General features: G+C 34.3%; 11 protein-coding genes and 2 long non-coding RNA genes across 29 annotated transcripts; 4 read left to right on the top strand and 9 right to left on the bottom strand.

The window, feature by feature from the left end:
- Positions 1-7517: 7517 nt before the first annotated feature.
- LOC132033364 (uncharacterized) lies at positions 7518-12800 on the top strand. 8 transcript variants are annotated; one of them, XR_009408722.1, is made up of 5 exons: positions 7518-7557; positions 7602-9657; positions 11158-11786; positions 12266-12369; positions 12452-12800. It is a non-coding gene; the product is annotated as an uncharacterized LOC132033364 (long non-coding RNA). The 8 variants fall into 8 exon arrangements; XR_009408718.1 differs by having other exon boundaries at positions 7602-10414; positions 10521-11786; XR_009408717.1 differs by having other exon boundaries at positions 7602-11341; positions 11691-11786.
- A 26060-nt stretch (positions 12801-38860) lies between these two features.
- Positions 38861-40218, bottom strand: LOC132035320 (uncharacterized). Its single transcript, XR_009409216.1, has 3 exons — positions 40111-40218; positions 39087-39207; positions 38861-38983 (listed from the first exon to the last, which is right to left on the bottom strand). It is a non-coding gene; the product is annotated as an uncharacterized LOC132035320 (long non-coding RNA).
- Positions 40219-45491: 5273 nt separating this feature from the next.
- Positions 45492-62189, bottom strand: LOC132033362 (phosphatidate phosphatase PAH2-like). Of its 6 annotated transcripts, XM_059423316.1 has the most exons (11): positions 60092-62189; positions 59543-59850; positions 59331-59404; positions 58692-58776; positions 58085-58171; positions 57918-57990; positions 57572-57615; positions 56151-56285; positions 55960-56058; positions 53892-54019; positions 53281-53676 (listed from the first exon to the last, which is right to left on the bottom strand). In XM_059423316.1, the coding sequence occupies exons 1-10, from the start codon at positions 61995-61997 to the stop codon at positions 53966-53968; spliced, it is 2865 nt and encodes a 954-aa protein (XP_059279299.1). In that variant the 5' UTR covers positions 61998-62189; the 3' UTR covers positions 53281-53676; positions 53892-53965. The 6 variants fall into 6 exon arrangements, with proteins under 6 accessions (XP_059279300.1, XP_059279302.1, XP_059279301.1 ...); XM_059423317.1 differs by lacking the exons at positions 53281-53676; positions 53892-54019; positions 55960-56058; ... (1 more) ...; positions 57572-57615; positions 57918-57990 and adding exons at positions 45492-45798; positions 46003-46100; positions 46186-46314; positions 47103-47146; positions 47510-47582; XM_059423320.1 differs by lacking the exons at positions 55960-56058; positions 56151-56285.
- A 10091-nt stretch (positions 62190-72280) lies between these two features.
- On the bottom strand, positions 72281-73706 carry LOC132033361 (BRI1 kinase inhibitor 1-like). Its single transcript, XM_059423315.1, has one exon. It carries the CDS (start codon positions 73468-73470, stop codon positions 72463-72465), a length of 1008 nt encoding a protein of 335 aa, XP_059279298.1. The 5' UTR covers positions 73471-73706; the 3' UTR covers positions 72281-72462.
- Positions 73707-75451: 1745 nt separating this feature from the next.
- On the bottom strand, positions 75452-83809 carry LOC132033360 (probable protein phosphatase 2C 12). Of its 4 annotated transcripts, none has more exons than XR_009408714.1 (11): positions 83429-83809; positions 82678-83002; positions 81171-81342; positions 80702-80855; positions 80552-80615; positions 80289-80396; positions 79241-79366; positions 78908-79143; positions 78369-78571; positions 78204-78288; positions 75452-75470 (listed from the first exon to the last, which is right to left on the bottom strand). XR_009408714.1 is itself a non-coding variant. In XM_059423314.1 (10 exons), exons 2-10 carry the CDS (start codon positions 82873-82875, stop codon positions 78266-78268), a joined length of 1284 nt encoding a protein of 427 aa, XP_059279297.1. In that variant the 5' UTR covers positions 82876-83002; positions 83548-83809; the 3' UTR covers positions 77647-78265. The 4 variants fall into 4 exon arrangements, 2 of the variants coding, with proteins under 2 accessions (XP_059279297.1, XP_059279296.1); XR_009408713.1 differs by lacking the exon at positions 75452-75470 and adding an exon at positions 77208-77521; XM_059423314.1 differs by lacking the exon at positions 75452-75470 and having other exon boundaries at positions 77647-78288; positions 83548-83809.
- Positions 83810-90122: 6313 nt separating this feature from the next.
- Positions 90123-93642, bottom strand: LOC132033359 (B3 domain-containing protein At5g42700-like). Its single transcript, XM_059423312.1, is given in 8 exon segments — positions 90123-90390; positions 91131-91210; positions 91453-91659; positions 92660-92828; positions 92935-92969; positions 93070-93165; positions 93307-93354; positions 93356-93642. Coding segments are annotated over 7 exon segments (702 nt in total). The 5' UTR covers positions 93431-93642; the 3' UTR covers positions 90123-90390; positions 91131-91138.
- A 1551-nt stretch (positions 93643-95193) lies between these two features.
- Positions 95194-100653, bottom strand: LOC132033358 (uncharacterized). Its single transcript, XM_059423311.1, has 7 exons — positions 100338-100653; positions 99375-99432; positions 98004-98084; positions 97821-97856; positions 97157-97396; positions 96930-97071; positions 95194-96132 (listed from the first exon to the last, which is right to left on the bottom strand). Exons 1-7 carry the CDS (start codon positions 100511-100513, stop codon positions 95639-95641), a joined length of 1227 nt encoding a protein of 408 aa, XP_059279294.1. The 5' UTR covers positions 100514-100653; the 3' UTR covers positions 95194-95638.
- A 1281-nt stretch (positions 100654-101934) lies between these two features.
- LOC132033357 (pentatricopeptide repeat-containing protein At1g73400, mitochondrial) lies at positions 101935-104712 on the bottom strand. Of its 2 annotated transcripts, none has more exons than XR_009408712.1 (2): positions 102526-104085; positions 101935-102494 (listed from the first exon to the last, which is right to left on the bottom strand). XR_009408712.1 is itself a non-coding variant. In XM_059423310.1 (2 exons), the coding sequence occupies exons 1-2, from the start codon at positions 104407-104409 to the stop codon at positions 102579-102581; spliced, it is 1740 nt and encodes a 579-aa protein (XP_059279293.1). In that variant the 5' UTR covers positions 104410-104712; the 3' UTR covers positions 101935-102578. The 2 variants fall into 2 exon arrangements, 1 of the variants encoding a protein (XP_059279293.1); XM_059423310.1 differs by adding an exon at positions 104158-104712 and having other exon boundaries at positions 101935-104066.
- Positions 104713-112113: 7401 nt separating this feature from the next.
- Positions 112114-118895, top strand: LOC132033354 (uncharacterized). The gene is made up of 6 exons (XM_059423306.1): positions 112114-112962; positions 113057-113195; positions 117527-117622; positions 117751-117873; positions 118010-118272; positions 118394-118895. The coding sequence occupies exons 1-6, from the start codon at positions 112906-112908 to the stop codon at positions 118502-118504; spliced, it is 789 nt and encodes a 262-aa protein (XP_059279289.1). The 5' UTR covers positions 112114-112905; the 3' UTR covers positions 118505-118895.
- Positions 118896-120465: 1570 nt separating this feature from the next.
- LOC132033356 (uncharacterized) lies at positions 120466-121276 on the top strand. Its single transcript, XM_059423308.1, has 2 exons — positions 120466-120639; positions 120717-121276. The coding sequence occupies exons 1-2, from the start codon at positions 120466-120468 to the stop codon at positions 121167-121169; spliced, it is 627 nt and encodes a 208-aa protein (XP_059279291.1). The 3' UTR covers positions 121170-121276.
- A 292-nt stretch (positions 121277-121568) lies between these two features.
- On the bottom strand, positions 121569-125065 carry LOC132033355 (succinate dehydrogenase subunit 5, mitochondrial-like). Its single transcript, XM_059423307.1, has 4 exons — positions 124868-125065; positions 122667-122977; positions 122399-122584; positions 121569-121858 (listed from the first exon to the last, which is right to left on the bottom strand). The coding sequence occupies exons 1-4, from the start codon at positions 125004-125006 to the stop codon at positions 121802-121804; spliced, it is 693 nt and encodes a 230-aa protein (XP_059279290.1). The 5' UTR covers positions 125007-125065; the 3' UTR covers positions 121569-121801.
- A 2731-nt stretch (positions 125066-127796) lies between these two features.
- On the top strand, positions 127797-129613 carry LOC132035319 (probable carboxylesterase 2). The gene is made up of 2 exons (XM_059425589.1): positions 127797-128393; positions 129041-129613. Exons 1-2 carry the CDS (start codon positions 127898-127900, stop codon positions 129505-129507), a joined length of 963 nt encoding a protein of 320 aa, XP_059281572.1. The 5' UTR covers positions 127797-127897; the 3' UTR covers positions 129508-129613.
- A 2310-nt stretch (positions 129614-131923) lies between these two features.
- LOC132033353 (26S proteasome non-ATPase regulatory subunit 14 homolog) lies at positions 131924-138439 on the bottom strand. Its single transcript, XM_059423305.1, has 6 exons — positions 138279-138439; positions 136796-136973; positions 134951-135032; positions 133213-133389; positions 132390-132557; positions 131924-132270 (listed from the first exon to the last, which is right to left on the bottom strand). The coding sequence occupies exons 1-6, from the start codon at positions 138418-138420 to the stop codon at positions 132079-132081; spliced, it is 939 nt and encodes a 312-aa protein (XP_059279288.1). The 5' UTR covers positions 138421-138439; the 3' UTR covers positions 131924-132078.
- Positions 138440-144179: the final 5740 nt, after the last annotated feature.

Here is a 144179-nt window from a genome sequence, read left to right as displayed (position 1 = left end):
GTCCAATAAAATCCTGCCCACAGGAAAAACAAAGGAGACAAACAAATGGAAGGAGAATATCCAATAATATATCCACCAGTCCACTACAACCAAACTTGCAACAATATTTCTATATACAAACCGTATTAGACATGTTTCATTGGCAGTGTCTTTCTAGCAAGAAGAGGAAAAAGCAATAAGTCAAAACGAAAAGTTACTTTCTCTCAATCATATATCTCGGTAAAAATTATCACAACTACAACATAAGCCAAAATACACAGCGAAAAAACACGACATATCCAAAGGCAATCCGTCAGCTCAACTCACTTTGAGTATGGTGGATTGCCAGAGAGCCGAATAATCTAAGTATAAAAGCAGAAACAGAGCAAGTAATGGAGCAAAACGGCTTTGGAACAAACTTAAATTAAGATGTTGTTGGACTGCTCTTTCTCGGTACTACACTTTGAGTATGGTGGATTGTTGCCGTACAAGAGAATTTTAGAATGGGACGTCGAAAGAAAATATGGTAGATGACGGAGAGAAAGCAAAACAGACGCGTCTGCTTAGTTGGGTCCGACACTTTTGTAACCCAAAAAAAAAAAATTGGAACCAAACTAACTCTTAAAAAAAAAAAAAAAAAAAATCAAACTCGGCTTCATGCACAAAATCTGTGCATGAAAGGATCAAACTGTAGCTTTTGGAGTTTGGTCCTTTCACGCACAAATTCTGTGCGTGAAAGGTTGTTTGCACTGTCCGTGAAAGGTTGTTTGCACTAGTGTTAATTATGTCCTTTTAATGCTGAACAAATATTAGAATATGACGGAATTGGGAAGTCCATTCGAGGGATTCCTTGGAAAGCTCAAAAAGTATTACTTTTTTTAAAAAAAAGTTTTGTTTGCTTGAAAACTTATCATCTTTAGATCTAAGCGTCATATTTTTATAGGATTTTGATTTAAGTATTTTGAAATAAAAATATTATATTCAAAAATAATTCATCCAATACGAGAGGTTCAACCAAGGTATAATATATCTCAAATGCTTTGAACACTTGTACTTCACGCTGAACTTAAAGTGGAAGTATATGTACCTAACCAATTTAATAGTATTTTGAGTCAGGACATATGATCAACTAAGTGTATTCTTCCCAAATCAAGTGATCGTTGGAGTAATTTGATGAGAACTACTTGATTTACCCATATTTAGATGTAAACAAAGAAAACTAATGATATTTATTGTTTAGTATATGTACCTAGCTAATTTGATGGTATTCTGAGTCAGGACATATGATCAACTAAGTGTATTCTTCCCAAATCAAGCAATCGTTGAATTAATTTGATGAGAACTACTGAACACAACTCAAATACTGAACATCAAACATATACTTAACAAAATATCTTAGAAAGGTACTAAACACCTAATATATACTTAAATTACATATTGTCATAAAAAAAACACCTAACATATACTTAAATTACATAATGTCATCAAAAAACACATAATATATACTTAAATTATTCAACAGGCCACATTTGGGCTCCAAAAAACACAAAATAGCCCATCTTAGGGCTCCAACACCTTTTCAATCACACCTAAGGCCCATCTTCATTGCATCCTCCCTACAGAGTTGTCGCTAATTAGACTTTCGGATTTTGTCACAGTTGTCTTTGGTACAAAGCCTTCATAAAAGCAATTGACCACGAACCACATGCCCTACTAGTGACATTGCGAGAGAGATTCTTTAGCCTATTGAATTCCCACGGTTCATTGAGTAACTTTGCAGGCAAGTGTGCGAACATGCCACTCTGTTTCAGTAACTTGGGCCACAATTCCATTACAGGCTGCATGAAACAAAAGAAAGCATCATCTGGGTAGACAGGAACGTTGCAGTCATACACATTTACCACTCCCTCTTCAATCTTGAACTCAAGAGTGACAAAATACGTGACCTCAATATTCATCACTGTTAAAATCCTCTTTGCACCAGCCCACTAGCAACCACTCGAGTAGGGTTTAATACCTCTAAAATAATCAACCACTTCATCATCCCACTTGAATTCAGCAAGTCTAACCTCCAAAGGCACGACATTCGAAACTGTACTCTCATTTGTCAATTCTGTGTACCTCTTGAGAATGTTATTGTAAAAATTGAGGTTTAGGATTATGTTAGTGGAATCATAGTACTCAAGAAAATTGATTTGCCTCATACGCATTAGAAGCAAGACTTCATCTACATACTAAAGTAAAAGTAGTAAAACAATTCGTTACTTGTTGTAAAAAATAAGTAACTTGTTGCAACAGATTATCTACTTATTGCAACAGCTAGTTAACTTGCTGCAACAGATTTAACAAAAGAAAGGACCAGGTGCAACACCTAGTTAACTTGCTGCAACAGATTCAACAAAATAAAGGACCTGTTGCAACAATATACTGAATTAGATAGATATATACAAGTATTGAAACTTACCAATCATCCCACCAAATTTTCATGCTTGTCAAAGCATTGAAGTTGGGGGCTCCAAATTCATACATTGAGTACATGGTTTTCCCACTCTTTTTGGCTTTGATTGCAGTCTCAACCTTTTTCTTTCTTTGGATATGTACAGGCTTGAAAATGTCTACCTTTTTTATCACTTTTGGCCCAACATCAAGAAAAGGAGTCTCAAATGACTTACTGGGGGTAGCAGCAGATTTCCTTGATCTAACTGATGCAAGTGCCTTGGAAATTGCTTTGCCCCTCCTCCGAATATGAACAGGAGTATAGGGTGAGGAAAGGTTCTTTGATGGATTGATACCCCTCTTAGATATCGACCTCTGGAGAGAAATGTTTGTGGCTTCGTGGGCCTGCACCAACTCTTCCACCTTTCTAATCAAATTATCCATTTTCTCATTACAAGTGGTGCACTCACAAGCACATGAGGGCACCTTAGAGGTACCGACACCAACATCAGCAAATCTTCTACCACTCAATTCACCATCACTAAAATTACCGTCAAATCCTCTAACACCACTAAATCTAGCAACTGGAGTAAATCCATCAATATTAGCATCATCATCTTTTAATTTTTCCCCAGCAATACTTGTCGGGACATCATCACCAATACCACCACCACCAAGACCATCAACAGGTTGAACAACACCACCAACAACATCAACACCACCAACAGCATCAACAACAACATCGCCACCAGCAACAAGACTGCCACCACCAGCAACAACATCATCAACCCAAGTGATAGCTATCACTCCAGACAATTTTCCTTTGAACCCATCAATCAATCTGTCAGGCACAGATTCTATGGGCACAAAGGTGTCAATGCATGGCATCTCCAACTCTCTTATTGTCGGGACAAGTCATGGGTTCACAACCCACAACAAGAAAGTAGATATATCAAAATGGTGCTAAATCATGAAAAGCAAAACCTATTTAAAATAAGTTATCAGGTTGTTGCACCAGGTTACACATCTGTTGGACAATTTATTGCAGCAGGTCTCTCATCTGTTGGATATTTTCCAACGGATGGGCAACTTGTTGCAGCAGGTTATTCATCTGTTATAAAAAACTAGTTGGGATGTTATAACATATTCATCTATTGGGTAACTTGTTGCAACAGGTTACTCATAATGTCCAACAGATTCATAACTTATTGCAACAGATGCATGTTTTGTTGCAGCAGATTACAAAAGTTGTTGCAACAACTAGTTATCTGTTGTAAATTATTTAAGCTTACAGATGTTAACTTTATTCTATATGAATGTGTTCTAATGCTTACAGCTTCTTTAGGGGTAAAAGAAAAGGTCAACACTCAATTTTTTTTTGTTCCTGGCAGTCAGCCTTCTAAGAATTCTTGGAAAGATAACTTCTTCGGAGTATTCCTTGACTTGATGCCGGAGGTGAAGAATAGCTTCAAATGCCCAAGCCTAGAAAAAAAAAAAAAAAAAAGGCCATCAAAAATCAAAATAGTGATTGAAATACAAAAAAATAAAAAAAAAAAAAAAAAAAAAAAGAAAGAAAGATAAAACATTGAAGAAAGTTTACCATGAAAGCCCAAGGGAAGCCATATAGGTTGAGTGTCTTCCCCATTGGCTTCAATTCCACAGTCAACTTAAAGCTTTTAAGACCCCAGGAATAGTTGTTGAAGGCATGATGGTTCTCAGCAAATTTAATCAATCCAAGCGATATGTTGTTGTTTATGTCTCTTGCCCAAAGAACACTATGCACAAACCAAACTAAGCACAGTGCCTCCTTGTGCTTTTTTGAGAAAGTTTTGGGCTCTAAATCTTCCAACAATTTCTTCTGAATGTAGCAAGTTTTGGGCTCTAAATCTTCCAACAATTTCTTCTGAATGTAGCTCTTTCCCACTAAGTCTACTAAAGAGACATCATTCTTAGCTTTGGAACCCTTTGCTTTCTTGGCTGCCTTGGGAGTCCGGGCTAGCTTAGTTAATACAACAGTAGGAAGAGGCTGACAAGGATGACATCTCAATCCGATAACTATGGCAAACTCCTTCATGTCAAAGCAAACCGGCATGCCACAGTAATTTATCCAAACTTCATCCTCTCTATCATAAACAATCCTACGCTTCAAAAGCTCAGACACCATTGTCATTTGAAACAGCGCACCGATTTCTTCGGGCAAATCTAAATAGAGCCCAAAGCAGCTAGCCCTAAAGAAATTCTCCAACCCCTGCTGCCGAAGAATGCCCCTAAATTTGTCAAGGCCCTTTCCCATGCTTGATTTGACCACAATATCACCGGACAAATCATTATTTCCATTCAGCAGCATCCTCACGCCGTACTTTTTAATATTGAAGCTCTTGACGACCTCGTTAATGGAAGGTCTATTGGAATCTATGGCAATATTGGCATCCACATTATGTTTCCTTTTTTTTTTCTTAACTCGGCTAAGGTTATCGACATGTGATCTGTAGATTCTTTTTCTTCTTCTTTTTCTTCATATCCCTTTTCAGTTTCTGCATCTTCTTCTTCTTCATCTCCTTCGTCATTTTCTTCATCTCCTTTAGCAAATTTTTCATTATCTTTTTCACTTTCTTCTCTAGTTTCTTCATCTTTGTCTACTTCATCATCTCCTTCATCTTCGTTATCTTCTGATTGTTCTTCACTTTGTTCATTTTTATCACTTTCTTCTTCATGCCCAACATAAACTTTTAGTTGAGAGGTTTCGTGGGTTTCCTCTCTTTCTGAAGACCCAGTTTCACTAACTCTTCCTCTAGATTTGTTGATTAACAAATAGCAGTCACAAGTTCATCTAATGGTGTTTGCACCTTGGCTCTTTTACTTTCTCCCTCTGTTGGTTTCTCTCCTTTTCTTTTAACTGGAACCATTTTATCTACACACAGGTGATAGAAAAATAGTTTTAATTGATTAGTGCAACACTCGAAGTAAAAAGGGAAAAAGAATATGTTAAGAATCTGGTGCAACAAATATGAAGTTGTTGCAACAACTTATTACTTGTTCTGTGATTCTTAGCTACATTTGGAAAAAGAAAAACAGTGCAAGCTTCGTTTTGATTTTTTATGACTTATTAATATCTTCGTAACAAGCTGCTTCGATTCTTTGCAAAAACCTCAGCAATTGTTTTGATTTTATCCAACAGCTGTTGGATAAAATCAAAACTTTTCCTAAACCATACCATGATAGCAACAACAACATCAAAAACATCTAAATTTAACTACAAAACATCTATGTTTCACTACAAACACACAACCATCACAAATCTCACTCACAACTTAAACAAAATACACCAAATAGGGATTTTTTAACCATGCAACCTTAGCAGATGTTTACAATTGTCAATCAAGTCTTTGAATTTGTTGAAACAGGTAACCTCAATTGTTGGAAAACATCAATAAAATTGCAAGTCTTTTTTTTGAAACAGTAAAGAGAACAAGAACAAGAACAAGAACAAAAACAACACCAAAAATCATAATTTCACAACCACAACCACTATTTACAAACTCACAAACCCCAACAAATGCAACAAATACCCCAAATTTCAACAAAAAATAACATTCAAGACAAACCCATGTTCTTCTTCATATTCTCTAACCAAAATCATCATTTTCACACTTTGATTTTAAAAACCTAACTTTTGAACCAAGTGAAAAAAAAAACTTTACCTGAGAATGAATAGAGAAGCAACAACAATGGAGAGAGAGAGAGAAATGAGCAGCAATAGTGACGAGGAAGAATAGTGACTTTTGAAGAGGAAAAATGAGATAAAGGCAGTGGCGATGGTGGGGATGGTTGCCGGTTTGCTTTGCCGCTTGAGGAACTTTTTTTTTTTTTTTTTTTTTGAAAAAAATGAAGTTGGGGTCGTGGGGGTGGGTTGGAAGAAGACTTTGTATAATGTGTGTGGACTTTTGTGTATTTTGTAAAAGATTATAAGTTTTAAAAATTATAATTCAGCCCCAATTTAACTTAATCACATTTTTAAGACAAGTTTAACCTTGGCACCATTTCTAATTAGTAGACTTATTTGTCATCTTTAATTTATTTTTTCAACATTCTGGAATGATCGGTATTTTAAAAAAAAAGATCTCGGACCATCCATGTTGTCTTCCGTAATTTTACACTAATACTCAACCCAATTCTCGAAGCATCTCAATCTCTTCATCTTCTCAGTCGGGTGTTTCACGGGCAAAATTATATCCTTCCTCTTCCCTTACATTGAGCCATCTTTTGGGAAACCAGAAGCCCACTGTTCATCCTTTTCCATTTATTTGCTCTTCTTCTTAGTTTTATAAGGTTTTCTTCCAAAATTCTAAATCAGAATTGCAAGTCGACTCTACTGATTGTGCGTTTTTTAGGATAATTTTAAATTCCCTTAAAAACTTTACAACCATCCAACCACACAGAAGTAACTGCTAAACACCTCAATAACTGTCGACTCTTTGATAGAGATTGATCGTTTCAACTGGGTTCTTCATGTGTGGTGCTTTGGAAGATTCAAGATTAATTTTCGTGTGAAAATTTTGATGAGTTATTCTCAAGTGAGTTTCACTTGCCCTTGCCTATCCTCTGCTTGATTTACTTCATGTATTACGCCCAAAGTCAGTCTATTTTGGTAGTCGTGAAGACTTCAAAATTTGTTGGTGTTTTAATTTTGAACTGATTGCATATAATCTTCGCATCAATCTAACCTCTATAAAGGTATTTCTTCTTTTAAGAACTGCCGATCACATATTCTATACTATTACATTAGTATAGAATAAATATAGGTGGGAGTGTACTATTACATTTGTTCTGTTGTGTTAAATGCATTACTAATTAAGCATTTCAAAATCGTTGTTTGCTTAAGTTTGCTTTGGCTATAGCTACATTAGTGCAGTTGCAGGTCTATAACCAACGACAACAAAATTTTAATTAACTGTCTGTAATTTTAGTGTTAATGCATCTTTTGATTGGAGTTTTGCATTATCTATGCATATTTGGATTTTCAGGTTTGTAAGATCTCTTACAATAGATTAGTTTATGTTTTCCATCGTAGTTCTTCTTTGAGTACAAAAGGTCTACGTGTACTTTTTATGTTCCAATTAGTGTCGGCTTGCGTGTGGATAAGTTTCATGATGCGACCTAGCCATGAAAGGTTAGTTTGGTTAAAGAGTAAATAATAACAAATCTATTAAAAATAGAGGAAAATCTGACAGTGTTGTTTATCTATATGAATCTGTAAAAATGAAGGAAAAGATAAGAAAGGAAACATTCCTATTAGATGTTGCTTCTCACTTCTCTTACCTGTGTATTGTAATTTTTGTTGCAGCTTTTTCTGAAGTTGCTTATGCGTAAGAGGATTTGAGAAATTTCTACATAAGTTGATGAACCTATTTTCTTTTTGGCGGAAGAAGGGAAATAATAGTTGCCAAAAGCTATCATGTCTCGAACTCTTAGTTTTGTAAGCTACGTTACTAATAAATCATAACAACAACATACCCCGTGTGATCCCACAAGTGGGATCTGGGGAGGATGAGGTGTACGCAGACTTACCCCTAGCTCAAGCAAAACTAATGGTTGGGTAACTTTCACAATGATGCAATAATTGGGCTCTGATTTTTTTTAAATGCAACTCTCATATACATAATGACCAATGGAAATTTCTAATTGCATCAGTCTATTGATGTACCTTTTAAGGCTTTGTTGGAATAGTTGTCTTCATTTTTTAGGATTAACTTATTTTTGTATAAATATGATGGTTTAGTTATTGAAGTTACACTCATTTCCTTGCAATTTTCATAAATTGAACTTCAATAATGTCCTGAAATAGCTGTCTATATGAATTTGTTAGAGCTAAGTAGACTGGGGACCTACTTTCTCCCGGTGAAGGATAAAATAAATGATATTATTTAAGAGTTGAACAATCTTTGAGGATAGTCATGTATTGTTTGTCAGATTAATGAATCCCTATTTCTGGACCAAATTCTTTTTGATGTTTTTTCCTCTTTTGCCTACTATCTTGTCTCTGTTTGAGTAGCGTCTCTATGTAGACGAGCATAATAGCTAGAATAATGTGAGAAAACTTGGATAGTAGTGTTCTAATACTTGGTCACATGTGAACTAGAAGTACGAACGCTCAAGTTCAAGTGCTCTTCATGCTTAGGTTCGTAGCTCCAACGATTTTCTTGGGGCTACCCAACAAGTAACATAGGAGGATAATGCTTGAATTATCTGAAGCTAAATGTTGGTCTCCTATAAGTTGTCATACCCATGGATATCATGTTTTTCTCCCCATTCATTTAGTTTTCCTAACTACATTTCATTTGTAATATGAAGCTAGATGGTAGTCTCCTGTAAGTTGTCATACTCATGGATCTCATGTTGTTCTCTCCATTCATTCAGTATCCTATCTACATTTCGTATTTACTTCATCTCATTATACATCATGGTAAATAATTTGTAGATGTAAAGGCACTTTCCCCGGTAGGTGAATACTATTAATAAACTTATTTTTTATGGTGGCACGCATAACTGTATAAAGTTGGGAACTAATAAAAAATGTATTCCAAAATATAGGTTGATATCTAAATTAATCAAGAAATTCATTATCTTTAATCCTTTATCTAAGAAAGATCCAAAGGAAATAACTCACAAGAACTTCTATTGTGCTGCAGACTATTCATATTTTGTTTTGATGATGAACTTTCACCTGGGTATTTCTCAGCAATTTTTTTGCCAATTACGTGAAAACTATTCACGCAAGGACATTGTTGTTATATTTGTGAATTCACCCTAGCTACTTGTGTTTGATTTCTTTTGTTTGAATTGTTAGTATTTAATCTAATTATATACTTGAAAGAAGGGTAAATTCAACTTGCGATAATCCATAGGCTGATTGTTTACTGGGGCTCTTTTTAGACAATTGTGTAGTTTGGAAAAAGAATTTGGTGGAGATGATACAGTAAGTGATCGCACAGCTCTCATACTGGATAATTTCAACCAGCAAATGGCAACCTATGAAGCATCTTTACAGGCAAGTCCACTTTTAATATCGGTATTGCATCTTGAGATTTTTGCACTTTTGCATAACCAGTGTGAATTTGTTCAGGTATCATTGGCACAAATGGAATACTAATTACCACGGCTAACCCGTATGTGGACTCAATTTGGGTCAAGGGTATGGGTGAAAAACAAATTGAAGTAGACAAGACAATTTTACATACTCAAGTAAGCAATTTTCATTTATCATCATAAATTATGCATGTCTGTAGTGGTAAGTAACTTTCTGTCCAGTTCATATTTAAGTAGAGCTACATATCAACCCTCTATATTTATTAACTTTCTGGACAATTGTAGAGGTTGGATTGTGGTGTGAGTAATATTTTGATCATTAGTTCTCAGACATGATTTTTTGCCTGTGATAGTTTTCAATTTGTTACTGGTTTTAGTGATATTTCAAGTGGCCTTTGTATGTGCCTTTGGCCTTCCCAAATTTCAACAGCAAAATGCTTCTTGCGAGCACCACCACACCAAATTTCATAGAGATGAGATACTAAAAGTTCACTGATGCACTACTGATAGAGTAAATGATCTCGCAAGTAGCTTTGAAACCTTTTGATTAGTAACCGTTGTCTTTAGCTAAGTACTGTAAGAAAGTGCAGCAGAGTATCTACTCCATCTACTCTTGAGATTGGAAGTGTCTCACGATATAAATCTAGATTGCTGTTGGATAATTGCATTTTCATATCTACCAGGTGTGTATACGTGTATGAAGTATGTGCCTCATTTTAGAGGAATCTTGAGGCTAGCGAGCTATATGTAAATTTGATACATGACCCATTTATTCATGGGGTTTGAATGAAGGCTCACCTCTTCTGGGCTTAAACTCAAGTCTACGCATGACTATTGCAGGACAGTAATATTTTTTTTGATTTCATCCGGAGGTTTTAGCTATATAATAATATACAAGTGCTTTACCGAAAGTGTAAGTATAACCCGTTGCTAAAATCTCGGTGCCCTTCCCATTAAAATTTTACATATCTATTATTACATTTAGCGTTGAATTTTGGTTAATTGAATTTCTTTATCAGTTTCATTTCGTCAGAAAGTATGCCCCAAAAGTATTCGAAGTCATCCTACAAAATAACGTTGTTTTTATCGCGCATCAGATGATGTGAAACAATTACTACTTTACATGAGGACGCATGATGCTCATGTTGTAATTCGATAATGAAATATTTAAGGAATGCCTTCTGACATCAATGTGAATGAACTCTAAAATTACAAATGTTAGGTATCTTATGTGATTGAGTTAATTATTGATTCATTTTCAAAGTTTACTTAAATGCTTTTGCTTGCACTTTCTTATTACCTGCTTAGGCAAAAAGTGGTCGTAGATGCAAATTTACAAGGTAAAAGATTGTTCAAAGTTATTAGTTTAATAAAGCAATAAAATGACACTAGGCACCCGTGCGAATTACGGGCACGCTAACTATATAATAAGCGTGGGTTGAGGGTACGACGAAGGGTATTCCCGTTAATATTGACTGTTTTACGGGCAAAATGATATCCTTCCTCTTCCCTTATATTGAGCCATCTTTTGGGAAACCAAAAGCCCACTGTCCATCCTCTTCCATTTATTTGCTCTTCTTCTTAGTTTTACAAGGTTTTCTTCCAAAATTCTAAATCAGAATTCCAAGTCGACTCTACTGATTGTGCGTTTTTTAGGATAATTTTAAATTCCCTTAAAAACTCTACAACTAGTCAACCACACAGAAGTAACTGCTAAGCACCTCTATAACGGTCGACTCTTTGGTAGAGATTGATCGTTTCAACTGGGTTCTTCATGCGTGGGTACTTTGGAAGATTCAAGATTAATTTTTGTGTGAAAATTTTGATGGGTTATTCTCAGGTGAGTTTCACCCTTGCCCATCCTCTGCTTGATTTACTTCATGTATTACGCCCAAAGTTAGTCTATTTTGGTAGTGGTGAAGACTTCAAAGTTTGTTGGTGTTTCGATTTTGAACTGATTGCATATAATCTTCACATCAATCTAACCTCTATAAAGGTATTTCTTCTTTTAAGAATTGCCAATCACATATACTCTACTGATGTGCCGGGCAAATAGGGTAAAGATATGTGGGAGAGTACTATTACAATTGTCCTGTTGTGTTAGATGCATTAATAATTAAGCATTTCAAAATTGTTGTTTAATTGAGTTTGCTTTGGCTATAGCTACATTCTTTGTAGGGCAGTTACAGGTCTTCAACCAACAACAACAAAAATGTTAGTGACAAATTCCATCATGCTTCATAGTTTACAATGTCCAAAAATTTAAAATTAGGATCCATCACAAGGTATTGGGGATTTGTCGGGTTTGGTGTTTGTTGTATTTTTGATAAGTGATTACTGGGAAAAACCATTGCCATATCGAGAGTTCTTTAGTACTTAGTTGATCATTTACTCATTCGTGTCCTTTTTATTTGAGTTTTCCCTTTTATATATAGGGGTTATTTATGTTCATTTCTGTTCAGATGTAAATGAATTAGGATTCACATATATTCACCACCCAGTGATTGAAGTTGAAATGTTAGATTTATCAACTAAAGCCACCATTTCGTGACATTCATTAAAATTAGTTTGTCCATCTAAAACTATTATATATCAGAGAACTCACTCTCTTAATTCAAATAGGTTGGTAGTTTTGATGTAATGGGGTGAGTGAGGAGGGTAGAATGGGATCATAGGATTTAGGGGTGACGTGTTACAATTTTTTATATTTCTGAGCACAAACCAGTACCAAAAATTCTAATCTTCTTTAAAGTTATCACAACAGGTTTAAGATCCAGAGCTTCAAGATATGCATGGTCGGTGACAGACTGGATACGGATATACTGTTTGGACAAAGTGATGGCTGCAAAACTCTTCTTGTTCTTTCAGGTATCAGAAGGAAAATGTGTTCTCCAATTAGTCATATGCTACAAGTCTGTCATCCAATTTCTATCTTTTAATTGTGTTCTAGGTGTGACGTCTTTATCGATGCCTCAAGATCCCAAAATCTCTATATAACCGGATTTCTACCCCAACAATATTTCTGAGATCCTCTCTATCACACCAGCTGCAGTTTGAGTCAGTCCACTAACAAACTCTATATGGTAATTCAATTCTTTTGTCTGAAATGTAATTAGAATATGTACTTCATCTGTACATCCACTTCTCTTTAAGCTAAAATGTGGGACCTTGAACATAGGCTATCTGAGAAGCTATATAATACATTGTACTAAGGAGATTATGGAATACCAACCATTCATACTATTTACCAATCAAAAAAAAAAAAACTTTCAAGATAAATGGTTTTTAGAAAACTAATATATGCGCTCAAGGGCCTCTACCATGAAGTGGTGGCTAGCTTTTTTCATTCTTCTTTTTTGGTTGCTTGGTGCCTAATGATGCAAATTAATGAAATATCATGGCATGAGCATAAGGATCAATTTTATAAATATAGAATATAAAGACAATTATAAACTACTCCCATGGACATATGACCCTTTATCAAATTCTATAGCTCTCTACTCAGATCCTCTTCCCCTGCACTTACATTGATCGTGTAGAAGATTCTGGTAGATTACTGAAGTAATAATCTAAAGTAAGCTATATCAGTTATTTCCTAGGCACCTTCAATCTGTTTGTAAATTATTGATTTGGTCAGTTGGTGAAAATGTAGTACTTTACAACTCATATGGTACTTTGAAAACGAAGGAGCTTAATTGCTCCCTGAGCCATAATAAGTGGAATTAGAGAAAAAGTGGGTTAATTTCAAAGATGTTAAAAGAACATGAGGACTATTGATCTAATGATGGATCACAGATAGGTAGTATTGAAGTCGAGGATTATAAGGTTATAATCATAGCATTTCAATTCTACATAAAATTGTGCTAAAAAACTGAAAGCTGAGAACTGAATATAGTTGGTACACCTCAATACATGGTTAGAGTCATAGTTCTAAAAATTGATTACATCTAATAATGACTTACTGCGATGTTTTCTTGATGAGATAGTTGGTATATTTTTATGCTGTAATTAAAACGTGGAATGGCTATTGCTTAGTAGACTCTTTTGTGGAAGAAGTGAATGTACTGGAAAAATGTAACGACCCATTTTGTTGTTACCGTGATTCTTTCATTTTTGCCCTTGTTGACCAGTTCCTAAGTCTCGTTAGAACTATTTTGACCCGAGAAGATAGTTGGCATGACTTCCTAGGCACCGTTTTGGGCTTTGAAAAGTTTTCTATAAAAACTTGGCTTTAAGCGAAAACAGTTTGACTGGGAGTTGACTTTTGGGTGAACGAATTTCTTTCGAAAATTCGTCGATTCTGAGAGATCTGGATGACCATTTATGACTGATTGTGGGACTGGTTCGGCTCCCAATGCACTCGGATGCATTTTGGGACTTAGTTTGGTAATGGTCATTGAGGTTTGGGAGTTGACTTAGTCAACGGTATCTCCATTGGGAAATCCGAGGTCACGGGTGCATTCGTAGAATGTTTTTACATGTGGATGCATATTTTGTTTGTTGAAATCGGACCTCGGATGATTATCAAAAATCGGGTTGGAAAGTTGGTTTTTGGCCGCTCGGGAGTTGACTTAGTCAAGGGTATCTCCGTTGGGAAATTTGAGTGCATGATTGAGTTCGTAGCGCATTTTTACCTATATCTACATATTTGGTTCGTCAAAAGCGGGTTCCGGATGAGCTTTTGGAGTTCTGGGGCAAAAAACCAAAAAACTGAGGCTTTTGGTGTCTGGTGACCGCCACAGCGTCCTTAGGACCGCTGTAGCGGTAGTGTTTTCCGCTGCGGCTGTCCTGCTAAAAACTGACTATGGGTCCAATATAAAAACCCTCATATCTCCCTCATTTTAAGTCCAAATGAGGCAATTCAAAAGCCAAAATTCAAGGAAATTTCATGAGGAATCCAATGGTGCCATCCAATCTGCAGTTTGAGGTCCTCTTGACATGGAAATCGAGGAAAAAAAGAGGCTATGTCGGATTTGGACCTCATTTAGGATACCTTCTCTCCTGGAAGCTTGAGGATGAATGGATTCTTGATTATTTCTCAAGATTGTTCCTATGGGTGCGGTCTAAATCTCTTACTTAATAGTTTCCATTAATTAATGCATCATTTTGGCTTTCTAAAACCTTTCCTCTTCCAAAAATCTCTATGAACAAACCTAGGGTTCTTCACCCCAAAATTGGGGTTTTCATATAAATGATGATTTAAGAATTAATTGAGTATTCCTATGATTAAAGTAATGGATTTTGCCCTTTTGGTATTCAATTTGATATTTTGGTCATAAAATTTTCGTTTTGCCCTTGAGACTCGTTTTTCCCAAATTAAGGGTTGGAATTTGACCCGAATAGAAAGTAGCCAATATAGGTATCATTGTTCATGATTTCGTACATAGAATTCATATGTGATAGAGTTTGATTATTTGGAGACGCTTCGAAAGACAAGGCAACGTGTGGGTTCATGGCGCCTGTTTGGCTGCCAGGTAGGTTATGGCTTCCCTTTCGGTAGACTCTGGTTAGTTTCATATATTCGTGTATTAGAAAGAACGGAGAATGCATGTATAGGAATTGGAGATTTGGGATGGAATCTTAGGATGGTATTGTTGTGTGATTTGTGTGTTCGGGCTTGTGGCCTGTAGATTCCTTAGGTTATTTTATGTGGTGTTTCATTAATATCGGTGGATATATGTGACTTGGAAGTAGCAGGTGAAACCTATTGTATGTCTAATGATGAGAAACTCCCGTAATATATGATTATTGTGTTATGCCATTAATAGTGAATCTAGTGGACGAATGGGAGGATAAAACGTACCAATGATTGTGATTAAGTTCCAAAATGAGTTGTGACGAGGGATTTTGAGTGTAGGGTGAGATTCATGTTCCTAATTTAAGGAAGTGGAAAATATGTATATCGATTGCTTGACCTTTATGTGTGGGACTAGTCACCCCGTTATGTTTGTTTAATTGTTCAATTGTGTTGTGCGTGATAATTCTATTGTGTTGGCTTGATGCCATGTGTAGTTGGTAGAAAGCGAATGTCGCTTGTTGTCCTGATTTGGGATAGGATTGGCATACCCGTTGTTGGTATTTGTACTATGATACATTATTGGCGTACCCATTTCGTTGGTACTTGAGTTATTGATATATGTTGGTACTTGAGTTATTGATATATGTTGGCATACCCGCTGTTGATATTGTAATGTGATATATTGTTGGCGTACCCCGTTGAGGTACTTGTGATATTGAGCTTACTTGTTGATGATTGACAATTTGACATATGCATTGCACGTATTCTCTCATATTATCATGCATGGTCGATATTCGGTGATAATCCGGTATTGTTGATTGAGCAAAACTGATATTTGATAAACTTTTTTACTTGAGTGATTGTGAAAAAGACCGATTTCCGAAGATCCATTCCGGAATCGTTGTTTATATGAAACTGATACTTGCTAAGCTCTTTTACTTGAGTGATTGTGAGGAGGCCGATGTCCGAGGTTCAATTTCAGAATCTTTGATTTATGAAACTGATAGTTAACAACTCTTTTGAGTGATTGTGAGGAAGTCGATGTCCGATGGTTATATTCGGGCATCGTTGCGCATGGCTGTTTCCGATGTTATCCCGGATTCAATTGTAGTGCATGGGCTCCGCAGGTCCCCCAGAGTGGTGCCGGTGAGATTCCCCTTGCGAGCAATTCGCCAGGGTCCCGTCTGTCTGTTTGGCAAAGATCTGGGACGAGTGGCACTCAGACTTCGCGAGTCACACTAGGTTGTGCTGCCGCGATGTCGATATTTCCCTTCGGAGTACATGTGTACATCTCATTTGCATAGCATGGCATCGCATCCATACATCTTGCATTGCATTGCATTGATACATCTTGCATTGCATAGTATTATGGCTTGTTGAGATGATTTGGTGTTTACTTGTGATTGATTGGGTTACTATTGATTCATTTAGACTTGGCACATATGGGATTAGATGCTTTACTTAGGCAACGACATGTACTTGGATCTGGATTTATTGATTGAACTTGTTGAGGTATCCTATAGGCCGTTCGTAAGACTAGTTATATGTTTGGTCTCTATGTGTTGTAGGATAACGGGTGTCCTAATGATAAATTGACTACTAGACTGAGACGATCGATTTAGTGATATGTGAGTTCCGACATTGTTGTGAGTTTGATTGGTGAATCATTAGAGTGAAATTAATGCTTCAGGGTATTGATATACAGTGTTTGGTAGATAGCAGTATGACTTGATTGAGTTGTTATCATGTTTATCTGTGAATTCTTTTACTGATGTGTTACTAACCATTATTGGCTTATGATACTTACTCAGTACGTGTGGTTGTATTGATATTGCACTTGCTACATACTTTTTGGGGTGTAGATTTGTTTCAGGTGATTGATCGAAGCATATGTGGAAATACGCGGTGCCTATCTGGAAGATCTCCTCCCATTTTATTTCGGGACGGAGATTGAGTCTTAGAATGTAGTGGTAATCTGAAATCATTAGTCGCTCTTGTACTAGTCTAGATCAGGTCATGGGAAGTTGGATCGAGTCTGTATTTGTTATATCGTTGTAATTATATTAAATCTTGAGTTTATTGCATATATTATGAAGTTTCCGCTGAATTTCTAAGTACTTATTGATTTAAATGATAAATCAATGAGAGGGTTCGCCTACCGAGATAGGAAAGGTAGGTGCCCGCGCGACGCCGAAATGGGTCGTGACAAAAATAACTTAGACTGACATTTTATATTACTCTTCTATACACTAAGTTACTAAATATTATGCTTCATGGCTTAGCAACTGTTATATTAGGATTTGGTTGCTGCAGATGTTTCATGAACTGTAGATAAAATATATTGGATGCTTTCTTGAATGGTTCTCTAAATGCTCTATTCCCTTCAAAACACTACATGTATATACCTTGAAGGACAATTTTCTAAACCTTCCTTTGCCCCTGTTCAAAGAGTAGACCATCTCTGGTCCACTAATCTTACAAGGGGACTGCAAACAAATCCATGAAATAGAGATTTTATAGATAAACTGTTTGCCAAGAGAAATATTTTCATGTTTTCCTAACTGGTGATTCGGATATTAAAAGAATAGTGTTAGTACCTTCTTCTACTCTTTAGAACGGATTTAAGGCACTTTTAGATTTGACCTTTGCTTGACAAGTAGCTTTTTTTCTTATAGGACATGGAGCAAATGTGGATGCGGGGGACAAGAAAGGATGCAGGGTGCTTGAACAAGGATGTAAAATCAACTGGTGGCATTAGCCACTCAATACATTTGAGACGTACTTTGTCAATGGCTGATGCAAGGTGTGCTCAAATTTGTGAAGTTGGCAGCTCTTGATGCTTCTTTAGTTTTTGGTAATTATTTTGTAGTCTAATAGGCTGGTTAGTGTTGGAGTATTAGCTTCCAAATTTAGCTTATAGTTTGGTTCAGAGAGTTGATCTCCTATATCAGCTTCTTCAACATTTTTTTATGCTATATTGACAAAGATGATTCTTACATTCTTTGATGCTATATTGACAAAGAGGATTCTTACTTCCTTTATAGCTACATTCCTATCGTTGCTTTTGCAGAAACAAAGTTTTAATTTTAGTAAAGTTCCCATCTTTATATTCTATTAAAACTAAACGACAAACAAACAATAATGTGGGGCATAGGACACGCGCACACACCATCTAGTACTTCTACAATCATGAGGTAGATGTTGCCTTTTGAATAAGAGGCGGATTCAGGATTAAAAGTTTATGAGTTCTACAACAGTCTCAATTCTCAAGTTAATATATAATAATTGGGACCCATAATAATTACTAGGTTCATAATCAAATATTTTAGGTATTCTATGAATATTGTAATACATATACAGGATATGGGCAAAAGCTATTGAGTTCCGTTGAACCCCTAGCTAACACATTGGATCCACCGGTATGAACCATCTTTTTAACAGGGAACACCATTAAGATTTTATTGGACCACCAATCCTCTCTTCTTGGGAATCAACACACCCCTTATCTGTGTCACTGCAATGGCGGATCCAGGATTTTTATTCAGGGGTTTCGGAAATAACAACCAAAGCTAAATATAAAAAATAATGTTATCAATAGGATTCGAACCTAGGACACTAGAGATAATTTTGAACACGCTGGACCGTTTGAGCTAATTTTTTGCATTTGTTCAAGGTATTCAAAAGTTAATATATGTACATAAATACAGAAAATTTACTCCATATATACACTGTACTTTTTTATCGAGGGTGTTTACCCAAACACCCTTGGGCCCCTTTAAATCCGCCCCTATGTGTCAGGCCAATTATCTAGCGAGCACATGTTTAGGTTTGGCCTAATTATAAACGAGAAAATAAAATAGAACGCCTAAAGTAAATATGTAATTATCTTTTATATATTAACTATTTCTTTATTCTGTGTATCGCCTGAAAGGGACAAAAGAAAGATCTTGTTGTCTCTTCAGTAATTTATGATCGGTAGTGGATAAAATTTCAATTTTGGTTAAAAAAAAAAAAAAGGAAACAGTTGAAGAAGGAATAAATTCCTAATCTTTTATCCACGGAAAAAAAAAATAACATATTTTTAGAATAGAAAATGACTTCTCAAGAACTCTAAGCTGACCCTTATACTATATATATGAATCACCCCATGTTGAAAATTCATCCACACCACTTATATATCCTAAGAAGACAAAGAAAAAGTATAGCCAAAAAAAAAAGTTTAAGTTCTTTCTTCCTCTAATAGGAAAAGTAAGAGAAGTAAGTCACCCACAAAGTGATGAGCAAGTGAAAGCTATGCTCATGGAATATGATACAAATAGAGATGGAAAACTTAGCAAGCAAGAACTGAGATTTGCTTTTAAAGAGTTGGGGTTGCATTTTTATCGTTGGAAAGCTGGAAAAGCCCTTCGTAATGTATATAAATGGTGATGGATATAAATAGTGATGGATATATTAATGAAGATGAGATGAATGACCTTGTTCAATATGCTTCTAAATGGGGCTTTAGGATTTCTTAGGGTGGCTTAGCTACTGGTATATGTTTTGTGTCTTGTACCTTTTTTTTTTTTTTTTTTTTTTTTTTTTTTGGTGTTTTGTTTTCTTTGAGAACCAAAGATCCTTTTAATGTTTAGGAAGAAATTAAAGGGTCTTTTGGGTGTTATAATATGTGCTACTATAGTACTTTGTAACTGTCATGTTGTACATGTTTATATATGTTTTACGTTTTTATGTAAATTTTGTTCTAGTAGCCAAATGATATATTTATGCTAGCTCGTGCATTTCTTTCTTATTGTTATCTCCGTATCCCTAACTTTCAGTATAAGAGATACATATCGAGCTTCACCTAATTAGCTTAGCAAAGCCCAAGTTACACACCTCCAAATTAAAATGATTACACATCTGACAAAAGAAAAGGAAACTTAAAATTACATCGGAGGGAAAAATATTATATCTAAGTTCGGTTGAATTGTGTCACGATTTCATCTAAAAGCTTAAGTTGTTAGAGAAAGTACGCTTATATTTACTTAGATTATCTCCAATAATGCAAATGATCCGGTAATATGAATTTTAAACTTGAATTACTGAATGGTGCATGTATTTGGTAAATCGTGATCTTTATTCATGTGCTTGAGGTTTTCAATATAATACGAGTTACATTAAATACAAAAATTGATTGTTCCTAAAAATGATACTAGTATAATTAATTATAAAAGTATTATTCTCTACCACTTAAATTTTTTAGATTAGACGATTATACACTTCTACATGTATTGTAATATTAGGAAAATCGTATAAAGCCGCTTAGCAGACAAGTAACCTTTTAGAGTAAGAATCATTACAAGAACAAAATATCTTAAGCCACAGTTTGCCACCTTGTGCACTATCTCAATTTATCTTATCTCCCTCCTGCCTCTCTTTTCTATTCAAATATTCTTGAGATTCTTTTTTCAAAAACCGTCCAAACTATAGATGGTGTTGGTGTGACTCTCTTTTATGAAAAGGAATCATGATTAGAACTTAAAAGTAATGTTGAAATTCAAGGATTTCAAAAGATTGGAACTTGTTCGGTAGTGAGATTTGAGAATACTAAACGAAAAAGAATAACAAATTTAGAAAGTGGACGAGAAGGAGACTTAAGGCACCGAGGAGAGAGGTTTAAGGAGTTCAATTAAACCCGTCGTTAAAAATTTATACCATGTAAATAAGGCAAAAATGATTTATATATAGTACTCCCTCTGTCCAATTTATGTGATATATTTTCCTTTTTAGTCTGTCCAAAAAAGAATGATACATTTTCTTATTTGACAATAATTTAACTTTAAACTTTATCTTTTACACTTAACGAGATGATGTATAACCACATAAATATCTTTGACTTACTTTAGACTACAAGATTCAAAATCTTCCTTTATTTCTTAAACTTTATATCCAGTCAAACTATATCACATAAATTGAGACGGAGGGAGTATAAGTTATTGAATATAATCTCCTTGCATTGGTATAAGATCTTTTTTTAAATCTCTTTATTTAAATTCCTGATTCCGCTAGGGTGTAAAGCATGCCCTCCCAAGTTCATCCAAAAGGAGATATGAACCGGTTCTCACTTATCTTCAAACACCAAAAGTGTACTAGGAAAGGCATATGTTCTCTTTTTTACCCCGTGCATGCAGTAGGATCAAAAAGATTCGAAATTAAATTTGATGAAATTAATTTTTTAAGTTTTCACTATTGAGCTCATTTTATTTTTAAAATTATGAAACCTAATATTTATGCAAGTTTAATGAACATGTATATATAAATATGTATTTCGTATCAAAAATATCTTATGAACCCGATACTGAAAAGTCGGACCGTCTCGGCCTTCAAGGAGGACAATATTGCCTCTCTCTCCTAATCGGTATATCAGACTTTGTAATATATAGATGGTGATTGTTCTTATTAGCGTACTTAAGGTAGCCGATTAGCAATAGAAAATAGTTATTATATTATCAATGCATTGAACTTAAACTCAACTAATTCTCAACTATTTTATGTTTATGATCTCTTTAATTCGTTGTGTTTATTCTTGTAATCTGAATATTTTTTTTTCTTGCCCTAGACAAATATGGATCAAATCATACGATCTCAAAGAGACTTAATTTTCCCTTATATCTGATATCATTATGATGACATCATCAGGCTTGCGTATTTTCAATTTTGGCCGGTGAAACAAATATTCATCACCTTTTTTCTAAAGAGAATTCCCAATTATTATTTTGCCTTTATTCTTAAGCTATGTGTTGCTTTTTGGTCCAGCAGGGCCATTCATGAACATAGTACTCGGGTTACATATTGCGACGAATAATTCATTTGCACGATTCCCTTCAAAGGCACTGGTCTTTAATTTTTATCCCTCAAATTGGTGATCTTTAATTTTTGTCCTTACCCTAATATCATGAGGTTTGGATTCGAACATCGGCTCAGTAAAAAAAAATCGTAAGATAGAGTTTTGTAGTAAAGTTAGGTCTATTCGAGCCAAAGTTAAGCCTCAGGCAGAGTTTTCCTTGTGAATCCAAATTTCTGTCTTGCAAAATTCCTTCCTTTTTTTTTTTTTTTTTTTTTAGCATATTAGGCCGGGGATTTGAACCCGAGCACTTCAAAGATATTAGGCGAAGGGTAAAAATTAAAGACTTCCTAATTTGAGGGGCAAAAATTAAAGACCAGTGCTTTTGAAGGGCAACCTGCAAAAAAAAAAAAAAATTGATTTTGATTTAGCTAGGCACCACTATTAGGCTTCCTTTGACCTACCACTAATGATGTGCTGGAAAGAATTATCTCCGGAAAATGGAATATTAATAGTTACTTGAGTCCTTTATTATTTCTAATTTCGCTGTCTAATCAAATTTCACTCACTTTGTTCGATGACGACTTTTTTTTTCCTTAAGATCTACACTCCATTTTGCTCTGGTTGCCATTTGTTTTTTAGGTGAGAATATGTAAGAAGCTTAAATGTAAAAGAGTTAAGAATATGTTAATATGTTATTTCGTTTGTTTGAATTGCAGAGCAATTAGTTTAGTCTCCCCCATCAGTGGCGAAGTCAGAAATTTTGGTAAGGTTATTCAAATATTGAGTCGAAATTTTGGTAAGTATATAATTTTTTTTTGATGAATGAGTGCAAAGAATTTTTTTAATATCATCACTGCACACCCGCCTAAAAATTTATGATCCATTTGATTTCGCAAATTATTCTTAATAAACTTCATTGCTAGAAAACTCTTATGGTGATTACAGCATCAAATGACAGTAAAAACAAACAACAACACACCCAGTGTGCGTAATCCCACAAGTGGAGAACAACAAGGGGCATTCCGAGAATGTTATAAAGCGAGAGATAACGATTAATTAATTTTCTTTGGAAAAAAAAAAGTTGGATAATTAAAATGTTCACAGAAGCAATTAAAAAAGAAAAGAGAACAAAATAAGAGGTAGCTAACTTGCTATTAGATCTCGTTGACTTCTTTTTAACAATACGTCTTCTTCTTTTTTAGGAAATAGGAAGAAAAGAAGAAAGACTAAAGGAACGTTTTCCAAATAAATGCGTCCAACGTAACTCCAAACCAACATAGGAATAAACCAAATGCAAATCATAACTCAAATACAAATAATTTTAGTCGGAACATGGAAGAAAATAAGTGCAATTACAAATCAACTAAGTAACCGAGACATTGTTTGTATGTTTTCTTTTAAAGAAAGAAGATGATCAGTGTTTGACGCAACCTTTAAATCGTGACTTTTAGGTAAAATTGAACACCCTTTACCTCTAAGCTATCTATCTTAATTATTTTAAGGGTGTTCAAAAATTAATTTATATCCAGTTAAATATAATATTTAATCCATATATTAGTACAATTTTTTTAAGAAGCGGTGTGCGCAGTGCTCGCCACGTAATAACTCCGCCACTGTCCACCACCCCACCCTTACTCTGTCTTTTATTGCGTAATAAATTTTATTTAAAAAGACGTCACCCAAAAAACAGGACATCTTGCATGAGAAATTTACATGGCATAACTAACTACTAATACATATTTATATTTAGTAGCTATAGTTTAGATTAATTATATTTTATAGCTAAAAGTAATATGTTAAATACAATTAATAGCTACATATATATTTAAAGTAGAATACTTTATTATTATTATTTATAATTTTTTTGGGGGTTAACTACTTCTTCTCTCGACGGACCGCAGCCGGAGCTCCCGCGAACGAGCTCCGGCCACCAACCAATAACAACATACCACTGCTTCCTCCGTTCCCTTCTCCTTCTACTCCCTCCGTCATCCGCAACAACACCACCATAACCACCACAGATCTGAGCTCTCTCTATCATAGTATGCGCCTGCACATTTTTTTTTCCTTCTCTTCATCTTACTCTTTGTTATCTATTTCGCACTTCTTATTTCCTCTTTCCAAACATTGAACGAGTCACCAAACTTTGCTACCCTACCATTTTCATCCCTCTTCTTCTATTGCTTCCTTTCAAATTTAATATCATTTTTAGTGGTTCTGTACCTCAATATAATAATCCTACTTCGTTATGAGATTAATTATGTCATTTTCTGATGTATCTCCGGCGAACTGTTGTTGTTTTTGTGAAATTTCCGGTAGATCTGGCCGGAACTATTGATTAGTGGTGTTGTATTCACGAATATGGCAATTATATTCACTTTTTTGAGCTTTTTTTGGTTAATCTGGAAATTATCGGCAGATCTGGCCAAAACTAGTGGTTGGAGTTGTTGTATTACGAATGCTGTGATTGTATTCACTTTTTTGAGCTTTTTTTTGGTTAAAATTTTAGATTGTATTCATTTTTTTAGGGTGTATTTGTTAATTTTTGGAGTATCTATATTTTTATGTGTTCAGTTTCTCATTGTATTACTTATGAATACAAACGGGTGGGTTGAATCGGATATTTCATGAATACGGTGAAAAAAAGAAAAAAAATTGTTGTATTCATGAATACGAAAAAAAAAAATATACGGTGAAAAAAAAAAATGGGTTGTCGGAAAAAACAAAAAACAAAAAACTATGCCATGTAAATATTAAAAATGTTGGCTATAGCAAATTTTAAATGGAGAAGTAATAGTCATTTATGTAAAATCCTCATTTTGCATAATCCTCATTTTGCATCCTCCACTAAGGCGAAGTTTAAAAATTCTGAAATGTGAAGGGGCACCTAGCGAAATTCACAATCTTAAGGACATTTTGCATCAATTTAGTACTATAAAAAAAGAAATTGACTAATATTTTTCGTGGGCGGTGTAATTTTTTTTACACTATCAGGCTACCTTAGATATCCTGTTGAAGCATATGTCACTAAACTTTTTTGTGTAACACAAAAAAAAAAATCACTAAAAAAATTTTATGCATCAGAAAAAGTCATTAACCATCTTTTTCCACCAAAAGTCATTCAAAGTATATCTTAAAATGTATCTAATGCTTTCTACCTATGACTCTTTGTGTTATTTATGCAAAATTTAGGTGATTTTTTTTGGCACAAAAGTTTAGTGACTTTATTGCAATAAAATAAAACTTGAGTGATTATCTATGAAATTAATCCCTTATCTGTAAATATGTTTCCGGTGACCTAATAATTAATTTTATTGTCATTATAGAACTAAAAAAAAAAAAAAGCATAACAGAAGATAAAGAAAGCGTCAGTCAAAAAGTAATTAGTCAAAAGAAATTGAGTTAAGGTGGACACGGAAAAGACCATAGCGACTGGGTGAAGAATTAAAAAAAAAAAAATTAAAGGATGCTCCTCAGTGAAGAACTTGTGACTACAAATATTCCTTCATTAGTCTAAATACTCATCACTCGAACAATTAGCATCCTCGTACAGAAAAAAAAATCGTCTTTTTCTATCTTCTTTTCTCAACACAACACATAGTACAATTAAACAAAATCAGCGACAACAATCAAATATGCTGGAATAGTAGGAACAACATGAAGTGTCTCTGTAGTCTGGTACCTTTGACCGAGGAACAACTGACCAAAGTTATAAAGAAATATGATTCAAACGGCGACAGTTACCTCAACAAAGGAGACTTGAAGGAGATTTTCGGGCAACTAGGCTCCACCCCCCCGAGGTGGAGAGCCACCCGAGCACTCCACCATGCGGATAAGAATGGCGATGGACGTATTAATATGGTAGTGGAGTTGGATCAACTGGTGAAATATGCAAGAAAACATGGTTATACACTAGGACACGCTTGTTGCAAGAAGTAAATATAGGAAGTTTGCATGTCTTTTTGGGCTTCTAGGTTGTTAGATGATATTAATATGTCTATGGGTCAGGGTTTGTAGTTAATTTTCTCTTTGTGTGATTTTTAGTTTTCTCTTTGTGTGAGTTTTTCCCATAACTGTATTTCTACTTGTAATAATGTACATAGGCAAATTCAAGATTTGAAGTATTGCACGATTTGATCTACTTCAATCTCAAATTAATTAATACCACATTAATAACTAATTCACACTCAAATATTTATTAAATTTTTAATAACCAACCTTCTAGATCTGTCACTGCTGATAGATGGATGTATTTGAGTTTTAAAGTTTACTCGAATAGCTTAACCTCCTCCTTCTTCGTCTTTTTTTTTTTTTTTTCTTTTTCAATTTAACCTGTTGGTAAAATTAGTTTGACTACTTCGAAATTGAGTTTGATGGGACTACTAGAAAGGAAAAACGACTCTACTTTTGAATTACCATTTCACAAATACAAAAATAAAAATTTGAACCAAACTCGCAAAAAAAAAAAAAATTCCATTAGTAGTATTCACGCACAAAATTCGTGCGTGAAATTAAACTTAAAATCACATTACCATTCTCAAAATTTGTGCGTGAATGAGGCCTACTTATTTTGTATGATTTTGTCTCTTCTTTGCTATCTTTCCTTGCAGCATCTTCAACCATTCCCTTCATTTTCTTCTTCTTATTAATTACTTTTCCTCCTTTTTTTTTATTTTTTTTATTTTTTATGGTGAACAAATAAATGGGTCCTTCTTTTTTTAAGTTGAGAATCAAAGAATATTGAGAACACATAGATTTTTTGACGATCTCCTTTTTTCTTTTTTAATTTTTCTATTTGTTTTGTTATTATTCTCGCTAGGATCTTGATCTAAAATGTCTTGTTTGATTTATCTTTCTGGAAGTGTATTCATTTTTACAACCAAAATGACCATGGCAAAAAATCAAGTGAACCAAAATATCCAAACAAAAAAAGTTGCGAGACGGAGAGAGAGTTTTCGCTTTAGCGATTTTACTACGCTAAAGAATTTTTTTTTTGTATAGCGCGATATTTTTTTGCGCTATAGCACCGAAGAAAAAAATTTGTAAACTTTTTTTTTTTTTTGTATGTTTTTTCCATACTGACCAATTGTCGTGTGTCAAGATTGGTTAATATTTTATATAGAAGATATTTTTTTATATATAATGTGCCCAATATATCAAGGATACATTGTTCATAGTCATTTTAGGGGTTGAAAAGGTCAGTAAGTTTTGTAAGAAAAACTTAGTGTTTTTTTCATACTTTGACCAACGATTACGTGTATCAAGACTCAGAAACGTCAATATTTTATATATTTATGTATTTTTTGTACAATAATGTAGGCCAAATACATCAAGGATACATAGACGTTCGGACAGTCATTTTAGGGGTTGACAAATACAGTAAGATTTTGTTTGAAAAAACTTAGTGTTTTTTCCATACTTTGACCAACATTAGTCGTGTGTCAAGACATGTAAGAATACGAAACGTCAATATTTTATATAGAACTTCATATTTTTTTCTGCGTATAATAATGTACCACTACATCAAGGATACATAGACGTTCGGATAGTCATTTTAGGGGTTGAAAAGGTGATATTTAATTTAAAAAACTTAGTGTTTTCCATACTTTGACCAACGATTAGTCGTGTGTCAACATTACGTCAATATTTTATATAGAATGATATCGGTATAATAATAAAAAATGAAATCAAGGATACAAGACGTTCGGATAGTCATTTTAGGGGTTGAAAAGGTTGATTGATAAGTTTTGTTTAAGGTTTAAGTGTTTTATTTTTTAAGGCTTTGATTTAAGCGTGTTATTTTTTAATCAAGACATAACTTTATTTGAATATAAATCTAATTCTAAAAAATATAAGGTGAAAAACTAGTTGTAAAGTGGTCAAACTTTAGATGGTCATAACTTTGCGCTTGGTCAAAGTATGGAAAAAACATAAGTTTTTTAATTTCTTTTCACCCCTAAAATGACTACCGAACGTCTATGTATCCTTGATGTATGGGCCTACATTAATTTAAAAAATATCGGGTTCTATATAAAATATTGACGTTTCGGAGTCTTGACACACGACTAATCGTTGGTCAAAGTATGAAAAAAACATTAAGTTTTTTTCTTACAAAACTTATAGCACAAAGTATGAAAAAAACACTAAGTTTTTTCTTACAAAACTTATGATCGGGCACCTTTTACCCCTAAAATGACTACAAATGTATCCTTGATATATTGGGCCTACATTATTGTACGCAAAAAAAATATCATTCTATATAAAATATTTACCTTAATCTTGACACCCATATTTTCAAAGTATGGAAAAAACACTAAGTTTTTTCAAAAAAAAAAAAAGTTTACCAAATTTTTTTCTTAAATGGATATATCCAACCCATTTAAAATGCGCTATACAAAAAAAAAAAATTCTTTAGCGTAGTAAAATTTTTAACGGCTCCGTCTTTGTAACTTTTTTTTTGTTTGGATATTTTAGTTCACTTGATTTTTCATGAGTCATTTTGGTTCCGACCCCAAAATGAACTATACAATGAAACGGGAGAAAGATAAATCAAACGGTATTAGATAGATCAAGATCCTCGAATAATAACGGAAAACAAAAAGAAAAATTAAAAAAGAATAAAAGGTGCACCGTCAAAAAATCTATATGTGTCTCAATATTCTTTGATTCTCAACTTAAAAAAAAGGACCCATTTATTTATCACCATAAAAAAAAAAAAAAAAAAAAAAAAAGAAAGGAGGAAAAGTAATTAATAAGAAGAAGAAAATGAAGGGAATGGTTGAAGATGCTGCAAGGAAAGATAGCAAAGAAGAGACAAAGTCGACAAAATAAAGGCCTCATTCACGCACAAATTTTGTGCGTGAAAGGCCAAATCATTAGTTTTTGCAGCATCCTCACGCACTAAGTGCGTGAATACTTAAAATTTATTTATTTTTTGAAGTTTGGTTCAACTTTTTATTTTTGTACTACTTAAGTCGCGGACTCCTACTTAAGGGTATTCTAGCTATTCAATGCTCAAACTTGGTACCTCTAATTAAAGGTAGAATTAAGATCTAACTATTTCATCACAACTTTTCAAGCCGTGATGGTCTTTTAGTGTTATTAACAACATGAGAGTTGAGAGCAATAAGAAAAGGATGTAAAATACCTAGGTTAATTATATTATGAAGATTTACCCGTTGTTTTTAGTCAACTACATAGTAAAGAAAAATCTTATATTAGCTTTTTTTTTTTTGGTAAAAAAAGTGTCCATTTATCAAATCAAGAAAGAATTAACCTTATTTTTCTAAATTTTCCCATATTAAGTGTTATATGATTAAATCCTAATGACTATTTAATTAGTGGTAGTTTAGTCATATTACCTATTTATATCTTTGTTTATTAAGGGGTGTGCAAATTAGGTGATTTTTTTTATCCGGAAAAGTATAATGAATTTATACAGCACCACAATAAAATTAAAACTTATATTATTTCTCAAGTTAATTAATATAATTGTAGGATCAATATGTTGTGTTGAAGCACCTTTTATGTTGCAAAACTTTTACGTGCAACTAGGGCTGGTTGAGCTAAATTTGAGCATGTAAAAATAGAATTAATAAATTTTTTTTTTTTTTTAAAAATGAGTTAAAAACAGATCATAAGACCCTCCCCCGCCTACTACCCCACCAAAGCAGGTCATTTCCTGCCCAAACCTAAGTAATTGGGTGAATCATGATTTTATGGGTTAATTCTCTCGTCCCTATTTGCAACTGTCGCCTGAGAAGCAACTCCAAACTAAAACTGTCAGTCTACAAACAACGTTACAAGCGAAACCATATACATTTAAATTCACCAATCCTTTATGCCAGAGAAAAAATATGGCATTATTTTTAAAATTCACAAAGTGGCATGTTTAGCATCCAGTAATTATCATCATTAGATTGATGAATCCCACTTACCATTCCACCTTTTCGGCCAAAACAAAGCCAGGATAGACATCTCAAAATTAAAATATTCTTCCCACATAAATAAAAACTAAATCTCCTTATAATAATTTTAGCTTGTCTTAGATTTAGGTCTGCTATCCTGGCCTTAAAAGAACAAATTCCCGTCCTAACTCGATATTCTTATTATAAAAAACATGCCATGTGACCGCTTCATTATACTAAAGTCCAATTCTTAAAATGTTAGTTGTAACTTAATTTATAAACTAGTATTGTAATACCCTACACTCAAGATTTTTTAATGCTTTACAGTCCATCCTTTATTTATTTATTTATTTTTGTGATGTCACCTAACTTTTAATACTCTTGCATAACTACAAAAACACTGTTGTTGTAGCCGAAACATAAGGTTAAATTGCAAATTTGAACTGCTACTTTATAAAACTCACCTCATATAAATATTTTCCATGCAGCCTCCCAATATTTATTCTTTTGTCTTTTCACTTTGCCATAATTAAGTACGAAACACGTGAGAAAGATGAAAAAAGCAGCCTTGTTGGTATGGATTTATGATTAGTGTGAACAAAATTCATTCCATTAGATGCCATTCCCTTTTTACACCTTTTAATTAAATCTTCATCACTTTTAGATTTAAAAAAGAGTAGGGTTCTGATGGATTATAGTGCTAATTAAGTGCAAAAGAAGTGAAACTTAACTGCCTAATTAAAATGAGACATGCAAAGTGAGTACTAAGATTCGAGGTTTCCAGTTTCCTTTACATTTCTAATTCAATGTTAGGTTTCGGTCTTTATCGTGTCAGTCAAAACTAAGATATCAAAAGAGGATAAAATCTTAATTCTTTTTCCTGCGTGATAACAAATTAATATCCCTTCCGTCTCATTATTGGACGTGAACCAATTTTGACTGGATATATAGTTTAAGAAAAAAAATCTTAAAACTTATAATTTTAAACATTTAATGATATTTGTGTGGCGATAAAACTTTCGGAAGTACATTCTTAAGCATGACATGACATTTAGGTGGCCATAAAATCATGATATTAGAGTAAAATAAAAAGTCTAAAGTTAAATTGTTTCTAAATAAGAAAAAAAAATAGTACTAAGATAACTTCACATTCACTAATATATTGTTTTTGCTTTACCATCAACCTTATCCTGTTGAAGCCTTGCATTATATTCTTCGTGATACACGTTTAATTAAGACCACTCTTTTGATTCGATTGTTACTTCCCCCATACAAATGTGAAAGTCGTAATTTCTGAAAAATTTACGCGACTTTGTAAAGCTGAAGCTAGCTAGCTACTCAGTAATATATAGTAGTACTATATATCTTGTACTATGACTCTATGAGTTATTCATTCCACTAAGGCCTAACAAGCTATTCACTATTCACTATATTTTGATTAAACAGTTATTACGTACAAAGTGTAATTTACTAAAATACCCAAAGTTATATCTTGTTTCGTCACTCTATAGTACCTGTTGAAAAGTGAATAGTATTAGTAGTAGTAATCATTTTTGACCTCTTTAGCAACAAGGGTAACATTTTAAAAAAATACAAATATAAAATTTCGCTTAATTTTCTAAAGTAGTCGATATTTTAACATATTTTTTGGCTCAAAAGAAACTTAAAATAGGAGGGGGGTATAAGTATAACATTCTAATAATTAGCAATGAGGGAAATTATTGCATTATAGACCTCATAGAATGTTGTTAAAAATGAGTTTTTACTCAAAATATGATGTTTGTAACCTCGCAAAAGGGGAAGAAGTTTTTGAAAATTATGAAATTTGAGTGGGTGTTCATGAAAAATTCTATAAATTAACTCAAGGATTCCATGGACTAACTTGAAAAATATAGGAATAAAGTTCCATGAGAAGATTCTGCACCCCGTGTAACAGTACTTATATATAATTCGTTCATTTGTCTAATTCCTCATCCATCGGAGAATTAGCATTCAATTACAAAAAGAAAAAGAAAAAAATCATTTTCTTGTTTCTAAAAAAATTTCAGCTTAAAACAGTACAATAGGTTGGATTTTTTCCGTCCTAGGAACATCATAATAAGATGTACATGTGCTCATGTACCGTTGACTGAGGGTCAACTGACCAATATTTTCAAAAAGTGTGATATCAATGGAGATGGTTACTTGACCAAGGAGGATCTCACGGCGGCATTCCGGCAGCTGGGCTCCACTTTCCCGGGATATCGAGCGGCCCGAGCCCTCCACCCACCGTGCTGATAAGAATGGTGATGGACTTATTGATAAGAAAGAGTTGGATCAACTTGTTGAGTATGCAAGAAAACGTGGTTATAGGCTAAGAAATGCTTGCTCCACCAAGTAGCTATAGACTACTACTGCAACAACAACAACATAATCAGTATATTCCCACAAGTGAAATCTGGGGAGGGTAGAGACTATATAATAGCTATAGATTATACTATTGTATAGTTATAAGTGAGTTTTCACTTCTTCTTGAACTTCAAGATTGTTAAATAAATCAGTTTGTGGGTTAGTGTTTGGTAGCTTTTTTTTTTTTTTTTGGGTCAGTTCACTAGTCATACTGTTACTTGTACTAGTGGAATATGGATGCTCTTGAGTTTTCAAAGTAAACTCTGTAACCTTTAGTAGTACTAAATATACATCCAACTTCGTGTGGAAGTTATTGTCATTTCTGGTTATGATGATTTACTTTGAAATGCCTAGTATAAGGAGGAAAATTTGCTTCTTACATTGGGGTCGTTTGGTTTACCATCTAGTTATACAAGGATTAAAATGCAAAAAATTGTTTCTCTGGTGAATAATAATGAAAGAGTTTTTACGTGTTTCTTAATCACTATAAGAGTTCATAAGCCAAAAACAGTAAAAGTCATAAGTAACACTTTTTGTTTATCCAAACTTTTTTACAGTTTCACGCCTAATTTCTTTTGCAATCCCCAAAATCTCTTCATAAAATGTAATCTTTAATTATCTCTTTATTCTATTTCTATTGTTCGTTATTTTTTTTGAAAGTCTTTTAAATTTATATCACATATCGCAACGTTTCCAGTGATGGAAAACGTGAAATGACTTTGGCAGAATTCAAGAGATGGTTGAAGAAATTGATGCGGCCAAGGATGGAAAAATAAGTAAAGAAGATCTCAAAGAGGCGATCCGTTCGACGAACGGAGGCTGGTTCTGCAGGCTAAATAGCCATCGGGCTATTAAATCTGCCGATGCTAATGGCAATGGATGTATTGATGAGGATGAAATCATCAACCTCACAGAGTTTGCGCTGAAGCACTTGGGTATTAGGATTGTGTCTTATTAATTTTCAAGTGCTTTTTGTGTGTTAATAACAATGATGACTCCTTTTGTCCAAGTTTTTGATGGGCATAAACATTAAAATTAAGGCAAACTTTTGTTATCTATATTATGTTATGCATACTAGACACACTTTTGAAAAAGTAACAGATAATTTATAAAGTTAGTCTAGGTGCACATTATCTGACTAGGACATCACAATTAAAAACAAACTATATATATATGCCTCCTTTGTATCAATGAAATAGGATGAATATATATATATTTTTGTTTCTTTTGAATCTCCACATATATAAAGATTGAAATATTGTAAAAACATGAAGTAACTTTGAACTATATGTAAAACAATTTTCTTAGAAGGACAAAATTTATGAAAATTACTATTGTTGTGTCTTCCATAAGAGATAGGCTTCCATTATTGCCATGGCACCAACTAATATTTTTGTAATGTCATTTCTAGTATTCCACTTCTGGTATAAATACTTAATTGGTGTGGGAAAATGTTATTTTAATTCAAAAGAAACAAAATATATATATATATTCATCTATTTCATTGGTACATGAATAAATATATATATATAATTTAATATGATCTTGAATATAAACTAAAAGAAATCCTCACACTTTACTTAAAATCAACTTGTATCTTTTATTGAATTAAAACCTTCTAACCTTTATTCATAATAATCCTTCTTTTACACTAAAAGTATGCCCCATAAGGCGTAAGTTTTTTAAGTCACAAATGTCAATTAGTTTTTCCATGTCTTCATTCGTAATTTTTTTTGTAAAATCAAGTCACTTCTAAAAGTACTATAAAGAACATCAATTTGGCTAACAAAAACGAAATTAAAAAAAAAAAATAAAAAATTTGTCCTAAACGAAAAGCCAAAAATATTTTTATTTTTACTTTCGTTTTTTATAAACGAAATTAAAAAAAAAAAAAATTTAATGCCATTTTTCAAGCAGATTCACGAAATGCACCAAAATTAAAAAAAAAAAAAATTTGACCGAAATAATTAGAGCATTTCGTTGGTTATCCAACGAAATTGCCTATGAAAATTCGACTAAAATTACTATTGTTGTGCGAAGAGGTTTACTAAGTAGTAATGTGCACATTTTGGTATAAAACAAAATGGCTGTGTCAAAATATTTAATTCCATATATAATTCATTCGTGTTATATAAATAATAATTTAATTGATCTTGAATATAAACTAAAAGAAGTCATAAAATCCTTTAGACTAAAACCTTCTAACCTTTATTACTAAACTAGTAAATATGCCCGCGCTTCGCGCTGTGCATTAATCAGTTTTGAAGTCACAAATGTCAATTAGTTTTTCCATGTCATATCCAAAAAAAAAAAAAATGTTTGTTGTTGCAATTCTAATTTTTTTCGTCTCAAGTCACAAATGTTAATTAGTTTTTCCGTGTCATATCCCAAAAAGTAAAAAAAAAAAAGAAGTTTGTTATTGCAATTCTAATTTTTTTCATCTCTTGAGTAACTAATATCACAAGCATATCTCTTCTAGACGTTACATTCAGCAAATGAAAAAAACGTTCGAAGCGGGGGAATTAGAGCCCGTTTGGCTTAGCTTATAAGTTGCTGAAAACGGCTTATAAGCTGTTTTCAGTTTTTTTGAGTGTTTGGCTTATCAACTTATAAGCCATTTTGTGCTTAAAATAAGCCCAAAAAAATAATTTGACCCATTTGGCTTAGCTTAAAAAAAGCAGCTTATAAGCTGTTTTCAGCTTCTAAGCTGCTTTTTTAAGCCCATCCAAACAGGCTGTTAGTCAGTTTTTAAGTCACAAATGTTAAGTAGTTTTTCTATGTCATATCCCCCCAAAAAAAAAAAAAAAAGAAAAAAAAAGATCTGCCATTCTAATTTTTTCGTCTCTGAGTAACTATTATCACAAGCATATCTCTTCTAGAAGTTACTTTTCAGCAAATGTAAAAATGTTGCTGCAAGAGATATCATATTCAGCTCCAGTTAAGTTCGTTTTGGATTTACTTAATTAATCTTTTCAAATTCTCTGATTGGGCGAAAATTGAACCATTTCAAATTTATTTTTACTCAGCCTTTTCAAGAACATGTGGGTGTCCCAATTCCTTGCTCAAGTGAAGGGTTAGGCAATGATTCTTCTTGCTGTGTTTTAAACATCCAAAATTCCTATCCCCAATAGCTAATGATTCAATATACTTCGATGAACCAAACTACACCATAAACCAATACCAAGCCTCCAGTAGCTAATGATAAAAATATACTTTGATGAGCCAAAGTACCGAACTGCACCTTAAATCATCTTCAGTGGGGGGTGGATACAAATGTTCGTATCAAACTGTCTGCTACCTCTTCATTTGTATATGCTCCATATGAAACACTGTTCTCATCACTCTCCTCCACCAGTTGTTCTATGTCATTTTGGATGTCAGGGCCATGCCTTTGGTTCAGTCCAGTGTTCATTCTATCTTCTATGGAACCCGAGTCTACCATGATCATGTCACCTTTATTTTGTTTGTCAGCAGTGTTGAGGCCAATAGGGGCCGATGTATCTTGTATCCCAGTATTGTCTTGTGCCTTTATTTTGTTATCTTCTTCCACAGATCACCAATATCCTGAATTTCCTAATATTGTGTGTGTCTCTCTAGCCTATCAATGATGATGTGTTTATCCACTCCTGTTTTTAGATTGTTCATTGCAGTATTCTTGTTCTTCTGCCTATTCCATAGCATATTCTTCACTTTCAAAGTGTTCATAGTTCTGTTCTTGTGGCTCTTTTTGTTCTTCTTCTTCTTTAATCATCGTCCCAAAAGCGTCACAAAGTGGATGAAATTACAACCAGATCAATCAACTGCACAATTAATTAGCATAATTACGAAATGGGATTACGAAATGGCGCAAACAGATGTCATAATACAAAAATAAACGATGACGCGAATTTTAAGTTTGAAGTTCGATAATCTATAGTGATTCTACATAATGACCATGAAGGAGGATTAGAAAAAGCATAGAAATGAGATATAGCTCTTCACAAAGGGGAAATCATTCTAACCTTTCACAAATAAGAAATTAAATTTAGCCGGCGAAAATTAAAATGAAACTTTATCTTAAAGCTATGTAAATATAAAAGCGAATAAAATATTCAAGACAAAAATTAATAGAAAAGTTATGTATCTGCGGCTAATTATAAATATATAAGAAAAGATTAGTGATGCTTTATCAAAACATACATTGTTTGATTAGTTCTGTCAAGAACTCATGACTACTAAAGCTAACAATGACTTTGAAGTTATGGATCTTACCTTGTTTCATGTAGAGTACCATTATTCTTACTCAAGGTACCACAAAGTTACCATACAACACTACTGACCAAAGGTCAACTTCAAAGTTCAAACCTTATCACATATTTGTTGGTTACTGCAACACAAAGCAGTTGCGAATATGTTCTACGATCAATTATCAGGACCTTGCCGAGAGTTGATAGTCTTTTGTTTAGTTTCTTATAAAATCAAATGTAGTTGAACTCTTTAGTAGAGGGCAGCCGTGTGTATAATTGAAATAATAGGTCGCAATATCTGAAATAATACTCAAACTACAAATTCACGAATCATATGAAATGCTTCCTCAAACCAAGGCCACCTACTGTCCCAAACAATTACCATCTACCCTACAAACAAAACATCAATATGTTATAGCACCTACTTTATAATTTTTTTTACGCTATTTCAGTTTTATTTATTTCACTTACAACAACGGAGAGAATTCACTTAACGTGTACAAATCTAACCAGCTGTCCTACAAGACAGAAGAATCTCAAACCATTTAAATAAAACCCATGGAAACTGATACTATATGTTCAAGCACTCGGCTACTCAGGGAAAATAAGAAAACAACTGAGCGCGTCTTTGGTGCCCAACCACAACTTCAAGACAAAGTCTCCTAACTTCTAGAGTTAACTGTTTTACACACGTAAATTCAAATATTATTCATCTTTTCAACTCCTTGTTTTCAAAATTTCAGACGGCTCATCCTTTGTAGCCTTTTAAGAGTAGTATCTTTGTGACTGCCTTATGTCCATACTGCCTAGGTAAGACCTTTTAGGTTGCAGAGAAATGATCATTTCATTTATGTTGTGAAAGATGACGTCAAGTCTAAGAGTGTCTAGAATATAGAGTGCTACATACTTGAGTGTATGTTGGTGACTTTTCTCACCCGATGTATAGCTTGGTCAATTTTAACTTGCCAAACATAATTATTGTTCTGGAGCAATTTGCTCATCCTGGTACTGCATCAAAAAAGCAAATTAAGATTTCAGCATATATTATGACACAAGCCTTTAGCATATATTATGAGACACAAGCCTTTAACATTCACAGTTAAATGCTTTTGGTTATGTAGTCACTCCGCATAAAGGAATAAGTTCAATGATCAACGATTTGCTTTGCACTGTGGTTGAAGATTCATTTTAACATTTCTTTTTTTTTTCTTTTCCTCATACTTCATTGTTCACTAAAGAGAGTATTAGATTATGACGTTGTTATATGTACCTTAATTTTTTCTTGGAACCAATGCACAATGATTTAAAAGTATCTCCATACTTGGTGATAACCATTTGTAGTAGCAATTTTCCTTCCTCTTGGTGCCATAGACATCTTAAACCAAACGAAGGAATCAGAATTCAGAGCCATGAACTACACATCAAAATGTCACCTCCAACTCTACCAAAATGTGCTCAAATAGTACTGGTCTTGTATCTTTTTGTGAAAAATGACACATCCTAGGTCCAACCAAACTAAATTCTTCCATCATGACAAGACTAACCAGTCTATACTCTCCAAAATGATAATTAACAATACCTTTAGCTGTTTACTCACCTGGAACAGAAAGGAAAACAAACTGAAATTTTTTGCAGTATTTAATAACAGTAGAATGTTAACAAATGATGTCATTTTGTACGTACAGAAGTTGATAGAATGTTGTCATTGTGGAGTCAGATACCATCACAATATTTGAAAAACATGAGAAACAACTCTAGAATTGATTCAATACCATTTCAAACTTAAAAAATAAAATTCTTGATGAATCATCTCGAGTTCCTTTAAACTGATTTTTCTATTGAAAGAAATTAGTTCAACTTAATGCAAAATGATATATTTTTTTAATTCAAATTTTCAAAATCATGCCAAAGAATGCACGTCTTAGAACAAAAGCGCAACACTATAGCAGTCATAATTTTAACATTTCGCTACTAATCATATCATAGTTGAACAAATTAGCCTTAAAAAGCTTCACAATCATATTTCAGAACTCATGTTCCTCCTCATCATGATCAATAACTACACATTACACCCATCTTTATCCTTAATTAGTGGTTAAAGTATTTCTCAATACCTTCAAACTGATAAAAAGATCTAAAGCGGACAACTTTTAACAAAGGAGATGTAAGCATTATGAACCTATATAACTATGTTTTAACATATTTTAAGTACTAAGACTAACAGCTGTTTCTCTTTCTGCTATTGTATTTCTTTAAATGAGTCAAATATCATTTTTGAACTCTACTCACCAGTCTTATAGCCAGATATGTATATAGTACTAAAAAGCTGACATTTTAAGTCTATGAAGTTTCCTGGATTTAGAATTTGGAGAATAAACATTTTCCTGCCAAACAATAGCTATGTGTGCAACATACCAATTGAAAACTTTAATTGTGTAATATGAAATGGAGAGAAAAAAAGAGCAAAAGAGTAAATTAATAAAGAGACACCTTGAGAAAAATTGAATCAATTGCTGAGATTTGTATGTGTACATAGAACCGACAATGAACTAAACTTGCACTGATTTGTTTGACCATCCGGACCAAAAATCTTTGGTGGTCACCCCAACCACTGGCCCTGCGGGTGATTCAAATCCTCAAAAAAATTACACTTCATATGAAATAAATAAGGAGATCAAGGTTATCAGTTTCATCTAAGATGGATATACACAAAACTATACATGTATAGTTGGTGGCGGTAGGATCATGTAATCCCTGATCAATAGGAGACGTTACTTGTTTTTCTTTTTTTAAACCAAATTCTAATCGATCCATACTTTATCCTATAGGTGAACTTTATTCCTGCAATGCTAACATTCACAGCACATCGAGATAATGGAGGAAGTCCATTCCAAACTATTTATGCCACAGAGTAAAGAATATAAGCAAAGAATCACTTTGAAGGCAGGTGATGAAATAATAATTGACTTGGATTGATTCTTATCCTTATAATCTCAGTTATCAGCAACGCACAGGGGCAGATTTAAGTGGAGGTGAGGGTGTTCACCCGAACACCCTCGGCAAAAAATTACATTGTATATATAGGGTAGATTTTCTGTGTTTGTGTACATATATTAACTGTTGAATACCCTGAAGTGGTCCAGGTTGTTCAAAATTGTCTTTAGCGTCCTAGGTTCGATTCCCAGGGACAACATTATATTTTATATTTAGCTTTTGTTGTTTTTTCGAACCCCCTGAGTGAAAATCCTAAATTCGCCACTGGCATTGTAAGTACAATGAATTGTCAAATAAATTTCAAGTTAATGTGGCGGAGACAAATTGTAAGATAACATAATTTTCGAGATTCATAATAATTGTGTGCTTCGTCTACGTAACAGAACTGAACACTCCATGTATTGAAACTGAACATGCAAAAGTTTTAGGATTTTAGAAGACTCTCCTCCATCCTGTTTACAATAAATGTCTTGTGGATTAAGTTCTTTCAAATTGGTTGTCTACAGCTATAACTACATTTCTTATAAATGTGTTGCATGTAACACATAGCAATCCAAATTTTTTCATTCAAAAATGGCTTTCAAGTATTTCACATAGGCAATTCACACAATTGGAGTCCAACAGATATTGAGAAAACTTATACATTGTGAATAAACATAAAAAAGCACAATACAATTAATTGAAAGAGATTATTTGTGGGTTATGAATAAATTCAAACTTTTTAATGTAAGTAAGAGATAAAGTACTCACCAGGCAACGAAGTGAATAAAGAAGGCATGCAGATCAGAGTAGGCCGTACTTTTTACATGTATAGCATCGGAGAATGAGGAATCGAGGAGTTTTTGTATGGGAGGAGAATCGGAGAAAGAACGGCTAGAAAGAATGGGAAGAAAGGAGGCGTATGGACTAAAGGAAGTGCCTGTTAGAGTTTTGATTATCGGAAATATTAGCGTCTTTTGGGTTGCTTTAACCAAGGCCCGAGGGTTGTGTGAGTTTTATTTAATTAAACAATTGATGGCTAGAATCTCTTATGCTCGTGTGTTGGTGGAAATGGATATAACACGACCGCTGCCAAAGCTACTTAAGGTGAAGGATTCTAAGGGGAAAATGTTTGATCAAATTGTTGCTTATGACTGGAAGCCAATGTATTGCCCTGTATGCTTGACTGTAGGGCATACTTGTAGACCTAAAGCAGTGGAGAAAGTACAGGAAAAGCCAAAGGAAAGACCACAGAAAGAGAGGAATACTAAACCCAAACAGGTATGGCAGCCACACAATGACCAAGGTGCATTTACTAGCTGTGAGGCTGCTCATCCTGTGGTGGTGGAACTGGAAAAAAACCAAGGGTTAGAGGAGAAGCAGTCTGAACAAGTGGTTAGTCAAAGTAGCCAAGCCTTGGTACCATCCCCCTCTTCAGGAGAAACATTGCAAGTAATCCATAGAGGAGATGTTGATCAATTGCAAATGGGTAATAAGAACCAGCATCAACAAACAGGCTGGAAAAATGTGAGTGGAAAATCAGCTGCAAAAGGGATTAAAACACTATCTCGTGAGGTCCTGGGAACCAAGAATGGTTTCACTCCACTGAACAGTCCTGAAGCACCACAAGTGGCCAGAATTAATACAACAACAAGGACCAGGTGGTAATTAAAGAGGCAATGGGAATAACATATCCTCTCATACTTCTAAATGAGTATCATAACTTGGAATGTGAGGGGTATCAATAAAGTGTACAAGCACAAGGAGTTTATGGTGGTGAATAAAACGGGCTTGCTAGCAGTCCTAGAACATAGAGTAAAGTTGCAACATGAAAGCAAAATCATTCAGCAACTAGCACCTGGATGGACTTGGCTGTCTAATAGCAGTAACACTAATAAAAGCAGGATTTGGATATTGTGGAATCAAAGCATAATGGACTTCACTATAATGGATATGACTACCCAGAGCATACATGGCACATTTAGAATTTATGCCACTAATACTCAGTTCCAGCTGACAGTGGTTTATGGGTTACATACTATCCCGGATAGGATAGGACTATGGGAGGCACTGAGGAGGATTCACCAATCTCAGCAGGGACCTTGGATCATCATGGGAGATTTCAACTCAATCTTAGCAGCTACAGATAGACAACATGGAAGTCCTGTGTAGGAAAGGGAGGTCAAAAATTTCAAGGAATTTATGTTTGACACTAGATTGGCTGAAATGCAAACTAAGGGAAGAGAATATACGTGGACAAATAATACTGTCTATAGCAAAATAGATAGAGTCCTTGTAAATGCAGATTGGATGAATAGCTGGTCAAATGTTCATGTTATGGTACTGGAACCTTACTTCTGAGACCACTCCCCATTAAAAGTATGTGTGGAGAACAACCCAATGAGGCAAGGCAAACCATTCAGGTTTTTTAACTGTCTGGCTGATAATAAAGAGTTCTTACCACTGATCTCAGAGGTTTGGCAACAAGAAAACAATGCTACTATGGGCAGAAACTAAAAGGGGTGAAGCAACAACTAAAAATGTTAAACAAAAAGGAGTATTGCAGTGTGGATAATGCCCTGGTTGATATCAGACAACAGTTACTAGAGCTACAAGAGAAAATGGGACCTCACATACCACATAGTAATTTGATTGAAGAAGAGAAGGATCTTAGAACCAAACTAGAGAAATGGGGTACTATAAGAGAGAGTATATACAAACAAAAGTCCAGGGTACAATGGTTGAGACTGGGAGATTCTAATTCCTCCTACTTCTTTGCTAATATGAAGAGTAGGTGTAATCAGAATTCCATAAAAACACTTAAATCTAGTCAAGGGACATGGCTATTTGCAGAAAAGGACATTGAGAATGAAATTACTGGGTTTTATAAGAATCTCTTGGGTACTTCAGCAGCTTCTATGCCAACTATTAACCCCCAGGTGATCAAGAATAGGCCCATTTTATCAAGATAACAACAACTTGCTCTTGTACTCCCAGTAACACAAGAAGAGGTCAAATTGGCTTTGAATTCTGTAAATGATATGAAGGCGCCTGGATGTGACGGACTGAATTCATACTTCTTTAAAAAAGCTTGGCCTGTCATAGGAACTGAGGTAACTGATGTTGTACTCCACTTCTTTGAAACTGGTAAGATGATCAAGACTATAAACTGTACTTCAGCCACTTTAATTCCCAAAGTGAAGAATCCAGAAAGTGTGAAGGAATTTAGACCAATATCTGGTTGCTCCACTTAGTACAAGATTATATCAAAGATACTTACCAGAAGACTACAAGGGGTAACGGATGCACTGGTGAATAATTGTCAATCTGCATTTGTACCAGGCAAAATAATATCAGACAACATAATCATGGGACATGAACTAGACAAAGGCTATGGCATGAAGGGTATCTCACCAAGATGCATGATTAAACTAGATATGCAGAAGGCATATGATTCAATTGAATGGGGTTTTGTTGAACAGGTACTGTTTGGTTTGGCTTTCCCTGACAGTGTGTTAACTGGATTATTCAATGCTTAACTAGTGTGTCATACTCAATTTTGATTAATGGAATGCCAACTACACTATTCCATGCTAAGAAAGGACTAAGACAAGGGAACCCAATGTCCTCTTTCTTATTTGTCCTAGCTATGGAATACCTCACTAGACAACTCAAGGTTCCACAGCACATCCCGAACTTCAATTATCATCCAAGATGTGAAAAACTGCACCTTGTACAACTTGGGTTTGCAGATGACCTGCTTCTTTTCAGTAGGGCTGATGTGGGATATGTACAACTAATGTATCAATGCTTCCAACATTTCTCCTCAGTTTCTGGCCTGAAGGAGAATAACAACAAAAGTACCATATATTTTGGTGGGGTACCTGCGAGTAGCCAAGAGGAAATTATGCAACTGCTTGAGTTTCCAAAAGGAGACTTACCTGTTAGATACCTGGGAGTACCACTTAGTACAAAGAGATTGACTGTAATGCAATGCCAACCACTACTTGATAAGATGATAGGAAGAGTTACATCATGGACGGCTAAGTTCTTGTCATATGCTGGAAGGGAGCAGCTTATCAAAAGTATCCTGGTTTCATGGATGTGTGGAACAAAGCAACTATATGTAAACTTCATTCGAATTTGTGCCAAAAGAAGGACAGGTTGTGGATTCAGTGGACTCATGCCTACTACATTAATGGACAACAACTATGGGAGGTGGAAGTAAAACAAGCATCCTGGATTATTAGGAAAATCTTAAAAGACAAGGAGAACTTTATAGAAGCTGGAATGACAATGGAAGAGGTTAGGGATATGAGTTCATTTTCTATCAGGAGTATGTACCTCAAGCTTAGGGGTGAATTTACAAAAGTACCTTGGAGGAAGTTAATCTGCAATAACTTGGGATGTCCTAAATGGATATTCATTATGCGACTAGCTACCCACTATAGACTCACAACCAGAGACAGATTGATTAAGTGGGGCATTACTGCTGAACCTGAATGTGTGTTATGTCAAGGGGCTGATGAAACTATAGAACACTTGTTTTTTGCTTGCCAGTTCTCAGAAGTGATATGGAGCAGAATGCTACAGTGGTTGGGTATAGGAAGGCTATCAGAGGATGGGCAGAAGAACTAAGGTGGGCTATACAACATGGAAGAGGGAAAGCTGCTGGTGCTGAGTTGTTTAGAATGAGTACGGCCTGTTGTATATACCATATTTGGATAGAAAGAAATCAGAGGATCTTTCAACAGAAGGCTACCACATGTGAAGGTGTGTAGAGGATGATTGCACAGGAAATCCATGCCAAAGGAGAAAGACATGCTAGAGTAGCAGGACAACTGAGGAAGTTGAATTTCTATCCCTAAGCCTGCTTGCTGGGAGATTAAAGATGCAATTTTCAGTAGATCGGTTATGGATCAGGTTAATTAGATTTGTAGTTAGTAAGAGCTAGGAGGGCCTCTGGCCAGGTTGGGTTTGTTTGTAATGAATTTGTAAATATTTCCCTGGTAATACAAAAAAATTCAGTTACCAAAAAAACAATTGATTTTTTTTAAGAAGTTGAAATGGCAAAAATTTTAAGAAAAAGATAAATAGTTATTACGATCATGAAAAGGCCATCGTCGGCGCACACTTTTCTTTATATATATATATATATATATATAAACTATGGAATAAACTACTTACGTAATTACATATAGTTATAAAAAAATACAGATTACTCATTACCATCTGCCTCTGAATTTAAGGTTTTTGTCTTTCTCAACAAAAATTGAACTTCAGACATCAATTCCCATAGTTGAGGAAAATATTTTGTTTATGACTTTATGCCATAGGTGTCAGCCCTACCACTAGATGGGCGAGATGTCATGTTAATGCCCAAGTCTGTTGTTCAAATATATGAATTGGCTACTCATTTTGCAGCGTTACTATGTACTACCAATAATAAGTCGAGCAAAGCGAGTGTCGTTTGAACAAATCACTAGATAATTCCCAATTCATTACACGTGAAAGAATTCCCACCGTTGTTTTAAGTCATAATTCTCCACTGTATGTACGCCGAACAAATAGTAGTTACCGTGCAAATTAAAATCAAACTTAAAATACCAAACCATATCGTATTGATTTAGTAATGAAATAATATCTTTAAAATCAAATATCAAAATAACCCAACCAAAATATATAACCGTACCAGCACCACGAATACCCCTCTCTACAAGGAATCGACGAGTTAAGTAGAAAGATGTGCTAGTTTTTCACGTTCGACTTGATTGTAAAATTTATTTATCCAACTAAGCTACAGTCATCGCTTAGTCTTGATTGCAAATTTAGCAGTATGTGTCATTTGCAATATATAATAAATCCATCAGCAGCATATATAAAAATAAAAACAGAACTCCAATGTTAGTATCAAGCGCGAAAACACCGCCTCATGGTATTAAAACTTTTGCCCATAAGTTTAATAAGAAAAGCTTCAATAGATGAGCAAAATCTACATCTTCTCATGAGCTACAACAACATTTTACAAAGTCCAACTCATTCAATGACGTGGAACTTATTTGTAATGTCCTCCAACCATTGTTTATATACATGAAATCACAGCAAATGCGCAAGCCTACTATTGATGCATAGAATTAGAACATAACAGAAAATTGATTACAATACTTTCTTCCCTTCAAGTATGGTTGTATAACAAACAAACTAGTAACTTCCATGTGCAACTATACAGTTACAATGAGGCCGCATTTGGTTGAGCCAAAGAAAGAAGCTCTGTATTCAGAATATGTCTTCACCAACTTTTTGATGCTAACAAAATTAAAAGGATACAAAAATTTTAAAAAGGTACGTATTGTGAGTCCACTCACACGTCTTGGCAAAACTAAATCCTGCAATTTCAGGTGTTTCCCTTTGCAAGCGATATGCAGAACGAAGCTATTCTCAGATGGTCAGCGTTGCAAGCTGCACATATGAACAAACATGCTGGTGAAAAAATTGACAAGTCGGACAATCATTAAAATGAACATAATGGTGACAGTGCTCTTATGCTCCACTTCAAGATAGCTAACTGTATGCTCGAGAAATCACAGACTTCTCTTTGCTCTATCAAGTGCTAAATGACCAATTATCATCTTAAATAAAACAAGAAAAGCAAAGGAATCCAACCTGCTCAACGGGGACGTGGGTGGAAACATGTCATTGATACGACCATGAAGACAGGCGTATGATTTTGTATCTATGTGGCGATTTAGAACAATTTGACCCTGTGAATCATCATAATAGTATCATGATATCATCAACAAAATTCTGTTACTTGCAAAAGGTCCTTTACAGTTGACTTGTACATACCTTTGAATTGATGGTGAAGATTTTTCCTTCAGGTATTTGAACCTTGAGGTAGCAGAGCTCATCAGTGTCTCTGTTTCCAAATCCAGCATAAAAGGGATTCCTATCAGAAGGGAACAATGCCTTGATGTCCTGCAAATTTGAAAGTCAATACTCAACACTTCAGTTATCTGTATTTGTTACCAAAGCTAGATGACCTAAGATGAATTGCTGAAAGTTAGTCACTAAAACGTCTATACAGCCTCTAATTAAGATACTCCTTGCCCTATAAGTTGCACACACTATTATTCTAAGAGATAATCCCTACTAAATAGGAGGGGGGAGGGGGGAAGACCAAAGCACCAAACGAAAAACCATTTTTGCGTTTATGGTGAAAGACATTTTCCACTCCAAGTATTTCGAGTTTTCTCTTACTATCCAATATATCCATCTTGTGATTATTTATTACATCAGTCACATCTTCATATTTCTGCACAGCCATATTTTAAGTGTGGCACACCAATTAAAAAAGTGTAAGATTAATTAAATGGTATTTTCTTTGTCCAAATCTCGTTGCACCAAATGTCCGCCTTGTAATTTGGAGAATATGGGACTTCTGTGTGTATTAAACAGTGAGTTCTCGTGCAGCTACCTAATAAGAACCAAATTCCGATATATATTCTTTCTCAGGTTGAATAAACATTGCAAGCCATGACTCCTTTAAGATAGCAGAAAAGAAAAGATTAGACAATGTAGATGTAAGTTGTTTATTCCTTTAAACGACAAAAGCACTCTACCAGATGCAGATCATCTCTAGGTTGAAGCAATAGTCCAAGGCCTCCCCTGCCTCACGGCTTTGGAAGGCATGCAGAATTCTTTGCTTACAATGCTAAAAGTGCTATCAGGAAAAAACAAAAGCAAATATTAATCAAGAAACTGACCTGTAAGCAAGCAATTTTGAATTCCTGAGGAGCTTTTCTAACGACTGCAAAAAGGTAAAAGAATTAGATGCACTACCAATCATATTATTAGCAAAATTTGAAGCACTTCTTCTGGGAGAATTTACTTAAAATATCCTACTACCAAATCAGAACTGCAAGCACGGAGGTTATATTTTAAGACATTCTCAAATGCATGAAACTAGCAGTCCATACTCTAAATGGATATTACCGTTGTCATGCATTTAAATAAATTATAGAACTCCCAGAAATCACTAATTCACTACCATTTTCATTAGAATAGACAATTTCGACCATCAAAATAGTTGGTTTTTTCAAGGGAAAGAATAGTTAGGAGCAATGAAAATTATAAAAGGGAGAATTCTTCACAAAATATAGAAAGGAATAACCTTCTCTATATAGAGAAAGAAAAAGCCCATCTGGAGATGTGAAAACTGGTCCTTCTGGTAATCCCTTCCCATCCTGCAATTATCAAAAATACAAAAGATGAAGTCAAATTAATGAATGAGGAGAAAAAGGAAATGAATACTTATGACAAAATACCTGCATAAGATTAAACAGGAACTGTCTAGTCATATAGGCCTGTGAAATAGCGCGTGCACTTAAGAAAAGCAATTGATAACCGTTCTCCTGCAGCAAGAAGACAAGATCATGCTCTCTTATCCTACTACCAGAGGAAAACCGAAAGATATATTGACATAGAATAAGTGGAGAAACATTTCGAACCTTAGCAAACATTGCAAAAGCGAAAAATACATATTCCCAATATAAAGAGCATTTCTTTTTTTATCAGGACAGTATAAAGAAAACTCTTGTAATAAATCTCCAAAAAAGGGGAGAAGAGAAAATGAATCAAGCCTACAAACCTTGATAGCCGATAAGAGATGTGCAACACCTGTCTGTGACCAATCTCTCCCCACCAAAGGCATGAACTGTCCTAGAACATCAGATCTGTTTAATTGACAAAAACTATCACACATCAGGCAGGAACAAGAAGAAGTATCATCTACATTTTTCTTATCATATATCAACCAACTCAGACAGAAGTCTAGCATTCTTGTTCATAAAGTCGTTCACCAGGGAACCAAGAAGATGAATCACCAAAAGTTCAATTAGGAGCAAAGGAAACCAGCATGGAAAATTTTAGAGCCCATAGCTACATTCTAACAAGGTGGACTATATAAAAAAATTGCTCACTCGTTTCAATATATTGTCTCAGGTACTAGATATTTACAGGGAAATGACTATAGGAAAAGTATCACCTATAAACACTTTCTATAGGTGCATAAAAATTAGAATCCTAAGCTGATACTCTTCCGTCCCATAATGTCTCACTTTTGACCAAAAGTCGAAGCAATAACAGATATATGATAACATGTACCATATGGAACTATTTTTTGGAGATTTAGAAACTATACCAAAATACTACAAGTGGGAGTTTTTTCCATCCAAAATATGAAAATATCATGATAAGAAATTCAACTCTTGAAAAACATCAAAGGACAAATATTTTGGGGAAAGATCAAGAATAACAGAAGTCATTCTATGATATGAAGTGCACTATTTGAAGGTTTTGAATTCCGGCATAGATCATGAGGGAGGGAAGACAAGCAAAATGGCATCTTAATAAAAGTATATGCTTCTCCATGAATCAAAATGAGTAACTAATTAGATAGACTTGGGAATTGATAAATATTCAGCAACGTATATGTCAAAGCTGGTAATACTAATGTGCCTCAGAAGGGCTAAGAATCTCCTAATCCGGATGGACCTTGAATTGAAGTCTTAGACAACCATGGCCATTATCAGTTTAAGTTCAGAATTAATTTATGACTGGAGCGGCTTAGTGTGTAGTAAGTGACATGAATTGGAAGGAGTTTTTTCAGCATTGCCTCTCGTAGTTTTGAATTCATTTCTAGTTATATTACTATTTTTTGCAACTCTATGCAACATTCAACGGACAAAGTTGATGCTAAACTTGGAAAAGGCTCCAAACTGCATCTTCAAAGTTCCCTTTCGAAAGTAGAAAAGCTAAAACCTCAAAATACAAAAATCTCGACTTCGTATCTAACTTTAGAGTCACTTTTCTCTACAATAAATATAAATCAGCTCAACTCTTAATCTCCAGCACAAACTAAGAAATCTAATCCGGAAGAGCGGATACTGAACTTGTACGTATTTTCAACACTTCTAAGTGCATCATGCTAAGGTTCATCAATTATGATCACCTTTCATCCAATTCTTAGACTTTTGGGCAGGGAGATGATCATCACAAACTAACTCCGAGAAGAAAGCAATTTACAGCCAAAAGAACCATAATTAGTAAAGTTGATGTCAGCATAAAGAGGTTCATTTAACAGAGAAAAGTTGATACGTCTGACCTATACAAATAGATAACGGATGATAACCACCAATGCATCCATTTGCACTAATTAAAAGTTGATAATTCTTACATTCATTGTGATCAAAGTTGAACAAAATAGCAAGTCTTGGACACAACAGCACATAAACAGGACAACAACACCAACCATCTATATTAGAAAATTTATTTACCTAGTAATTGTTCCATCAACATCAGAGATTACAATATTTGTGTCCCATCTCCACAAATATATACGTGCATCAACCTGCAAAGCATGAAACTCAAACAAATTACATGCGTGCATTTGCGTACGCACCAAAATGAGATGCAATTAGAAGAAATGTCAGCAAATGACCTGCTGTTTCGAGCACGTGAATACAACTACATTCTTTCCCTCCTTCAGATTCAAAGTTGCCAGCTGTTCAGATGTTCGAGTAGTTAAAGAATCTAGGAAGTATGCTTGCCCTCTAGGATCTAAATTCATACGAAATCCCGTTTCAACACCATTGACACTTACATTAACCACATCTTCTCTACCCTTCAAAACCCCTTGAATCGTCCCAAACCGAACATACCAAGGTGAGGATTTCAAACTACCATCTGGTTGCTTCACCACAATAATATCCACAGCACCACCAAATGGATTTAAGTTCCCAGAAACACTACGTACGCCTCTACCTATGTAGTTACCTATCCTCCCCATAGTATTCATTCTCTTAAAACAACCACAACTATGCTTCTGTCCTAAACAAGTTGGATCGACTATATGAATACTCACCACGTTACTCCATCTAAATCATATCACACCAATATTATGCAAACACATATAATATTCATTCATTTAATACAATAAAATCTAACAAGTTTCCACTTTTAACAAACCCAATTCATAAAGATTGAATTTTTTAGCTTATGGGCTGCAATTTATTGATTCCCTCAGGTAAATCTGTAGATCTTTCCTACAAAAATCCAATCTTTATTTGCTTCCCAAATCTTTTTCTCTGGCTCATGTATTTAAATTTTAACAACAAATGATCAAAGAACATTAATTGATTACAATTCAAATAATGGTGAAGAAAAAAAAACTGTCTTGCTAGATAAAGGGAGATAAAAGAAAAACTACAAGAACATATATTACAAGGGATAAAATGATAGTAGAATTTTTTTTTTTTTTTGTGGGTCAGGTATTCTCTTGTAGTTTTTGGTCAAAAATGAAGAAAACCAAAAGCTAAAAGAGAAATCATATTTTCCAGAACCAAACCGCCAATACTTAACGGTGAAGAATAGTTCGCTAAAAGTGCATATTATATTTATTTTCTAAAATGATTCTAGATGGGTCAATGCTATTGTGCCTAATATTTTTAGGATTATTTTGAAAAAGTCAGACTCGTATTTAGGTGATTACACATATTATATATCAAACGGGTAACTAACCAATAAGAATAAAATTAGATGGTGAAATTAAAAGCTTGGGTTTGTTTGTTAATGCAAGATGTACTTGAGAGGACGCTAATTGAAGAAAAGGCAAGAGTGTATAAAAATCTCCGGCAAAAACTATATCCGTTCTAATTTTTACGTGACATAATTTGAATAGATGTGGAAAAAAAAAAAACTAAAAATAATTTAAACTCATATTTAAAATAAATCATAGTATTGTGTGATAATAAAATTGAAATATACGATGTTAAATATGTAATTCATTAAAGATGTAACTAAAAATATAAGTTGATTGTGTTAAAATTTAAAACTACGTCATTCATTTTGGATCGGACTAAAAAAAATAGCAAAATACTAAAAGTTTGATGAGTTAAATGGGTTAAGCTGTGGGTTGGTTGGGTAAAATGGGTTGGGTTGAGTTAAATGAATTGTATGATTTAAATAAATTTATTAATATTAAAAAAATAGAATTTTATGTGACATGTGATGGCAAATAAGAGAGAAGGAGGGTTCTGTGTGTTTAGTATATTCTGAGGAAAATAGGGATAATTGAGTGATATTTTACTCCTAAAAGAAACAAAAGTGATATTAGAAGGCAATTCTCAATACATGGGTGATATTTTAGAGAATTTACTCTCTTAATGAGATGGGGAGAGGAGTATATATTCGGTACGTAGCAATTGGAAAATATCTGCAAAAGAAGAAAAAGACACAATTTTTTTTGCAGGCAAAACAGAATATATGCTATTTACTATATATGCTAGGTTTCAAAAATCATTGTAGTTGTTCAAAACAGAATATATGCTAGGTTTCAAAAATCGTTGTAGTTGTTCAAAACATTTACGATAATTAACCGACAATCCTCTAGTATGTCTGTTGTTATAGGCCACGTGGACAAAAGAATTTCTTCTTTGCTTTGCCAGGTGAAAGTACAGGATTCTGATTTCTGAAGCATAATTGGATTGCTTATTGTTGCTTTCAGATGATAGTCCGAGATTCTAAAGATGTTAAATTTAAACTATATAAACTATTTGTAAAATTTTGTTTTATTAAATTAGGAAGATCAATGTATTATGTATAGTATATCTGTCGATCACATCCGAATCAAACACTGTTATGTTTCGATTTATGTGACACTTTTCTTTTAATCAGTTCCAAAAATAAAGACACACGTATAAATCTAAAAACAATTAACTTTACACTTCTCGTTTAACTCTTAATGAAAAGCTTTCTTAACCATACAAATATTATTTAATTTTTAAGGCCGCGAGTTCCCAAAAAAATTATAGTCACTATGGCATATTTAAGATCATGAGTTTCAAAAGTCTTTCATTTTTTTGTTAAGTTTCGTATGAATTCAAATTATGTCATATAAACTGAAACGGAAGGAATACTCCCTATACTATTCTAAATTCCCAAAATTGGAACTTGTCTGAAATCAGAACCATGGATTATGCAATCATAATGCATAGGCTTAATGCATATTATCCTTTTTTTCCTTTTTGGCACCTCAACCAAGTGTTGTTCCTATTGAATCCCTGAATTCGTCCTCAAGTGTGTCTATCAAATCCTCTAAATTTGATTTTTATTAGAAACAAAAATTAAATTGTGGTAATTAAGGTGAAATAATATTTTAGACATGTGGTAAGCTATTCTTTAGGTCATGGATGTGTCGATTTCTGCTGATTCTGTTCTTCCACTGCCAGCTTAATTAAAAGCTTACTCTTTTTTCCCTCTCAATTGTTGTTAATCTTAGCTAAAAGATGGAATAATTAAATTAGAATATATATTAGCATATTGCTACATTGAAGATAGAATACTATGTAAGTCAGATTGTGTTTGATAGATACACTTGAGGACGAGTTCAGGGATTCAATAGGAACAACACTTAGTTGAGGTGTCAAAATGAAAAAAAAAAAAAAAAAAGGACAAGTTCAAGGGCTCCATATGCATTAAGCCTCATGTATACAGTATTAACAGGTGCACCATATTCTGAGAACTTTTAGGCAAAATCACAAGCACTAGCAACAGAATCTCATCCTCTCTACAGCATTTGAAGATGAACATTTAACCAGTTTCAAGGACTAAATCAAGTACTTTATAGCCTATGTTGCTTGAACTCTCCAAAAATGTTGCCGAACCAGTGTCGCCTCCTCCAAAAATGCACAACTTTTGAAGGACCTGACACGCATTTGTCGAGATTTTTGAAGAGTTCGAGCAATATAGCTTAAAACCTTCATATAGAAAAAACAAAAAATTACTAGAAATGCTGGTCTCATTCACAATTCAAATATGCATGCATCATTGGCATCACACTATGAACCATCACAGGCTAAAAACAGCTTTCATATCTTTCATATGATAACAGTTTGTCTTAACAAATCTGTTCATTATAAGCCAAAATTTCTACAAAATTACCAAGTTACTGCAAAATCTACACTTCCTCATACTCACATACTAAGACTACAGCAATTTACAAAGTTCAACTCTTCCTGAAGGAGTGACGTCGAACGTATTTCGTATTTTTCTCCCATAAGTATGTGTATACATTTACGGCTAAGCAAATTGGCTAGCCTATGATTAATGAGTGAATATCAGAAAATTGAGTACACGATTTTCTTCCTCCAGGATGAGTGTATAAAACAATAGTATACTAGTCACTTCCATGTGCAATATACAGTTACAAATACAGAGAGCCTTGTCTGTGGTTCAGTCAAACATACTGCGTATTTATGATATCGACTCGCTAGCCGTTCACTGCAAAAACAGAAAAATTGTAAAAGCTCACACATCAGACCGCAGACTGTACTGAATCTACTCTTAGGTAACAACTGTAATTTCAGCCTCGTAAGCTGAAAATATAAATTAGCAATTCTCAAGGATTTACTTTTTCTTCCTCCTCAGAAACAAGAATAGATTACTAATTAAGTTAAAACTCAAATAATAGTTACCTGAATCTTTCGTTGGGTTACCTGAATCTTTCGTTGGCTGTGGCAGTACCACCACTGAATCTCAAAAAATAGCTAAGGATGGACTCTGCTAACTTTCAATCAATATAAGGAGGTGGAAGTCTCCAGAAATTCACCGCATTAAAATCCTCCTGAAGAGAAGTGAAAATTGTTGGGCAAGAGTAAGATTATTGAAGCTTCCAGACAGCAACAACAACATACCCAGTTGAATCCCACAGTGTGGAGTCTGGGGAGGGTTAAGTGTACGCAGACCTTACCCCCACCTTGGAAGGTAGGGAGGCTGTTTTCGAAAGACCCTCGGCTCAAAAGAAAACAAGGGAAAACAAGAGAAAAGAGTCAGATACAGACAAGCAAATCAAAGCAATGTGAAAATGAGAAATAACAAGAGCAAAGAAGTCATGATAAAACAGCATGGAAAGACAAGACCCAACGCATAAAAGCATGAATCAAAGGGCAATAAACAGTAGAGCAAAACTACACTACTAGTGCGAAAGAAAAGTGAGACTACCTACTAGCCTTCTATCCTAATCTGAGTCCTCCACAACCTCCTATCTAAGGTCATGTCCTCGGTAATCTGAAACTGCGCCATGTCCTGCCTAATCACCTCTCCCCAATATTTCTTTGGCCTTCCTCTACCTCTCCTAAAACCGTCCATAGCCAACCTCTCACACCTCAGCACTGGGGCATCTATGTCTCTCCTCTTCACATGCCCAAACCATCTCAGCCTCGCATCCCGCATCTTGTCATTGGATGTAAATGAATGCAGCATTAGACATGGCGACTTGCACTAAACACCTCATATCACGAAAGAGTATGGGATACGATCAAGCAACACCCTGAGTAAGCGGCAATTTTATTCACTATTTACAAACAAAAAAACAAACAACATGAAATTTCCCGTCCTCAGTCGATAATGCGATTGTCCAAGGATGTTTCAGAATCCAGAAAACTACCATTTTCTTACTGTTAAGTCCAGCAAGAGAAAAGGCAAGTCCACAGTTTTCAGGTTTTACTTACTGTTTGAGAAAATGGACCTTGGGCCAAAGACCCAAAAGCTAGGTCATGAGTTTAAAATTGCCCAAGATCATTTACTGAGACAATACCACATTTCCTCACCCAATATGGCACACGGTAACACCCCCGCTCAGTCGCTCACCCCGCACTTGATATCTGGAATGTGAGTAAACATAACTTGAAGGCCCAACATTGGGAAATACAACAACAGTGATGCGTTTGGCTCTGATATCTGGCTCTGGTATCATGTTCAGAAAATTAACCCTGGCTTGCTCAACCGCAAAGCTAGCTAATATGATAAGAATTGTCTAAACCATACAAGGAAACCACCTATTCCCTCAACCACATTGAAAAACTGGTTCAGCTTAAGCTGAAAATGATGGTACTTTCACAATCCAGCTCCACTCTATAGTAAGATGTGCTAGTTATCCCTAATTTAATTTGATTTTGTAAGCAAATGTCCAACCAAGCAAAAAGGACTGAGGTTCAAAGTTCTTTGCTTTTCAATTTTCTTAGCTATGTATATGGTTTTAACTTTCCAAAATAACATTTCAAGTTTCAGCACTATTAGGCTCTATTACCAGTAAAAGGATGCAATTAATTATCTCTTCCAATTCAACTAATTACATGGTTTTAACATTTCAAGTTTTAGCACCATTAGGCTCTATTACCAGTAATAAAAGGATGCAACTAATTATGTCTTCCAATTCAATAACTTCAAGACTTCTTATGTTGTCCATAGAAACTTTCCATCCAAAGGGCAGAGTCCCAAGGTCTTACCTTTTACTTTCTATTGGTTTAGTGAACCTACTGGCTACTGTTGGTCTAGACGGGGTTTAAGTCTCTAAATGAAGGAAACTTGTTCATTACTAGACAAGTTGGCGAGACGTTAAAGTTAACATGATGGTGGAAGTGAATCTTATACTCCACTTCAAGAAATCTAATTACATCCTTGAGAGATGGGAAAAAATCGAAGCATGAGATCACATACTTCTCTTCACTCTATCACGTGCTAACGAACCAAAATTCATAGAAATTATAAAAGGGAAAATCCAACCTGCTCACATGAGAAAGTGGCTGGAAACATGGCAGTGACAAGACTATGAAGAGAGGTATATGATTTTGTATCTATGTGGCGATTATCAACAATTTGACCCTGTAGATTATAAAAACATCATTAGAAACTTTCTTTAGCAGAGTTATCTGCAAACGGTCCTTTACAGTTGACAGTAACAGTTGACTAAGTACCTTTGGATTGATGGTAAAGATTTTCCCTTTAGGTATTCCAACCTTGAGGTAGCTGATCTCATCCGTGTGTCTGTTTCCAAAACCAGCATAGAAGGGGAAGGGATTCCTATCAGAAGGGAATAATCCTTTTATATCCTGCAAACTTGAAAGTTAACAGGTTATTGATCCTGCATTATAATCCTTTTATATCCTGCAAACTTGAAAGTCAACAGGTTATTGATCCTGCATTTGTCACCATAGCTAGATACATATGCTCAAAGTTAGTAATTATATCTTCTACACATCCAGTAATTTCGATACTCCTTGCCCTCAAGAATTTGCACACCCCTCTTAAGGTTGCATACCCAACATTTTTCAGATAGCCAATGAACCAGATGCTACAATTCACCAACACAGAGATGGAAACACATGGAACCTCAACCTAAGAAGGAACATTCAGGACTGGGAGATGGAAGAACTGATCAACCTTTTAGCAGCACTTCACAATGCCACAATCAACAACTTGTGCCAGACCAGCTAAAATGGGGGGATAGGAGGAAGGGAGAATTTTCAGTTAAGGTTGCATATAAACTTCTTGGCCCTCAGAATGCAATCACAGCTCATTGGCCTTGGAAGCTTATTTGGAAAGTCAAATTACCTCCTAAAATTAGTTGTTTCAGCTGGACAGCACTACATGAAGCATGCTTGACTCAAGATAACCTAGCTAGAAGGAAGTTTCATCTGGCAAATAGGTGCTATATGTGTTTGAAGGTAGCAGAATCACACAACCACCTCTTCATACACTGTCCAGTGGCAACAGAGTTATGGAATATGTTTATTACACGTTTTGGACTCAATTGGGTCATGCCACAGAGTATCAGGGATGTTTTTGAAAGCTGGAGCTGCTGGAAAATTGATAGCACCATCAGGAGAATCTGGAAGATGATACCTGCTGCTATTTATTGGAGCATCTGAAATGAAAGAAATAGGAGATGCTTTGATGGAATATCAACTTCCTTCCAATAATATCAACTTCCTTCCAATCTTTGAAAGCTAAATGTCTTATGTTTTTGTATAGTTGGGTTTACTTGTCCCTAATAGATTCCCCTGTTACCTTTATGAACTTTATCAACTCCTTAGCTCTTAACTAGACATGTACTGGAGAATGGAGATGATAAGTTCCTTTTGCTACTCTAATTTTGTAACTACTATGCATCCACTTGATGCCAACAATGAAATTACTTACTTCATCAAAAGAAAATACCCATCTATTTCTCTATCAAGTCATCTTTATATCAGTTAAATCACAAAAGCAGATCATCTAAGGAATAGCCAGAAAGCCTCCGCGGCTCATGGCTTTGGAGACGTGCAAAACTTCTTTTGCTTAAAATGCTAAAAGTTCAATTAAGAAAAAGGAAGCAAATCTGAATCAAGAAACTGACCTCTAAGCAAGCGATTTTGAATTCATGAGGAGCTCTTCTAACCACTGCAAAAGGTAAAAGGGTAGACGCCTCTCTCAGTCATAATATTAACAAATTCCAGAGCACTTCTAATTCATGGAAGGAATATAGTCTAATATTCAACCAGAGATGCTGCATGCACAGAGGTTGAAGTACAACATGGTCTTGTTTCTACCCAGATGATAATGGATGGTCTTGTTTAATTCCAAGATCATGATTCATAAGGATATGGCGAACAAAATATTAGCAATTCAATGAAATGCTTAGTTTGAAGCAATGAAAAAATCAAGAGAAACTCTACATAAAATTAAGAAATGAACAACTGGACCTTCTCGAAATAGAGAAGGGAAAATTCCATCAGGAGATGTAAGAACTGGTCCTTCTGGTAATCCCTCTCCATTCTGCAATTATCAAAAATAAAAGAAGACAAAGTCAAATTGATGGACGAGGAGAGAAAAAAGTGATTACTTGAGCCAAATTTTATTTTCATCAAACCTGCATAAGATTAAACAGGAATTGTCTAGTAAGATAGGCCTGTGAAATAGCACGTGCACTAAGGAAAAGCAAATGATATCCACTCTCCTGCAGCACAGAGGAATTGTCTAGTCATCATGCACTCTTATGCTATAACGAGTGAGAAATTAAATACTCCCTCCATCCCAATTTATGTGGCGGATTTGACTGGAAACGAAGTTCAAGAACGAAAGAAAACACTTTTGACATTGTGGTCTAAAATATGCCATTGAGATCTCTATGGCTATGGATCATTACATTAAGGGTAAAATAAGAAGTTTAATGTTAATTTTTTTCTAACTAAGAAAGTATGACATGCCTAAAAAAGGAAGTGTGCCACATAAATTTGGACAAAGGGAGTAATATATTAGCATAGAATAAGTATAGAAACATTTCAACCCTTAGAAAACAGAGAAAAGGGAAGAAAACATATTTACAATATGAAAAAGAACATTCTTAAGATAAAAACTGGGACTTGATAGATTACTTGCCGGAACTACAAAATTAGCAGCAAACCTTCGCACAGTTAGTCTGAGTAAAGTAAACCTCAAAAAAAGGGGAGGAGAGAAAAACAATGAAATCTAAGGACCTTGATAGCCGAAAAGAGATGTGCAACGCCTATCTGTGACCAATCCATCCCAACCATAGGCATGAACTGTCCTAGAACATCAGATCTGTTTAATTGACAAAAATATCACACGTCAGACAATCAAAAGGAAAAGAAAATGTATAAATTGAACTCTATTCTTAACTCCGGCTTTTGACCATCTATTTGGGGTGTGAGTGCTAGGCTTGTGGAATTTTCAACAGTTCCAAGTGCATCACGTTAAGATTTATCAGCTAAGAACATCTCACATCCAATACTTAGATAGTAGGACATGGAAGTGAATCACAAAGTTTACATGTAGAAAGCAATTTACGGCCAAAAGTGTACTTGCTACAGTTGATGGTTGGATAACACGGTTTCCTACTTATACCAAAAGAAGAAAAAAAAAAAAAAAAGGTAAGACAGATTTTTGTAACAGAACAAAGTTAATATATCTTACCTATACAAATAGAGATCGATAATAGCCACCAATGCATTCATTCGCATAAATTAGAAGTTAGCCGTTGTAACATTCAATGCGATCAAAGTTGAACAAAAGAGCAAGTGTTGAACACAAAAGCAAGCTCGTAGAGAGGACAATATCACCAATGACCTATCTATAGTAGAAAATGAATAAATTACCTAGTAATTGTTCCGTCAACATCAGATATTACGACTTTTGAGTCCCATCTCCACAAATATATGCGAGCATCAACCTGTGAAGCAAGTACCTCAGACAAATTATACACATGGAAGCATTTGCCACGCTTACATAGAAAGAAAGATGTAAAGTTTCTTGAAAGTGCTCAAGCAAAAAAGGGGAATGTAATGGGGAAAAATTCCCAGCAAACGACCTGCTGTTTCCCCAGCACTGCAGTCGAGAATGTGAAAACAACTGTATTCTTTCCCTCCTTCAGATTCAAAGTAGCCAGCTGTTCAGATGTTGGAGTGGTTAACATTATTTTCTTCTTCGAAATCTTTGGTTTTGGCACATCTTTTTCTGCGTCACCACCAGTATTATTTGAAATACTTTTAGCATCAGAATTTACATCTTCATCCATGGACAATCCAGAATTTCCCCTGCTTCTTGATCTCTTAAAGGAAAGAGACCATGATCTCCAGCTCCTCCTACCCGAGGAATTAATGGATTTGGGATCTCTTTCTGCAAAGATTCATTTCAACTCGTTAATGATTATCTTGTCTAATTTTTCAGTCTATATAAATAGACGTCTGTTTCCAGCAAACAAGCATTTCACCCCTCAGGCGATCTAAAACAAAATTGAACTTCAAGTGTTTCAGGGTAAAATCACAGTATCACCAGAGGAAATAGAAAAAGTATCTGAGACTCATAACAAGCTTCAAATTGATAAATAAAAAAGGCGCACATTTACATATTCTCTTACCGTTTTCTGGGGTGACTGAAATATTTTTCCCCTCCTCCGCGACCCCAGCAACTTCTGTTGTCTGTAGTACAGTTGATGAATGTAAGCCCTCAGGGTTAGAAAGAAAATCACTATCATGAGACCACATGTTGGGTAAAGATCTGCCCATCCGCACAATTCTGTTGTCCTGAACTACTAAACTTGCAGGAATGTCAACATTGCTTGATACGGTTTTGAGTTTTCTTCCATCTGCAACAATTGGCTGATCACTTTGGATGGACTTGTCTAGAGTAGGACCAGACTCATAGTTTGGTACTCGATAGTCTTCTTTTTCCTTATAATCTGATGAAGTGGACTCTGTGTATCTGGCTACACTGTCGCAACAATCATCAATATCACCAAAGAGAAGCTGCTCTTCCTCCAAACTTTCTGATGAAGAAACAGTAAGTCTTCTGATCAAACTGTCACTAGATTCATTAGGATTACCAAGAGCCTGTGAAGAGGCTCCCAGTTTGCTTGTTACTTTATCTTTTATGCTAGTCTTCTGATATTGATCTTCATAGGTTGAGGTACTGGAACAAGGGATTGGTAAAATGCACCCATAATCTGCTTCTGCAGCGGAGCTATTCAACGAACCGCTCTCGGAGACCAAAATATTAGTGATTGAGTTCGGATAAGTATTGTTGGTTATAACCTTGAAACCATTTAAAGGATCCTTTTCAAATAATAAGTCCTCTTCTGGTTGAGAGTTTTCCTCAGACATTACATCATTCAAACTGAGCACCGTTTGGGCGTGCATACGAGCTTCTAGATCACGAGAAGCACACAAGTTTTGAGTAAATTCTTCGGTTGAAACATCTAGCACCGCTGTTGATTTCTCTTCAGTTTCACAATAGAAAAAGGACTGGACCGCAGCAGTTCCACTTTCCTCATCGGGAAGACGGCTAACTGTAAAAGAATCGTGCTTCTCAATCTCAAGGGAGTCGACAATTTTTAAATTGGGGCTCGCAACCTCAGATATAGATGTACAACCCCTGGCATCATGATCAGCATCAACTACGCCTAGTTCACCACTGTCACCAGAAATTCTTAAGCTTTCTTCACGACGAGAATCTTCAACACCTTGGACAACATCGGACACTCTTGTTGCATTCTCAGATGGTGAAAATAACACATGTTTACCAGTTCTCTTGACAGACTTCTCGCTCAGACGAGAACCATCATCCTTCTCACGAGAAGGTTCACGGAAATCAAGATTGTCTAACATGTCATCATGTGCAGGAGAGCTTATATCACTTTTTTTGTCATTTATTTGCAAGTCATCCTCTTTAACACCCTTTGATGCATCTTGGGGAGAAACAGGTACGGCATAATCTCTACTGTACCTCCTGGGGGTAAGATTAGTAGACCACCTCATTTCTAACAGATCAGCTGCCATTTCAGCACGCTCCAACGAGTCTGCCCTGATAATGCCGGCATTATTTTTCATCGACTTCCTCCCAAAAACCCTGCCTAAAATCCCAGGTCCTCGGGGATCGGACCTTACCAAGACATCCTCACCACAACTCTTTGTTGGCCGATTACTACTGGTTTTCCCATCAGTATCCTCACCTGAGGATGAAGAAGAAGACAAAATATCTCCATCTTCTATATCTATCTCCTTTATAAAGAAAGCTCGTCCCCTACTATCTAAATACATATGAAAATTGGCTTCGACGCCATTGACAGTTATAGTAACCACCTTTTCTCTCGCCTTCAGAACCCCCTGGAACTTCCCGAATCGAACATACCAAGGAGAACATTTGAAACTACCATCTGGTTGCTCCACTACTATGATATCTACAGCACCGCCAAATGGATGGAAAGGCCCCGAAACACTACTTACCCCTCTCCCAATGTAGCTACCTATCCTCCCCACAGTATTCATTTTTTTACTATTATAAATATCTGCCAAGATTCTAATTAACAGAGTCTTATTGCCCCATCACAAATCAATATCACAAACCCAATTCATCAAGATTGTATCTTTTTAGCTCATCACTACATTTCACTCATCAAATCGAGTAGTTCTTCAAATCTTTCCCACAAAGATCCAATTTTTAACAGTTTTCCCAATGTTTACTCTCAAGAAAAGGATCAAAGAACATTAATTGATCAAAAGAAGCTGTCTTGCTTGGAAAAAAAAAAGGGAGACAAAAGAAGAAAAAATCAAAAGGGGAAACATATACTACAAAAATACACAAATTTTCCAAATACCCAACAAATCAAACCAAAAACCCATCAATAAAATGGTATCAGAAACCCATCAACAATATCAAGATTGTATTTTTAGCTAAAGAATCAGTGTTGAGCTGATTAGGGTCACAAATCAAGAAACCCACAAAATACAAAATAGAAAGAAATCATAGTTTAGAAGCAAATAACCGCCAAGACTGATAGTTGAAGAACAGTTGGCTTGGAAAAAGCATATTCTTTTTAATATGATCCGAATGTGCCACTGCCATAATTATTTGACACAGTCTAATAAAACGACACCGCCACTTGTGTCTAAATTTTTTTTTTTTAATACAGCCAGACTTGTATATACGTGAAAGTAATACATATATAACGTGTGAGTAACCAATCAAGAATATTATTAAGAAATTATAGAGTAAAATCAAAAGGGTTTTTCTGTATATGAACTTACCTGATTAGATTGAAGATAAAGGGAGAGTTTGAACTAGATTTCAACAATTTAATGTTTGTGTTTGGTATACAATTAATTTTTGCAGGTTGTGCTACAACTTTTGGAGTAACAAAATTAGATTTCTACGTACATGTGGCAGTGACACGTCTTTTGAGTTCAATGAGGGTCTGTCACTGTTGTTCTGAGTTTGGACTTTGGTGGGACACTTTCGAGACTTTAATGAAGAGATTCATTAAAGTATTACTATTTTTATAATTAAAAGAATTTAATTTTTTTTCTTAGAATTTGGGTTGAAGAACTTATTTAACTTCCAAATATGATAAGTTCAAATTAAAGGTGACGGTAAGTACGTGCTTTTCATTTCATTTTCACATAATAAGATGGGACAAAGAATTCTGACGTTCATTTTCTGATTCATAATCGTTTGTTCTTCTCTAATCTTCTAAAATTCTAGAATACGCCAGATTGGATCAATTGATTACGTTCTTTTTGGCAAATTTATTTTAGTTTTATATTTATTTTTATATAAAAAAATCTTTCCAGAATCTTGTTAAATTTATAAATTGTAATATGTTCGCACATTTCCTCAGACCTTGGCAATGATATTATCACCCCAAATATTAATTTGCAGTTCATCTTTTTTCTCGCTAAAATTGATATATTGCGACGTGAAATTTCTATGCAGCAAGGTCACCAAGAAAAAAATTGATATTAATTCAACGTCATCCGTTTTACGTGATTATTTCTTATTGACGAATCTAGAGTCTATACTTTGAAGTATTTGACCTTCTATTTTTTTTTTCCCGCCCAAGTCGATTCGCATGGGAAGTCAATTAAATTTGAATTCGCGTTACAGAATTCTACATTTGTGGTAAAGCGCTACCTAATAAATCGATTTCGTATATAAGGCTTGAATCCTAGACCTTCAATTAAGAATGAAGGGGTGCATACCACTCCGTCACATTACCTTTAATTAAGAATGAAGGGGTACTTATTACTCTGTCACATTCCTAATTGGTTGAAATATTTCACATTCTTGGCATAATGATGAAGAGTATTCTTGTTTGAAGAAAGGTAAATATAATACTCCTATATTTATTTTTTTTAAAGTTTCACAACTGTATCTTGAGCCTGTAAGTTTGCCATATCAAATAACACAATGTACTTTCGAAAGCTCACTTTGACTTACTCAACACAATACTAAATAGGTTCACTACTTTGATCTCAATTAAAGCAATCAATTAATCAAAATAATCAATTAAATAGGAGTTTTTTTTTTTCCTGATTAATGCGTTTGCTTAAAAGGAATGAACTTGAGTTATTTATTTGCGACTCCATTTCGAAAAAAATCACTAAATATCCCTTTTAAGGATTGATGTTTGACTTTTGTCCAGATTTTTTAAATTTGTGCAAATATAGATCCAGCAAAAGAAATCCAATAGAGCTTCTCTTTCCCCATATTCTTCCTTTTTCACATTGCTTTTGAATTAATAAAATAATACATGGTTGTACAACAGAATTTCATTTATGAACTTTCAGCATACGACTTTACTCCCACAAAATTGGGCCCTTTTACCTTCTTATGAACTTGTGTTGTACAGTAGAAAATTTCGCCAATTTATTCTTAAATGTTAATCATGAGAGATAACATAACAAAAAAATGATTGTATTAGATTTGTGATGTCTTAATCTATTTCTAAGCTGGAATTAGAAGTTGGGATGCATTAGGGGCTTTTGGGAAGAAGAATAACAAAGAAGAAAGAAGAGAGAAGGGAGAAGTTTGAATCAGAAGCCGGATGTTTTTAATTTGGTTTACAGTCAAGTTTTTCAATCTGACAGAACTTGTGAATAACTTAACAAGAAAGGTAAAATGAAGATAATACCAAGTGGTGCAAGGTGTCAAAGCTTGTGATCACAATTTAACGAGATAGGTAGAATGAAGATAGTACAAAGTCTTGTCAGTTTAAAAAAAAATTGTCAATCCAACAAACCTCGTGAACAACTTGTACAAGTTATGTTCGTCTGTCATAAGCAAAACTCGAAAAATTTTAGGCCCGTTTGGCCATGAGAATTATTCATTCTTTTTTGAAAAAAAATTTCACTTTATTTGAAAATTATTGCTTGGCCATGAAAATTTCAAATACACAACTTCTTGTTGTATTTGAAATTTGAAAAACACCTAAAACCCTGTTTTCACTTTTTTCACTTTCAGTATATTCAAACATGCAAATATTCTTTTCAAAAACTATAGCCAAACACAACTCCAACTTCAAAAATTCCAAATAAAGTGAAAAATATTTTGATTTTTATGGCCAAACGCCTCTTATAGTAATACTAGTGGCATTTGGCCCATGCTAAGCCCGGGCCCAAACTACTTTAAAACTTCTATTTGCAGCCTTTTTATGTGTTTTTTCTGCTATTCCAGTTTTTGTTTTGTTTTTGTAATATTTTATCATTTGTAAAGCTAGTTCAATAATTTCTCGATGTTGCTAGAATATTAAATCATATAAAAAAATTGTAAGTTAAAAAACAACATTTTCCTTAGAGTATATTTAGACCTCCTTTTTATTTTTAAACAAATGCATGCACCAAACTCTTCTCCTTTTTATTTTCTTTGAATTTTCTTTAGATTAAAGTCTTTAATGATTCAAATTGAGTTTTTACCTTATGTCAGATTACCTTAATTTCTTATTTCTCAATTAAACTGATATTGGTTAACCCACTTTTGAAAGAAACAAATAATTACGGTATTCAAGTAATATCAAAAATACTTATTGTTACATATTGTTGTATGATAACATCAACGATGTTAATTTATAAACAAAGATAGCATTTAAATTGAAACGACAAAATAATTTTTTAGATGTTCCTTCAAATTAAATCATACAAAAGAAATTGAAAAGTAAATGAAATTATTTGTTTTTCTTACTTTAGTGTTTCATCATCCTTAAGAAATGATGTATTTTCTAATTGTTCTTAATTTAATTTAACTTTTTAAGAAATCTATATTGTGATTTCTTAAATTATATAGTTTTAGTATATGTTTAACTAACCATTTGTCCTAAATTATATAAAATGTTGATTATCTCATTTTTTGTAAAACTTTCCAATATCCAAAAATGTGAAAAAAATCACTCTCATTTGAAACTATTATTCAGAGAGCTTAACTATACTTTGAAATCACTTTGTTGAAATATTTTTAGTTATATATGAAAATAATTTAAATTAAACAATTAAGCATGTACTAACGTAGAAAGGGAATGTCATGATAGCTTTTTTATTTGTCTATAATAAATTTCATAGAAAAACATAATTTGAAACAAATTTAATAATTATCTCCACATAAAAGAAAGACAATAATTTTTTGATCAATTTTAAATTTGGTTGAATAAATAGATCTTTTGTGGAGTCAATATCACTTTTCCACATCATCACTCCTTGTAGCATAAGAACCCATATAGTTATTCAAATTTACCTAAATGGATAAGAACTTGTAAGGTCATTAAAGCATCAACTAAGGGTAAAATGGATCAAAAAATTCATTTGAGGACTACAAAACTTTGAGATTCTCTCTTATATATAGTTGTAATTATGCACCATCCGGCATGACTTACAAACAAAGCAAGTTTTGTCAATTCGATAATAAATTATTCCCAATTTTGTACAAATTTCTTAAAAAATGGACAAAAGTTAAGAAGCGGCCCAAAGTATCTAATTTGTGAAAGTCTCTCCTCAAATATACGTTTAAAACGAGAAGGTATAACGGGTCATTTGCACGATTACCCTTCAAAGGCACTTGTCTTTAATTTTTGCCCCTCAAATTGGTGGTCTTTAATTTTTACCCTTCGCCTAATACCATGAGGTTTGGGGTTCGAACTCTGGCTCAATCAAAAAAAAAAAAATTGCAAGACAGAGTTTCGCAGCAATGTTAGGCCTAAGCGGGCCAAAGTTAGGCCTCAGGCAGAGTTTTCTCTGCCTCAGACAAAGTTTCAAACTTTACCTTAAGGGAGACTTTTGCGAATCCAAACCTCTGCCTTGAGATATTCCTTTTTTTTTTTTTTTTTTTTACTGAGCTGGGGTTCGAATCCAGAACCTCAGGGTATTAGGCGAAGGCCGAAAATTAAAGATCAGTGCCTTTGAAGGACAATCCGCACAAAAAAATGGGTATAAACTAAGGGCTTTTAAAATGGGCTGCATCAGTTGAGGCTTCTAATTAGTCCAAACTGTTTTGGTATTTTATGGGTCATTTGCACTTTTGTCGCAATTTTGTGCTGTTCTTTAATTTTGGGAAAATGGTACAAATAGTTATCCGGATGAAACTATTGAGAGCCGGTGGCCCAAGAATTTTAAAAGTTATTTTTTAGTCTTTTAAAAATAATTCCATTTTCTAGCCATTTTCCAACTAATTCCAGCATATGTATATAAATTGTATCATTGTTATATATGTATCACTACTGTATAAAAAAGGGCAGCCCGGTGCACTAAGCTCCCGTTATGCGCGGGGTCCGGGGAAGGGCCGGACCACAAGGGTCTATTGTACGAAAACTTTACCTTGCATTTTTGCAAGAGGGCGTTTCCACGCTCGAACTCGTAACCTCCTCATTACGTACAACTTTACCGTTACGTCGCGCTCCCCTTCATATATATCACTACTGTATATGCATAGAAAATGTATCATATGTATAAAACTGTATCATTGTTATATAGAATGTGTATCACTATTTATATGCATAGAAAAAATGTATCATACGTATAAAAATTGTATCATTATTGTATAGAATATTTATCCCTACCGTATATGTATAGAAAATATATCACTGCTGTATAATTTATGTATAATGAATTTATAATCAACATATAATTCGTGTAATAATGTATGCACACTAATGATACACATATTACACACTATTTACACAAATTTTACACCGACAAGAATTATCGGAGAAAAAATGGAGATGGCCGGAAAAGTTTTTCCAGCCAGATTTGTATCTAACGACCATAGATCGTAGTGAACTAGTAAAAAAAAGGTCGACGGAGGGAGAATAGAGGACCATGGTGTTGCTTCCACGGTAAAAAGGCTGGTGCAACACCGAAAAACATAAACACTGTCAGATATGTGTGATTTGAATGGATACTACGTCATCTTATTCGTCAATGGCATTAGCGAATAACAGAGATACTCCGGCGACCACAACGGAACTGCCTGCCACCTCGGAACTTGTGAAGGAGGCTGCATGCCATCGCAACCCCATCATTGGCCAAAGAAACATAGAGGAGAAAGTGAGAGGCAGATGAAACAGAGAAAAAAGTTGGCTTGGGCTTGTCTTTATTTTGGGCTTAGGGCTTATTCGGGTCATTTACTTAAAATGGGGCCTTTTTGGGCCTTTTGTTTTTGGTGGTGACTCTCAATGTCCTTTTCCCTTTAATTTTTGGCCCTTAGACAAATAACTTTTTTGCACGGCATAAAATTTATGTTTCACATCATATTATTCCACAAGTTATGCCCTGCGTCCTTAAAAAATTTCTGGCCCACTCGGCATAAGTTTGATTTTGAAGGGTAAAAAATTAAAGATCAGCCCATTTGAAGAGCAAACGGTACAATTTTCTTCTATTTTTATGCGTGTACAAGTTGGGCTAGATATCCACTGCAGCCCAGTAAATAGATTTGAAGCCCAGTAAAAAGACCATTAATATCTGAAGGCCTATAGAAAAAGAGGAAATATGAGAAGAAAGAACACAATCCAAATAGAAAAAGCAAAAGAGAAAAGAAAAAATGACCATCAAAAATCTGTTACTCATAAATCATAATATATTAGGTTCCACTTCTATTCTTCTCTTTTTTCAATTCTTGTTCTTCTTTCAGTTGGAAAGTCAAAAGAAAAGGACTGAACTTAAATCAAGTATGCTTGCACGTTTTACCAATCACGAGAAAAAGAAAGAAAACTAAAATCTTCATCGAGCCCATTTAAGCAAAATCTCTTCTTTTCTCTTTTTCATTTTTCTTTTTCTATTTAACAATCTTTGGAATTCCAAATTAAAAGGCTTACATGTTTTTAAATTTAAATGCATCGGATCTAACTTCTCTATGATGCCTGCTCTTTAACCAATCAAAAAAGTGGTCCCTCCAGTCAAAAAGGAGGAAAAGATTTGGGGGAAATGGTTAATGAGGCAATTTTCACAAATGGATTTGCTTTTCTTTTTTTCTTTTGTCCAAAAGAAACTATTACTATATATTTTACACTTGTGAAATACGTAAGGGAGGAGCGTGCTCAGATGATACATAAGTTTATCGTTTGGGGATTGATCATTACAAAAAGTGGAATCAAGATGGTTACTACTAAATGCGTCTAACTCTGTAAATTGAATTGCCGCACCCGTGTCGGATCCTTCAAAATTATTATTTTTGGAGGTTCCGATACACACACGTTAATATTTTTGAAGAATCAGAGCAACATAGCTAAATACTACTACTAATTATTATATTTCAAAATTATATATATATATATATATATCATGTAGGAGATTCATAACGAAAGATAGTGAATCGACAAAAAAGTGATTGAGTTAGAATCCGTTAAGAGTACATTCATGTTAAGCTACCATGTTAGTCGCACAATTTTACTCTGAATATGTGTGTACAACCACTGTGGAGCAAGAATATGCAATTAGTGAGAAGATTAGTGTAATGTGGATTTGCTAATTACTATTATAACGAGAGTCGACATTCTTTTGAGTCCGTTATTTCTCAGTAGCACTAGTGTATATGGAGGAGTAGTACTATGAACTTTTTGGGAATAGAAAGAGATGACTTCAGTCACTAATTTCTGAAAATAAGTGGACCATTCTGAATTATTACGGAGTATGTGCTTATTTGGAGCTTTTTCACAATTACGAGTAAATGATTGTTGGTGTCTTGGTGACAAGATTGACATATCTAATGCTATAATTTTTTTTTTTAAAGAGGTTGTCTATTTTAAGGGATTCACTTGGTCGTCAATTAATTATTTTTATTTAAATCTCACGCTTTAACTATTTGCTTATATATTTACTTTGCATACTTTCATAGAGTTCAAAATGAAAAGAATTATTGATCTGATACGCCCTTTTGTCGAACAAAGTGAAAACAATTTGAGCCTAACAAAAGTGACATAGATAGTGAAATCGACCAAAACTGGTTTGAAATTGGGGCATTGTTCTATTCTGAAATTTATCTTTGAAAATCAATTTCTCGTTGGAAATTACGTGATGATTGTAAATGATTCTTATTTTTATTTTATTCATTAGTTTCTCATTTGGTCATATCATGAGTAGCCAATCATACTAATGATCATATCATGGGTTCAAGATCATCATTACGGAGAGTTCACGTTAATAAAGAAAAAGCAGTGTCCTATATAAATTAAAGTTCTTGGGATGTGAAACTGGACCACGTACCACACTAAAATTATTGTTGTACTTGCACAAAGGAAGAAATTCCATAAACATCAACTCATGCAGGAAGAAATTCCATAAACATCAACTCATGTGCTAATAGTGCCTTACCTTTTCAAAGCTCCTAACATTGTTTTGACAAAGAAGAAACTCTCTTTCTGTCTACTGCCTTTTCCTGTAAAGACAGCTCTTTTAAATCTACTTCCAACTAGTTTGCTATTCTTTCTCAGCTCTTTATTTAGTACTAATCTGAGAAATAACAGAATACATAAAGATTATTCAGCAGGCTCTTAAATAAGAGTAAAGGTACTTTCGACGAGAAATATATCTAAGAGTTAGTGTTTGGCTAGCAAAATATCTTCCATGTATAAACCACGACGACCATGGATAGATGTATATTGAAGCAGAGGCGTATATAGTAGTGTAGTTCCTACGGTTCAGTTGAACTTTCTCTAGATAGAGTATATATAAAAATTATTAGACCTTTAATAAACAGTACTAAGTTCTGATATCATAATCGCAGAAGTGTAATAAATTCAATGATACATACATAAATATTGAACTTGTCAAATCAAATCGTGGATTCACCTCTTCAAAAGGTAACGATGCGAGCACGTTACGTTCACTATCAAAAAGCATTTCCACGGATGATCACATACTTCAACTGCATCTCTTAGGTTAGTAAATTTCACATAATTAAACTAAAAAAATGTATGTGCATTCATTTTGCTCTCTCTTTTTGAACCACATAAATTTTTATGTTATAAATTGACATGAAAGAGAGAGAAAACTCGAAAAGGAAGAGACTAAAAAGCACAAGGATTTTGGGGGTTGTAGTCACCGTTAAGAAGAGTTGTTAAAGACCAAAAAGAAGAATGGACTGAAGAAAAAATTAAAAGTTGAGTTGTGCATGAACACATTGAAAGCAACTGGTTACACATGCTATGTATATGGAGTTCCATTATTACTCTAAGACAACCTCAATGGTCCCTTCTCCCTAATTTATTGCTCCAAGTTTTTCTGGGGGGCCTTCTCCTATAGAAAGTACTCACAAAAAGAACTAGAAAAAAAGGTCCCTAAACATAACTGCTGATTAGTCATTTTAATCATTAATTCAGATAACTTTCTTATTCAAGAATATTAATGACCAAAAAACAAAAAAAATTGAATGAAAGTGGCTTGTGCTGTGTGTGAGAACTTGATTAGTAGTAGTAAACAATAAGGTAATCTGTAGATTTTTTTTCCCCAACACGTTGATTTCCACATTCGTAGATAATGTAAAATAATCGGTTGTTATATGTCGTTTATTGAATTGTTAAAAATAAAAGTGATATGAATAACATCACTATATTAGTAAATGATCATACTCAAATCTATATTTTATTGATAAATGTATGTGCTAATTGCATTACCTAGTGATAGATTAGACATTCAATATTGACAATTAACGTAACAAATTGTGAATACTTCAAACTTTCAAAATAGTAGACCAATGCTTAAAATAAATAAACCAACGCTATACTTTTAATAGACCCATTGACCTTGATCATCATTCAAACGAAACTGATCGATGACCAACTAGGATATCAGTTTCAAGAAAGAGTTTAATTTCTATATGCACAGACAGGGTGAAAAATAGGAAACATAATTCATGAAAATAAAAAATACAAAAATCAACATGGTTGCCCATCCAATCCTCCACCATGAATAATCCATATTTTAAACTCATGTAGTCAAATAATGACAAATATACTTCACGATTATGATAAACCAAAAAAAAAAAAAAAATTTAAGTATGCAAGAAATAAGCAGGTATTAAAGAGGATATAAATATCAAGATTCATTTTATTTTTTCATGATGATATCTTCAAGCCAATTCACTTTCTTGGCATTTGATTTTCTCTTGTTCAAAACAATAGACTAATGCTATTCTTTTAATAGCCTAATTGACCTCTATCAACATTTGAAGAACTGATAATCGATAACCAACTGCGATGTCATCATCATAAAAGAGTTTTAACTTTTATAAGCAGACAGAACTGTGTACAAGAAGAGTTACATGAAAAAAGAATTCATCAAAAAAGAATCCTACATGGTTGCCCTGCCAATCCATCACCATGAATAATCCATATTTTAAAACTCATGTAGTAAAAAATACTTACAAATATCCTTTATGATTATGATACACAAGAGATTAAAAAAGAGAACCTAGTATACGAGAAATAAGGAGTACCAAAGAGGATAAAAATGATCAAGATTCTTTCTTTTTTTCTTTTCACTTCAGGATGATCATATCTTCATTTTCTTGGCATTTGATTTTCTTCTCTTCCATAGAACTAGATTTCTTGCAATGAGCAATTGCAGCTTGAATAGCAGCTTGTAATTCTTCCATTGTACTATCACTTGAAGATGAATTATGATAATTAGCACCTGGTGCTGCTACAAGTAGCCCACTATTTGTAGGAGAATTCTTCATAGAAACTGGAGCTGAATATGCACCTCTTTTTATTCCCTTATTACTATTACTACTACTATTATTATTCTTCCCTCTAAAACTCAAATTCCCAGAATAAGAATAACTTTGTCTATGAAACTGCATATTTTTTCTACTTCTAAATGACAAAAATGGCCTCACCATTTTCATATACCTCTTTATAACTTGACTCACGTTCAACTTCCTTTGTTTTTCCTTCTCTTCTTTTTCTTCTTTTTTTCTTTTGGGTAATCCAAACAAGGAAAAAGACTTGGACTTTTGTTTTTGTTGATCCTTTGGTATGTTTAAAGAATTTGTTTGATGATGATCATGGTAGTGAAAGCTACGATTTAGATCATAATAAGAGTTATCATCATCATGATTAATGGAATTTTGGATTTTTTTTAAGTCTTTAATGGGAAGTGAACTATCAATGGAGTTTGTTGAAGAACGAGGTGAAACTGGGAGATGAGAAATAAGGTGAAGTGGAAGTAAATGACCATGGAAAAATATTTCATCAGCTGGTGTTAAATCAATAGCAAAAGGGTTTTGGTTTGTGTTTGGGTTCGGGTTCGGATTTGGATTTTGTTTCATTTTAATATCAGGGGTATTTGTGGAATTTGTTGGATGAAGTGAAATTGTGAAGGAAAATTCATGTGATGGAGATGATGAAGATGACGGTGGTGACGCCGCCGCAACGCCACCGTACGACGGTGGTTGAAGTAGTGGTTCTTGGTGTTGTATCTGCTTTGATTTTTGGTTTTCTTGATTGCTCTGCTTGAATTCTTCTAGGACTCTCATATTGTCCATGACTAAAAATGTTTAAAAAAGAGTAGTACTAAATTTAGTACTAAGATCTAATATGGGGTGTTTATTTTTGCAAACAAAAATTCTTCTTCTACTTTGTTTGATGAGGGGGGAAAAATGAAGAAAAAGGATAAGGATATATGTGAGGGAAGAGTTTGTAGGCTAAAATGTCTTTATGCTAAGTGTGTTGTGTGGCAATTATAGTGATGGAATTTGAAGGGGCGTGTATGGTGGCTGTCAGAGGGAGATGAAAGTTTTTTTTTTTTTTTTTTTTTTTTTTAAAAGTGGGGTCATTTTTATATGAACAGCTATAGGGTGCTAATTTCAGGAAAAGTACACTGACACAACAAAATCCAAGGTTTTATTGTTTTTTTTTTCTTTTTTCTTTTAGCCAAAATCCTTAGGCAAAAAACATATAATACGGCTACTATTTAAAGTATAAATGTACTGTCGTCTACTAGTACTAGTCATGGGATGATGTAGCTTTTTCTTGGTGTAAATGTAGTTGTTGTCTTAAACACAAACTATATGTGTCAATGTACTTGTTGTCTTAAACGCAAAGTATATGTGTTTTTATATTTGGGTTGTTATATAAATAGCCGATTGGATTCAAAGTTACTTTTCATATTTCGTATGTGTTGATTATATACAATTATTCATTGATTATAACATGAATTGTACATGTATTATATATTCGCCGGTTATTTTTTAGTTTAAGCTGTTGGGTGGACTAATATTAAGTTTTCTTCTTTTATTCATTGATTTATATTTATTTTCCTCCATGCAGGAATCGATACACTTTGAAGATTTAGGAATCTTTAGTAGGCAAATTTGAAGATGATTTGGTTAAGATTTGAAAAAAAAAAAAAATTAGTATTTGCATTTGAAGTTAAAAAAAATTGAAATGTTGCGACTAAAAATCTGAAAAACTTCTCAAACCTTTTATCAAACTTCAAATTTTATATTTCTAAGTTTGAAATTTAAATAATGGATGGATTTCATGAAGAAATAACTATTTGAAATAATCTTCAAATATTGTTGAAATTTTAGAACCAAATCTATGACAAAACAGGGCTTCATAATGAAATAAACTTGAAAGAGTCGGTGGATATAAAAGTTTTAACAAAAAGATCGAGGTATAATTGATTAATACAGTTATTAAAATTATACTATTTACTTGTGGTGACACACTTACATCGATTTAAAATTTTGAATGCATCTCTACTAGGACTGTTACTGTGGAGTATCTATTTAGGGACTCGATTTAGTTATACTTTGTCACAAATAGGTACGTGAGAAATCATGCTAAAAAGCATACTTGGCTGTTCAAAATGTGGAGTGCACCTTTCTCAAGAAGAATCTTTGATTTGATCAAACAGATGATATTTGTATCTTCCACTTAGGTAATTGCAACTTTAGTGTCTTCTTTCTGCACGCAAATGGCTTGGGAATAGCTCTTTTATTTATTAATATGCCTCCCTTTTAGACTAAGGTACCAAATCTTCTCTCGTGTCACTAGCATCAGTTAGGTTTACTTTATTTTAATGCAAATTAACTCTATTTTTATGAGATACTAAAAGAGTATGCATCTTCCAATTAGATATTTTGTTCTTTCTCCTACCGAAATTGAAAAACTATTCTTATTTCCCTTTTGTAAAAAATATTCTTTTGTTATTCTATGGTTTAACAAGATTGTTGGGGAGAATAAAATGATAAGAACCCGTGAAAGGATTTAATCTAATGATAGACCTAGGTGGCATTGATTGAATATTAATAAGTCCCTATATATAGTACACTTATAGTATGTACAAATTTAGATACGACTGGATATTTTGTCTCAGTAATGCTAATCAATATTAAATGCAAATGATTCATTCGTCTACAATGTCCCCACCAAAAATGTCATCATCTGTTTTCAATGGACAACTCGAATGAAATTTAAATCTGTGACTTTTTAGAACTCTTCTCTTGGCATCTTGGTTCGCCTTTGAGTTGAAATTTGCCTAACAAACACAAAAAAACGTATGAAGAAAGATGTGTTGCCAATATTTGATGGTACGCATATACTTGGAAGGATTGCACCACTGACCACTTCAAAAGGTTCAATCTATCTAGACGAATTAAACAATCCCCATCTTGTTAATGCACGTAAGGGTTCCATGTTATGCCTCATCATATTGGCCCCATATGTTGTGTCCACTTATAACATCTTCTTTTTTCGGATAACCAAAGGTCTCGGATTTCAATTTTGGGTATGAAAAATACAAGGAGGTTTTACCCTTTTTTTTTATTTGCTTGACACAAAATCGAGTTACTTGAACTAATTTGGGGTTCGACAACTGGATGATCGTCGGTTGTCCCCTTTCAATTATTTAGTAATAACTCTCTTCTTATTTCTCTTGCAACTTATCGATCTTTTAGACTACAACTTAAATATCACTTTTAAACATATTGAAAATCTTATGAAAAGCCTTTAGACCACGAGCTAAAACTTTGTTAGTTATTGCAATATTTTATTCGTAAGATTAAGCAATATACGAACAAACATTAAGCCAGAGTCTTATTTTGTCCGTAAAGGTAATTTCCCACGGACTATATTTCATACAACCTTTAGGTATAGGAACAAAATTTAAATAATAACCTAAAAACGGAACATCTGCGTAAATCAGCCAAAAACATCATTTTAATGGCAATATAACTATAAATCTCATCGATTCTTTCTAAAGAGGGTAACTGCTTTATATGAAAAGAGAAGTGGAGCATAATATGGTACAAAGTGTTTGAAAGATAGTTAAATAAAAGTATGTGCATTAAAATTAAAGTTTTTTTGTGTTGAGAAAGACCAAAAAGAACATGGGAAAGTAGTAGTAAAGAGAGTTATGTAACAGTTAGGTAAAGGTTGGGGATTGGGGCCAGTGGGACCAGACACACGTGTACTAAGTGGTCCATTACGGAGAACATGTTAGACCACACAAGAATTTTGGCTGCTTAGCTAAGGTCAACATCTCAATCATAGAGCCATTATTTGAGTGGACATACCCCTTTCTCCACCAAAATTAGACACCACTCATATTTAAATTCCATCATATCATATAATATATCCTAAGCCAAAGATAAGAGATGTTTGCTTGTGTCTTGTCTTGACATACTACAATTCGTAGTGTCTTTTGAGAAATGGAAAAAAGAAGCACATAGTTTTTCAAGTGGCTAAGTGGCAAAGCAAGAAGAAGAGAGTTTTTCCACCAAAGATCTTTGTGCTTTAACCATGAAGTCTTTGTTCTATACCATGTTTGTTTTCACAAACACATATATATAAGTTCAATGTTGAAAATAGTGAATTGTATTGAACTCATTGGATAGTAGCCCCATCCGCCTCCACTCCAGTTCCATAGAAAATCCAACCATCATTTCACAAGTTCAGTAGAATCCAATGCCTAGAGGGTCAGATGAGCATGGCGACATAATATAGAGTCCAACACTACAACCACTTCTCCCTATACGCCTAGGGCCAGACGAGCGTGGACGACATAATATAGGACACAACACTAGATAAACCAAGAATTGTGAGTCTGATCACTTCAGTACATGCGTAACCATCTCATCTTACAGTTCACTATGTTAAAAGAACATATTTATATTAACTTAATTATATCTTCAACAAGCCTTACGTCAGCCATATCCTATCGTGAGAAGATATCCACTCACTATCTTGACCAAAGAGAAGGCAATAACATGTCCTCTTAACAGCAAAATTTTAGTTGTGAGTATTATTATGAGTGTACTTTATGGATTTAACTAATAATTTTGTATAGTTGTTGTATCTTTTCATATGATAGGAGTGTACACTATAGCAAATGTTAATGATTCTCTCTCGAGGCTCCTCACAAAGAGACCACACATGATTTTTCTGATTTTTTTTCAGATGAAATTTGGACAAAGGAAAGAAAAATTCCAGACCAAGAACATTTGTTGTGTTGCTTTCCAATACTCCAAATTTTTGGTACATTGTCTCATCATTGTCTCATCATTGCAAGTCCAGAATTTACACTCATACCTTAAAAAAAATTGTGAAAAATTTCATAAAAATATAGTCGGCAAAAGAAATCAAGAATATGCTGTGTATTTACACTTTCCACATTAATAGGATAAATCAATCAGACAAAAATAGAAAACTATGGCTATACGAATCTCCACTTCATTTAAGATCATTTCATATCATCATCATACAGAATAAAATCAAAATGAAAAATAAGTTAAATATATATAAGAAATAAGTGCCAGTTTACAATGCTTGCGCTTCTTGCTAGAGTAGGGACTGATTAATGTATAATACAAGAATTAATTTAATGAGAAGGTGATCAGCAAGTTTCTCCTGGTAGGGAGGACAAAGAGGAAAACAAAAACAAAACTCAAAAGAACCCTATTCAAACTTTACTAACTAATGATGTTACAAGGAAAAATAGCGATAGTTTCCTCACTATTATTTTGAATATAATCATAGAAATTACCTCTAATGTGCTTAATAAGGCCTTGAATTAAGATGTCCTTAACATATTCCAAATGTGAACCATTTATAGAAATGGCCCAACTATGTACTATGCAGTTCAGAGCTCCATTTTCTGAGCTAAAGGAGGCAAACTAGAAATACTAATGCATGTATCCCACAAGTTACAGAAGCCCGTTTGCGTTCTTTGTTTTACTGAAATAGAAAGAACCATCGGGACAACGATGCATACCTCCCAATTGTGAAATCGTCTGTGAAGACATTGTTAGTATTGCTGCACCTCTGTTAAACTAGTCACTCACTGTTATATCTTCCATCTGCAAATATTAAAGTAAGGATTATCGATATATTTCAAGGCAAAAGAGTTCAGCGAGTCTACAGAAAGTGAGGCATCTACCTCCAAAAGGTCTCCGTCCTTCCATGGCTTCTTTCTTCTCTTGGCAGCTTGAGCATAGGAAAGGGCCGTCCCATGGCCGTGAACTTCTTGTATTTGAGGAGCCCGCATGTATTGAAACACCTTGTCCGGGCTTTATTTCTACTTGACAGACGGCACATATGAATAACTTAAACATGTTGCAGACTGGATATTTTGCGTCTAACCTGCAATTATGGGAAGACAACAAATATAAACACTAGACCTGAGCCATCGCGATATCTGAAATGGGAACTCCAATTTACAATAAATGCATCAGAATCAGAGGTAAACCCAAGATTTGAAATTTATGAGTTCCTACAGCGATTTCAAGTTAATACAACAATAATAACTGGGCTTACAGTCAGATATTATAAATATTTAGTAGATTTTTTAATATATATATCTATATACAGGGTCTGGATTAAGATTATTAGGTTCACGTGAACCCGTAACCAACCCTCTTAATCCACCCCTGATCAAAATCACATTACACGTAAAGACACTCCTGATATGAGACAAACCTGTCTGAAAGTGATGCGGATCCTTCCTCAAATAGTTCTTCCACTACATCCGGTTCACAAAAATCTTTCTGAATATTAGAAGATGACTCGGAAGTCCTCTTGCGAAACATAGACTTGAATACTCCTTTTCCCGATTTTTTGGGTGGTGGCGCTGGAGGATTTGGTTTTTCTGGGAGCTGTATATCGATCACAATACAGGTTGTATCATCTCGAATCCCTTTTGGCTGTATGGCTTCCTGCAAATTGAAGGAAGAGTTAAGACTAGATAGAAGCAAATCCAATCAAGTAAATGACATCATAATAAATCAATTGGATATCAAGTTATAATCATACTTTAACAATTTGAGAAGCTGCAGCATCCGGAGGCATTCCACGACTACATTCAACAGCCGATTCTGCAGATAAAGCATCCCAGACACCGTCACTTGCTATTACTAACCTTCCACCTGCTGATGTTAGCTGTTGACATAAGGTTTAAAATTGTTTAGAACAGATGTGACATTCAATAGAAAAAAGAAAGAAAAAAGAAGAGTTTGTGCAAATACAACACAAAACATTCATGCCCATCTAGAAGTTGTTATTCTAGATTAAAGGGAGCATACAAATGAAGAATAAAATCCCTTCTTCAGATAATGAAAAAGAATAAATCCACAACGTTCCGGGGTTTCTAGGCGGAGGAAAGCCAGGAACTGCATCAATTTCGACTAAATATTACATAGCTCACTATATTCTGTAAAACTTCTTTATGCAAAGATCCGAGGGTCTATCAGAAACAGCCTCTTTATCCAAAAAAGGTAGAGGTAAGGTCGGCGTACACCCCACCCTCCCAAGACCCCACCTGTGGGAATATACTAGGTATGGTGTTGTTGTTGTTCTTTATGCTAAGATCCAGCAACCACAAGTATCACTAATGATGGTAACTTGCAATGACTTTGCACTTAAATGCAAAGATACCAAAAAAAGGAGATCGGGACGGACAAGCTAAAATCAGGAACCAATACAAGTTATCCCCAATACTTGCACCAATCAAGGTGGATTAAAGTTTTAAAGTCATTGTGTATCATCAAACAAGCATCCAATGGAAAACAAATGAAAATGTTGCAAAACGACTAGGCTCTGGAAAATCATTTACGGGAAAACTAAAGAAGAAAAGAAATACTGACTAGAGTCCACCTCACCGTCAAGCACGAGATTTATTGACATTCAATCAAGAAATATTAAATACTTTAGTGTAGTGCGTCAAGTCAAACTGTACTACTACCCATATCCCAAGTTTGACAATTATAGAATAGTGGGCAAGAAGTAGTCTTTCCAGGTGAATTTCAAGCGGCACATCTATTGTTGCAGACACACAAAGGAATCAAAGAGCAATGGGACCAACCTTCACTTGCTTCACATAGGGTACAGGAACTATATATTCGCCAACATCCATATCTCCAATGGATCTCGAAAGGCAGAGCCCACCAGGCCAACATCTCAAAGGACCAATCTGAAATGATATTCAATTACCGGTAAGACATAAAGCACATAGCTAACCCTCTTTCTTTCAGTTTCAAGTTGGGGGTTTTTCTTTGGGGGGGGGGGGGGGGGGTGTTGCAGTAATGTTTAAATCAGAGACCATATGTAACATGACCACCAACATACCTCTGTACCACCACCAGCATTAAGACGACCAACTTCTCCACCGCAAGCGGTTATACGTTCTCTCCTGTTCAAGTAAAACCATAAACAATCAATACCTTAATGCAGGAGGTGAAAACATACTAATTAATTGGCTAAAGGCATTAATCTTACTCCTCTTCATTGCACTCAAGCCTATGATCGGCTGATAGATAATAAATTCCACCTTCAGCAGATTCTAAAATGCATCGAGAATCGCCAACTGATGCAACTGTTACAACCCATCCGTCAATTATAACAAACGTGACTGTTGTCCCAGAGGTTTTCGCTGCAAGTTTAACACAACACTATGTCAGGAATTATGCATAGAAGGAGACAATTAGATTGTTTCTTCCTTGAGAAAATTCAAACTATACTGGAGATATTAATATTAGAAACCAAGCCAGAAGAAGAAAAAAAGCAGATAGCCAGAGCTGAAGGAAACATGCAGAATATTATCAGAAGCAAATACAAATCCAGAAGCCCCAAAGTAAATAACAAGTCTTGCATCAGTAAATGGAACATAGTTAACTCACTGGCTCTCTTTATACACATCAAATTGCAATATCATGTTTCCAGAAATTAATGAAGAAACTAATTGTACCTCTTTCTTGGAAAGCTTTATCTGTTTTGACAAATCCAGCAACCAAAGCTCTAGGCAGTGCTGCAACCCATTCGTCTCTGCTAAGATCAGGAGGAATAGCACTCAAGACATTCTGCAAGAGATTTTCTTTAGCATATATAGCGGCTGCTGACCCGTTGTGCCCATCAAATAACTGCAAAGGTGGGAGATCACAAATTATGAGACAGCCATTATTTAAGAAAGGAAAAGGAAGTGTGATTATTCAAATTTAACGTCTTGAACAGAATTTCCAGCTCAATAGCAAAGATTTTAGCAAGAAGTTTGACATAGAATGCTTTATTTGACACAAGCATAAAAGTTAAGAAGAAATTAAACACATCTCTCCTGATGGAAAAATACGAATTGAATCGTGGAGACAAAAGACATTATAAGGAAACATGCAACTCCAGGAAAAGCTAGACCAGAAGCCAAAACCTCTATCAGCTCAAAATACCTGCTAAAACTCCAACCATTGAGAAATTAGTAAATTTTGGGGGAAAGATAGGGGAAGTCTGAGAATCAACTCCGAAAAAGGAAATTAAAAAAAAAAAAAAAAGAGAGCCCCAGATAAGGCCCATAAAATGAAAATAAAAAAAATGAAAAAAGACAAAATTAAAAGCTGATTCTGCAGAGTAGAAAATATAGCAATGTAACTATGGCAGGATCCAAGACCAACAACTTATAAAAGCAAAGGTGGAAACTATCTTATAAGTTTTAAAAGTCAAAAATGTAACTTGTGGCACAGAATCAGACAATCAGAGATATCATTACACTTCAATAAGCCGACCAAATTCACAAGGCATGCAAACCTAGACAACAAACAGCAGGCTAGTCTGTGATCAAAGTTGCGTCACAGCCCATAATGCCGTATTAGTCAGTTTCCGTGAATGCTTATCTGAACTTTAAGTTCCACATTCTTTTGATGAGCAAAATTATTTATTAACGATGGGGGGAACTTTTGGTATACAAGCCGAATACCAAAAAATAGAGAATCTACACAAAATCATCTCCCATCCCTTCAAACAATCTCCTATTTCTCTCCTTCTATGTAACTCACAGAAGAGCCAATGTGGCAAGATCTCATGCCTTAAGTGCCACTTGCTTAGTCGATACAACTTTCTTTATCTCCTTTCATTGCTAAATAGCATAAATAAATGCGAAGATCAAACTTTTGCAGTGAATCAACCGCGATATACGCCTCTACTTACTAGATACTGCAGTTGAATAAATGAGTTAGCAGTTCTTTGCCAATGATATTAGGAACAAACAAATAGTTTTCCTTCTTCAGCTGATTACTTGCATCTTACACAATCCATCTTAGACAACAAAGTCAAAGAAAGCAAAAATCTTTGGAAAATAAAGCATTTGCTGGATTCAACACGAAATATCTGATGATCCAACAATAACAAACATTAACACAGACACATAAAAAGGGATTGTAGCATTAGCATATTATAAAACATTTCCTCAAGAAGGCTAAAAAGCTTACTCCAAAAACAGAATAAGTGGCAACTCCATCACCCAAAACCCGCTGGCATTCAGTCTTAACAAGCGTAAAGTCTTCACCTTTTTTGCTCTGACTAGCTTGACCATGTAAAAGCTCAGGCCTCTCAATCTTCTCACTAGCCAATTCACGTTTCAACAACACAGACAATGGGACTGTCTGATGTTCACCCTTGGACAACATAGTTCAGTCCCTTTCCAAATCAGATAAAGATTATGTCTTTATTAATATATAAAGCAAAATGTAACTTCCCAAAATTACTCCTTCATTGGCTGTCAACACACTCAGTCAACGCAAATCCAAAGATGACCTATACACACACAAAAAGATTAATAACCCACATCAGTACATCTTAAAACACAAAATCTAGCCTAATATAAACACAAAATCTAGCCTGATATAAACAACAAAACTAGCCTAATATAAACACAGAAGATTAGACACCCACATCAGTACATCTTAAAACACACAATCTAGCCTAATAAACACACAATCTAGCCTAATATAAACACAAAATCTAGCCAAATATCTAATCAAACACACGATCACACTGAATTAAATTTCTTCCACACACACCAAAAGTAAAGCATTATGAAATCAAGAAATCAAAACCCCAGATTCCAAACTCAAGAAATCTTTCTATTTTTAGTAAAAACCCAAGTTTTATATTTTTATCAGAATAAAATGTGAAATAACGTATATGGGTATCAACTAAAATGTAAAAAGAAAAACTTACAAGGTGAAAATGAAAATGAGAAAAGCAAAATATATTGTAAGGTCTTGGATTTGGGTCATTGAGAAATGTGAATCCCTAAAGTTTCATTATTATGTGTACACAATACTGTTTTAATTTACCTTGGGTACAGAGAAAAAGAGTTGTCAATGTCTAAGCCTTTAAAGGTCATAAAAATGGAGTTTTTGGGCTTATTTTTTGTTCTCTTTTTTACTCTGTGCTTTGTTTCTTTTTCTGAGTTCTGAAAAAAGATACTCTATTAGATAAAGAAGGAAGAAGATAAAGGAAAAAGGGTGTTTTTTTGTTGTATAGATTTGAAGAAAATGGTGGTTTATTTTGTTGCATAGTTAGATGTAAATGTAATAATAAGTAACATGTGCTGACAATGTCCAAGAAACGCACCGTTTGTTTGGTTTCGGCGTTAATTAAAAAAAACTGGAATATATGAGCTGTTAATTACCTTATCCTGCGCCTTTCTTACCTTATTCTGCTACATTGCGCCCATTGGCGCGTTTTTTTTTTCTCTCTATATTTTGGGAAAAGAAAAACATTTTTGTTGAAATAGACTTTTTGGGAAGTGAAAAAAGGGCAATGGCTCAAGGTATTTTCTTAAAAAAAAAAAATTCTTAGAAGACTTTTCTTAAATTAAAATCTTCTCAAAGCTCCTGTTTGGCCATAGATTTTGAAGTTGAAACACGAAATTTGAAATTTAAATTTGAAGTTGCGTTTGGACATGCATTTTGTGTAAAAAAAAACAAATTGAAGTTTTGTGAGTAAAAGTCCCAGAAATTCAAAAACTGGTCTGCACTAGTTTTTGAAACTTGAAATTTTTTTGAAGACAGATTTTCAAAATCTAATCCAAAATCTATGGCCAAATGCTAACTAAAATAGATCGCATGGCAATTGGCAAACTACCAACTTCTTTTTGAATAATATGATGGAAAAGTAAGTCTTTTATTTTTATAGTTTGTTATTACATAAAAGAATGGAAGAAGGATGGGGACAGTAAGAATTGAATCCACAAAACTAAGAATTGAATCCACAAAACTTGTCATTTTGTTGATAATTCATTTGGCATTCTCAATAGTATTTGTTTTTTTAGAGCAAAATTTCAGTGTATTCCAATTGTTACAATTCAAAAGGAGCTGGATAAAAAGTTATTCGTTCATTCCACTCTATCCATTTTAATACTGCATCTTCTACTTAAAGGAAAAAGGGAAATAGCATCTTATAACTATAACATGACAAAGTGTTGGATCCCACATATTTGTTGTGTTAGTGACCATATTCGTAGTCTTTAAATTCTAAATTCTACTTACTAAAAAACCGAACACGAAATAAAATTGCAATTCATCAATCACCCACAAAACCATTGAGATATTTAACTTGTAGTTCTCAAGGCTTGTTTGGTACGATGGATAAGCAAAAATAGTCCTGGGATAAAAATTAGTGCCGCCTTATCCCATATTTGGTTGGAAAAAAAAAACTCGAGATATCCGAGATTATAGTGTTTTTTGATCCCATCTTGAGGGTGGAATAACTAATCCCGGGATAAGTTGTTTCCAACCAAACGAGCCCTCAAAGGTAATCTATTCGGCCCTTTCCCTTTGAATAACCATTTATGATTGTTGATTTGTAATTCTATCTTTTATAAAACCGAAATGCGTGACAATTCACGAAATGTATAATCAACATTTGACTTTAAAAAAAAAGTGATAAATTATCAAAATAGAAAAACAAAATTAGCAAAAAATTATTTCTTGATGATAAGTAGACACTCTTCTTGAACCAAAAAATAAAGGCTAGATGAACGCTGTTTTTAAACCGGAGGGAGTAGCATTTATTCTTTTTTAAGTGTCTAGCCACATTTGGGTCAATAACAAAATAGTACACCTAAATTCACATGCTACGGTTATATCCCAAAATGGGACTTTTTTTTTTTATATATATATATATATATATATATGAATTTGGATTAATTTAGGCTCAAACACAGAGTGATAAACAAAAAAAAGTATGACAATATCACTGCCCAATAATGCTTAACTAATTTTTTTCAAAAGTGATACACGAAATATTGCATGATTAGATATCATTCGCGTTGTTTCTCATATTAATTATATATACCTTCTTTTTCAACTACGTTTAATTTCTATATACTTTATTAAAAGTCTAAAGACTTAAGTTGAAAGCTTCACGAAATTACAATGTCTTTTTCTAAACTATATTATGTTACATAATTCAAAAAGAATTGAAGGAAAGCATATTAAAACTTTGGACTGACTTTCTTGTCAACAACTTCTGTTATGCACTTACTCTGAATAGGACCTCTTTACATGTGAGTTCTATGAATTTTTTTTTTTTTTTTTTTTTAGGGAGTATGGGGCACTTGGAGATCCATTTCATTACGGAAAAAGCCGACTTATCATTTGAGTCGGCCAATGGGTAACTGATTGGCACGTAGGCTCATTAAAAAAGAAAAAAGTGTTTCTTACCAAAAGAATTTCTATACTCAAATCTTGAATAATTGAGAATGGAGATATCTTATTAATTTCACCACAACCATGTGATTAGCGACCCGCATTAATAAATGTTCTGAAAAATAACTTGCATTGAAGTGTTTACACAAAAACAACTAAATGAAAAAATATCATTTAATTATTAATAGTAACAAGATATTTATACTAGATCAACTAATTTAACTTTATAAACTAAATTGCAAACAAGTTAAAATAGTGTTATCAAATCATTTAATTAAGTAGTATTCTAAGGGGGGAAATAGGAAATTTGTGGTGCAAAATGGGATTATTGATAAAAGTGGGGTAGCATATCATATTCTCCGGTCTGTCTACAACCAAATGCTTTGACCTCCGAATTCCCCCCCAATCCACGGCGTCAATCACATGATCTACTTTCACAATTCCCTCTCTCACGCGCACCTCCCTTGCGTGCACATCAACTTTTTTTTTTTTTTTTGGGCCAGGGGTGGGGTTGCCGCGGGGTGTGGAAATGTGGGAATTGAACGCTCGTGAATAACAGGAAAATTAGATATGGTAACCGAAATCTAACTCGTTCATTTTTTTTTTTTTTTTTTTTTTGAATTTTTTTTCACTTATTTGAAAATCAGCGTTGATCATGAAAATTTCAAATACAACTTGAAGTAGAATTTAAAATTTGGAAAACATCTAAAATTCTTCACTTTTTTCACTTTTCAGTACATTCAAACAATCAAATATTCTTTGAATGGGGGAGGGGAATCGAACCCTCATCAATAAGGTGAAAATTTAGATAGCCAATCAACTGAGCTACTAACTCGTTTGGCCATGAGAATTTTTAATTTTTTCAATTTTTTTTTTCCACTTTGTTTGAAAATCAACATTTTGGATTTGGAATACGCCTAAAATTATGTTTTCACTTTTTTTTACTTTCAGTACATTCAAATAATGAAATATTCTTTGCAAAAATTATAACCATACACAACTCCTATTCAACTCTAACTTCAAAATTTTAAATAAAATGAAAAATATTTTATTTTCATAGCCAAATGCCCACTAAGATTCCGCCATATGTACACTAATTATTACTTATCGCTTAAAGCAGTTATATGGCTGTATATTAAGACGTTGAGTTATCATTTGCATGGATATATACATATTTGATGAATATGACTTGACTCATGACACGGCAAAATTTAAAAAGTTGGATACTACACGTAATTAATCAACCAAACTTCTATACATGCAACAACCATCACGATCATTAGAATTTAGAGACGTCATATTGACGAAAGAGATCAATATGGAACCTTTTCATCATTGATAAATCATCAACTATAGTGTTTCTAAATGTTACTACTACAAAAGGCGTTGAATACGTGAAAAATTGAAACATATTTTTCTTGTTTTTAACTATTTTCTTTTGGTTCTTTTCTTACTTCTCCTTCTTCAAATTTTAAAGATGGCAGCCTCTTCCTCAAATTTCTCCTTCTCCAAATTTCTTAAAAATATGGAACTAAAAGTTGGTGGACCTTATTAAATTGTTAAGAAATACCATAACCACCACCTTGCCACCACAACGCCATCAATTTCCTTCACTATATATTTCAACTTTTTAACATAAATCCCAAAAAGAACATAATTCAAAACACGAATTGCCCACACATGTTAGGTGATGTACGTATCAATTTCCACTCACACATTATATACACAAACGTAAAATTTGCTTGCTTGATAGATAAAAACACGGCAAAAAACATATACAAAACGCAAAAACCACAATTCATCAAAAATCATGACCATCAATTTTGGCCTTAACATTGTCGATGGTGTCAGCAACCTTTCTGACCTTGTTATGACTTTTTGAATTACTTATATAGTTGAACTTAAATTTGAGTTCTTGAAAAGAGGTTGAGATGGAGTTTGTGAAAAACCCATATCCTTTCTTTACTTTTTTTTTTTTTTTTTTTTTTTTTTGCCGATACATAATATAGTCGTTAAAAAATGATAATTTAATTATGCTATTTTTAGTTAAGATTAGCGAGGAGGGGGGGGGGGGGGAGGGAATTGAGAGGGGAAAAAAGGCGGGGGGTGGATAGCTATTCAAGAAAAAAAAATAAAAAGTTTTTTTTTTTTTTTTTTTGTAAAAAAAAATAAAATTTCCACGTGTCCCATAGACGTAAGAGGCGCTTGGCAACACGATCGATTAATTAATTTACTAAATGAAACACATGTCTAAATTATTACTCCACCTTCATTTTCCCTTGATAAATCATCAACTATAGTGTTTCTAAATGTTACTACTACAAAAGGCTATACAATTGCTTGCTTGCTTGCTTTCTTATTGATTAAAAAGTGGCTTAATGCATATGCGGCCCCCCTAAAATTATCTATATATATATTTTTTTGGCAAGACTGTTCAAGTGTACTTCTATTAACCCCGAACTCGTCCTCGAGCGTGTCTATCAAAAAAATCAAATCTTAATGTAGCAACATGCTAATATATATAGAATTTAATTATGCTATTTTTTAGTTAAGAAACAATTGAGAGGGGATTTAATGCAATGTAAGAGCAGAATCGAATAGCTTACCACATGTCTAAATTATTACTCCACCTTCATTTTCCCAATTTAATTTCTGCTTCTAATAAAAATCAAATTTAAGGGGTTTGATAAAAAAGATAAGCGAGGATTCAATAGGAACAAAGTACTTTAAAATGGAAAAAAAGAAGCAAGTTTAGGGGGCCGCACACGCATTAAGCCTTAAAAAATATTCATGGTATTTATCCAGCAAGGTTGCCGATTAGTAGTTTAGTGCCATATGAGATTTATATATAGGTTTTTTCCCTTCCTTATTTATCTAGCAAAGCTATTAGGTTTGGACAAACTCGTAAACTACATTCTAGCTCTGCCCCTGCCATCCTGGCAAGATGGATATAATCATTCCATCGTTAATTAGATATTTTAGGTTCAAGTTCTGCAAATAGACTTTTTTTTAAAAAGAATACTTCCCCTACAATCTTATAATCATTCCATCGTTAATTAGATATTTTAGGTTCAAGTTCTGAAAATAGACTTTTTTTAAAAAAGAATACTTCCCCTATAATCTAAATTACTCGAAGTTCCAAACTGAATATCGGACCCCGTAGGAAACAAAAGAAAACTTTAAAACAAACAAAAATAACGACTAATGCATGATATTTGGATATGAGAATATTAATAATAATACAAGAATTAATTGTTATAGATTAATAATAACACAAGCTATAGATTCTTGATTAATTGTTCAATTTAATGAAACTAATTAAATCACCGTCTTAAATTTCTTTGCAAGAGTGGGTCAAATTGGATTGCCAGTCAACTTCAGTTATCTCAAGACCAGATCACACGGGAAAAAGTGCAGCTGCCATTTGATTAATCCAGCTTTTAGTTTATGAATGAATGTAACAAAGTTTATAAAACATTATATTATAAAAAATAAATCAATTACACCTATATCAAAAAATAAAAATCAATCAAAATGCTTAATTCCGTCTCAATAAACACGCGCGCTTAGACGGATCCAACATTTAAACTTGATGAATTCAACCTTTAAAGATTCTTAGCATTGAATTTATTGTACTTTTATAATCAGGGTTCAAACTAAGTATTTGTTAAAGTTTTAGTGAGTTTTCACACACACACACACTATATATATATATATATATATATATATACAATTTTGTTGTATATTAACTTTTAATCTCCTTATAGTAATTATATAATAAGTAGTGTAATTATATGGTGTAAGAGCAGTGGACACACAGCAAATGTAGCAATCAAACAGGTTGTCCAAATTTGTATCAAATCATATTTCTGGAATAAGCTAGGCATTTTTTGCTGCCATGGTCAATTCACACCCTTTGTCTTGGTCAAAATATTATTTTAATTTATTAGTACCTCTAAATTCTATTTTTCCTCTTACACAATTGTTTTCTTCCTACAGCTTAGCTGTTGCTACCGCGTGGATTGTGGTTCCACATGTCCAGATAATTGTCTTACCAGTTACCTCCACATACCACCAAACATATTATACCTAAATATGCTAATCTATGCTAGTTATCTTGCACATTTATTCTAGTCCTATAAGAACGAAACAGGTAATTCTAACAATTCCATTAACCTGAATTCCATAAAAATGGATCTACCTACAAAAATAAGAAGTGAAAACATAACTAGCATAGATTAGCATTTTGGAGGAAATTTTTCAGTTTGCACATCAAAAGGAGAAACATGACGGGAGTTGCGCAAAAATGTCATTCCTAAATTTTATGTACTCTACTAACAACTAAACTAAACTAATCATTCATCAATGCCTTGTTCTGAATCTTGATTCAACCCCGTTGTTGTTGTTGTTCTGCTGTTAGATCTACTGAAACGAATCCGACAAAATATTAGACAAAGAAACAAAGTGCAGCAACATTCTTTTCTCCTGCAAAACTAACATATGGCCAACGACAACCATAAAACTTGTTAGTTGTTAGAGTCCACTGAGAATACAAGAAAGTGACACATTGTTATTATAGACATGGATTTAAAGGACAATGGCCCTCAAAAGCCAATTATATGGTGTTGTTTAATCTCTAGTAGCTAGCATATATGTGATCATGTTTCTCATTTTTCATCCATAATTAATGTGCTAGAATTGACATATTTAGTTCTTTAGTATATAATAAAACTAGCTGTAAGCCTGTAAGTACAGTTGTCTGCAGACTATACACAACATTGCAAGTTGGATCTTTATAAATATCATGAATAATTTAAATCAAGAATTGTAAATTCAACAGAGGTGAACATTATTAATAAATGGATCCATTATAAATATCATGAATAATTTAAATCAAGGCATATGATCTTTATATATATCATGAATAATTTAAATCAAGAATTGTAAATTCAACAGCGATGAACATTAATAAATGGATCCATTATATATTTTTTGATGACAATAAGATAAATGGATCCATTATATATTGTGTTGAAGATGTAACTATATGCCTTTTTTCCCCTAAAATCCAATTACAGAAGCTCATTGTATTGTCTTATGCAAAGTGTAAAACACATATTGTATATTTATGTCCTTGAACTCCCAACATATGACTTCAATCGAATAAAAAAGTTCTCGTTCATTGTTCGTTCAATATAAATTATATTCTTAGAAGCAATATGTACCTGGATTACTAAAAGCCTTCACTGCTTGAGGTTTCAGTGCTGTCACTCTCACTAGCATTCCTAACTCTTATGATATACACCTATCAAAGGAAAAGAAAGAGTTAGCCCAGAATTTCCAAGTAAGAGCCTCAAAATGATAAATGTTGCAAAGAATTGAAATATTGATCAAAATTTCAAAGCACTCGTGTCAACAAAGTTTTGTACAATTCGAAACAACACATTATTGGACATGTTGTTTTGCATCTCAACTTTCCTGAACATGAAATTTGAGTTAAAGATGTTCAATGACAAACTCTCAAACATCCTTTTTAAGAAGGGTCACCTTAAATTTAGTAGGACGTATCAAATGGAACAAAATTGCATCTCCATCGGACAAGTCATGATCCACAGCAAACTTCTTCCATCCACCACTAAGTCCATTTTTTTGGGCCAAGTATACTGTTGGCCACTCTTCTCCCATTTCATCTATTAAAGTGACAGTGTCATCTCTTCTTGGAAGGTTCTTCCTGCAGAAATTAGATGGGAGACCCTGCATCATGAGTTGCAAAAGAGTTAGTATGCGCCAAGTGGGGGTCGCCTATATGGATCCTCACTGTCCATGTCGTTCCAATTAAGCATCCTCCATTTTCATTCTATTTAATTCGATGATCGAATCACATAGCAGGTTGGCAGTAAATACTTAACCACAACAATAGAAAAGACTATAAAATCCTCAAAACATTGCAACAGTATTGCTTAACTCATTGTGTGGGCAATACATCCTGCATCCAGTTATTCCTAGCAGGCTTTCAGAGACATAAAGAGAAGGTTTAGGAAGTTCATATTTTTGTAAACCTCAGAAAGTACAGATCACCCTATTGTGATAAGGTTATTGCAAAAAACACACTTATATACTAGGGATTTTTACGCAAATAGCCGGCAGGATTCACTGATACATTTCTTAGCTGATATCAATAGATTATACATTGATATACACGGTTATACACATACTATATATGTATACATATATTATACATCCACCGGCTATCTTTAATTTAAGCGGTTGGAGTGACGGCTATTTAGGTTAATTGTTCTTCTTTTAATGACTGAGAAATCCGTCTAAAGCTGACTCTTTGGGCCAACCGAAGCCTACGAAACTCGGGTATGATGGGGCCCGCCCTCTCTACCCTTCTTCACTTAAATACAATGTTAGATTGCTTGGCATAGTGCTTGAACCTGCAACCTAAAACACAAGTCCCTCAACCTTTGCCACTTGAGCTAAACCCTGGGGTCGGGTCACTAAGCATGAACTTCTTTTGGACCACTATTCATACACTATGGAAAATGCAAACTGATAGTATCTAAAGAGGACTATATAATCAGTGAAAGTTTTTGGGCAAATATAAAACTTCAATCAATCAATACCAATCAACTGTGCCTCAATCCCATTATACTCTCTATTTTCCCACTTTATTAAACCTATTCATTTCAACACTGAATTATTTACCAACTTTTAAGGCAAAAATAAGACTTATGATTGAATAACTCACCAGCCAAAAACCTCCAGAAACATGAGAGGGAAGCATTGATCTAATCAAGATAGGATAGTCTGATCCAAGACTTGCTTCAAGTTTCTCTGCTTTCACTATGGAAGCATTCCTTTCTTCATCCGAAGCATATACAAAATTCGACTTATCCCTCTTCGTTGGAGTAGCCACCCTATACACACAAATATGAACCACATTACATAACATAAATAATAGTAGTATAAGCTATTTCATTTTCACCTGCAACAAAGAAAAAACCCAATTTTTTTTTGTGTTACCTTCTAGGTATCATCACTCTTTCATAATAAATCACCTGTCCTCCAAAATGGGTGGATAAAATTAGTAAATAGCATCCAAAAATAACCAGAACCGGACCCAAAATGAAAAAAAATCAGAAAAAAAGGAAAATGTACTTCTTTGTATTCAGGAGCAGGGTTTTTAGCAACACGAGGTGATCTTCGGACAGCAACTAGCTCTGTTGCTATAATCCGAGGTTTCGTCTTCTTCATCTATCATTTCCCATAAACAAAAACAAAAACAAAAACAAAAAGCATAAAGAGAAAAATGAGTTAAAACTTTTGAGAAAAACATGGAAAAAGGGAGGACCTTTTATGCAAAAGAGAGAGAGAGATAAAAGAAGAGGAATGTACAGGAGAAGGTTTGGGGGAAGTGGAACTCTTGAGAGCTTGTGAAAGCAAGAGGAAGATTGAGTTCTTCCATTCTTTTCTTGTTTTCTTCCAATCTTTGCTGGCGCAACTCTTCATATTTCACCATTTTTTGCTTTTTCTGGTTGTGGGGTTTTGAATCTTGATGAAAAACAGATGTGTTGCTTTGAAGAAAATAGAGACAGCTAATGAGCAAGAAGATGAAGATTTTAACAAAAAGGTAAGTTCATTCTTATAGAAAGTAGAGACTAGAGTCGACCGTTGGAATAGCACTTCAGTCACGTACCCACGCACCCCCTTGGTACCTGCCCCATTAGGCCATTACTTCTGCATTTCTTGAAATAGTGTACGGAGTTAGCTTCTTGTTGGGTAACTCTGTCTAATCAAACCGCCAAATTAGCCATTTCAAATCTTTTTCTTTTTGTGGTAAGATTTTTAAAAAAGTTCCCTTTAATCTTGATGGATGGCAAATTTAAGGTCGTATTACTAGTAATGCTTACACGCGTTGGATGTTTGTAATAAATCAATTCAGACTTACCATGTTTGAGTGATTAAATGAAAGTAAACATACACATTAACTAAACACATATCATGGATTCATTGCTTTGATGTAAATACTCGTTGTAGGTGAAAATTTCCCTAATACTCCATTTGTTCACACTGTTTTCCTTTTAATCTGTTAAAAAATGACACGGTTTTATATTAGAATACAATTTAAATTTGAACTTCTCATTTTACTTTCAATGATATGATTTTTGTAATCATAAAGATATCATAATATGATTAAGATCTAAAGTAAAAGTTTTTCCTTTTTTTTTATTTTAAAAAAAAAATCATGTCCAGTCAAATAGGTCCACATAAAATGAAACGGATGAATAAATACGAATAAGAAATGGTTAAATAGGTTCACACTATTTTTCACGAACAATCACTATGTCTCCCAAATATGTTAAATCAATTAAATGAATCGTCAATATCCATTTTGTTTCATCGGGACCCATTTTGTACAGTAAAAATTTCTATTAACTACTTCTATATATGCCTACCATCGAGTCCGGAGCCTAAAGGGTATAAAAATACACGGTATAAACCAAAAGGGCATCATCAAAAATTTATATACCAAAAGGGGTATAACGTGGGCTGATCCACGTTATACCCCAAAAAAAATTTTCCGTTGTCAGATGCCATCAACGAAAAATTTAAAAAAAAATAAAAAAAATTGTATAACGTGGATCGGATGATGCCCTTTTGGTTTATACCGTGTATTTTTATACCCTTTAGGCTGAACTCGCCTACCATCAACCCAAGTACGACGACGACAACAACAACAACAACATATAAATAAGATGTCCCCAATGTGAGAAACAGATAATATGAGCAAACTACGCCTTACCCCCACCTTGAAAGGTGGGAATCGTTTCCGAAATGAGGCTCAAAAGAGAACAAGACAAAGGTCAGATATTGACAAGATATCAAAACAATATGAAAACGAAACTCACAAAAGCGACATTATTCCATAAGAAAAACAAGTATTTGCTACCATATATAAATAAGATGTCAACCCAAGTATGGAACTAATATTATGAGCAAACTCACACAACAACAACATACCCAGTAAAATCCCACAAAATGAGACCTAAGGAGGGTAGTGTACGCAGATTGTACCTCTACCTATATGAGCAAACTCACACAAGCGACGTTATTCCACTTTGAGAAAATACTGTTTTTGCTTTCATTTTCTGATAACTATATGGACCAAGGAAGATTTTTCCTCAAAAATAAGGTTCGCTCAAAAGGTTTCACTTGAAGTAGTAGCTGTTTACCTCAAAAGTAAAGACACCCTCTCTTGCGAGCGTTTGATAACCCTTCTGATTCTAAAACCAAAAACTGTAAATACGAAAAACAATATTTATCTTGAAGCTATTCGTGCACGTGAATATTACATCTCAAGAGATCATTTACGAAACAATGTTCTAAATATTAGCTTGTTTATATCTACATCATTGGACCCCACTTGTAGGACTATACTGGGTATGTTTTTTTATATTCTACACCAGCAAAGTGAGAAATTCTGTACAATCAGAGTAATGCAAAAATGAAATGAAAGCTTGGTAACAGTAACACTTAGTAAATTTATCTTTTACACAGCAGACTCCATCCAAAATTTAGGTTAACATTTAGCCGATTTTAAGTAATGTACCTCCTGATTCCTGAGCGTTGTCCTTATTTCGCCAACAAAAAGAACAAGCAAAGCCTAAGAGTCATTGTCATTTTTCCTTTTCCATAGCATTCTCATGTCTCTTGTATTATTGATATCCTACAATCTTGAACGACGAATGCATTTCATAGGATTGAAAGGTGAATGCCTTCTTGTTGATGCAAATGATACTTTCCTAAAAGTTGGCGATGACCTTATGTCCCAGTCTTCAACAACCTTTGGGACACACACATCAAATAAAATTTGACCAAGAACACCATGAGCATTAATTCTTGGTGGGCTTGATAGAGGAATGTATCGTTCTTTCTGTTCGTGCTGAACTGACCCTCCATTACTTCCCTCGTGATACTCCACGGAGCTGGGAACAATGAAGTGGTCATTCAACTCGAGAGCAATTCTCTGGAAGCTTTGGTTTGCAGTAGCAGCAGCTTTTCTAAGATTGCCTAATGGCTCAGAGATTTCATCATGTGTCCCTTCTAACCCCATCTTCTCCCCTTCAAGTTGACGAATTCTTTGAGAATAGATCATCGCAGCTTTTCCAAGAACCTCAGTCACGGCAGCCTTGTATTCAAGTTGGTGGTGCTGATAGTGACCTGGTTGATGCAAGTCACAATAGAAGACTTCCATCAAAATCACATGATTGCGAAAGCTGTAAACATGAATACGCATAATAACCAGAGATGTACTATCTTATTCCAATTCCAAGTAGATGAATCCTAGTTTAAACTTTGAACGTTGGTGTCTCTTAACAATTCCATAAAACAATAAGCTTGATTTGGATTTTGAAAACAAAATATGACAATGGTGTCCAGGCCCGCTTGTGAGCCCCTGGATTGTTCCACAAGATACATACTACCTCCCACCAGCACAAGTGCCGAGTTAACTCTACCCATTAAGGCTTAGGCAGGTTGAAAGAAATCACCTAGTATTTTTTGCTTTGCTAAGATTTGAACCTGAGACCTCATGGTTCTCCTCCACTTTCATTGACCACAAAGCCACACCCTTGGATTGCAATTGAAAATCTATGGGAAATTTCAACAGGACTTCTTCGGAAATTGGGAAATACAGAAAGAGAGACTGACTAAAGAAGTACATGAATATATGTCACTCCAGTTCTTGCAACTAGGTCTTCCGATCGACACTCTTTCCTAAGCTACTAAGCTCCGTGAAACTTACCAGTGTTAGCACGTAACCATCAATATCTAAAGGCCATTACTAGATACTTAAATCCAAAGTTCTATTCTTTCTCCTCCTTTAAGGTATAGAAGATAAAATATAATGAGGGACCTTGTCTGTCCCTCTGCCGACAGTAATTATCAGAATGTAAATAGCAAATATAGTAACGTCTGGATCACGAAGCAAGAAAGATCTCACAGGATTAACACCATACCTACGTGAGGGGAGCTACTCCATTTTATTAGTTTGACATCAGAACCCAGATCTTTAAGTCGCTGAGCAAAATTGCAAATAGTTTGGCAGGGAGCAAGATCATCATCTTCTGAGCACAATATGAGATACGGAGCTCCCGTGCTCTGTGAAAAACAACATTACTATGTCAAGCAGAAAATACAAGGGAGCAACAACCATAAGTGGAATCAAAAGCACAGAGGCACTCACAACAGAAGCATACAGAGTCTGCCAAAACTCGGCACGGTGCGACTCAAATCTGCTAAGGAAGAGGGCATCCAGACTGGAAGCAATTCCATTTGCTATCCATGAGGCTAGGGGCGGAGGACGTGACATTCCAAGAACTGTTGGATGTAGTATGAATCTAGTACCCAGATCACTAGTAAAGTCAACTGGAGAAGAATCGAAAATGTAGCCCGAAAGACAGTCTCTGACAAGTCGGAACTCACCCTTCATATTAAACAAATTATCAGATCAGAGATCACCGACAATGTTATCACGTTACTTTAACAAATAAGACAATGGACTGTCACAATTAGGAAGCAGGGGTGGCGGAGGGGACATAAGCTTCTAGAAGATAAGGCAACCAAAAAATAACAAAACGAAGAAGAGGATTATGTCAGGTTAATGGTGTTCCTGGTGTATATGTATCTTTTAGGTCGAATTGAACAGTAAGCTTGAAAAATTGAAAACATAAATCATGTTATGGAATGGAAACTAATATTTTTTTCTGCAGCATAGAATGGAAACTAAATTAACATTTAAACACTTGTTGATGCTCAAGCTAGTTTCATTAGTAGCAGACTAAACGAATCATATCTAAAGACTTGGAAAGGACATAAACATGATGAGAAAAAAACATAATGGAATATACCAGATTGGCATGCTCTTCACATTTGCCCTCAATTATCTGTTATCAATTAAAGAAAAAAAAGTTAGTTTTTTCAAGTAGAATACACTATAATGGAAAAGAAAGAAATACTTCAATCTCATGTACATACGGGTAATGATGGCCGTATTACATTTTTCAAATAATTTTCGAAGAAATGTTGTTTACCTGGAGAACCTTGTACATGCATGATTTTGGTCCACCAGAAAAAGATGCAAAGACAACAGGGCATGGTCTAACTTTTAGCTCCTACTCATACAACATTAAAACAAAATGGCTGTTAGAAAATCATAACATGACCAAAACATGGCTATTAAAGTTTATATGGTAATAAGCAAGTCTTCATTCTTGTTCGAGTAGTTTACCAAAAAGAACTGAAGAAAACAAAATATAAGGTCATGGAATAGACAATCATATGTTAGAGATTGTATAACCATTTGTGAGTAAATGGGAAAAGGAAAAAAGGGCAGCCCGGTGCACGAAGCATCCCACATTCACGCAAGGCTTGGGAAGGGTCGCACCTCAAGGGGTGTAATATAGGTAGTCTACCCTGATGCAAGCATCAGTGGCGGAATCCACGACTCGAACCTGTGACCTAGTCACATGAAGACAACTTTACCGTTGCTCCACGACTCTAAATGGGAAAAAATATACAGAAAAGATAAGTCATCTTTTAACTTTGTGATTTTTATTAGATTTAATGACTTTGAATATCTCTTTTTAGCTGGGGCAACGCTATTTAACCAAGTCAATTTTTGTCAATCAGTGAGAGCAGTTGTTAGGTGTCTCTTTTAAGATATTATATCTTTCTCTGTAACCAGGCAATGGGTTTACTAGGGGTTCTCATGTGATCCCACTTTGGAAAGGCATCAGAAATATACAAAGTTCAAAGCATGTTTGCGATAAAGTTGGTGATGACTTGCACCAACTTTTGGGAGATTGCTTGTTGGGCCACTCCCACTCCTCTCTGAGATAGCTTAATCTTGAATAACACACTCCCATAGAAGCCAAAGAGGCTTCAATTTCAGATCATCTGAAATTCAGATAAATGGTTTCTCATGGGGTCGTAATTCAGAAGGCCATGCAGTTTATAGGAGTAAGAGCGGGTCTAAATCTTTCTTCTCATTTTGGACTCAAAATAAAGGACTTTGTGGTTGGCATCTTTGACACAGCTCTCATGGAACTTTCTCACCACAGCCACAATTTTTTATGAATCAGATGTGGATTTTCTCCTTCGTAATGGTTCAAGACTTCTGTAAAGGACAATATTTTTCCTCTGAGCATGGAGGAAATGCCAACTCAAATGCCTTAAGACTCCCAATATTTTGGTGGGAAGAAGTAGTTGAAGAGTTAGTGACACTCCTCGGTTCTTTTGGTCCTTAAGATTTTGCTCTACGTAAACTAGATCCTTGCAGACCCTTGCATCTACTCTTTTTTGTTGTTTTGCTTTAACACCTCCATTTTGGCTTTACATTATCAATACAAATACCTGCCTTTACCAATAGAAGAAAAAAGATTGTAACTTCACTTAGGGCTAACCTCAACAAGCTCATTCACAATCTCTGCTGCCAGTGCTGCAGCTTTATCAGGAAAAAACCTGCAAGATTAATGAGTAAAAATCTCTTTAGTTTTGCATTGCAAGTTCTCTTTCTTCAAAAATCGGACTGTAAGAAAAAAAAAGTAGCGAATACTGTGAACATTAGCAATAAATATAACTAGAAGTCCTGAATTAGGCTAAACTTGAGATTATCCTAGAATCCGCCACCTTTTCTTTGATCAGTAATAAAAGCATTCCATTAATGAGCATCCTCTGGATGCCGAAATGTACAAAAGATATAAGCCAACAAAATCAAAAAATAATTGACTCCTATCTGAAACTTAAAGAGCCAACAAAATCCAAAAATTGATTTACATCATTTACATCTGCCACCTACTTATTCTATATTCCTATCTGACAGGACAGGACCGAAATCTCCGATAAAATTTTCGGAAACTCCAATAAAGATGATACTAGAAAACCAAGGTATATATCTACAAGTTATATTTTGGATATAGGAACATAAGATACTCACTTCCACAAGCCAGAGTTCAATTCTCTATATTAATTGACATCTACTAAACAGGGATAGGTCCATAACACATTAAATTCAATTTCTGTACCATCAATTCTCTCTGTCACAGTTCATCAAAAACCAATCGAGTCCCGCCTAACTTTTTAATTACACTGCTCGAAAGCAATCTCCAACCTAAATGGACTCAAGTCTATCTTCATGATGTACTTCTACTGATCACAAAGTCATAAAAAAAACTAACTTTTTAACTAATTATAGGCAAATTCCAGTAAACTCCATAAGAGCAAGAACAAAGGAGCTATTTTTCCAAAAAAATCAAAGAAATGGAAGCACAAGGACAAGGCAGCCAAACATGGAACCTATCATTATATGATCCTCAATTGGGCTTAAGACTTCAAAAATAAGCGAAAAACAGAAAAAGGGAACATACATGTTAAGGAATTGAGAGTGACAAACAAGTGAATTCCATCCAAGAGAAGAATAAAGATCAACATAGTTCTTGACATGTCGATCTTGACTTGACATCCATGCGAACACCACAACTAATCCTTCAACTTTCCCTCTCTCTTTTCTCCCCCAATAATACCTCCCACCAAAACCCCACATCCTTAATTTCCCCAAATCTTGGAAAAAAGAAAATTCTCCAAACCCCACAAACCAAAACCTCTGTTACAAAGGTACAACAACCAAGATTCAAGCTAAAAATTTGATCTTTTTTTGTGGGTGTTTGTTTTTGTCTCGTTATATGTAGTAGTAGTAGTAATAAATAAACTATTTGCAGTTTTTAATGGTTTATATGCTATATATATATATGATAAGGGGTACCTTCCACCAAAGCCCCACAAACCAAAACCTCTGTTACAAAGGTACAATAATCAAGATTCAAGCTAAAAATTTGATCTTCTTTTGTGGGTGTTTGTTTTTTCCCTCGATATGTGTAGTAGTGATAAATAAAATATTTAGATTTCTTTATTTATTTATATATAATATGTGATGATGATGCTTCAGCCATGACCATACTTGGTGCTACTTTGGATTTTTCTGTAATCATTGAGACGCCTCTACCTCTAATGTCTCTGTTCATCCACATTGCATTCAAATTGAAAGTACTGTTATACCCTTGTTTTTATCCACGTGGCAGGTTTTGATAGGTCGTATATGGAGTTAGCATCACGGCTGGTGAAATTGATGATTGGTAAAATGTCAAATTTTACAGCAAAAAAAAAAAAAATGGGAAGTGGCAAATCGTGTTGGATAATTGTTGTTGTTGTTTGAGAGTAATTGGTAACTGCAAAGCCGTACAACGAAAAATGTTCGGGGAATTAAATTATTTATTTTCTGTTTATAAGACTTAAAAATTATTTTTGACGTGCCTTATTTCATAAGACTTCCTATTGATTGACTATTACTTCTTTAATCAACATGTCGTAATTGATAAGGAAATAAAAAATCTGTCAAAAGTGATAACTTGTTCAATTTAGACGTTAACCAGTTCACTCAGAGAAATTAAAATATAAAGAAAGAAATACAAGTATTAATCAAGAAATTTCAACATAATATATATATATTTTTAATGTATCTACATAGAGTAACTTTTTAACGAAGAGGCGTGAATGGCAAGTAGTTCTGCCACTGTTAGAAAGTCAATAGAAATTCGCGAATTAGATAATAGTGTTCACAACAAGGAGGAACAATTATCAAGGATATGTTTACTTAATTCTCACTTCGGATCTGGATAAGTTATTGGAATTATGAAACTTTTTTAGTTTAAAGTATTATTTAAACAAATTGAGTGATTTCCTGCCAACTTCACGGCTTAAGAAAATCAAGTAATTTTGTGGTTAGATAAATAAATTTGATTATTTTACTGCAATAATATCATAAGTTGAGTTACCTTCTGTGTAATTACCCCGCTTTTGATATTAGATTTTTACTCCATACTTAAATAGGAGAAAATTGGTAAATAAATTTGTAAAGGACGTGGATCTTAAATAATACTACAAGGCTACAAGCAACACATTAAATTATTTCTTGTCTATCTGTCACACTTGTATATCACTTCACATTTTTCACGAATTTATTTGAACTTTACACTAAAATAGGACCATTTTTATAATGGACAACAGCACCTGTAGCAAAAGCATCATTAACTTCACTCCAAATTAGTTTTCAGAAACATTTGGAAGATTACAATCTACACTAAGTCAAAGAGGTAATAAGTTCAAATCTTTGTTGCATATCTTATCCCACTTTGATTGATCTCCAAATTACTAGCCATTGAATATGTCAACTTTCCTCCATCTACATGGACAGATAGCCTCAACATAAGTATATTGAAAAATGTCTTCACACTTTACTGTATATAAATTAATCTTTTTTCCCAATGTTAAGGGCCATGCTGTTGTCACTATCCAGTTCGAATTCCAATCCCAATCTGGTACAAGTCACTCTCTAAAATTAATCTGTTTAACGACACAACACAATGCGTACAAAGAAACACGCCATCCAAACGTCGTGTCAATCTATGTTGCTTGGACTCTCCAAAAATGTTAGATGTACCCATGTCGGATCCTCCATAAATGCGCTACTTTTGGATGATCCGACACACACCCCTCGACATTTTTGAAGAATCTGAGCAATATAGGTGCTAATAAGACAACATAAGTTATTTTCACTTTCCTCGTAAGCTCATGCTCTTCCGCTTCTGATTGATGGCAAAACGTCGAGCCATAGCAGGGTTATAGAAAGTTCTCATGTGCTCTGACAGTTTATGAATGGCTCGTAGATCACCAATAGCTGAAAGCCGCATTAAAAACGAGTCAAATTTGTTGTATGGCAATTTCATACCCCTGTTTACAGCTTCTTCCAAAAGAAAACATGCCTCTTCAGTGGCATTGTTATCAAAAAGCCCTTCAATCATCACACAATATGTTTCTGTAACACGCACACAACCCCTCTTAGCCATCTCATGCCAGGTCTCAAATGCTCCATCGACGTCGCTCATTCTAAAGAACATCACAATTAGCATATTATAGGTTTGTACACTGGGAATACAGCCCACTTCAGTCATTTTCTGATAAAGCCTAAGCGCTTCGTCTCTCTCTTTATTGTCACAAAGGACGTTAAGAAAGCAGTTGTAGGTAACTATATCAGCAGGGTAGCCCTTATTTCCCATCTCTTCCAAAAGCTTATAAGCTGCCTCGGTCTTTCCAGCCAAACACATACCTTCAATCAATTCCTTGTATGTTGAAACATCAGGAACACATCCACTATTTAACATATCACCCAGAACTTTGAAACATTCTACCATCATATCATTCTGAACAAGAGCCACAATCATAATAGTATAAGTTTTTGCAGTGGGAGAAGACATGGTCGAGCCTTTAGTTCTCATGAACTCGAGAAGTTCAGCAGCCTGCATCACCATTCCCGCAGTACAAAAAGTCTCAATGGCAGTATTATAGGTGAAGTTATCGGGTGTATGTCCTATATTAATCATCTGTTCAAGAACGCTCATAGCTCTATCCGGGCTTCTAACACGACACCAACCGAAAAAAAGAATGTTATAAGTATCAGCAGTTGGCTTAACCTTACTCTTCACTCGCTTAAACAACGCCTCAGCTTCCTCGACAAGGCAGCACTTGCACAAAGCATCCAACAACAAATTAAAGGCATATACTTCGGGTTGTGTCTTCACTCTTATCTTCTTCTTCCTAGCAAATTTATGAAGATGCGTCAAATGCTTTTCAGTATACTGTCTAAGGATTTTCAACAACACTTCTAAAGGAACCAAATTCTTATCATTTCTCTTCATGTAGTCTAGTAGATCACAAACAACGCGAAACTGCTTCACCTTATATTTGGTACTGGACAATATATCCATCATCTCATTATACGCTTGGGGCTCATGGCTATAATTTTCTCGATGTCCTGCCCACGTAAAGAACCTAAACGCTAACTTCTCTTCGTAACGAAGCTTTTGCAAGACTTCCACCACCATCGGCGTTGTTAATTCTATTTCAAGCTTATCGAGAGCTATCTCCATCTTATGCCCTGGATTAGAGTAATCCACAACAACCTTGTAAACCTTATCAACGGGATCATCGCTATAGCTTTCCGTTGTTTCCTCCAATGAAGAAAATGCAGCATTTTTAAAGGGCTTTTGACCAGAGGGTCTATCGGAAGCTTGCCCTCTCTTTATAGGGGTAAGGTCTGCATACACACTACCTCTGGAAGGATTGTGGGATTACAGCTGATATGTTGTTGTTGTTGTAAAACCGCTGAAAGGACATACATGGTAACCAAAATCTTGAACTTTTGTTCAAGATAAATGATACCCTTGTAGCAAAAAGATATTTTGATTGGTATTTGCTGGTTAGACCATGAATATGTGTGGATGCTATTAAATTTGGCCTTAGATTTTGATGAAGCAAGTGATTTTGGGAATGTAATTTTCTAGTCAAAGTCTTGCAGATAAATGAGACAACTTTGAGCTGAGACATTGCTGAATATATAATTTTCTCAACGAGCAAAAAGAATCATGTTTGAATAATCATATGTGTTTATTTTCGTTGAGGCATTTCATCGAACAGGTGGAAGAACGACAGAGTTCTCTTTCAAGATGCCTGTTGTTTCTCAATCTTTTACTCCAAAATATTGAGGGTTACGTATGGGTGGAAGAAGACCAAAGGTATGGACTCATACGATGTCGTTTCGTTCTTTGTTAAATTTGTACAAAGTAGGAAAGCTTGAAAAAGGTATAGTAGCATATAGGGATCCTTTGGTTCAAAGAGAAGGTAGTAATGCTGACACTAGTTAAGCAACAATTAGTATAAATTAATAATTAATAAATAAAGTATAAATTTTATTATAATACTCATATTAATTGATATATATTCTCATTGAATTTGAAAATGAGTAATTAATATTAAGGTTAAAAAACAAAAAATAAAATTTTGTCTTTTCATGATATGATAAAGTAGGGGTGTTCATAGTTCGGTTTGGGTCGGTTATTGGTTAAAACCATAACCAAACCAATTTAGTCGGTTTTTAAATGTCTAAAACCATAACCAAACCAAGTAAAATAATAACCACCGGTTTAGTTATTGTCGGTTTGGTTCGGTTTGTTCGATTTTTCAATTTATGACTAGCGTGACAATTCAAATATTCTCTCTCTACATTCTTCAAATTTCAAGCTCTTTTTTTCCTCAGCCCACGATGGCTTTCACGATATTGAGGGAAATACGTGCGTGGCAATGTATAATGAAAAGAGATAGTAGGACAACTTATTAGAGTTGAGACGGATTGTTGAACTGGACATATTCTTTTAAGACATGGGCCTTAAAAATAAGTAGACCAAAATTAAATTAATAATTAAAAGGTATAAAATATCTTTAATTATTTATGAAAAGTTAATATTATACATATAAATAATTATAAATTTTATGTATATAATTATCGGTTTGGTTCGGTTATTTATTCGGTTATTTTTTACTATAACCATAACCAAACCAAATACTATCGGTTTTTCAAATTTAAAACCAAACCAAACCAAATGTCGGTTTTTTTATTCGGTTTGGTTTTGGTTTTAACCAAAACTGTGAACAGCCCTATGATAAAGTGGACAAATAAAAATAAAAATTTATTTTTAATATAATGGACAAATAAAAATGATCGGAGGGATTAAGAATTATGCAAAGATTATGCCCCAAGAATTAATTAGGCAAAGATTATAACATATGTATATAGATAGATTATTTATTGTTGCAAGAAAAGAAATAATCCTTGTGGTATGCCTTTTCCGAAGCTTAGTATAGAGAGAGCTTAGTGCATCCAGCTGCAAAGAAAGAAATAATCCATCTTTCTAGAAAAGAAAGATTTTAATTAAAGCATGAGAGTATATTTTCATCATTTTATATCTTAATTTATATATTGTATTATTTAATTAAAAGTAGAATGATTAATCTATATACATAAAAAAGGAGAGGTACAAGCAATGTGGTTAAGCCAAGTGGCAAGCTAAAAACAAGTCATTTGGCAATTTTAAGACAAAGTTAATGAGAATTGTAATAACATTTTTGAATTTAGAATGAAAAAAAAAATTGAAATTGAATAAAAAGATAAATCTGAAAATTTCAACAATAAAGCTTATCTAAGCTTAAATACATCAAGCTTATCTAAGCCTAAATATATGGAACTTATCTAAACTTATCGTAACAAATCCATTCATCAAAACTAAAATGCAGTATTATATTAAATGGATTATTCGATATTAAATTGATTCTTTAAAAGAATGAGTTGGATATTAAATTGCTCTAACAAATAATTTAGCCAATTTCCGATAATACAAATTAAATCAATAAAAATGTAAAATTTTGAATTGGATAAGAAATCAATTTGGATACATCAAAAATTTAGTCCTCAGATTTCGTAGCATTTTTATTCAAATATTTTTTAATCTTTTATGTGGTTATTTATCATCTTAAAGAAGCATATTTTAACATGATGAAGAAAAACAAAAATAAGAGCAGCAGGGATGGGGACATTAGGCGTGGAAACAAATTGATGGGGGTTGGGGTGTGGATAACAATTGTGTTGCCTATGACATACATATTTATTTGTCTTTTAAAGTAAAAAAAAAATGTGATAGCTTTGATAATTTAAAATTTAAACACAAGACTACAAATATATATTCTTATTTGAAATTGAAATGATCTGTTAAAATTTGAGTTTATCTCCTATTTGGAGATAAGGCAAATCGAGTTTAAAAAAGGAGACCAAAGCAAACATTTCGGAATTTTAGTATAAATAGATAAGTACAATGTTTATGCTATATAATAATAATAATATTTATTGAAAGATAACGTGTTTGAAATTAAATGTTCGGAATTTTAGTATAAATAGATAAGTACAATGTTTATGCTATATAATAATATTTATTGAAAGATAACATGTTTGAAATTAAATGTAAATTTTTTGAATAGAAATATAATCTTTTTGAAATTTGAATCTATTATGCTTATCCATATCTCCTTTTCGTTTTCCTATTTAATCCCTTAATGTGGGAGCCAACATTCAAAGCTCAGCAGTTTTTTCATTTGCAATAATATGAAAATTATAATTCTTATTCTCATATTGTTTTCATTAGTTTATTGAAATTATTTGGTTCGCTCCTGATCATTCTTCTTTCTTTTGTGATATTTTCTAGATTCTTTAGGAGGTCACGGTTCAAGCCGTGGAAACAACCTCTTGCAAAAATGCAAGGTAAGGCTGCGTAGAATATAAACTTGTGGTCCGGCCCTTTCCCGAACTCCACGCATAGCGGGAGCTTAGGAAAGACCGCGCTTTTTTACATTCTAGATTCTTTAAAGGGGTAGTTTTTATTTTTGTTTTAACGCATTACAATCCTCATTATTCACGTTTCTAATCACACTACTTATGTAAATTGATTATTGTTGTTTTTGTTGGTGCATTTCAACTTTTCTACAGCATTTTTATTGGATTTATGTGCAGTAGAAAGTCTCAAGATAAATTCCTATCGCCAATGAGGATTAATTGAGTTTGTTTCTCAATGTCTCAAATTTATTACTTTAAAAGATTAATTTTGATCGACAGCGCGGGCTCAAGATATTAGAGTGGAGTTGTTACCACGAGAAGTCATGGATGGATAAGGTAGCATGATGAAACTTAATAGGCGGTTCATGCTTAGATAGAGTCATGCACAAAGTTTCATGTATAAAGAAGCACATATTACTTGAACATCTGATTTTTTTTCTTAATATATATATATATATGTGTGTGTGTGTGTGTGTATATATATATACACCGGAAGAAAAAAATTCTTACTCTTATTCTCAGAGTTTAAGCTATGTGCATTCATCATTAATTTCTTTGAACAAGATTTTGCGATCAATAGTAAGCACAAAGATTCTATTAAACAGACTATTAGTAGCATTTACCTAAAAAAAGTATTTTTATCAACTAATATAGCTGCATGAACGTCTTCAACAAGATGGTCTAAAGAGAATTTGTAGTATTAATATTCGATTAATCAAAAGATGAAAGTTCATTTTTTGTTTGACAGTTTCCTTGGGGGCTGATTTCATTATTTGGATGGATTCCATTTATATTCAAATTAATCAAATGTCTAGGATACGTTACTATTTATATTCTAAGCCAAACTATAAATTTGATTAAATACATCTAAATATATATCTCAAGTATATGTCTTTGATTTATCTATGTATAAATTTACGTTTAATTATCACTACTTTTTTTTTCTCGCCATTACCTCCTTTTGAATTAAACCAATATAATATAAGAAGTAATTTATAGTTCTTCTCTCACCAAAACCAATAATATCAATTGGCTTTATAATTTAGTCTTTGAATTTGAGTAAATAACATAAAGGAGACAACAAAAATCTAAAAAGTATGGGTTCAACTTGCAAGCTTTGCAAGATTTAGAAGTTAGATTTAATATAATCAAACATCAATCAAAAGAAAGATACAATTTGATTGGTTAGTAAGTCTTAAAACTAAGAAATAATTCCACAACATATTAAAAGAAGTACGTAATAAAATAATAGTATGTCCACAATGAATTCAATGTGTCAGGTATTTGAACAAAAAGATCAAGTTAAAAAAAAAACACACACACACAATTAAAAAATATGAAATTGTTGTTAGCTAACAAATATGAAATGCATGCTGAACTTCAAAATGACATATATCTAACAAGATTAACTTAGTTATGAAATGTATGTTTGTCTTTTCAAGAAATGTATGTTTGACTTTTCAAATAAAACATTGAAAATATATGCTAGATTTTTTTTTTTTTTGGCAAGCTAATCCAGCTAAAAACTAAAAATATCAAATAATAAAAATAATTCTGGAGATCTTAATACATAAAACCTATACAGAAGAAGGATAATAGTCATAGGACGTGAAGTCGAGTGTCACATCAAGAGAAAACCATGTATGTACCAGTATTAAAACAAGTTAATAAGCATTACAATAATAATATTTGATTGAGATAAAGGAATTTGAATTTGACTTGAAAGCTAATATTGTTTGAATTGCATAAAAAATTTATTTAAATTAAAAGATAAAATATTTGAAATTGAATTGAATTAATGGCTAGCTTAACATAATAAATAAAAAGAATTACACAGTTGCGGTTAATGTTTGAATTAGAATTTAAACTGAATATAGTTAATTTAAATTTGTGTGCATTTTGATGATTTTTGCATTCTTAAAACATTTAATAATGAAAATAAATATTATAAGGGTGTGTATACTTTGAATTAACTTTAAAGATAAAATAATTTAACTAAAAATACTATAAGACTTAATTGATAAACAGTAGGGCTATATATTAAATTATTAGAGATTTGGTTACCATTAATGTAATATTTTCTAACTATATCATTTTTTGAAATTCATTACGGAATTTTTATAATCTATATAACTATTTTTAATAATTATTTTTTTATGTTACATACATCAAAATTACTTATACGAATAATTTCTAATTAAAATGTTATTATGCTCAATTATTAAAATTATACATGTTCAAAAGTTATTTTTCATATTTTTACTTCATTTATTCTATAAGTACGATTAAGTCCATAATATATGTTTGGTACTTTAGGAATGTATTTAATTTTAGAGAATAGATCTAATATACATCTAATTAATCGGTGAAGAATTTAGAATTTTAAGAAAATGGATATGAGAGACGGACCGCGGCCATAGACGCTTTAGATATCGTTGGATTCACGATTCAATATATAATTGCCAAGAGATATGGGAGGATAAATAATCTTTTTCCTCATTAATTAAGTTGCTTAGAAATTACTTATAGTTGTTCTTTTATCATATGCAACTAAAAATAGTTCTTACTAATGGTTAAAAAATGAAAAAGGGTCCGGGGGGGGGGGAGCTGTCAACAAGAGAAAAAATATATATATCATAATATTAAAAAACTAAAACAAGAAAGATCAATAATGTAAAAAGGTACTTAAAAGTTCAATTGAGATGGGCGTGGGGGTAGAAAAATATATCATAATATTAAAAAACTAAAACAAGAAAAATATAATAGGGTAAAAGGGTACTTCAAAGTTCAATTATGGGGGCAGGCGGGAGTGATGGTGGGGCAGACGGGAGTGGTAGTGGGGAGGGAGGGGGGAATGTCGTTGTTTAAAGTCAGGGGGAGGCGTTTAACTTTTAAAGCAAAATTAGAGGAAAAAATGATTGTCACCCATGAAAATCATGATATAATTTTGATCAAAGTTAAATAAAAATATTATTAAGGGAGTAAAAGAACTCTATACCTATTTAAGGAAATAATAAGATATCCTAGCACTTATCATCCATCTTTTCTAACTTCATAAAGGTTTTGTTATTAAATACATTGCATTAGAAGATAAGATGACAATTGAATTTTGTTAAAGTAATACTATATGATTCAATGTACTTAAACAAGTGATTAAAATTTATCATAAATATATTCTTCAAATTTTTGACATACAGCGATATGAATACTAGTTGAATATAAAAACACTCGATAGTCGATACGTGTAAGTAGTTAATTTACTAGTTCGGTGCTGCTGCCTCTAATATAGTTGAACACAATAATGGCATTCATTTTCTTGAAACGGAAGTGCCCCTCCACTTTCATTCATTATGAATAGGCCAACATATTCATGATTTATATTTCAACACGTCTCTGATGGGTTTTTATTCAAATCTCTAGCTACTTTGTTTCATACTGATACTTTCTGATTCAATTTTATTTGATCATTAATAAATTCAGTAATAATTAAATTTTTAAAATCAAACTTATATAAAGTTATAAATCCTAAATTCGCGTTGAGGCTGAAAATATTCTATGATACTTCCCATCTTAACACTTTTTAAGTAAATTCAACCTTTTTAACGTGAGATGTACTAGTAAAGTTCCACATTTGTGTGTCCCTATGGATCCAAAAACTTTTGCCTTTTCAGCCTTTTTACATGTAAAATAAATAAAATTTAATCGCATTTTAGCAACAAAACCAGACCAAAAAGCATAAACTTCCCCCCCGACATTTTTGTTTCCGACATATTATCACACGTTACATCACGTAAACCATAATTATCGGTACCTAAATAATCATAATTACTTAGTTTAAAACTTGAAATTCACAGATTAAAACCCCAGTGACCCAAAAATCACGGAAATTTCCAGTTATAAACAACTTATGGGTCAAAATTACATATTCTTGGCCCATATTTTAAATTACAAATCTACAGCCCAACATTTCATAGCACAACTTGAATATTCACCTTTATACAATAATATACAACTTTATACACTTATGTAGATAACAGATACACCCCACGATATAAAAATTTATAATAATGTATAAGATTAGTATATAATATTATACAATAATATATACTTTATACATCTACTATAAACAATATATAAAACTTGTATAAAAGTGTATAATAATGTATAAGACTAAGAAAAAATTGAAGAGGAAAAAAATGGCTATGCAGGCAATTTTTAAAAAGCAGGCAATTTTAAAAATTGATGTAAAATTTCCAAAAATCACCACTTCACTAAACACATGTCGGTAAATATTTTGCCATAATTGACATACAGTGTAAAATTTCCAAAAATCACCACTTCACTAACGACACATGTCGAAGATAAAAGAATCTTCATTATTATAATCTACTAGTGCTTTGCTACTTCATATCCTTAGTTTAATCAAAGCAAATAAAAAGAATTAATACTAAGAAAATAGAGAAGAAAACAAGATTCTTGATATTGGTACTATTGATCTACTTTGATCCTTGAAGAGCAAACAAGAATTACTCAAAAAAAACATTCTTGATTTTGGGGTGTCCCTTTTTTTTTTTTTTTGGTATGTTGAGGGGATAAACATTATTTAAGAACTGATAAATATTTTGTGGGTTCAAAGATGATGACATGGAGGATAAGCAGAAGTTGAAGAAAGTGGAAAATGGCAAGATTAGAGTGGAGAGGAAAATGGATGTCATATAAACGAACAATGATTGTTATTTGTTCAATTAACATATTTGTTGCTCTTTATGTGCTTCATTCTCTCTATACTTCTGTATATATGTACCCTTTCAGTGATAATACTCAAAGAGGTAATGTACTAATGTTTCTATTAATATGTATGCTTCTTCTATTATTCTGAATATTCTGTTTACCCATTTTGGGATTTTGTTGCTTTCTCTGAAAGTTGATTGCTTGTTTAATTAATATGTCGTTTTGCCACAGCTTTTAGCTATACAACATACACCAGATTATTTTTGGATGACCCTTTGTCTGGATTCTGAATCTTTTGTTGCTTTCTTGGAAAGTTGATTGCTTGTTTGATAAATGTGTGGTTTTGTCACAGCTTTTAGCTATATAATATACACCATTTTGGGATTTTGTTGCTCTTTTAGAAAGTCGATTGCTTGTTTGATAAATGTGTGGTTTTGCCACAGCTTTTAGCTACATAACATACACCATTTTGGGATTTTGTTGCTTTTTTAGAAAGTTGAATTCTCGTTTGACAAATAGGTTCTTTTATCACAGTTCAGATTATATTTGGATGACCCCTTTTCTTGACTCTGGATTTTCTATTTACTTATTTTGGGATTTTGTTGCTTTCTTAGAAAGTTGAAGGCTTGTTTGAGAAAATAGGTTCTTTCGCCAGAGCTTTTAGCTATACCTCAGATTACTTTTGGATGACCCCTTTTATTGATTCTGTAATTTCTGTTGACTCATTTTGGGATTTTGCTACTTTCTTGGAAAGTTGAAGTTTGTTTTGTAAACCGCTATACGCAGATTATATTGGGATGACCCCTTTTCTTGATTCTGAATATTCTGTTGACCCATTTTGAGTTTTGTTGATTACTTGGAATGTTGATTGCTGGTCTGATAAATGGGTGTTGCATACAGCTTTTAGGTATACCCCACATCAGATTAGGAAAATGGAAGAGTCAATTCAGTTGCGGAAAAAACTAGAACCTGTAGAGCTTATTAAAGCGGTAAGACCTTTATTTGAGATTTTGATATCTGGTCTCCAATTTTGCTGTTTACCTTTGTACTTGCTTGCTAAGGAACACTTCTTATCTGGTGAAGGTAAATCGCTTAAAGAAGGAAAATTTGATGGATAAAAAGGTGCAACAAATACCTCAGCATATTAAACAGAAGATAGCAGATGAGATACTAGTGACTTTAAAAGGCATGAATGTGAATGCGGATGCGACTGTGCTACAAGGTGATTATGACTTCAAAATCTTTAAAATCATAAAATTTTGTTATCTTTGCTATGTACCTACATTCTTAAAGCTTCAATTTGGTTAGACTTCTTGGCTGTTTATACTAAAGCTGTATTAGTTGTAGAATTCTAATTATCTTATCTCTTACTAAGGTATATTTGGTCTGTGTAGTTAGTATGTAAGAATGTTTATTAATCAAGGAAGTGCCATGTAGGTTAAAGCTCACAAATTCATTAGAACTTTCTTAGACTTAGAGGCAGTTCACACGAGAGTAGCTGAAACAGATGGCTTGGTCTTTCTGAAAAGAGAACTGCCAGATTGGAAGAATTGTTACACCTAATTTTGGGTGTTATACTCGTGAATACTTTTAGACAGTTGCAGCCATTGGATTTGCTTTAACATGGGATTTTCTGTTTAACCATTAGCTGAAAACTAAATGCTATAATTTCCTTTACCATATGCATATGATTTGTATGTCCAAGGGAGTTGTCGGAGCTTCTGAATCAAGATAATTAGGTCTATATGTTTTCATTCTTTTTGCAAAAAGGAAATTATTGTTGATATCAGATGCTCAAGAGTTGTCCTTTTCTCTTCCTAAAAGACAAGTCTGTGTTCTTTTGTCTCGACATCAAGATTCCAAAGTTATCCACGGTTCTAATCCAAGTTGCAAATTTCTGTCATCATACCTCGATTAATCTCCAGATCTTGCCTTTTCCTTTCTTCTTCCCTGTAAAGTTATCTGCAGTTGCTGTTTTTTATTTTTCTTTCCAAAGTGAAAAGTTATGGATGAATAAATTTGAATTTGTGTTTTGTTGGTTCTTCTTAGACAATGACTAGTTTATGAATCAACCTTATCTCAAGATGTTATTCCTTTGTTCCGTTGGGATAGGAATGGTATCTGATTTCCATTCCCTCTCTCCATTTCTGTACTCTAAATCATTTCATTTAAACTTCTGTATTATCTACTCATAGTATCTTCAAATGTGTAACCCCAATTAGTCCATAACTCCAGGTCACCAGTAAAACAACAAAACCTAGCTGCACATCTCTTTGCAAATTGGGAGTATAAATGAATCTATTGCTGTTGCAATAAGCCGGAAAGTGAGATAAATTATTATATACAGTAATTTCACAGTTTGTGCTCTTGTGCTAGTTTCTGTTCATAGAATTTAACCTTGAGTCCAGAAATAAAGGAGAGGAAGAGAAAGGAAGGTAAAAATCTAAACTTTCCCTTGATCTAGTTTGCTTGGATGAGAGAAGTGAAACAAGTCGGAAAAGAGAGAGGTCTTTTTCCTCTTGGACCGAAATACAAAATTGAACATATATAAAAACTGCTCATTGTTATTACATCCAGCCATCCTGTAGAACTTGCATTTACTTTATTAATTATCTTCCTGTCATGTAGCACTCTCGTGGCACTCTTCTATTTCAACCATATTATTTTCATTTTATGTGCTAATCTCCATCTCGTGCAAATCTCGTTGAAGACTAAGCTTAGATATACATTTAGGCACCATAGTTTCATCTAATTTCACTTCCCCTTCTTCTTTTGGAGGCTAAACTTGTAGTGCATATGCCCTATCTCACTTGTACTTAGCCTAAAACCCTCTCTTTAGTGTGTTTTCCATAATTCCAGTTTTTTTTTTTTTTTTTTTTTTTTTTTTGATGAAGTAGAAGTTCTTTTCCACAATTCCAACTTTAGTTGATTCTCTCACTAGTTTCATTAATTAACACAATATCATTTGCAATTAGCATGTATCACGCAACCTCATGCTATATACTTATGGTTAGCTCATTCATGAATAAGGTAACAAATAGATCCGTAGTGAGTTGGTATAGACCTACACGTGGGAACTCCTCTGGGAGGCTCACGCCTGTGATCACTTCTTCATGCATATTCTTTCCTAGCCAGTATTTCAGAGTATTGTTTGATTGCTTACATCAGTGAGAATGTTGCTAGCACAAATTATGCATCGATGCTCATCACAATGCTATTTTTGTTTGTTTTACCAAAGAACATGTGATGTTGGTAACCGTGGACATGAGAAACATGTGGGAGGCACTTTGTATAAAAAGTATTTAAGATATTTGATTTCCAAGACTGAATGATGGGGCGTAGGCATTAACCACCCCTCCCCAATCTCCCAATTACTTTGTCTTTCTGTGCTTGAGCATCTAGATGCTTTTGGAAGCTCAGACATCTAAAGTCAATCGCGCTGTTGAATTTCTGTTCTGAACTTTTCTACTCTATTGTGCTACTTAGAGATCCTACACTCTGAATATGAATGCTTTTGTATGCATATCATTCCATCTTAGCCTAAGATCTTCTCTGGTAACAACTGGATAGCTTACCTTTTTTTTTTCTTTGATAAAACAAATCATTATTATTGATATATACCAAGGTCGTGTTATGTATTTAAAAGCATTACAAGTACCCGTTAAGCCTCTAAAAAATTAGACCCCTTTTTACATAATATGGATTTCCTCTTTACACCAAATAAATAAAATAAAAATATGACATAAGAGAGATGTTCTCATTTAACCATGAGTTCGCAATTCCATCAAAGGTTTCCCTATTCCATTCTCCTCGTAGTAACCAATAGAATGCACAGAAGCGGAGTTTTCCAAAGTTTTTCCTCCAAGCATCTAGTTTGTTCAGACTCCAAATCCTTATTATCTCCGCCATTGGTTTAGCCGTTGAGGAAGTACCCTTTGGAGAATATTATGGCTCTTAAAGTTGAAGAACAATGTAGTACGAGGTGATCACCAGGCCTGTCATTAATTTAGCACATGCTCCACCAACTAAAAATGATTCATTTACGTTGTCTTCTTAAACTATTACACCCTTTGTCCCAATTTATATGATGCACTTTTTGCAGTGTCTGGAGTTTTTAACCTTTTCTTTGTAAAGCTTTAAGCATCTTCTTGATGTTTTTCAATAGAACAGCTTCATCAAATAAAATTTATATGATGCACTTTGATTGGGCATGGATTGAAGAAAGAAAGAAAGACTTTGAAAACTTGTGGTCTACAACAAGTTAACAAGCCATTGATACTTGTGTGGTTATAAATGATCTAATTAATGGTAAAATAAAAAAATTAAAGTTAAATTTATTTTTAACTATGGAAAGGTAACATTTCAGACTAAACGAAAAGTGCACATAAGTTGGGATAGAGGTAGTGGTTGATAAAATCATAAAATAGCTTGCCTCATTGCTGACTTTTGGAGGCTAGGGTACATTTCCATTTGCTTAAGGTTTGGTGGATAAAGTAACCTGGTACCTATACTGGTAGGAGGATACACATAAGCCGTATAGTGGAGGTGTGCGCAAGTTGCCCTAGACACTAATGTTATCCAAAAGAAAAAAGAAACAACATATAGCTCCCCTCATTGCATACTATGTGAACTTGGGTGCTGTAAGTCTCCATATTAGTAGTCATATGTCTTTCATCACCCCCAAAAGCTGAGAGATTATAATAAGACTTCAAGAAGGATTTTGATGAAATTCCCTTCCATATACCATCTGTTCTTCTTCTCCACATTGTATGAAGTTGTATACTTGTGCTGGAATCTTTCCACCTCGTCACTCTCCCTGTCTTGTATGCTTTTATGCTATCTGCCAACAACAACAACATACCCAGTATAGTCCCACAAGTGGGGTTTTATGCTATCTTCCCTTAGTTCTAATTAATAATCTCCACAATTGTGGCTTCTTTTGTATTTGCAATGGAGGAGAGGTGCAGGAATTCATCTTTGTGAACTGTGTCATCACACCAAATGTTAAGCCGAATGGACCATGTTACTCTCGTTGATGGCAATGAATCTAATGGATCTTGAGAAATCCTCTATCCTCACGATCTCTTTCCATAAGCTTGTTCCTTAACAGGTACTGAGTACTGCTTCTTCCATCCTTCCTAGCTTCTCCCAAACTTCTCGTACTGCTTCTTCCATCCAGCCTCTCTTCTCTCAAACTCTTGCACCAATTGGTTGCTAAAGCTACCTCTCATTGATTTTACTGCCCAAGGGAAGATCCAGGTATTTTGTTGGAAGCTCAGCTACTTTGCATGCCCCACAGGGGCCAGTCAATGGTATTCGATACCTCCCCCAATACTATCAATTTGGATACATATTTAAGTGCCACGGAAACATTGTTGGATAAGGGTAGCCAGTGTAACATAGTAATTCTTTATTATTTGTTTCCTTAGGAATTCTGCTGTTCTGAGAATTCCCAAGGGATTGAGGCGTAGCTGTTGTTGTTGATATATACATTCTGCTATATTTCATTTACAATTCCTGGTTATCATTGTTGACGGTGTTTATGTTGAACAGATGCAGTGGAAAATTGGCGGAGAGAAAAATTTAAAGCCGCCACAGAACTTATTCATGAGAAGACATCAAATTCAACTACTTCTCTAAAGGAGGCTAGTATGTTATATTTATGACTGCTGTTCACATTTTGTATTTTCAGTTTTCTGTTGATGTTGCAGGAGTTCTGCATTCCAAGTTTAGAGGAACTTAAAACAGATGATGTATTTTTGTGACATTGCTTGCAGGATTCCTTGCACGAGCTTTGGGCGATGATTGGGCTGAGCTGTCAGAAGAAATTGGTCTCTGGATCCCTGTTCAGATCATCAATACGGAACACGATGATAAACCTGAGGGTGAAGAGGAACTTGGTAATCAATTTGTTCAGTACAAATCAAGCATGTTAATTTTATGTCCTCTCAAATCACAAATTTGCTCATGTGAAATAACAAACATAGGGGAGCCCGTCTTCCTATAGATTCTTATGCAGTAATTTATATTCTCCAGATTACGAAGCCGTAGCTGGCAAACAGCTTCCTCTTGAATGTCATGCTGAAGTTCATACTGATTATAGTGGTGATGCTGTCAGATGGGGCCTCACCCACCATAAAGAATCTGCGTATGATTGTTGTATGGCTTGTTTGAATCAAGCTAAGCATGCCGGACCAAACAAAAAGAAATGTAACATATGGGTTTACTGCCCATCAGAGACGGGATGCCACTCTCCGGATATTTATCAACACAAGCATCAGGAGTGTTGGCTGAAATATGTAAGTTCTGCTTTTCCCTTCACAAAGTTTACTACCGACCCTACTTGTCTTGCAAATTTTGATATTTAGTAGACTAAGGTGTTCTCAATCCCCTTTTCCCCCTTTTCATTTGCAAATGCAGGCAGAGAAACCTAGATTGAATTTTAAGGACCGCTATCCTCAATCATACAGAAACGCTCACCCAAATGCGCCAGTAATTGTTCCGTGGATGTCTGGTGTTGTTAGTGTATAATTTGTCACTAACACAGTAGACGATAAGCCTTGAGGTCTTAGTCCTTCCACGATGTGGAGATGTTGTAATAGTTCCAAATTGAGGCAAGAAAATCGGATCAGTTTTCTCGAGTTGCAGTTTCTATGGGAGAGCTGCTTCTCTTGTTGTTATTGTTGTTGTTGTCTTGTAGGAAGATGTACCAAAATAGATTTTTTTTTGTATTACACGGGTGATTAGCGTGGTCCTGGTAGCCTTAAGGAAGTGGAGTGCCTAGGTTGTAACATTTTTGACATTGTAATTGTTGATTAAAGTTTTCAGTTTACGTCAAAGGGATCTTAGCAACTGTTTGGTCAATTATTGTATTCAAACAAGGAATTCACTTACTATTATAGTAGTCTATATAATGTCTTTTTTGATGAACTAATGCTTTTGGCTTTCTTAATGTAAGATGTTTCTTTGCATCATTTGTTACCACAAAACTCATAGGTTTATCAGTAAAAACCTTATTCATACCAAGTGTTTATACCAAATCATTCATAACACTGACACGTGTCTTCTGCCTATACTTGGTTGTTTGAGTTGGGTTTGGTTAAAGTATCACATGCTTTGCAGATCAACATAACCTAAGGCCGATTTTGAAGACTGGCTACGAGCTAAAAGGCTGTATTAGTGGTGAATTGGTGATAAACCTGTGGTATTTTAGTTATATGCTTCAAAAGACACAGCTTTATAAAAATCATTAGGTGGATATCCTGAAAAAGAAACAGTGTTTGGTAAAGTAAAAAATATTATGCCAAAAGATATTCTTGTTGATGAAATCATTTTCATCTTTTACGTCTGCAAGTTATTCCCTCCACAGCTATTTCAACTCTTGCTCTCTGGGACTTTTAAAAAGTGTGCGTACCATGTGGATTTATGTTATGCTTATAAAGCTCTTCACTTTCCTAGATTTGCTTGAGGTGTTATGTACACTATCCGATTCTGATGCCATATTTGTCACGAACTAAACCCATGACACGTATTGTCCGCTTTGACCCAACTAGCCTAACAGATTTGTTCCTTAGGTTGCGCCATCATCAAGCCCAAAAACGTGCATATCATGTGAACTTGTGTTATGACTTATAAATCTCTTCGCTTTCCTCTCCCAATTAAATGTGTGATTCACCGAAGATGTCATGTGATTCCCTTCTTCAAAAGTTTGCCCACCCAGAAACTTGTCAATCCTTCTCTTCGACCCATCCAAGTTGGTCCGCCCTCCGTCATGTGTTCACATAAATAAAGTTGTCAAATATTTAACACTCAATACCATCATCCAAACAGACCGCACCCTCCACCTTTTACAATAATCATATGTCATAATTCATATACTTTCGTGCCAACCAAACTAGAAATACACATTTTTACGTTATCTCAAATATACCCTCATTTTATATTTATGCAATGAGAGAAAAAAAAAAGCCAATAGTTTATCAACATCTCAGCAATGTTATTTGAGCAAATTGGGGTGAAAATATCTCTTATTCAATACCAAAATGATTTATCTTTCATACCATAACAGTCCCATAAGATAATAACATTTGTAAGTGGTCATTGTTTGGTGCAGCGTCCTCTTTCAGCCTTAACTTCAGATTGAAGTGAAAAATAGTAGCTCCAAATATAGAAGCATTACTATGAAATTGAAACAACAAATGAGATATATAGAATGAGAAACTGAATGTGTCAGTTTGATTTGACATAGTGGGTTGGGAGAAGTAGTCCAAGTAGCCATCAGTTATTCTCTTGAATACTCCTTGGTTGGCTCTTTTAAAGTTGTCTTCACCTTAAAGATTAAATACCCCAAAAAAGTTAATAGAAGATGGAAGGCCACTTTCATGCAAGAATTTCAATAGACAAAACTCCCAAGTATTTAGTTCTCTTTGAGGAACCTTTTCACCTACAACACTCAAAGAATTTAATTTTTTGTTCCAAACTCTTCTCCAAACATGGTGTTCTCTCCTAACCAAGAAGTAACAACAAATCCTTCTAAGAGATGCAAATTCTTCTCCACAACCCTCAAGGATGCATTTGCCAATTGCCACATTTTTAAGGAAAGACATTCTAGTACTCAAAGCTTAGAAGAGGAGGATGCAATGGATGATTATGATGATGAAGAGGAAGTACTAATTTATTCTCAAGATTTTCTTTCAAGTTCAATGTCTTTATTTATCTTCTAATATGTGGTTTTTATCAACAGGTGTTTGTATCAATAGTAATAAGTAAATATATGGAGTCGAAATGCAGAAAAAAGGCAGCCATCGCAAGCGACAAGTTCAACTGGACTTTTTCTCCAACAGCAGGAGATTTATTCATCTCTGAAAAGCTAATGCAACAAAAAGAGGAAAGTGAAGATGAAGAGAAGGAAGAGAGGGAGGATTTCTTATCTGTTGGGACACGTCTTTCGCGATGCTCGAGTGCTATAAGCCATGAGGCATTTGCCACAGCTAAGTCAACATTGTCCCGTTCTTCAAGCTTGAACAGGATTGAGTTTCAAGATTTTCCGAGGCGTTCTGTTATTAAGGAATTCTCTCACTGTGAAGGATGGCCATTTGGTTTGAGCCGTAAAGTGTTGTTACTTCCTCCTTTGCCAAAATCTCCATCTGATTCTTGGTCATGGAGAAAGAGTGCTAGAGTGATCAAGATATACTAATTGCTGCCATTCAAGAGAATCAGAAGGAATTTTACATTTTTCCCAGAAATTAAAGGATGCTGAACTTCTTTTTTATGTATTCACTATGTTCTTTGATAATGGCTATAGACATTTTTATGCTTAGCATGCTTCAAACCGTGTTGAATGGTCCATTTACTGTCAAATTTTCCCCATTTTTGGCATGAATGCCAATCAAAGATGTCCAACGATGCAGGTTCTCTGTTTTAGTAACACGATATAACCATGTCAAGTAAATAAGTAACTACTATTACGCTTCAATCCCAAGCAAGTTGGGTCGGCTATATGAATCCTTATTGACCATGTCACTCCATTTAAGTCCATTGTAAATAAGCAAGCCAACTTAAAACAAGCAACGCAAAACATCACATATCCAGAGAATTTGACGTCAAAACACAAAAAAGATTAGAACTTTCTGAATATTCAAGAAAGTATTTCCTTGCACAAGTTTCTAGGATTATTATTATTTGCCTGTTGTAGTAATCACATGATCAAACTTGAGAACCAAGTACAACATAATGGATCATATTGGAGCAACCTGCATTATCTAAAACAACAGTTTTCCAAGTGATTGAAGACAAAAACATGGTGATTTTTCTGCCATGATTGAAGGCCTATGCTCTTTGCTCAACATAAGAACCAGCAAGTCCAGAAGTCCCAAGTACCGTAACCTGGATTCAAAAAAGCAGACAGAGCAGTGAGAAAACAAATAATGGCAAAAGGATCATCCTTCAGGATATCTCAGATTACTATTTCGGAAATGAAACCAAAATCTTCAGAAAACATTTTAAAAAATGAATTCTAATATCAACTGCAGCATTATTCCCGAGATATTAAACCCCACTATCAAAATAGGAAGTTGGCAGACATTTCTAGTATAACACCTGAACATTTATTTAGATATATATTTTTTTGATAAAGTAACACATGAACATTTATGTTAAAGGCACAAGGGAAGAATTCATGAAAAGCTAGTCTATGTACTAAAGTTCGATCAATATTTTGTAGCAAAAAGGATCCTATAGAAGTATAACAGCTATACTACTTGAGTGCAACTTTAAGGATAACTCAAATTGCAGTTGGTATCTACAGCTTCATGCCAATTAAGAGAAACATATCTTGTATTGCAAATATATTGCTTGTCTAAGAAGTCGTAACTTAAAAAAAAGCTGAAGTTCATGCAACCAACTAGTAGCTTCAATTAGAAGTACCTTTCCCCATGCAGCATCGAGGCCACTGCATCGCATCTTTAAGTGTATCATCCTAGTCCCCAGCTCCATCTCGACTTTCTTCCTCAAATATTCCTCCTCTGGCCCAAAGGCACTCATGTATGCGTTGTAGCGTTGAAATACTGTATGCAGTGCATCAGAGAATTCTTTTGACAAAGGCTTCACATCCTGCCAAGCAATTTAAGTAATTTAAACAACAAGAACTTGAGAAACTGTACATCAACCTTTATTTCATCTAAACTCAACCTACCTCACCACTTAAACCAATAGCATCATCTATTTCCATTTTCAGAGATGTGAGAATCCCAATGAACTCCTCAACTGCCTCAGCAGCGCGAAAAACATTCACCAAAGCTTCCTGGCCAGCCTTGTCGTCAGTACTTTTGGACACTGCATTCTTTGCGTCGTAGACAACAGCATCTGGGAGCTCATCCCAGCTTGCAGCCATTAAGTCTTTAAAAGCGCGTTTGACCTCCGAATCTTCTATAGCAGGCATGTGAGTTACATCCTCACTGAAAGAACGCATGCTTCCCATTGCCATTGTGAAAGGATGCTGACATTCTAAAGTTATACAATATCCATGTCATGTCAAATTGCTGATATAAGATCATGAAATTGATACAAAGAATAGGAAAGGAAACTACAAGCACTTCGCGGGTGAGGTGATTTAAGAAATCCTAAATATGATGCAGTAAAAAAGGTTTTAGAATCCAATTCCTGTACTTTTACATTTATTGACACTCAAGCTTATCACAGGGTGCCTGAGCTAATAGTAATTGGAAACCATATTCGGGTGTGCCAGCCAAAGTTTTTGTTGTTGGATGAGGAATATGCTTGGAATTTTATTTGCTTCAGAATCTAATGGAACACAGAAACTTCTAACACATATTTTTCAAAATCACATAGACACAAATCAACACCCACACTGGAAAAGAACAACCTATGGACTCCACAATCAGAGGTGACAAAGCAGAATCAGAAAACCTAAAGAGAAGTGAAGGCAGTGTTATCAAAAGCGCAAAAAAGCTCTAAGGTTAGCTGGGGCTTTAAGCGCAAAGCGCAAATAAAGCATGGGCTTTAGTGAAAAAAAGCGCAATGGTGCAAAATTACAAATATATGTATGTTTAGTCCAAGACTAATAATAGTAAGCATGAATAACAAATATATGGACAAAGAAATTGTAAAAACATTACTATAAAGTGAAATATCAATTATCTAGTGTCACCGCTTCAAGAGAGGCTCAACGGCAAGGAAAAGTATGTCTTAGAGCCTTGATGATGACACTGAAGCGCACATAAAGCGAGGCAAAGCGCTCAACATGTTTTGAGCCTCGCTTCAGGGCTTAAAGCGCGCCTTTGACACACTGAGTGAAGGATGGGTAAACTAGCAAGTAATGTAAAGCTAACAACAACTACGCCTCAGTCCCAAACAAGTTGGGGTCCATATAAACTCACCTCAGGTCAATACTATACTCCCTCCGTTTCAATATGTTTGTCTTAAGTGTCCTTTTTTTTGCCTGTTTAAAAAAGAATGTCTTTTTTGGCAACTCTTTAATTCAAATGTTTAAGACCACAAGATTAAATGACATTTTGGTACATTCTACATATCTTTAATCTAAGACCCCAAGATTCAAAAGTCTTCTTTACTTTCTTAAACTCCGTGCCAATTCAAAACCAGACAACAATATGAAACGCATAGAGTACAAAATAAAATAATAACAAGAAAAATAAAAAGATAAAAAAAAATACTAGAAGTTCTTTATAACCTTAGATAACTTAGGGAAAGGGAATGAAAATTCAAAAAAAGAAGGTCAAACTGAAATGGAGCATCAAAAATCCCTATTTTCATCTCCCGTGAGCTAATGTACGATTCATGTGTCTCAAACCATCCCAAACTAGTTGGACTCGATTGTATGAGTCATCTATATCCCAGCTCTGTTTGGATTTTGGACCCATTTCATCCCAATACTAAATAATTTGTATTTACTTATAAAAAATAAAAAGAAATTGTATAATATTCCGAGACGAATCAGGATTTCTCTGAAACAAGTTCTCTTATCACACTTATCAATATAAATTCGGGTCATTTGCACTTTTGTCCCTCAAGACAAACTACTTTTTACGGGGCATAAGTTTATATTATCGCATCATAATATCCCACAAGTTATGCCCCGCGTCCTTAAAGAACTAATGCTTCGATTTTTGAAGGGGCAAAAATTAAAGACCAGGCCATTTGAAGGACAAACCGTGCAATTACTTCATACAATTCATCTGTCTTATGAACAAAAGCTATTAGTCTATTAATCAGCAAAATCAATGTCCGGATCTTTTTTGTCAATTTATGTGCAAACTAACAGTATATATTAAAAACCTTACCAATTTAAATATCAGATTGAAAAGCAAAGTCATGAATTCCAATTTCATAAAATAAATCAACAGATACACACAGTACCAGTAAGGCGAGGGTTTGTAGGAGAAGCTGAAAAAGAATGGAGGTGGCGGTGGTTGACGGCGGAGGTTGCGGCGGCGGAGGTGAAGACCGCCGTAGATCGGCGGCACAGGGATCGATACAAACATCGCATCACTGACATTTTCTCTGCTTTCTTTTCTTTCCCTAACACTCTCTTAGGTTTCTACCAAAAACAGAAAGTTATATTTTTTTAATTTATACTACGGTAATAAATAAATACTATTCCCATTTGGTTCAAAATAAGTGTACACATAACGTGATTGCTAAAAACAATTATCTAAAATTGTTTGCTATTTTAGAAGTTCAGGATATAATTAATTATTTTTTCCATTTTATCATTTATAATAATTATTCTTGAAGACTACCAATACCGTAATAGAGTAAATATGTAATGAACTTATGGGGCGTGTAAAAGAAAACACGACGGATAATTTGAGACGGAAGCAATACTATTAACTTGACATATTGAGATCTGATCACTTAACCCTTGATAAGTGTAAATTTGAAAAACTAAAATTAATTTCATTGTAGCACTTATTTTGAACCTTAAAAAAAAAAAAAAAAAAAAAAAAAAAAAAAACACTTATTATGAACCTGAGAGAGTACTACTATGTAATACTACTCATTTTAGATTTTTCCTAAAAAAATTTAGTGGTTATTTCCCACTTTTTTAAAAAAAAAAAAAAGTATACTAAGTTTCCCAACTGTAATAAATAAATATTACTCATATTACTACTGCTGTTTAGTTACTTTTGTATTAGTTTCCTGTTGTTTCAAATCAAATTAATAAAAGAACATTGATTTCAACAATCTGAACAGTTCGTAAATCTGATTACTCAAAACATATTAAATCAGATTAGTAATCAGATTTTTAATTAGTAAGTCAACTACGTGTCATTCCTAATTTTCTTTGATAGTTAATGATCTTTGTGTAGATGACTATTAAAACATTTTTTTTCTTTAAAGTGCAATACAATACCTATTGGCCATTATTGGCTATTAGTAAAATGTTGAATAGAAGCGCACTAACAGTATAATTACTCAATTACTGGTTACAAAATTTAGTGCCTAAACTATTTCAGAAACTATATTATTATTATTATTAAAAGATGGCCATCGAATTGTTGAATGGAAAACGTAGAATAAGCAACGATGCCCCGTGCTATTACTATTGGAAAGATGCCATTTTCAACTAAAGAGAGCTGTTTCGTAGTTGAACAAGTCAATTATTACTCATATATTATTCAATCATCACTAATAATAGCTGCCTGTAATTATAAGTTATAGCACATGATCTACAGTGAGAGTAATAAAGCTATTTCAAGTTGAGTCAATATGGTAGAATATAAGTTAGTACAATAATAATAATTTGTTACTAGTTACTACCAATGAAATTTCGTGCAGTCGAAATTTAATATTGCTAGTAGCCTATATAGTACCCAGTAATTGATATATATTTAATGTCTCGTGAAATATCTTATTTTATTAAACTAGTTTAGTAAAGTCTTTGTGTTTATATTGCCACCCTTTAGAGTTTAGAACCATTCAAACTCTCTTAATTTCTCTGCTGGAGCAAATTAACCTTTTACTTGAGCTTTGTTTTTACATACAACATTAACTTTAAATGCACTTCTTTTTGTCAAAATTTTTATTTTCCCAGAATTTATATATATAGGCTACTATTATTTTTTGAGATTGAGGTGTAAAACGTAACAAAGGTTGGAAATGAAATAAATACTCTGAATGTCTTTTTGTTTTTCTACACACCAATATACAGAAAGACAACAAATGGCATTTTATGCAATCATGTGGTACAGATAATTTTCCATTTTTTTTTAATACATAATTAAGTTTGTACTTGTCTTCAAATGTGCACATTATTTAAATAAAATAATAGGCTAATGAGTTGTCTAATGTACCCCCAACGATCATTTTCGTTTTAGTTTATGAAATCATCCCTTTAAAGTCAAATTATTGAAGTAAACAAATTCAGATATTTGTTTCGAGATATCATTGTTGCCAGCCTTTTGAGGTTGGAGTTCTCTCGTGGGAAAACTTCATTATTGGTAGATAAATAAAAAAACAAGAAAAATAACGAATTAAGTAATAATATCTACTTCTCATTAATACATACACTATTCTCTGTGAATAAACAACTCAATGATTGCAACCAATTCTCTATGAAGTAGTATAAAAGTTACGAAAATTTAAGGTTCAAAATTTAGCGAAGGCTAAAGATATTAGATGGTTTTTGCTGTCCATTTGCTTACATTTTAATTTGGTGTACAAAATTAGTATTTAATATGGTAATGCCTACACTGATAAGAGATTTTGGAGAACAAAGTTGTTTATACGGCGATGCTTATACTAGTACTAGTAAGAGATACTTTCTTCGTTTCACAATGGCTAACTTGGGGATAACTTGGGGAAGTAAAGTTTAATAAAAAAAATTAAAATTAAAAGTTGTAGTTTTAAACACGTCATAATTTTATGTGAGTACAAAACTTTTTAAGCATGTGATCTTAAACCTTCCATGGCATTTTTTTTTAATTGCATAAGGGATAAGGAAATGGCAAAGGGAATTACAATGTGAGATTCAAACCCTCACCAACAAGATGAGAGTTCAGGTAGTCAACCAACTGAACTACTAAATCACGACTACCATAGGATTCGATGTTGCTATAAGAGATTCTCATTTATAAATTTATAATTATATCTTTTTTAAAAGAAAATTGATTAGTGAAATGGATGGAATAGTAATATCTGGTGGAATAATTCCAAATGTGTGCAAATTATTAAACCGAACATTACGGGAAAAAAAAAAATAAAGTGAAGAATGGGATGATTCAAAAGAAGTAGAATAGACCCCACTTAATGTGTCATGGACACATTATAAAGCCCCATCAATGGTGTCTTTTACTTTTGCATAGCACCAATCTTTCTTCCTTCCTTCCCATTGTTTTACCAAAACAACTCTCTCTTTTATCTCTCTCTCAAACCAAAAACAAAAAAATGGACATAACCAACAATCTTGAAATTGTCCATGATGTTTTTCCTTATCTACAAGTTTACAAAAATGGAACTGTCAAAAGACTTGTAGGCACTGAATTTGCACCAGCAACCTATGACCCCCAAACTGGAGTTACATCCAAAGATGTTGTAGTAAATTCCAAAACTGGTGTTTCTGCAAGAATTTACAGACCAAATTCAACAACAAAAGCAAAAAAACTTCCTTTAGTGATTTATTTTCATGGTGGAGCATTTTGCATATCATCTGTTGGTGATCCAAAGTACCATGATTCTCTTAATGTGTTTGTGTCCAAAGCTAATGTTATTCTTGTCTCAGTGGATTATAGATTAGTTCCAGAACATCCTCTTCCAACAGCTTATGATGATTCTTGGTATGTTCTTAAATGGGTGGCTGCACATAATTTAAAACAAGGGTCTGAAGTTTGGTTGAAAGAGCTTGTGGACTTTGATAGTGTGTTCTTGGCTGGAGATAGTGCAGGTACGGATTAGTTTCACATATGATCACTGAATTTTAACATCACTAAATTATCTTTTGTCACATTCAAGTAGTGGTTCAAGTTGAACGAGGCAAAAAATAATAATGAATAGTTAACTTTAAATAGCCTATAGAATCGCTTTATTAAGCTAAATATAATTCATGTAAAATATGCGTATAAATTAGGTACGCTAGCTAGCAAAAGTAACCGGTGAATCTGGTAAGCTATTTGGGTAAAGATTCCAAGAATAATTTTCGTATTCATTGTCGTAAGAGTAAATTTTAGTGATTTTACTGTCATAGAGGATAAAATTTGTGAATTTTATTGTTATAGTAAATAAAATCTAGTGATTTTTTAAAATATTTTAATATGACAAAAGAAAGTTTTACGGCGTTATTTTTATATGAATAAATTTTACTCATTTTTGTGGGACAAAAATATAGTTTATTTATTGTCATAGTGGGTAAAATTAAGTGATTTTATTGTTATAATGAGTAAAGTTCATTGACCATACGTGAAATTAACTTTGTTCAGGCGCTAATATTTCACACTTCATGGAAATTAGAGTTGATATAATGAATAAAACTTAATGAATTTATTCATATAGTAATAAAGTTCATTGACCATGCGTGTAATTAACTTTGTGCAGGCGCTAATATTTCACACTTCATGGCAATCAAAGCTGGGAAATCAGATGAAGCTTTAGGGATGAAACTTTCTGGGATGCTCATGATTAGTCCATATTTCTGGGGAGAAGAGCCAATAGGCATAGAGATTCAAGATCCAGTTAGAAAATCAATGGTGGATAAATGGTGGGAATTTGTTTGTCCATCAAATAAAGGGAATAATGACCCTTTGATCAATCCTTTTGTTGATGAAGCACCAAGTCTTGAACAAGTGAATTGTGATAGAGTTCTTGTTTGTGTAGCAGAATTGGATATTCTTAGAGATAGAGGGATATTGTACTATGAATCTTTGGTGAAGAGTCAGTGGAAAGGGAAAGTAGAAATGATTGAAACCAAAGGGGAAGATCATGTTTTTCATATCTTTGATCCTAACAGTGAGAAAGCACTTGCTTTGGTCAAATGTTGGGCTGATTTTATTAATGGACGGTGACTGTCTGTGAAGTTGATATGTTGCTTTAGACATGTTCTTTGCCGTCGTTTTCATGATAAATTTGTATACATTAATAATAGTAATAAAATTCCACGGTTTTCATTTTCGTGTAGACTTTACTTAAAGGAATGTATGAATATGATACATAAAATTATTTGTTCTTTCTGTTAAGCCTATATATAAATGACGTCGGTGCAGGTAGAAAAGTCCAAACGTGGATTCTATTTGATTTGCATATTTGTTTATAGGCAATTTGAGTAATTAAAATAAAATACTAATCTCATATAATATGAAGACAACTGTGATTAATGCCCTTGGTGGACAGGTATAGTATTGTTGTGCTGCTGGTTTCCAGTAATAAGTACCTCGTGGAGGTGCACGTAAATTGGTCTAGACACCCGCATAAAAAAAGATTCATAGACCCATAAAGTTCATCTGACGGATATGATTAATTCATCATCTTTTCAACTTAGTTAAGCTTTAGCTCTGCTGCTCTATTTGCACTAGGTTGGGGCCCAATTGTGCCATGTCTAATTATAATATGAGGAGCTGATTATAGAAGAATGGATCAGTGGGAAGACATTTCCTTTCCTATAGTCCAATAACTATTTCTATGAGATAACATAAACATATTAAATAACAGCTGCTCTCACAGAGTAGATGAAGTTCTGCTCACATTAAGAAAGATGTTCCTAGTTCACAAATTCAGACAGATTTTATCGAAAAGAACTTCAGAAGATAGAATGTCTGGACCCCCAACTAGTAGCTTCTCCATTTTAGGAATCACATTCATCCTACCACATTCTTGACAGTTTATTTGCTCTCTCGTTACAAGGAAGAGGCCAAGATCATAATTATTGTCAACTAATGTAACCTTCATAGTTTACCCTTGGCATAATTAGGAAGCATAGTTTTGTATTTAATTTGAAGATGATACTAATTTTGTTCTTGAGTTCTATGATTAGCTAGTTGTTATAATAATCTTGTCAAGTTGCACTCTATAGCATAGGTGTCTTAAACAGGAAAAAAAACATGTCTAATTTGTCAGGTTAGTTGAGATTTTCAGTTGTGCACACATCAAATTAGGGACATGCTTCTTTGCATCTTGCCATCCTACACTTGCATTAGCTAGTTTTTCCGATTCATCGTCCTCCTGCACCACTTTATTATACTTGATTGCAAGGTTTAGCATCTCCTGCACATGAGAATAGTGAAAGTCAACGGGCATGTTAAGACACTATTTCCTTGTTACTCTTTCTCTCCAGTGGAGAGAGGTTGAGATGAAAACATCTGAGCAGGCATGTTCTGTACTTCTAATCGTCAAAGGTTGGCAGAAGATGTAACAACGATGTTGTATTTAAATACCACGCAAACCCATGGATTTACCTGAACCGTCTGCTCGTTGGTTTTGGAATAAGCATCAAAATGCCGGAGCCTGAGTCCATATATTCCGTTTCTTCTTATGAAGATTCAGTAGCATGCTGAGCCTGAGTCCCTTAAAGGTAAGTTTTAATTATTTTCACTTTTTTAATATTGAAATTATAAATAAAGAAAATAGTTATAGCAGGTAATTTGGATACTACATTTACTATAACCAAATTTCTTTAGGATTGTGACCTTCTTACAAAATATATGAGGGCTTCCACCGTGTTCTTGTTTTCATTGATAGCCAATTTTCACTCTTATGGTTCTTCAACACCATTGAAGCAATTAGCATCATCAACCTTAGAAGCAATCAGCAGAATAAACCTTTGGAGCCATTACTAGCTCTACCTTGATGACTATATTGCTTTTAGCTTTTTCCTATGACATAGAAGGAGTTGATCCCGATCGAGCTAAATGGACTTAAAAATTCATTTCACAATTTTACAATATAGTAGTATGCATTGTCTTCTTTTTCATATTTTAGAGATGAGCACAACTTAAAAAGTGAACTACTTTTGTTGAGCATTTGAGAATGATCTTAATTTATCTAGAATAACTGTTAGAATTTGGAACGGAGATGAAGAAACCTGATCTGAAAAACGCTTTTCTCGAGTCAAGGATCTATTGGGAACAATTTCTCTACCTATTTGTAAGGTCTGCATACAACCCCACCTTCCAAGACTCCACTTGTGAGATCAAACTAGATATATTATTATTGTTACTTTATTCCATCATCTTTTGCTATTTTCAACTTAGTTAAGCTTAGCTCAACGTCTATTTGCTTTTATTTGGAGCCAAATCGTGCCATGTCTTGCATTAACGATATTGAAACAAGTCTACCTCATAGCAACAGTTCACCAAATTCTAACAAGACCCTAATAACTTGAAGAGCCCCAATCAACTCAAAATCCTCCTCGCATCCGCTCTTTTGTGGTTTTGAACTTGAGACACTGAATTAGGTCAATGGTTCAGTGTAAAGATAATCACCGTATGTCAGAAGTCATCGTAAGATAACATAAACATATTGAATAACAGCTGCTCTCACAGAGTAAAACGACGTACTGGTCACAATAAAAAAAATGCAGCAAAGAACATGTTTCTATTTCATGACTTCGAACACAACTTCTGCAGACTTTCGAGAGACGATCAGAAGACAACTGTGTCGAGCATGGTTCCCAACGTCTGGACAATGTTTGAAGACATCAAATTCGAGACATGCTCTTCAAGATGCTTCTTGGCATCTTGCCTTCCTACATTTGCAATAGCTAGCTTTTCTGGGGGCAACTCATCCTCCTCCTGCACGGCTTTATTATACTTGACCGCAAGGTTTAACATCTCCTGCACATGAGAATATGAAAAAATATCAGCAAGCATATTCTGCATTTCTAAACATTAAAGGTTGGCAGACGATGTAACAATGGTCTTGTAATTAAATACCATGCAAACCCATAGATTACCTGAACTGTCTGCTCGTTGGTTTTGGAATGAGCATCAAAACGCTGGAGTGTGAGTCCATCTGTCCATTTCTTCTTGTGAAGATTCAGTAGCATCTTCTCTTCAAGTTCATTCTTTCTGTAGTTTATGGCTATTGAGTAGTAGTGTCTGTTCAAACCATGGATCAATGCCTGCAAAATGCAGATCCAATCAGAACCCAAAAGAAAGAAACTGAAACTGAAACTGAATAGACAATCGACAAAGTTTATGCAAACACAGTTTGATGCTTTTAAGTTAAGAAGTTACTTTGAGTCTAGTACTCCCTCTGTTTCAAAATGTTTGTCTAGTTTTGACTTGACACGAAGCTTAAGAAAGTAAAGAACTTTTGAATCTTGTGGCCTTTAATTAAGATGTGTAGAATGTATTAGAATGCCCTTTAATTTTGTGGTCTTAAACATGCCATGTAAAAAGTTGGAATTAAAGAGTTGTCAAAAAAGGAAAGAGGCATTCTTTTTTAAATGGACTAAAAAGGAAAGTAAGACAAACATTTTAAAACGGAGGAAGTATTATATCTGTAGTTGAAGTTGGTTCTTGGACAGCAGGTTTTAGTTGGAAAATATGAATCAACTAGACTTTTTAAAACTAGTGGAACTTTATTTTTGCTGAAATTACTTGTGGAAGTACTGAAGAAGATGTTCCAAGTAGAAGTATCACCACCAGCTGGAAGACCGAATATCGAAGTAAAATAGGTGTCGCACATATACTGAGACTGGGCATGTGAGTGGGGTGGGGGAGGGGAGGAGTAACATCTTTCACAGTACTATAAAGATTAATAACGACACTTACTTGAATAGATGGTTTGTTCAGATGTCCCAGATTTGATGTTGTCTGTCGTGGCTCTTGGCCAAGCATCATAGTTTGGGGATTGATCAAGCGAAAGGCATCAATTACCACCTTCCCTTTAACACTCTGAATAGGATCCACCACCACAGCCACTGCTCGTTGATTCAGTGCTTCAAAACTCTGCACAATAGAACATTTATTAGTTATTGGCGTACTCCACATGAAGACCATGTCAAAAACACACCAAATCGACCTTCTGATAGGTATCAAGACAAGTTGATAGGTAGTTGATAGGTTCTTGTGCTCATCTGCTTTTACCAAAATGCGATTGAACACTCGAGAGTGCAAAGTTATATAAACTATTTACTCTATTTCTCACTATCCCCGTTATTTATTATTTAGAGGTAGGGAGAGACGGAAGAAATCTCTCTGCCATCATATCGAAATAAGTTCTTATTTTCTTATTTTTCTAATTCTTGCTGCAAACAGAAGTTTGCTTCAGTCAATTTCTATGATTCTCCCATGCTAGTCAATACAGAATGCCATAACAGCCTGTCCAGAGGATTTTGTCTACCATAAGAGAGTTCAACCTTTATCTTGATAACCAGACTTCCTATTTCTATCATAGAGACCAGAATTATCATGAAGATCCCAACAAATTATAGCTATAGAATGCAAAAGACAACCATACCAATGTGGTCTCTCTCTTTTTCTTTTGGGCCGGGGGGACAATGTGGTGTCGTCCTCATGAAAAGCTAAATTTCTCAAGAGAAGCGAAAAGGGGTTTTCTAGCAAACTGGGGAGAAAAGACAACTGATAAAGGCAGCTTTCAACATCTTCCATTACCTCTAACGCTCCCTCTCCTTCTCAATCCCGCCCTTTATTTCCATCCTCAGCGCAAACGTTTCTCTAAATTTGTTTTTATTTGAGGATCAAAATGCAGATAAAAACGGCATGCCTCATGGAATCACTAAGTTAAAGGCGGAATTAAGGGGCTAGTAACTCCCTTATCTAGTAATACGGTAGAAGTGAGAGTCATGGACTACACCAGCTCTTAATATAAATACAGAAAGATATAACATTCACCTAAAGAATAAATTAACCTCTCCCTAACTCCCTCCCTCTCTCTTCTGCCATTTTTTTTTTTTTTAACCAAACTTAGTAGTAGACACTACCCCGGCTTTAACTCTATATACCTGGATGGGTTGTGAAATTAACTTATTTGGTTATTGCATGAAACAACTACTAAGTGCCTAGCTCAAAGGAAGGATGCATTTTAAAATGAAAAGAAACTGTGTTCCATTTCAGCAGCGAACTCAAAGGATGAAAGTGCATAACATCATCACAAAGCACTTCCATACTCTTTATACAGGCTCCAGGAAAGTAATCCTTCTCGTTAAGAGAATTTCCTGACCTCTGTTAAATCTAAGAAGTAGGATAACAAATAGTACAGCTTTGCATGGTATTACCATGCCACATTTCACCACCTTAGTCAAATTTCATATTACAACGGATTCAGTCTAGCTTTTCTTAATTCCATCTTCTTCTTTTTTTATAAAGCTTTTCTCAATTCCACATTAATCAAAGAAGTTCATTTAACTCGGGGTGATTGGATTAACTACTAAAGGACGCACACAGTATCGTAAACAATTCACTATTCGGTGGCTCATGATTCACATAGAACATTTCAAATGTCAATAGAAACCAGCTAACCATCAAAATGGAAAAGGACAAGAATAACCTGCTGAGTATTGATATCAACACCAGAGAGCCAGCAGCCAAATCCAGGATGTGAATGATACCAACCAACAACCATCTCAGGTCTATAACACAAAGCAAAGTAGCATTTTAGGGCACATCCTCAGTGTCAAAGCACAAATAATAAGGTAAGAATACAAGTTGATTAGGCAACACCACAAAACAAAGGAGGTATGAGATAGTGGCGCATCAGAAATGAAGAGCAGATATTATATAAGATTAAAGTAGCGTCATAAAATATATATATATATATATATATATATATATATGTATATATATATATATATATATAACAATGAACTGCCAACTTTTGATACTATGTTCTCAATAAGCAGCCAAACTCATAATACTCTGGCTCTTTTTTTTTTTTCCGTATCTTTTTGCTTTCATCCTTCCCTTTTCTTTTTATTGCGTAAAATAGACCCTTATGGTCCGGCCCTTCCCCGGACCCCACGCATAGCGGGAGGTTAGTGCACCGGGCTGCCCCTTCCCTTTTCTTTTTATCCTTTTTAGTTTTTTTCCTGAGGGAGTTTGGCAGGTGGGATAGCCTCCAACCAATAGAAAACAACAGTTTTGCACAACTAGAAGATAAGGGTAAGAAATAGGTTCATGAAATATCCTAATCTTCTACCTTACGTTGCAAACCACCTAAACTGATTTAGTTTCCAATCATTTACCAGGTTTCTAATTTCAGCAGACAACTCCTAAATGGATTAGCCTTAATCTTCTTATTACTTAGCTGCTGCTTCATCATGCCTAAAATTTTACAGGACAGCCCCTTAACTTTGTGATGCCAACATTTTTAAAGGTCGATTCTAATAAAAGCTCAAGGAACCCGAATCCAAATAATCAGCCACTTACCAGAGTTGATTAAGATAAAGCCTAACCACTACATTCTCCGCAAATACAAAAGGATCTTTAACAAAAAACTCAAAGAGCACAATTAACAAATAAAGTTACCGCTTTATACCGAAGATCACATCTTCAAGTTAGTTCTGATGTGATACAGACCTCAACAACTTATCAATCGAGGCAAAAATAAGGACTAAAAGATATTCTTGAAACAAACACACAAAGTCTCACACTTTAATGTAGACCTAAAGTTTCATAATATCTGTCATATATATTTAGCTACTTTTAGGTAAGAGCCGTAACTCTTCCGCAAGCACTTACGGGATAAAACAAAGTCTAGAACTGCAGTCACTCTGAAATTGTAAAACACAATGAAATGCAAACAAAGTGTCTTTTCAAATCATAAAAATCTTGCAACTTAGAAGAATACTATCTCACAACATTCCAAATTAGGTACCAAACACTGTCTTAATCCCATTCACAAGGGGAAAGGTTCACACAGCAGCCAGATAATGAACCCTTCCATGGCTAGTTTAACCCCATCAAAAATTGCACAGAACACATGAAAAAGCTCAGTTTTCTAATTCGCAATCAAGCATCCCCTTATTTTATTTTATTTTTGATGCCAAGTGAACCCACAGCCGCTACCCTTTTGGTGCGCATAGGGTAAACCCCGCTCCTGTGCAATAGCCCGCAAACCACACAGAAGAGATACCCCGCACTAGGAAAGCCCCGTGCAACGAGCTCGACCCGGAAGGCAAATCCCCTGCTGTTGTAGGCAGGGGGTTTCGAATCAAACATCCCCTTATAGAGTCATACCATTTGACATGAGAAAGGACCACAAAGAAAAGGCTAAAAATCTCCAAATTAATAAGCATATGATAAACCATAAGAAAAGTAACACATTACCCAGCTAAAGCAAGAATCTTTCAACTATAAATTATCGTGTATGATACCAATCGCAAGCAGTTATTACCTCCCAGTCTGCTTGAGCATGTCAAGCATATTGGTCTGGAAAACATGATCAACAGCTTCAACACTCACTCCAGTACCACTCTGAGGCATTGCAAACACATCCACTACACGCACTGTATACTCATCCACGAATTCCCCTAACATCAATCCCATCACTTCCATAGGAACTCCAGCCCTCCCTGCACATTTAATCACAATAAAAACCCTAATTACACAACACCTACACACACACACACAGAGATACTAATCCAATATTTAAACTCCACGGACTCGCTGAGAGACTACAGTCTGTTTTATACATAATATACATTTTAAATTTTTGGCTTAATACATAAGTAGCCCCTCAAACTTTCCAGGATATTCCATTTAGACACTCGAACTAAGCCATGTTCCAATTGAACACCTCAACTCCTGATGAAGTGTTCCAATAAGACACGGTTCAAATTTTGAAGGAAAAGAATTGTGTGTTTTCATTGGTCTATTAGGTAGTTAAGTTAATCACATAAAATATATATATCTATATATAATCTCCTTAATTATACGCATTCACCTCAATAAGCCGTAAAGCCCCAGGCATTTTCTACTATAGGTTGATGCATATAATTAATTGAGATGACATATTTTACGTAATTAACTTAACTACCTAATAGACGAACAAAAACACACTCAAAAACAAAGTTCAGAATTTAATCCAAAAGTGTCTAACTGAAACACTTCATTAGGACTTGAGGTGTTCAATTGGAACAGAGTTTAGTTTGAGTGTCTAAACGGAATATCTTGGCAAGTTTAAGGGGCTGACTATGTATTAAGACAAAAAAAATCCACACATGTATCATATAAAACCCTAATTAAACAACACCTACACACACAAACAGACAGACTAATCCAAAATTTAAATGCCGCGGACTCACTGAGGCTACAGTTTGTTTTATATATAATGTACTCACTTCGTCCCAATTTAAGTGCCCTACTTTCTCTTATGGCCCGTCCCAAAAAGAGTTTCTCTTTCTATATTCAGTAAGTTGACAATTCAAAACATCCTACATGGCAAGTTTATAACCACAAAATTTAAAGGACATTTTAGTACATTACACACACCTTTAATTTAGGAGCACAAGATTGAAAAATAACCCTTTATTTCTTAAACTCCGTGTCTAATCAAACTAAAACACTTAAATTGGGACCGAAAGAGAAATACACATTTTAAAAAATAATCACACATGTCTACATAGTTCGAGCTAAAAGCAATAACAATAACTAGATATATGCAGCCCTCCCTGCACATTAACATCACAATAAAAACCCAAATTTCACAAAACCTACACAAAAAGTGAAAGACTAATCCAATATTTAGACTTTTTTAAAAATTTATATACGTGTGTATACATAGTTCGAGCCAAAAGCAAAAACACGGATAAGTAACTATATGCAACTAGATCCAGATAACACGTGTATAAATAGCGAAGTTTAAAACCCTAAGTTACCGTGTTTAAGCATTTTGAGTAGGGCGAGTGAAGAGATGTAAACTTGTTCAGAAGAGTCTAGTGTTGGAGAATCCGGTGGCGGGTGCCCTAACGCCCCGCCAGCTCCGGCGAACATCCGTTGCAATCTTTCCATTCCAGACATGTGTTACAGTTCCGATTGGGTTTTGGGTTTTGCTTTTTGGGGATTTCTTTGAGAACAAGACTACCAGCAATGAAATTACTTTGATTTGAGAGGAGTTGGTGTATTTATAGTGGGGAAAAATAGTTTTATTGCACTTACGCCCCCTGTACTTTGGATATTTATGTTATTTATTAACCAAAATATTTTCCTAGTAAGGATCTTGATAATACTCTCTCCATCCACTTTTACTTGTCCGACTATACTATTTTTATTTGTTCAATTAGAACACTCAAGAGATAATTTTTCATTTTATACCTACTTTATTATTATTATTAAATACTCCTAATCATTTCCCAACATTGATGACTTATACTTCCTCCGTCCCAATTTGTGTGATATAGTTTGATTAGGCACGAAGTTTAAGAAAGAAAAGTAAATTTTTGAAACTTGTGGTATATAGTAAGCCATAGATATTTATGTGGCTGTGAACTATTTCATTAAATGTAAACAGAGAGGTTTTAAGTTAAATTATTTCTAACTATAGAAATGTATCATTATTTGTTAAACAGACTGAAAATGATTGTGTATCACAAAAATTAGAACAATGAGAATAATAATTAAGGGTGATATAACAAAATTACGAATTTATCTATTGCTTCTTAAGACTGTGCCAAGTTAAACATAGATAAGTAAACATAGATGGAGGGAGTATTTGGTTGAAATTTGATGAGGTTTCACTTGTCGTTAGACACCTACCTTCCTTTCAGGTTCCAAATATTACGTTAACCCGCCTTATTTGATGATTAATGTAGCCGAACTATTCTAAAATCTAGAATTGACAATTTTGTCCCAAATGTTAATTTTGGATAATCAGGTGGCCTAACGTATTTCGCTACCTTGGCGAACATCCGCTGCAATCTTTCCATTCCTAACATGTGTTACAGTTCCGATTGGGTTTTGGGTTTTTCTTTTTGGGGATTTCTTTGAGAACAAGACTACTAGGAATGAAATTACTTTGATTTGAGAGGAGTTGGTGTATTTATATTGGGGAAAAATAGTTTTATTGCACTTACGCCCCTGTACTTTGGATATTTATGTTATTTATTAACCAAAATATTTTCCTAGTAAGGATCTTGATAATACTCTCTCCGTCCACTTTTACTTGTCCGACTATACTATTTTTATTTGTTCAATTAGAACACTCAAGAGATAATTTTCATTTTATACCTACTTTAATATTATTATTAAATACTCCTAATCATTTCCCAACATTGATGACTTATACTTCCCCCGTCCCAATTTGTGTGATATAGTTTGATTAGGCACGAAGTTTAAGAAAGAAAAGTAAATTTTTGAAACTTGTGGTATATAGTAAGCCATAGATATTTATGTGGCTGTGAACTATTTCATTAAATGTAAACAGGGAGGTTTTAAGTTAAATTATTTCGAACTATAGAAATATATCATTATTTGTTGAACAGACTAAAAATAATTGTATATCACAAAAATTAGAACAACGAGAATAATAATTAAGGGTGATATAACAAAATTACGAATTTATCTATTGCTTCTTAAGACTGTGCCAAGTTAAACATAGATAAGTAAACATAGATGGAGGGAGTATTTGGTTGAAATTTGATGAGGTTTCGGCTTGTGACACCTACCTTTCTTGAGGTTCCAAATATTACATTAACCTGCCTTATTTGATGATTAATGTAGCCGAACTATTCTAAAATCTAGAATTGACAATTTTGTCCCTTAAATGTTAATTTTGGATAATCCGGTGGCGGGTGGCCTAACGCGCTGCCAGCTTCGGCGAACATCCGCTACAATCTTTCCATTCTTGACATGCTTTTCCGATTGGGTTTTGCTTTTATGGATTTCTTTGAGAGCAAGACTACTAGGAACGAAATTTCTTTTATCTGTAAGGAGTTGGGGTATTTATATAGGGGGAAATTGTGTTATTGCACTTACACCCCTGTACTTTGGATATTTATGTTATTGATCACCAAAATATTTTCCTAATAAGCATCTTGATAGTAGTACCTCGATCCACTTTTACTTATTCACTATATTAAAAATATGTTTTCATTTGTACTTGTCCAATTTAAAAAATCAGAACTACTAGAAATGAAATTTCTTTGATTTGAGAGGAGTTGGGGTATTTATATAGGGGAAATTGTGTTATTGTACTTTGACCCCTGTACTTTGGATACTTATGTTATGTATCACCAAAATATTTTCCTAATAAACATCTTGATAGTAGTACCTCAGTCCACTTTTACTTGTCTACTGTATTAAAAATGTATGCTCATTTGATTTGTTCAATTTGAAAAACGGAAAAGGGCCAAATATACCCTTATACCATGAGAAAAAGGCCAAATATACCCTCATTATACATTGGGTTCAAATATACCCCGCCGTTATACTACTGGATCAAATATATCCCTCATCCTTTAAAGTTGTCCAAGGCTACATGGCAGTGATATTTGATGAGGTGGATGCCACGTAGCATGCCACCTCAGCACCCTAACTCATTTTATCTCTCCCCTCTATTTGTTCTTCCATCACTAATATTTCATTCTCCTCTATTTGTTCTTCCATAGTTCTACATCTACTATCTATACATAAAAATAATTTTAACCACATATAAACTGTGTAATTTTTTGCCGAAGGGGTACCCCCTTCGCCGTATGTGGCTCCGCCCCTGGTGGTGGCAACAGTGGTGGCTAATGAAATTTTAGCGGTGGAAGAACACATAGAGGGAAGGAATAAAATGGGTTAGGGCGCTGCGGTGACATGCCACATAACATCTACATCATCAAATGTCACTGTCATGTAGTATTGAATGTCCACCTTGGACAACTTTAATGGAGAAGAGGTGTATTTGATCCAACAATATAACGGGGGGTATAATTGAACCCAAAGTATAACTAGGGTATATTTGGGCCCTTTCTCATAGTACAGGGGTATATTTGGCCCTTTTCAATTTGAAAAATTAAGAGATAATTTACCATTTTATACCTATTTTACTTTTTTTATTAAATACTCAAATTCATTTCCCAAAATTAATGACTTACAATAATTAAGGGTGCAACAACAACAACATACCAGTGTAATCCCACAAGTGGGGTGTTACACCCCGTATCTTAGAACTAAGGTTAGACTCATATCATTAGAGTTTTAGTGGAAAAACTGAAGGTTTAAACGTTTTGCGAAAATGGTCGATAGGAGAGATAGCCTACTTCGGGCAGTGATAACTCCTTGATTAGTTGGGAATTTGGGAAAGTACCCTCAATGAAAGTTGTATTATGTAAAAATATCTTTCTAACGATATAAGGACAGCTAATCGAGAGATCGGAGCAAGGAGATATGATCGTCTCAATATGGCTAATAGTAAGGCGTTTAAAAGTCTATAGAATCGGCTAAGTTTTGATACGTCTGTCTTCCAGTCGAATTTCGTGAAAATCCGTTAGGAATTTGAGGAAACTTAAAACATGAAAGTTGTATCCCTTTGAAATAGATTTCCAAGGGTATATTATGGGCCTTGAACAGAGCTATATACAAGAAGTTATGCCTATTTTACCGAACACTGTGCAGAACCGATACGTGTCGCTTTTGAGGGCGCGTGCGGGAGCGTGCGATGGCTCCGCATCGCGGGCCGATCGCACAATCTGAATATTGACCTGCAGGATGTCGCGCGATGCCCGTGCATCGCGGACCCAACGCGCAAAAGGTCGGGTTTCGGGTCAAGAGTCGGGTTTACGCGTTTTAAGTTATATTTAAGATTTGGGGTTTATTTCCCCAACACCCCATTCACGAAAAATCACCCTAAATCCATAGAGAACAAGTCCCAAACCTCAAGAACCTTCCAAGGTAAGTTTTATCATGATTATAGATTGAATTCAAGTCCCTAATCTCTTTCTAACTTGAGTAAACCCTTCTAATCGATAAAGTTGTGAATGGAACCTTATTGTTGGGCGTGGAAACCCTAGAACTTGAATTCAAGAGATTAAACGTCAAAAAGGTAATGCTTTTACACTCTAATCATTCATAATAGTGAAATTGATGAGTCCTTGGGAGAATAGTAAATGGGTTTAGTAAAAGAGAATTACACGAACTATAGTAGGGTTTTGGATTGTTGACTTGAGATTGTTATAATGATATGGGTGATGGAGAATGATGTTAATTACACCTAATTGAGATTGTAGAATCACTAGAAGTAATAGAATGGGAATTGGGTGAAGAAACACCATTAATGGAGATTGTGGAGCTTTATGCCCACTAAGTGTTTGATAAAATGCTTAGATGACCAAAGCATGAATATTATTGCTAATATAGAATCCCTTTGACTTGTATTGATATAGATCAAAGTTGAAAGGGTTGACGAACATTGTATTACGCTCAAAGGCTGGGAATTAAGGTATGCGAGGCTAACTATCTACGTTAGGGAATGTTCGCACATTCTCCCACGCCTCATTCTTCATACTCGTCGGTAATTTGACTCGAATACGGTTTAGCCCTATTTTTATGATATGTTGTAGAACCCGTTATCTTCTAGAGGTTGCCGATTACTGAATTCGTTCATGGTTGTCAATTTGAAGATCATGAACTCGGACGTAATCTTTATAGACTTATGTATTGTTACCACGCAGTCTCGGTCTAGAAATTCGGTATGCTCGAAACGGTCGGTGTTTTCAATTCGGTCTAAAGATGTCTATTTCGGTTCGGCATTGTTCAACGTTGTTATGGTCTCGGTCCTTATTAATTAACCATAATTAAACATATGTGATTTGCCCAAGGGGCGCGGCACGGTCTTGTGTATACGTATACAGGCCGAGGGCCATTGGGCGCGCGCGCTACTAGGCCGAGGCCATAGCGTGCATTTTTATTGGGCGAGGCCCCACATATACAAACATAGATAATACGGATGATTCGGATACGAGAGCGAGGGAGTATTCATATCTCTCTACTTCCTTGCTATTACGATTCGATTACGATTACGATTATCGGTTTCGATATTTTATTGTGATTGCTTTACGTACCAGTACAATTCAAATGTGCTGATGTCCCTTTTTATTACTTGGGGTCGCGTCTCGCGATGCGAGAAACGATATACGGAGGTTGACGACTCGGCTCTTTGGAGTGCACGTATCGGCTGCGGTGAGCCCCAATTCGCCGGGCGTAGTCGACTATCTAGTTATTTAAGTTTATGAAATTGACTTTATTATTCGGTATTATTAGAGAGGCTTCACAGACACGGTTCGAACGGTCGGATATTTATTATGTTAACGCCTTTTCGCGATTTGTTCGATTGTTTTGGTTTAAGCCGTATGTTGGCTACGTTCGGATATTTCGTATTGTCTAAGTATTTTCGCATTATGATTTCAGTCAGACCTTTAGTATATCAGCATGTGTTTAGTTGTTTCCACATTCAGTTATGTTTTTGATATCACATGTTGATTCAGCCAGCCAGTTGGTTCGCTCGGTCACATGCAGTCAGGCACCGAGTGTCGTGTTACGTCCAGGCCCAGGTTCGGGGCGTGACATGGGGTCTTGGGAGGATAAAGTGTACGCTGACCTTACCCCTATCTCTGTGGGGTAGAAAGGTTGTTTCCGATAGACCATCAGCTCAAGTAAAGCAGAAATTAAGGGTAATATAGTAAAATTATAGTTTTTTCTGTTGCTTCTTAAGGGTATGCCAAGTTAAACATGGATAAGTTAATATGGACGGAGATTTTTTTTTTTTTTGGAAATTTGATGATTAATATACAACAACA

Source organism: Lycium ferocissimum, chromosome 10 (genome assembly GCF_029784015.1).
Source record: "Lycium ferocissimum isolate CSIRO_LF1 chromosome 10, AGI_CSIRO_Lferr_CH_V1, whole genome shotgun sequence".
NCBI classification, from domain to species: domain Eukaryota; kingdom Viridiplantae; phylum Streptophyta; class Magnoliopsida; order Solanales; family Solanaceae; genus Lycium; species Lycium ferocissimum.
This window is presented reverse-complemented; position numbering and strand designations above follow the sequence as displayed.

Bases quoted from the DNA above. Each gene is read 5' to 3' on its own strand.
- LOC132033360 (XM_059423314.1), bottom strand. From the start codon at position 82,875: ATGTTGTCCAAGGGTGAACATCAGACAGTCCCATTGTCTGTGTTGTTG. The intron at 80,616-80,701 runs GTAAGATTAATG...TTACTTGAACAG, and splicing joins CTTGAGTGCAATGAAGAGGA to GAGAGAACGTATAACCGCTT. The intron at 79,367-80,288 runs GTTGGTCCCATT...TTATGTCAACAG, and splicing joins CCTATGTGAAGCAAGTGAAG to CTAACATCAGCAGGTGGAAG.
- LOC132035319 (XM_059425589.1), top strand. From the start codon at position 127,898: ATGGACATAACCAACAATCTTGAAATTGTCCATGATGTTTTTCCTTAT. The intron at 128,394-129,040 runs GTACGGATTAGT...AACTTTGTGCAG, and splicing joins CTTGGCTGGAGATAGTGCAG to GCGCTAATATTTCACACTTC.
- LOC132033362 (XM_059423316.1), bottom strand. From the start codon at position 61,997: ATGAATACTGTGGGGAGGATAGGTAGCTACATTGGGAGAGGGGTAAGT. The intron at 58,777-59,330 runs GTAATTTATTCA...TCAATTAAACAG, and splicing joins GTTGACGGAACAATTACTAG to ATCTGATGTTCTAGGACAGT. The intron at 56,286-57,571 runs GTCAGTTTCTTG...TCAAGTTTGCAG, and splicing joins TCAAAATCGCTTGCTTAGAG to GATATAAAAGGATTATTCCC.
- LOC132033361 (XM_059423315.1), bottom strand. From the start codon at position 73,470: ATGGACAATATGAGAGTCCTAGAAGAATTCAAGCAGAGCAATCAAGAA.
- LOC132033357 (XM_059423310.1), bottom strand. From the start codon at position 104,409: ATGTCTCAGCTCAAAGTTGTCTCATTTATCTGCAAGACTTTGACTAGA. The intron at 104,067-104,157 runs GTAATCCCACAA...TCTGGTCAAAAG, and splicing joins ACAACAACAACATATCAGCT to CCCTTTAAAAATGCTGCATT.
- LOC132033354 (XM_059423306.1), top strand. From the start codon at position 112,906: ATGGAAGAGTCAATTCAGTTGCGGAAAAAACTAGAACCTGTAGAGCTT. The intron at 112,963-113,056 runs GTAAGACCTTTA...TATCTGGTGAAG, and splicing joins CTGTAGAGCTTATTAAAGCG to GTAAATCGCTTAAAGAAGGA. The intron at 117,874-118,009 runs GTAATCAATTTG...TATATTCTCCAG, and splicing joins TGAGGGTGAAGAGGAACTTG to ATTACGAAGCCGTAGCTGGC.
- LOC132033356 (XM_059423308.1), top strand. From the start codon at position 120,466: ATGGTGTTCTCTCCTAACCAAGAAGTAACAACAAATCCTTCTAAGAGA. The intron at 120,640-120,716 runs GTACTAATTTAT...TTTTATCAACAG, and splicing joins ATTATGATGATGAAGAGGAA to GTGTTTGTATCAATAGTAAT.
- LOC132033355 (XM_059423307.1), bottom strand. From the start codon at position 125,006: ATGTCAGTGATGCGATGTTTGTATCGATCCCTGTGCCGCCGATCTACG. The intron at 122,585-122,666 runs GTAGGTTGAGTT...ATTGCTTGGCAG, and splicing joins CTATTGGTTTAAGTGGTGAG to GATGTGAAGCCTTTGTCAAA. The intron at 121,859-122,398 runs GTACTTCTAATT...TTTTGAATCCAG, and splicing joins TCGATGCTGCATGGGGAAAG to GTTACGGTACTTGGGACTTC.
- LOC132033358 (XM_059423311.1), bottom strand. From the start codon at position 100,513: ATGTGGGGTTTTGGTGGGAGGTATTATTGGGGGAGAAAAGAGAGAGGG. The intron at 98,085-99,374 runs GTTAGCCCTAAG...TTGTATGAGTAG, and splicing joins TTGTGAATGAGCTTGTTGAG to GAGCTAAAAGTTAGACCATG. The intron at 97,072-97,156 runs GTGAGTGCCTCT...TGTTTTTCACAG, and splicing joins AGACTCTGTATGCTTCTGTT to AGCACGGGAGCTCCGTATCT.
- LOC132033353 (XM_059423305.1), bottom strand. From the start codon at position 138,420: ATGTCTGGAATGGAAAGATTGCAACGGATGTTCGCCGGAGCTGGCGGG. The intron at 135,033-136,795 runs GTAATAACTGCT...TTTGTGTTATAG, and splicing joins ATGCTCAAGCAGACTGGGAG to ACCTGAGATGGTTGTTGGTT. The intron at 132,558-133,212 runs GTAAGTGTCGTT...TGCATTTTGCAG, and splicing joins TGAACAAACCATCTATTCAA to GCATTGATCCATGGTTTGAA.